This window comes from Xenopus tropicalis, chromosome 1 (assembly GCF_000004195.4).
Source record: "Xenopus tropicalis strain Nigerian chromosome 1, UCB_Xtro_10.0, whole genome shotgun sequence".
Lineage (NCBI taxonomy): Eukaryota > Metazoa > Chordata > Amphibia > Anura > Pipidae > Xenopus > Xenopus tropicalis.
The window spans coordinates 16,092,913-16,198,221 of record NC_030677.2 but is presented as its reverse complement, the minus strand read 5'-3'; the positions used below and the strand labels follow the sequence as shown (position 1 = coordinate 16,198,221).

The window sequence follows — 105,309 nt, the reverse complement described above, 5'->3', positions numbered from 1 at the left end:
CTATTTATTGGGCTGGGGGGGCTGTTTGTGCCTCTGGGTACTGGGAATGCCAGGGGGGGCTGTAAGGTTGCCCACTTACCTGCCCAATGGCTGCCCACTCACCTTCCCAATTGCTGCCAACTTACCTGCCCACTCACCTGCCCAGCGGCTGCCCACTCACTTTCCCAACGGCTGCCAACTTACCTGCCCACTCACCTGCCCAGCGGCTGCCCACTCACTTTCCCAACGGCTGCCCACTTACCTGCCCACTCACCTGCCCAACGGCTGCCCACTTACTTGCCCAATGCCTGCCCAATCACCTGCCCAATGGCTGCCCACACACCTGCCAAACAGCTGCCCACTCACCTGCCCAATGGCTGCCCATTAACCTGCCCTGGGGCTACTTTGACTTTTTTAAAAACAATACATAACAAATAAGTAACATTCAGGCATTTTACTGTTGGGCAGATCATTTATTAGTTGGATTTAAACCCCAAAAATGAACTTACTCAGGGTGCTTCTCGTTTTATATTCATTTCCTTTTTGGAGCAGGTTTCTTGAGATATCTGCATTTTTATACTTCGAACTGCAGCTTTTTGGCTCAAATGAGAGTCAGCGGCTTTGGGTAACAGGAAGTGCCGGAACAGAGAGCTGATGAGTGGGGAGCCTGTTGTGAGCAGTGTTAACCCGCTTATACCCAAGGCCACAAAGGCCCGGGACTAGGGCAGCACAAAGTTAGGGGCAATATGCTGCCCAAGCCACACTAAAACTTTGCTCACATACAGAGCAATGGGGACGTAAGCGCGACCTCTCCCTACTGCTCCGTATGCGAGCTACATGGATGTGCATGCTTGGGGGGTTTGGGGAATGCGGGCACTGTGTTAGCAAATCCGGCCCGAAGGGTGCTGCCCTTGCTAATACCTCAAAAACTACCCCCACTCCACCCCCTTCACTTACCTGCTATAAGGAATTAATAAGTAATTATTGGGTTTAGGACATGACATTTTTAGACAACAACCGTAGGGGGCACTGGAGGGCACATTTTGGGGGTTTTGGTCCATGTTCTTGGACTACTAAGAACAAAGAGGGAAAGGTGCTCCTGTGTTCCATTGCCACACAGGCCCAGATTGGCTATCTGTGGGTCAGGCAAATGCCAGAGGGGCTGCTGTAAGGTGCCACAGACAGTCACTATTTATTGGGCTGGGGGGCTGTTTGTGCCTCTGGGTACTGGGAATGCCAGGGGGGGGCTGTAAGGTGCCACAGACAGTCACTATTTATTGGGCTGGGGGGGCTGTTTGTGCCTCTGGGTACTGGGAATGCCAGGGGGGCTGTAAGGTGCCACAGACAGTCACTATTTATTGGGCTGGGGGGGGCTGTTTTGTGCCTCTGGGTACTGGGAATGCCAGGGGGGGCTGTAAGGTGCCACAGACAGTCACTATTTATTGGGCTGGGGGGGGCTGTTTGTGCCTCTGGGTACTGGGAATGCCAGGGGGGCTGTAAGGTGCCACAGACAGTCACTATTTATTGGGCTGGGGGGGCTGTTTGTGCCTCTGGGTACTGGGAATGCCAGAGGGGCTGCTGTAAGGTGCCACAGACAGTCACTATTTATTGGGCTGGGGGGCTGTTTGTGCCTCTGGGTACTGGGAATGCCAGGGGGGGCTGTAAGGTGCCACAGACAGTCACTATTTATTGGGCTGGGGGGGCTGTTTGTGCCTCTGGGTACTGGGAATGCCAGGGGGGCTGTAAGATGCCACAGACAGTCACTATTTATTGGGCTGGGGGGGCTGTTTGTGCCTCTGGGTACTGGGAATGCCAGGGCCTATTTTATATCCCAGTCCAGACTTGGCCATTGCCTTTCCTATAAATAAATTGCTACATGGGGGCTGCCATTCACTGGGTCTGTAGGGCCAAGTTGCCCTTTGTGGTGTTACTGGCCAAGTGGCCCCGGTGGCTGCTCCCTTTGCGTTGCTGTAGCTGCACAGACCTGTGTGTGAATGTGTCATTTACAGCATCACATCTCTCTTGGCATCAGGCCAGTTCTAACAACAATGGAAAAAAACCTAAGGGGCGTCGTCCTACTCTTGTATAGATAACGTCAGCGATCATGAGATCTATGCCCTGCCCACTACCGGTATTAATTACCCACTACATACAGTACATACATACAGTACATATAGTATATATACAGCCGCAAAGTTCGCTGAACCCACAGGTACTCGCTATGTCGCCGTCTCTGAGCCTGCTGCTCGCTGGGGCTGCGCTTTGTACAGGTGAGGGGCAACGCTATTGGTCCTTTTATTGCTGCCATTTACTTACTGATGTATGTATGTATGTATAACTTTATTTATAAAGTGCCACAAGGGTACCCAGTCTTACAGAATTACACACAGGGAGGACGTGTTATAATAAATAAATAAAATAAATATATATATATAAATGCACAGGGAATAAGTTCCATGTGGTATGAGACACAGTAGGAAAGAGGTCCCTGCCCCGTAGAGCTTACAATCAAAGTGATTGCAAGCTCTTGGGTACCATTAAACAAGTCCTGGCAGTTTCATAGCTAAGGGGCAAATACTCTTGTAAATCACCCAAGTCCAGAGACAAATGAGGGGAGCCAAACCAGCAGGATTTATAAAAGGGGCATAGTTCCAGGCAGCACCCCACATTTGGTCTCAGTGCTGTTTCGGGGTGGGGGGGGGGGGCAGATCAGGAGAAGCCCCCAAATAAGTTGCTCCTTAGAGAGGACGCTTTCGTCATGGATTTAAATGGCCAGTTATGTGATTGGTTTAAATGCCCCTAGAGAGTGCGCCATGGCAGTACATGCGCAGAGAGTAATTGCGCTACGCTAGATTTTGTGAATGGCAAGAGTCACGAGTTAACTGATTTCATCAGTCTTTGTAAATTCCCCTCAGTCGCTCCTCCTCCTCACGTTACACTGTTATGGTTCGATGGAGTAAGTCTGGTGATGCAAGCTCCTCCCCCGCCGAGTTACTAAAGTTTACTTACATAGTAAATAAGGCAGAGACAGACACTGTTGCGCATCAGATCGCACGATGTGGGGGATATCTGCGCTGGTGGTTGTGGCTGCATTCTCTGCAGGTGAGCACCTTATTACTGACATTGACTCACTGATTGCTAGCTCTTGGGCAGCTGGAGAGAACATACACAGGATTAGGAACACGCTAACTATGAGCAAATGCTGCTGCAGTGCCAGTGAGAGTTGCAGTTCTGCAGTCGTTTTAGCGCTACGGGGCAGCCCTTCTATACAGTGATACATGAGGGGAAACTCTGCATGGAGTCTGGGTTCTATAATGAAGTTATTTCTCATTATCATCCCTGAGTATATAAGTAATGCAGAGTTGCTATAGAAGAAGGAATAGAACGCCACAAAGGAAAGGGCTCTGTGCCCCAAGAGCTTGCAATCTATTCTTAATCATCAACTAATGTGCCAGTGTTGCAATTTTGTCTGAATGACGTTTATAGACGCGCTGTCTGATACAGGCAGCATTGTATGGGTTTTACTCCTCCCATAGGGACTCAAATGTCACATGATTTCAGAGCTTTCAGTTTCACTTGGGACATCACAGCGCAGGTACTGGATTATTACAGAGAAAAGGGAATCATTTAACCATTAAATAAACCCAATAGGGCTATTCTGCCCCCAATAAGGGGTAATTATATCTTAGTTGGGATCAAGTACAGGTACTGTTTTATTATTACAGAGAAAAGGGAATCATTTAACCATGAAATAAACCCAATAGGGCTGTTCTGCCCCAATAAGGGGTAATTATATCTTAGTTGGGATCAAGTACAGGTACTGTTTTATTATTACAGAGAAAAGGGAATCATTTAACCATTAAATAAACCCAATAGGGCTGTTCTGCCCCCAATAAGGGGTAATTATATCTTAGTTGGGATCAAGTACAGGTACTGTTTTATTATTACAGAGAAAAGGGAATCATTTAACCATGAAATAAACCCAACAGGACTGTTCTGCCCCCAATAAGGGGTAATTATATCTTAGTTGGGATCAAGTACAGGTACTGTTTTATTATTACAGAGAAAAGGGAATCATTTAACCATTAAATAAACCCAATAGGGCTGTTCTGCCCCAATAAGGGGTAATTATATCTTAGTTGGCATCAAGTACAGGTACTGTTTTATTATTACAGAGAAAAAGGAAATCATTTTTAAAAATTAGAATTATTTGCTTATAATGAAGTCTATGGGAGATGACCTTTTTTGTAATTTGAAACTTTCTGGATAACAGGTTTTCCGGATAAGGGATCCCATACCTGTATTGGAATACATAGTAAGCTTCTGTGCCGGAGCGCTCGACAGCACTAAAGACTGAGGGTTAAATGGATCAGTCAGCAGAGCACTTGGTTCTGTCCCTCTGCATTGGGAAGATAAGGAAATGCTATGTCATTCTCTAGTGCAGCTGGAGAATTTAAAGGAGAACTAAACCGTTTAGTGAATTTGGCTAGAAGTGCTGTGTTTTGTATACTGAACTTACAGTACCAATCCAGGGCTTCAGCAGCCCTATAACAGTAATGATCCAGGCCTGCAGTGTTCTCCATAGCGGTTCACCATCTTGGGTTGTTAGGTCATCTTTTGAGTCAGTGGCACTGCACACGCTCAGTGGGCTCTGGGCAGCTGGTGAGAAGCTATTTATCATCAAGCAGAAAATGAGTTTTTTTTGTCTTAGAAGCTGATGCTCCAGGACTGATATTTACATTTTGATGCAGACTGCACTGATTTCTGAGCTGTCATGTAATGTTAATTTGAATTAATTGCTAATCAGCCTTTTGAATTTTATATTCTATATATACAGTATATTGTGAGTGGGTCCCTAAGCTCAGGTTATACTATGCTATTTGTATTCTGTATATACAGTATATTGTGAGTGGGTCCCTAAGCTCAGGTTATACTGTGACATTTGTATTCTGTATATACAGTATATTGTGAGTGGGTCCCTAAGCTCAGGTTATACTGTGACATTTGTATTCTGTATATACAGTATATTGTGAGTGGGTCCCTAAGCTCAGGTTATATTGTGCCATTTGTATTCTGTATGTACAGTATATTGTGAGTGGGTCCCTAAGCTCAGGTTATATTGTGCCATTTGTATTCTGTATATACAGTATATTGTGAGTGGGTCCCTAAGCTCAGGTAAGAAAATGGGGGACTACTGGGGTATCTTTGGGGGCACAGATCTTCCCTGCTAAGGGGCTGTGGGGCCCTGGGCTGGTACAGGAGCCCTAAACATAATGTGTAACATATCTAATTCTTTGTTAAGCTTTTGTTCTCCTTTAATCACAAGGCACAGGGAACATTAGACATTTTAGGGCAGTGTAAATCTGCTGGAATATTCCCAAGTATTCTGTATGATTCCCTGACACCTGATTGGATGTTACAGGAGGCACGGCCTGGCTTATATCTGTCTGTGTCACTTACAGGAATGAGCTGTATGGCCCGGCCCTTTCACATGCAGAACATTTACATTTTTTTGAAGGGTGGAAATTTTAGAAATGAAGAAACCACAGAAATCCCCGTGTAGTGATTTCTCACAGGCTTTAATGTGCGAGGCTGCTCCTAGGGGAGATTCCATACACGGAGGCACGGGAGAGGGTGTAATGTTACTGCTATTTGCACCCAGAGCAATGTCTGTAAGGGGGCTGCCCTAAAAGAAGGTAATTAGATCTCTAATGTGCAATGTTCACTGAGATTAATGCTGAAAAAACTGATATATATATTAATAATAAATAATAATAATAAAACAAATCCTATTTCCCAGGAGTCTAACTGAATAAGTTTCATTTGTATGTGTCCTTCATACTATTCTGCTTCTATGTCTGTCATATTCCAGTCATTTTATTTGTGTGCCTATCACTTCCTTCCATTCTGCTTGTGTGCCTATCAACTTCCTTCCATTCTGCTTGTGTGCCTATCAGCTTCCTTCCATTCTGCTTGTGTGCCTATCAACTTCCTTCCATTCTGCTTGTGTGCCCAATCAACTTCTTCCATTCTGCTTGTGTGCCTATCAACTTCCTTCATTCTGCTTGTGTGCCTATCAACTTCCTTCCATTCTGCTTGTGTGCCTATCAGCTTCTTCATTCTTGTGTGCCAATCAATTCCATTCTGCTTGTGTGCCTATCAACTTCCTTCCATTCTGCTTGTGTGCCTATCAACTTCCTTCCATTCTGCTTGTGTGCCCATCAACTTCCTTCCATTCTGCTTGTGTGCCAATCAACTTCCTTCCATTCTGCTTGTGTGCCAATCAACTTCCTTCCATTCTGCTTGTGTGTGCTTCCTTCATTCTGCTTGTGTGCCAATCAACTTCCTTCCATTCTGCTTGTGTGCCAATCAACTTCCTTCCATTCTGCTTGTGTGCCAATCAACTTCCTTCCATTCTGCTTGTGTGCCAATCAGCTTCCTTCCATTCTGCTTGTGTGCCAATCAACTTCCTTCCATTCTGCTTGTGTGCCTATCAACTTCCTTCCATTCTGCTTGTGTGCCTATCAGCTTCCTTCCATTCTGCTTGTGTGCCTATCAGCTTCCTTCCATTCTGCTTGTGTGCCTATCAGCTTCCTTCCATTCTGCTTGTGTGCCTATAACTTCCTTCCATCTGTTGTGTGTCCTTCCATTCTGCTTGTGTGCCTATCAGCTTCCTTCCATTCTGCTTGTGTGCCTATCAACTTCCTTCCATTCTGCTTGTGTGCCTATCAACTTCCTTCCATTCTGCTTGTGTGCCTATCAACTTCCTTCCATTCTGCTTGTGTGCCAATCAACTTCCTTCCATTCTGCTTGTGTGCCAATCAATTCCTTCCATTCTGCTTGTGTGCCAATCAACTTCCTTCCATTCTGCTTGTGTGCCTATCAACTTCCTTCCATTCTGCTTGTGTGCCTATCAGCTTCCTTCCATTCTGCTTGTGTGCCTATCAACTTCCTTCCATTCTGCTTGTGTGCCAATCAACTTCCTTCCATTCTGCTTGTGTGCCTATCAGCTTCCTTCCATTCTGCTTGTGTGCCTATCAACTTCCTTCCATTCTGCTTGTGTGCCAATCAACTTCCTTCCATTCTGCTTGTGTGCCTATCAACTTCCTTCCATTCTGCTTGTGTGCCTATCAACTTCCTTCCATTCTGCTTGTGTGCCAATCAACTTCCTTCCATTCTGCTTGTGTGCCAATCAACTTCCTTCCATTCTGCTTGTGTGCCAATCAACTTCCTTCCATTCTGCTTGTGTGCCTATCAGCTTCCTTCCATTCTGCTTGTGTGCCTATCAACTTCCTTCCATTCTGCTTGTGTGCCTATCAACTTCCTTCCATTCTGCTTGTGTGCCTATCAACTTCCTTCCATTCTGCTTGTGTGCCAATCAACTTCCTTCCATTCTGCTTGTGTGCCTATCAACTTCCTTCCATTCTGCTTGTGTGCCTATCAACTTCCTTCCATTCTGCTTGTGTGCCTATCAACTTCCTTCCATTCTGCTTGTGTGCCAATCAACTTCCTTCCATTCTGCTTGTGTGCCTATCAACTTCCTTCCATTCTGCTTGTGTGCCTATCAACTTCCTTCCATTTTGCTTGTGTGCCTATCAACTTCCTTCCATTTTGCTTGTGTGCCTATCAATTCCTTCCATCCTGCTTGTGTGCCTATCAGCTTTCAGCTTTCTGTATAGCAGACAATGGAGTATGCTCGGAACCCTTATCTCAATCCCTAGCTATTAAGCTGCAGCCTTCTGAGATTAGATAAGATGTGGCTGTGGCTCCCCAATACTTCATTGCACGAGAGATTCTTTTTTTTCAGAAACTAAAGATTTAATGGCTGGAGATGTAAAACCCAGAAGCACCAAAGGAAGTGTCCTGCTTGTATAATAGGGTCATGGCGGAATGATGACCAGTGGCCGGTGGACACTGGTTACAGAGAAATGAGCAAATTTAATATTGTTCATTCTAAGGGGTCCGACTTTGCCCTCCAAGCGCTGCAGGACCCCATCCTAACTGGCCCCGCCCTCCCTGTACATTGCATGAAATAAAGAAGCATCTGAAGGGGTGAGTTTTATGTAACGGTGCTGATAGCTGGGGCTCCAGTCTGCACTTGGTTCTCTATCTCTCGTATCATACAGAACGGCCAACCCTACTGTTGCACAAAGGGGGACACAGCTGGACAGCACCCCTTGTCCCACTGCCTTGCTGGGCCCATCCTGCTATATCTGTGGAGGGTCCACATGGTTTGAGGGCTTGGGGTGGAGACTGACCACACTTTCTGTAGGGGTAATTTGATCAACCTTTCAAGGTATCCAACTGACTCTGGGCAAATAAACTGTCCGTACTCAAGGATGGCCACATTGTATTGTTATTTGGACCTAAATCTGGAACAGAAATAGAAAAGGAACCTTGGCTCCTCGCTCTTCCTTATCTGTTGGGGGACCATGCACCAGCCAACATAGTGCACCATGGGAAAACAAGCCCCCAGCTGACATACATGTCTAGACAGTTGGGCAGTGTGGTCAAATTCAGCCAAGCTGCCCGACCAAATCTAGCCATGTATGTTGTTCAAATGTGGAAGGCCCTCTTTTAGGGCATTGGTGCATGGGGCCCAAACGGCAGCTCTAAAACATCCCATATCCCCCCCATTGGAACAAATGCCTGAAATCCCATGTTCAAACACTTGGTAAGGAGATTAAATATCTAAATGTTTTTGTAATGACTGTTGGTTTGGCTTTATAACAGCATTTGTGTAGCCAAGGAAACCAGATGACACTTTATTTACATTCCAGACTGGGGAAAGGGAAAGCAGAGGAGTAAATGATTGGGATGCAAAGGGCACAACACTAACCAGGGGCATGTTTCTGACAATATACTATTGTTTCCCCATCATAGGTGCCCTATAAATGGGAATTATTATAATAACTAAATTATTGTCATGAATATAGTATATAAGCTTCATCTCATAGAAGTAAGGAATTAATAAATGTAATTATAGAGTTACTCTTCACTATCCCCCCTCTCAGAAGTCTGTCTCTCTACATGCAGCTTTGTGTCAGAGTCGGTTATTTTAAAAGACACTTTAAGACATTGTTCAGGCCATGGGAGCACAAAGCAATGAATAGGGCCTAACTGTCACTCTGAGTCTGACTCCTGTATGTTGATAGATTGCTGGGGGGGGGGGGGGTGTATTAAAGAGTAACTTGGAGCTGGCAATGATTTTATTAAAGTGAAATTAAATTAAGTGATTATAGTGAAATTAAGGTGGTTACCTGTGTGTGTGCCTTGCCCAAGAGCTGACCATTCTCTACCTGTAGCTGCAGGTTCTGATGTGATCCGACACAACCTGTATGGGGAAGTTGGAGAATCTGTGGAGATTCCCGTAGTAGACTTTGAGAAAGATGGTTGGTGGGAACTGAAAAAACCCAATGCAGATCCAGACTGGGTGGTGAGTTACCACGGAGGGTATGCATTCCAGTTTCTATATGAATCCCGTGGTCAGATCAACAAGAGCAACAGAACTTTGCTGCTGAAGAACCTGACCAAGAGTGACAACTGGGAGTACGAGGAATGGGCCAATGGAAAACTGCGGTCGAAGATCAACCTACAGGTCTTAGGTAAGTAACAGAAATGTCCAAACTCTGGGCCACTGATGGGATGATACACAGGTCAACAATCTAATCTACCCCAAGTACAGAGCTCTGATTCTCTGTGATTCCTACTCCTGGGCTGTTCTCTTTCCCATGGTCAGGCAGAAACCTTCTACCAGACAAGTGGATCCATTCCACCCCTCCTGACAGTTAGTTCTTGTTTGATCATACTCATCGTATGTTCCCTAGAAGAGCTTACAATCTAATTTCCAACTCAGTCTCACACAAAGCAGCATTAGGAGCCAGTTACCTGGCAGTATATTTTTAAATCATGGGAGGAAATCCATGCAACCCCAGTGCTGTGAGACAGCCATGCTAGCTGTTGTGGCACCGGTGGAACTGTCAGTTCCAGATACACATGATAGATAATTTAATTTAATCCCTGATTAATTAGTGCTGAGAGCAGGCACTGCATTATACATCCCTCCCTATGCACCACTCAGTAGCCCTTCCTGGGGGCTAAGTTATATTGAATATTGTTGAGTTCAGGGCAGAATAAAGCTGATCCTGTTGCCTTTGCAGACCCCCTATACCCTCCGCTTCTACGGATCCAAGGTCCAAACTCTAGAGGCTGCCTGGTTCTGCTGGAGTGTGAAGGGAGTGGAGGAAGCGCTGAGACTTTGTCCCTAATGAAAGATGGAGTGAAAGTTACAGGAAACATCACAGTTCTGGGCAATATCTCTCTCCTTACTGTCAGTAGCCGGGACCCTCAGTCCTGGGGCCAATACACATGTGAGCAGCGCAACCCATTGAGCAGCAAATCGTCCAACTCCGTCATGGTGGAGCACCCAGGTATGGCACGGGCTTGTATATGGCATTAATCAGATTCTTCTTTTTAATTGGTCTTTATTGTTTATGTTTCTATAGTTATTGGATCATTTGCCTTCCTCTTACGCCTCCTTCTAGCTTTCAAATGGGGGTCACTGACCCAACCAGGTTAGGGTTACTTTTTATTGCTGGGAGTTGTAGTCCCTCATATATGTATTCCTTTCTGCTGGTGTTTGAGGAATCCTATTATCCAATCCAGTTTGTTGCACTAATGCCCCCCCCCTGTTAAGTGCAGAAACCATGATGTAACCAAGGGGGTATCACTTTTTTTTGCAGTAAGTGTCATGGAAACGGTTTCCTTTTGCATCGTCATCGGTGGGCTGGCCTTCTCAATCTGTGTCATAGCGTTCCAGATATTCTGTAGGACCTTGGTTCCTCTGCTGAATATAAAGACACAGACAAGGATTTCAGGTAATTTCATATAAATACACTATTGGCTGCCTATGGCCCTACTTTGTCACTCTCTGAGAGGGATCAAGCCCTTTTTATAGATCTGAGACAATCTGGGATAATTCTGAGCCCTGCCCTACAGGATCTATACTCTCTGGTGGGGGCAAGAATCATACAGTATATCCCAATAAAAAGAAAAAGGGGCCCAAGTTGTATTGGAGCCTCAGCCCCTGCACTGTGTGACGTCACAATGATGTTTCTCATTTCCTTTCTCAGCATTAATAAATGGCCTTTCAGAAGTGGAATTGATTATGAGGTTCATGTCTTCATTGGGGGCCATTGTGGTTTCAGCCCTTGGTAAGAACTGCTCCGTTGTTCCTTTTACCAAATAGAAATATTTATTTCTGATCTTGAGTTGCTCTCTTTCCCATGGTCGGGCAGGAGTGTGGCACGTGCAAGTGACACTAATAATTTGGTTGTAGGTTCCAACTGTAGTAGCTGCTAATGGTTGTACAATACAATCTCATACTGTATGTGATTTTGCTCTTGGAGATGTGTATATTTGCTTTAAGCCCCACCCCCCTGCATGACCATGGGAAAGAAAACAGCACAGTAGCAGGAAGTAAAGAACTGTAAAGCTATGTACCTGGGAAAATACTGCAGGTGAAGGGAGGGATAGTGGATTTATTTAATGAGGGGAACATTGCAAATGGAGATGATAATGCAAAGGTGGACAGATATAACCCCAAGTGATTTTGCCCTTTACCAGTTCCATTTTAGCTGCAGATCAGTTGAGAGTGAACACTAATGGTCACAGGGGACTGGGATACAAAATAGGCCCTGGAATTCCAAGTACCCAGAGGCCCAAACAGCCCCCCCAGCCCAATAAATAGTGACTGTCTGTGGCACCTTACAGCAGCCCCTCTGGGCCACCATTTTGTGCTGGTCTGTGTGCTCCCTCAGGCATCACATGACAGGAAGTAGTGTGGGAGCCAGACTGGGATACAAAATAGGCCCTGGCATTCCCAGTACCCAGAGGCACAAACAGCCCCCCCAGGCCCAATAAATAGTGACTATGGCATCTTACAGCAGCCCCTCTGGCATTTGTCTGAACCCACAGATTGCGAGGGGATGAGGGGACCCAGTAAATGACCCTTTGACTAATGAGCCCATAACGCTGTGTTCACAGACCATAGTAACAGCTTTTGCATGTTTCCTGCTTGGTTTCAGGTCACTATTTGATTGACCCAGTCCGAGTGGCCATTGTAGTTATCTCTGCCACCGTCTTTGCCATGAGGATTTACCTCTTCCTGGTCTCATGTAGGCCCAAACGCCGGTACAAAGACAGGCTGAGCTGTAAGTATCACTGTGCCATAAAGGCTCCCGTGGGTACTGCATTGCGCTGTGGGCAGAGTCGGGGTACAGTCTCGCAGCTGCAATGTATCAATCATTTCTTCACAGTTTCACAGGCTTTAAATATCAAGCCAAATCCACCCCACAAAGTGATTGTTAGGCCTCCATAGGGAACTTTGGGGGGTCAGTTAAGAGTGAGATTTGGGGTGATCTTCCTTCTCATTGGATCTGAGAACCGAATGCTTGATATACCATGTTTCCCTATATTTGATTAAAGATGGTGGGCTTAGTACTAGGCCGAGCATCTCTGATTGGGTGGGATTTATATCCATTTCAGTATGTGTATTTACCTTTCTCTCATTTCTAACATTTATCACATTAGGTCTCTCTGGAATCATCAGAAGGATAATGTTCTTCGCTGACTATATTCTTCTCCCTGCCTTTTTCCTTACTGAGACCATTCAGTTCAGCAATAACTGTGAGTACTGTTCATGGGTAGCAGTTATGCTTTTCTTCATAGGTGACAAAGGACAATGGTTCTTTCCCCATTCTTTGTTATTAGGAAAAGTGTAAGGTAGTGACTTTCCCATAATGCAGTTTGTGCGTGTCACGTGGTATAACTAAATCAGTGAAGGCAAACCACACCTAGATATGGGCAGCTGGCTATATATATATTGTTAGAATCACTGTCATGCTTGTTACCAACAGACCCTCAGCCCTGCGGGGACACGTGGCTGCCGTGGCTTCTCTACACGCTGCCCTGGTTCATTCCTTGTGCCTTACTGGCTTTGGGCGTCTCTCTCTGTGAGTATTTCCTTCATCTAAAGGAGGGTACAGTAGTGCCAGCCTGGCAATCTATTGGGTAATACAGTGTATCATTTGCACATTTGTGCAACCTATAGCTTTATGCACTTCCATAGACTCATATTCTATGAACGATTTGAGTTTGGGCAGGGTAGAATATTGAGGGCTGGACATCTTTGTAGCAGTTAAGAAAATACAGGGCTACAGGTATCAGTAGACATAGTAGTTGGGGCTGTTCTTGGTTTTGTTACTATGTTATACTGTATTATTGATACAGGTATGGGACCTGTTATTCAGAATGCTCGGGACCTGGGGTTTTCTGGATAAGGGATCTTCCTGTAATTCGGATCTCCTACCTTAAGTCTACAAAAAAATATTTAAACAGTAATTAAACCCAATAGTATTGTTTTGACTCCAATAAGGATTAATTATATCTTAGTTGGGATCAAGTACAGGTACTGTTTTATTATTACAGAGAAAAGGGAATCATTTAACCATGAAATAAACCCAATAGGGCTGTTCTGCCCCCAATAAGGGGTAATTATATCTTAGTTGGGATCAAGTACAGGTACTGTTTTATTATTACAGAGAAAAGGGAATCATTTAACCATTAAATAAACCCAATAGGGCTGTTCTGCCCCCAATAAGGGGTAATTATATCTTAGTTGGGATCAAGTACAGGTACTGTTTTATTATTACAGAGAAAAGGGAATCATTTAACCATGAAATAAACCCAATAGGGCTGTTCTGCCCCCAATAAGGGGTAATTATATCTTAGTTGGGATCAAGTACAGGTACTGTTAAAAATGTGAATTATATGATAAAATGGAGTCTATGGGAAATGGCCTTTCTGTAATTCAGAACTTTCTGGATAATGGGTTTCTGGATAAGGGGTCCGATACCTGTACTGTGATATCTAATGTGTTGCATCTTTATCGTCATCTTGTAGATCGTAAAATCAAACCCTGGAAAGAAGTTCCTGAGAGTGGGAATAATCCAGCTGAGCAGGACCTGAAGCTGCCTTTAGCCAGTGATTGTGAGGGAGGCGAGTGCAGGAAGATGACAGAGATGGAGACAGAGATGGAGACAGAGATGGAGACAGAGATGGAGACAGGGATGGAGACAGGGATGGATACCGGGATGGATATGGAGATGAATATGGGGGATACAGGGATGGATATGGAGATGAATATGGGGGCGGATACAGGGATGGAAGGAAGGGGTAGTTTTAATCTAGACAGTTGCCCTTTAAGACTGACAGGTGAGGGGGATCTGGCTGCAGGGTGACAGTTACTAAGCAGACAAACTGAAGAGGGGATTTCTCAATTCTAAAGCATATTCTGTATCTCACATGATATCACTATGGGCAAAGCGACCTTCCTGAGCAGGAAGTGAGAGCCAGGGAGTAGAACCAGGAGCCTGAGGAAGGACACTGGGGCAGGGAGGGAGAGTCACGTGGGAGATCCCAGAGGAGCAGCCTATTGAGGTGCAGTCGGCCTCTGCACGGGGCACTTACCGACATCTACTTTTTCATTGGTACCAACCTTAGGAGTCCCCTCTTAGTTGTCTGCACTTTGTATTTATTGTGGTTATGGGAGAAAGTATGTTATTATTCACAGCATATTCTTTACAAGCACTGCGTAATTACTGGCAATATACCACAAGCACCAGCCTCTAACAGCCTCATTGTACCAGTTCAATACCTGTTACACCCCATGTATACAATAGGGGGCAATATAGAATTATGGGGTATTATAGTGACCTGCAGTAATGTTATATTCTATATACTCATTGTACTTGCTTTTATCGCTGAAATGATTATTATTTTGATATGAATTCTGTGCTTTATTCTATTTTCTTTGCATAGGATTTTCACATGATACAGTACTGGGAGCGGGGTATGTACTTAAGATTTGTTCTAAAGTAAATGGCTATAAGTAGTATTGTGTAATGTGTAGGGATGTTCCTAGAACATCAGTTATATGTAATAATAAATAAATATATATCGGAAGCAGAACTGAGTAATGCAGCAGTTATTGGTTTATAAGCAGTCTGTATTATGTGTCTCCCTGGGAAAGGAAGCTGCCATGTGTGAGTCTTAAATGTTCAGTAACAAGATGTGAATGTATGAGTGCCCCGCCCCCTATAGGAGGGTGGAGCTTGGTCCAGACAGAACCAGGAAACAGTGCAGAGAGAGTCCTGGGCCCAATGTAAGTTCTGCAGCTGTTTTATTGTTCCTACGGGTGTTATGTCAACACTTTAATTTGGTAAATATCCGTTTCTGTAAACCTGAGACAACACTTACAGTAAAGGAGGGGATGGTAAGCGTTTAATTGAACAGTGAGAATTATTCCCCCAGTACATATTGTAGCTCACACCCTTCTTGCACTTTGTCACCCAAAATACTTGGGTTGCCATTCCTGTCGCCAAAGTGCCTGTGCCATATCCCTGAGCCTGTAGACAGGGTCAGACTGGGCCGCCGGGACACTGGGAAAAAACCTGGTGGGCCCCGGCGGCCCAGACCCGACCCTTGCTGGTGCTTCCCTGGCCGACCGTTCCTCCCCTGATGCGTTAAACTTACGTGCTCAGGGGAAGACGCTGGGTGGGGGCCCTGCAGAAGGTTAGGGAGGCTCAGTAGGGGGCCTGCCAGGGGTTAGGGGATGCGGGGGACGCTGCCAGTGGGGGTGCCTGCCAGGCATGGAATTGTGGCGAAATTCCACATTTTCACGTTTCAGAGGCCTGGGCCTAGGGCAGCAAAGATCTGGGGGCTCCGGCTGCATCTCTGCTGGGCACTGGATGGGGGATTTGACAACTGTTTGAATCTCCCACTCAGTCCCCAGTGCAGCTGATTTGGGAGGGGGTGCGAGCGAGGGGGCCAGGTTGGGGGTGCGAGTGGGGGGGGGGGCGAATTGGGGGTGCGAGCAAGAGATTTCTACTGATTCTCTGGTTACTTCAGACAAACGGATATCCTTGGAAACCTGAAGAGAACATCTAAGTGCAGCAAATATCTTAATTCATGCCCTAAATGCAACTTTCCTTCTCCAAAGTCTTTTCATTTATTATAGCTTTGCCATTATAATATTATGGCGAGACAATAAACATTTTTTGAATGTAATGCTTCAAGGTTTTTGTCAAATACTGTACATCCCACCTACCTTCTATCTGATCCATACACACATACAATCCAATTTAGAAACAGCAATAAGGCCAGTTCTGCCCCCCCCCCATGAATAAATGTATAAATAGCGCATTCAAGCCCTTTAGATGCATTTATAGATGCCCGGGGTCCATACAAATATGGGTTAGACCATTTATTGTTATGTTTGCTATGAATTTGTTACAGTATATTTATAATAGAGGCTTGAGAAGGTTGTACATTTGCCAAAAAGGCCCTGATGCACCTCAAGGTGGTATTTCTCAAAGCCAATGCGCTGGTAGAGCTTCTGTGCAGAGTATTGTATTATATCCGTTTCCAGGCACACAGCTTTGTACCCACACTCTTTAGCAAAGCCAATCACCTTCAGGCACAGCGCCTTGGCTATTCCCTTCCTCCTGTGGTCCCTTCCAACACAAAGGCGCTTGAGCACCATCTCATCTTCTGACTCCTCTGATGGTTGGGCGGCCACCATGCCAACAACCTTCCCGTCCGACTCTGCCACCCAGAAACAGGAGTTGCTCCTCACCATGTAGGTCTTCTCTATGTCCTGCAGGTCCTCTCTCTGGATCTGAATAACATAATGATGATATTTGGAATTTATCACCCACCAACCTCCAGCCAATATGGCAGCCAGGCAGGTAAATGAGAGTATGTAGGACTTGGTACCCAGTAACATGGAGGCAAATAACAACAAGAGTGTCACATAGACCCGAGGTGCCTTCAGAACATACAGACAGGCAGCAGGAAAGTGCTCCATGGTGCCTTCAGCAAACAAATGGCACACAGCGGCGTAGTCCTTCTTTCTGTACTTCCGAATGGAGAAGCTGCCCATGGCTGCCCACTCAAGCGGCACGTATATCTGTATCAGAAAGAGATAACATAGTATGTAACTGGGCCGGGCCAAGGTATTGGCACCCTAGGCAAGGGCTTCAGTTACTGTCATTTCCCACCTTTTCATTATACAGTTTCATTTTTTTGTAAACTCTCTTTATTTATGCATTTTATTACCATATTATGTGTCAGTGGCCACCATATTGCCCCAATATACCTGTGTCAGTGGCCACCATATTGCCCCAATATACCTGTGTCAGTGGCCACCTTATTGCCCCAATATACATGTGTCAGTGGCCACCATATTGCCCCAATGTACCTGTGTCAGTGGCCACCATATTGCCCCATTGTACCTGTGTCAGTGGCCACCATATTGCCCCAATGTACCTGTGTCAGTGGCCACCATATTGCCCCAATGTACCTGTGTCAGTGGCCACCATATTGCCCCAATGTACCTGTGTCAGTGGCCACCATATTGCCCCAATGAACCTGTGTCAGTGGCCACCATATTGCCCCAATATACATGTGTCAGTGGCCACCATATTGCCCCAATATACATGTGTCAGTGGCCACCATATTGCCCCAATGTACCTGTGTCAGTGGCCACCATATTGCCCCAATGTACCTGTGTCAGTGGCCACCATATTGCCCCAATGAACCTGTGTCAGTGGCCACCATATTGCCCCAATATACCTGTGTCAGTGGCCACCATATTGCCCCAATATACATGTGTCAGTGGCCACCATATTGCCCCAATGTACTGTGTCAAGTGGCCACCATATTGCCCCATTGTACCTGTGTCAGTGGCCACCATATTGCCCCAATGTACCTGTGTCAGTGGCCACCATATTGCCCCAATGTACCTGTGTCAGTGGCCACCATATTGCCCCAATGTACCTGTGTCAGTGGCCACCATATTGCCCCAATGTACCTGTGTCAGTGGCCACCATATTGCCCCAATGTACCTGTGTCAGTGGCCACCATATTGCCCCAATGTACCTGTGTCAGTGGCCACCATATTGCCCCAATGTACCTGTGTCAGTGGCCACCATATTGCCCCAATATACCTGTGCCAGCAGCCATCATATTGCCCCAATGTACCTGTATAGGAAATTCAGGCAGGCACTCCGGTATTCCCAAAATCAAGTTATCAAAGTAGCTCAAAAAGTAACTCAAAGTTGAAGTAAACACAGATCAGTTTATTAAATTCATACACAAAATGCCATTAAAGCCTTTAGGCTTTAGACTGCAAAAAGTACCCTGGGATGGGGCAGTTATTAAAGTAGTGGAGGGCTGGTACGGGGTCCCACACTAATTAAAGGAACGGTACCTTTGCCGCAATTATCTGTAGAACAACGACACGGATCCCAGGCTGTTTGGAGGATCCAGAATCAAAAATAACAAAATAAAAGGTTTTCTGTATCAGCATAAAACAAAAACTGTAGTAACGTGTTAGCCAGTGTCAAAAATAATAATAAAAAAACAACGAAACACAAATACAAGAGTATTGTAGAAATGATACCTATATTTTAATTTGGGGTCATGTTTCATGTCACACTATCTGATCTGACTGAATCCAGACCCCTGGACTATTTACAACCCACCCTAATAAACCTTAATTACTTTCACTATCTTCACAAGTTATCTCTATCTATCTGTAACTTCCTAACTTATTGCTTGTAAACACTTCTCTCTGATCTATCAGTATAAATGTTGTGCCATTTCAGTTCTCATTTGTATTTTGCCTGAAGAAGGGGCCTTAGAGCTCCGAAAGCTTGGGATGTATTTTTATTGTTAGCCAATATAGGTATCAGTTCTACAATACTCTTGTATTTGTGTTCTGTTGTTCTTTTATTATTATCTGTGTCAGCATTAAAGTCTGAAATGTTCCAGTGCTGCCATCTTCTGGCCGATAGTATCACTGCAGGAGTGAAATATTAACCTCTGTGCTACAGTATAACCCTGTGCCCTCAGGTCACCCCCGACTGGGTCTCACTAAGGAGAAGGATGTACTTAAAGTGCGTGAGTTAGTGTGTATTTATGTGTGTGTGTGTATATTAGTGTATATATGTGTGAGTTAGTGTGTATATTAGTGTGTATGTGTGTGAGTTAGTGTGTATATTAGTGTATATATGTGTCTGTGTGTGTTAGTGTGTATATTAGTGTATATATATGTGTCTGTGTGTGAATTAGTGTGTATATTAGTGTATATATGTGTCTGTGTGTGTTAGTGTGTATATTAGTGTATATATATGTGTCTGTGTGTGTTAGTGTGTATATTAGTGTATATATGTGTCTGTGTGTGTTAGTGTGTATATTAGTGTATATATGTGTCTGTGTGTGTTAGTGTGTATATTAGTGTATATATGTGTCTGTGTGTGTTAGTGTGTATATTAGTGTGTATATGTATATTAGTGTGTATATGTGTGTGTATATTAGTGTATATATGTGTGTTAGTGTGTATATTAGTGTGTATATTAGTGTGTATGTGTGTGAGTTAGTGTGTATATTAGTGTATGTATGTGTCTGTGTGTGTTAGTTTGTATATTAGTGTGTATATGTGTGTGTATATTAGTGTATATATGTGTGTTAGTGTGTATATTAGTGTGTATATTAGTGTGTATATTAGTGTGTATGTGTGTGAGTTAGTGTGTATATATGTGTCTGTGTGAGTTAGTGTGTATATTAGTGTATATATGTGTCTGTGTGTGTTAGTGTGTATATTAGTGTATATATGTGTCTGTGTGTGTTAGTGTGTATATTAGTGTATATATGTGTCTGTGTGAGTTAGTGTGTATATTAGTGTATGTATGTGTCTGTGTGTGTTAGAATGTATATTAGTGTGTATATGTGTGTGTATATTAGTGTGTATATGTGTGTGTATATTAGTGTATATATGTGTGTTAGTGTGTATATTAGTGTGTATATTAGTGTGTATGTGTGTGAGTTAGTGTGTATATTAGTGTATGTATGTGTCTGTGTGTGTTAGTTTGTATATTAGTGTGTATATGTGTGTGTATATTAGTGTATATATGTGTGTTAGTGTGTATATTAGTGTGTATATTAGTGTGTATATTAGTGTGTATGTGTGTGAGTTAGTGTGTATATATGTGTCTGTGTGAGTTAGTGTGTATATTAGTGTATATATGTGTCTGTGTGTGTTAGTGTGTATATTAGTGTATATATGTGTCTGTGTGTGTTAGTGTGTATATTAGTGTATATATGTGTCTGTGTGTGTTAGTGTGTATATTAGTGTATATATGTGTCTGTGTGTGTTAGTGTGTATATTAGTGTGTATATGTGTGTGTGTGTGTGTATATTAGTGTGTATATATGTGTGTATATTAGTGTGTATATTTGTGTATATATGTGTGTGTTAGTGTGTATATTAGTGTGTATATGTGTGTGTATATTAGTGTATATATGTGTGTTAGTGTGTATATTAGTGTGTATATGTGTGTGTGTGTGTGTGTGTGTGTATATTAGTGTGTATATATGTGTGTATATTAGTGTGTATATGTGTGTGCATATTTGTGTATATATGTGTGTTAGTGTGTATATTAGTGTGTATATGTGTGTGTATATTAGTGTATATATGTGTGTTAGTGTGTATATTAGTGTGTAAGTGTGTGTGTGAGCCTGGGGCTGACAGTTGCTCCGGGTACCAAGATCCATCTGCCTCTGAGAAACAAACAGGGGTGAATAGGAATTAAAGGAACGGTACCTTTGCCGCAATTATCCGTAGAACAACGACACGGATCCCAGGCTGTTTGGATGGAAATAATGAAATAAAAAGTTTTCTGTGTCAGCATTAAAGTGTGAAATGTTCCAGTGCTGCCATCTTCTGGCCAGTAGTGTCACTGCAGGAGTGAAATAGTAACTGTGCTACAGTATAACCCTGTGCCCCCAGCTCACCCCCGACTGGGTCTCACTAAGGAGAAGGATGTACTTAAAGGGATACTATGCAAATCTGCATACAATGTTTTCCTATTTGTGCTTTTCTATTGGATACTCGTGTCTTTCCCACTGGGTACCGCCAAGTGTCTGCAGATATGGCATTAGTAGAATAAAGGCTTTTAACTATGAAAGGTCCCAGCAGTCTGTCAAGGGATTCTGGGAGTTGTAGTAGAGCAAGAAGGGGGTGAATATATTCTTGTTGTGGTGCCAGCAATGCCCCATCCAGAGACAGAGAGTTAGGAGGGAAGGCCCATTAGTCCAGTGAAAAAGAAAAGAAAACCACTTTCTTAAATGGAAACACAAGGGTCAGAATATACCAACCCCCTCCTTCCTAGCATCCATCTGCGCTATTAACACCAATGGAGTCTTGTCCCAATTCCTACTGGAGGCCTATTCCCTGTTCTTCCTTATGTAAAGGCATGGGAAAGGGACCTTGGTCATTCCCTGGAGAAGCAACACCACCCAAACCTTTAGGGATCCATAGCCCATAATCATCAATACATCCCTCCCTGCTGGTATCAAGTTATAAGACTCTTGTACAATGGTACCTGCTCCCAACCAGGATCCAATAGCCCATTCCTATAGCCCAATATGTTTCATGGGATGAGCATGGCCTTCAGTACATGGTGGCAATGCTCTAGAGTCAATAAGGAACAAATCGAGTGTAATGCAAGCGGCTTAGCCCCTTCATGTTTATTGAAAGTGTAGCAGCAACGTTTCGGGGACGTACCCCTTCGTCAGGCAATGCTCTACAGTCCAGCAATATTAGACTAGAGTGTATGGAGCAATCACTAGTTTAAACATTTATAAGATTCCAGAACAAGTTCTGTTGGGACATAAAGTCCCCAGTACAGCAGATTTCTTATTAACCAGACAGCTAAACTGACTACTGTGAAACCATGAAAATCCTAAATCCACACAGCTACTCAAACCCAACACAAACTGGATCATGGGTAATAAAAAAACTCACTATTTGTTGACAGACAAACCCAGTTCCAAAGGGTATGGGATCCCTGGATCCAGTATGTTGCCCTGTCTGGTATGGACCTTGCTTTCCTCTGTAATTAATCGACCAATCAATCATGTTTAAACTTTGTTGGGGTAAGAGGGATGGCCATATAAGAATGGTTCAGGACCTAAAGTGAATATCTCTAGCCTGGAAGCAACTTTCTGTTTGGGTGCTACCCCTCATCTTTTACCCCAATTTGCCTCTTTTTTTTACTTCAAAAACAACAATGTGAGGGCTACAGGTTGCCTATTTATGGCTTCATTGCCACAATAAGAATAAGAGGAATGACAGCTGTAGCTTCTCCTTGGCTGTAGCAATACAAGCCATTAGTAGCCTTGGACTAGTGATTGCATTCAACTGGATGCACTGACAGCCATTAGCAGTCACCAAAAGGCCTGTGCCAAAGCCCCAAGCCCATAGGAATACTGTTTTGGATTTAAGGTTGAGGAAAGACAAAGATTCATCAAGGTCAAGGTTTTCATCAAATACATCCCACCTGCCTTCTAGCTGATCCATACACAGATACAATCCAATTTAGAAACAGCAATAAGGCCAGTTCTGCCCCCCCATTCAAGCCCTTTAGATGCATTTATAGATGCCCGGGGTCCATACAAATATGGGTTAGACCATTTATTGTTATGTTTGCTATGAATTTGTTACAGTATATTTATAATAGAGGCTTAAGAAGGTTGGACATTTTCCAAAAAGGCCCTGATGCACCTCAAGGCGGTATTTCTGGAAGCCAATGCGCTGGTAGAGCTTCTGTGCAGAGTATTGTATTATATCCGTTTCCAGGCACACAGCTTTGTACCCACACTCTTTAGCAAAGCCAATCACCTTCAGGCACAGCGCCTTGGCTATTCCCTTCCTCCTGTGGTCCCTTCCAACACAAAGGCGCTTGAGCACCATCTCATCTTCTGACTCCTCTGATGGTTGGGCGGCCACCATGCCAACAACCTTCCCGTCCGACTCTGCCACCCAGAAACAGGAGTTGCTCCTCACCATGTAGGTCGTCTCTGTGTCCTGCAGGTCCTCTCTCTGGATCTCAATAACATAATTATGAAATTTGGAGTTTATCACCCACCAACCTCCAGCCAATATGGCAGCCAGGCAGGTAAATGAGAGTATGTATGACTTGGTACCCAGTAACATGGAGGCAAATAATAACAAGAGTGTCACATAGACCCGAGGTGCCTTCAGAACATACAGACAGGCAGCAGGAAAGTGCTCCATGGTGCCTTCAGCAAACAAATGGCACACAGCGGCGTAGTCCTTCTTTCTGTACTTCCGAATGGAGAAGCTGCCCATGGCTGCCCACTCAAGCGGCACGTATATCTGTATCAGAATGAGATAACATAGTATGTAACTGGGACGGGCCAAGGTATCTTGGCTTCTTAGGCAAGGGCAGCTGCCATATTGCCCCAATGGTGTAGTGTGTGTGAGCCTGGGGCTGACAGTTGCTCCGGGTACCAAGATCCATCTGCCTCTGAGAAACAAACAGGGGTGAATAGGAATTAAAGGAACGGTACCTTTGCCGCAATTATCCGTAGAACAACGACACGGATCCCAGGCTGTTTGGATGGAAATAACGAAATAAAAGGTTTTCTGTGTCAGCATTAAAGTGTGAAATGTTCCAGTGCTGCCATCACGAGTGACATATTAACCTCTGTGCTACAGTATAACCCTGTGCCCCCAGCTCACCCCCGACTGGGTCTCACTAAGGAGAAGGATGTACTTAAAGGGATACTATGCAAATCTGCATACAATGTTTTCCTATTTGTGCTTTTCTATTGGATACTCGTGTCTTTCCCACTGGGTACCGCCAAGTGTCTGCAGATATGGCATTAGTAGAATAAAGGCTTTTAACTATGAAAGGTCCCAGCAGTCTGTCAAGGGATTTAAAGGGTACTTAAAGGGATACTATGCAGATCTGCCTTTATAAATATATTGTAACGCATGGGGCGTAGGTCTCCCTTATTCAATACACGTATGCCATAACCAGCACCAATAGCATAGACGTTACTGGGCCCTACAAGCAAGAATGAATATCCTTTCTGTATTGATGGTAAATTCTCCTTTCCTTTCCCCTCGGTGTGTGCCATTTGTTCCCAGAGGACAGGGAAGAAGACAAATCTCCATATTGGCCATGGGTGCAGCTCTAATCCCAGAAACTCACATCATGGTGGCACCTTTATGGTCTAAACATACACACATAACCATGTGGGCAGCAGACCCCTCAGCTGCAGTGGGGAGGTTGGGATCAGGGAGATAACACACCATAGGAACCAAATGCAAAGAGCAAAACTGGGCACAAAGCACCATGCAAACAGCAGTGCCCGTCTGTGCCCAGGGTCAGCGCATGGAGGGGCACATGGAGGGGCACATGGAGGGGCACATGGAGTGGCTGTGGGTGTTCCCTGGCACCTCTAACTTGGCTCCCCTTAGTGCTTTAGCCCTAGCGTCACTTTCCTTAGCCCATCCATTCCTGAGGGTGACATCATAGCCTTGCTATATCAGTGCCCTGATGTCACAGGTCCTCCCCTAGTGTCGTTGACTGGTCCACCAACCTCATCCCCCCATTCCCTTTGTCTGGCCAAAGGTGACAACCCAAATGTAGAGTAGGTATCAGATGGGCATTTATGTTATTATGATACTTTCTGCTAAATCTGGCTGGGGGAATTTTTCTTGGAACAGTGATCACCCAAGACTGGATCTCCTAAAGCTGCTGCCCTAGGCACGGACCCTCAGGTGCCCTCAGGAGGATATGGCCCAACAAATGTCCAGTCCAACAAACGGACCCCCCCTCCCCCCACTGTGCATCTCATTGAGTTCAGCTGCTTTGATCCAATCTTGTTTGTACTGAGCTGTCACAAAAATATGGGACCCTCTGACAAAATGTGGGTGCTGACCAGTATTGCAGGTCTCGGCTACAGCAATTTGGCTCCCCGGGCTGCTGTTTCTCAGCATAAACCCTCAATCATTATGCTATTTGTTCATTTCATTAGATTTCTAGATTTCATCTGGAATGGGAATGAGTATGAGTATTTTTTTACCCACAGTGCAAACTTATTTCCCAGAATTCCTGCATCATTGCCAATTCTATATGCTGAGGGAATGGCTTCCTGTAATAATTATTTGCCCACTATTTCCCTGGGCCACCTCTTCTAACAAGAGGAATGAGGCTCCATTAAACATTGTCCATGATGCACCCAGTCCCCACAGACTTTGCCCCACTGTCACTTCTTGGTGCCCCCCTCTTCCTCAGGCAGTGGAATAACCTGACAGAACCCTACAAATATATCTTCAGGAGACACAGTTTGCACCTTCAGCCGCCCATGTTCTTTCTGCTCCAGTCTCCATTCACACTTCTCTCCCATCTACCCACCTGCTATTATGTGGCTGAAAGGGACTGGTATAGTAAACATGCAACAGGCCATGGCCGGGATCACCCTGAAACCCTTATAGTTGCTAAGTCTGGTGTATGGTATTTATGCTGGTTGCCAAGGGCCCCTGACTGGTGTACCCCTTGTTCTCCATTATGGCAGCCCTGCCTACAACTGCCAGGAAAGAAAATGGAATTGGGAATGTACTGCAGACCCCCAAGACCCTCCCCAGGACTGATAGGCCAGTTATGATACTGTTAGTGCTGGGAGGCAGGTCTCTGATGCTCAGTGACGTAGTTTGGGAAGGGACTCACCATGTCTTTGCCTGGAGGGTCGGTGGAGCATTGTATTAACTCATGATGTGCCAGTTTGCTAGCCACATTGTGCCCCACTGTTTGCCAACACAAGGCAGCGGCCATGTTGACTTTCTATATAGTGCATTACTGTATTCTGCCCTAGTACAGGTATAGGACCCGTTATCCAGAATGCTCGGGACCAAGGGTAACTCCGGGCAGGGGGGCAGGGCATGACATCACTGGGAGGGACAGTGACGTCATGCTGGTGGGACTATGAAATCCTGGAGGCGGGCTACGATGTGGCAATCGACAATTGCCCAATTGGCACGTCAATCTCAAAGAGTCCTGCTCAGTTTTCCAAATTGGGGAAATCAGGTTGCTCACCAGTGCTCTGCACTCCCTTCTAGGCTGACTCCTGCCAGTGGGCTTATTCCTTTCCCTGTTCAATGAATCCCAGGCCATAGGCCTCCGACTCTTCCCTGGACTGAGACTGCTTTTGTCCATATGTCAGGATCTTCATCAGGACATTTGGCCAGTGGACTGGGGGGTGAATTTTTAGTTGTAACTTGAAATTATTGGCCGGCATGTCGGTCTGAGTTCTGTTAATTCTCTTTTGTGAAGTTTTTAATAAAACCACATAAAAACCCCATACTACAAATCTCCCATTAACTGTGGCACAATCAAGGTGTTGCTGCCCTCTAGAGGAGAATTTATTACACTTCATTACTAAAAAATGAATTGACCTCTGTTGCATTACAAGCTGGAGGCTACAGATAAGATATTTATATGAATAAAATAAAGTATACTGTTTGGACTTTTTTGCATGTTTTTGGCCTAGTGGGGGCCAATAGCAAATGCAATTGTTGCCAGAACCTAAAAGCATCCCTATGGACCTCGCCAGCAGATGGACAGTAAGAGTAAAGAAGCTACTTGGCTGGTTAGCAGTCACTTGAGACTAATGTGCGGCACGGCGTGTGTTGCTTTCAGCAGAACCAAGCTTGTTACTAGTTTATCATCATCATCATCATTTATCCATAAAGCACCAGCAAGTTACACAGCACTTTACATTCAAACAGAAGTCTTAAATCATTCAACAGACCAGGGTTATAGAATAACAATAGGATTGAAGGGCCCTGATCACTACAGCTTACAATTTAAACTGTTTGCTAGAATTGTACCCCTAGCAGTGACCCAAACAGTCACATATACATATACAGTACAATAATGGTGGGCTAAACCATATACAATAATGGTGGGCTAAACCATATACAATAATGGTGCCATTGAGGTGACAGGCCATGATTATTCTATCCAGTACGTGTAATAGAAAACAGAGAAGTTTGTGAATCTAGTAGTAATGCCGGGAGCGATTTTGACATTGGTTTTCTCAAAGCCCATTCCTTCATACAGCCTGTGAGCGGCGCGCTGGATCATAGATGTGTCCAGATTCACACGCCGGTACCCACGCTGCCTGGCAAAGTCAATGGCTTTCATGCAAAGGGCCTTGCCAATGCCCCGCACCCGCTGCTCAGAAGCAACAGAGAGTCTCCGGAGGACCATGGCATCCTTGGAATCCTGGGTTGGTTGGATTCCCACCATTCCAATTACTCTCCCCTCAGACTCTGCCACCCAGAAGCAGGAATTGTTGGCCATCATATAGGATTTCTCAATGTCCAACAGGTCTGCTCTGTGGCACTTATTCACATACTGGGAGAAGATTGACTTCATGCCATACCAACCAGTGGCCATCAGGAGGGCCAGGCTTCCAAAGGAGAATGTGTAGGACTTGGAAAGCAGATATAAAGTGATGAATGGAATGAATAGAAGGACCTGGATCTGGGGAAGTTTCAGCAGATAGAAAGAGGTGGCTGGGAGTTGCTCCATCATCCCCTGTGCAAATATGAGGCGAACAGTATCATAGTCACTGCTCTTGTATCTTCTTATAGAAAATTCCGCCATGTCATGCTCTCTCCAGCTGGAATCTGTACCTGTATAGTAATCAGAGAATAATAAACAGAGGTCAGAATTATACAACATGGAGCATATGGCTCAGTATCATTTAGTTTAGGGGTAAATCCTTTAGACATGTGACAGGTCCCTTAGCATAAGACTATAAGGAACCTATACTTGTTTGAGTGAAACCAATCTCACCTTCAGTACTTACCCTAGGTCAGAGCTTGGGTTCCCTGTACTTCTTGCCCCATGGCTATTATTTCCCATGTACAGACAGGTGGATTGGGTTTGGCCCAACTGAGGAGTCTGATGGTTCTCCTATTGCATTACTCTATATGGGCAGGATGTTTAGAGAATGCTAGTCCAGGGTCTGACTGGCCCAGTGGGCCACCAGGAATATAACAAGTGTGCTTTGGCTCTTGTGGCTCTGCTAACCCACTCTCTCCATTAACTCCAGGCTTCGGCACATCTCACACCATCATGGCCGCAAGGAGGAAGCCTGGTAGATAGTGGGGAGGAGGGGTTTGATGTCACGACTGGGGTGGGGGGCCCCAGGGAGCAGTCCTAGTGGTCTCCGGCACCCCAATCCAACCCTTTGTTGGACCTTAGACTTGGAAAACCCAAGTCAGCTTCAGGTCATGGTTTGCCATGCCACGGGAAGGAAAGTTACCAAGAAGCAATATATATAGAGAATTACATCTCTATATAGATTGTAAGCTCTACGGGGCAGGGACTTCCATCCTCTTGTGTCTTTGACTCTTAACTTATTGCAACTGTATCTTGTATTTATTTGTATTTATTGTTATACTTTGTATTTATCTATTATTATCTTAATAACCCCCTGTTTGTATTCAGGGCCGGATTTCTGTTCTGGGCGCCCCGAGGCCGCCCCTGTACGTCGCCTCCCCTCCACCCGTGCACATGTGCAAACGCGCGCCTCCCCCAGTGCGCATGCGCAAACGCGCCCCCCAGTGCGCATGCGCAAACGCGCGCCCCCCCCCAGTGCGCATGCGCAAACGCGCGCCCCCCCAGTGCGCATGCGCAAACGCGCCCCCCAGTGCGCATGCGCAAATGCGCGATAACCCCCCCGTGAGTGCGCATGCGCTACTTTAAACTCCCATATGGAACAGTGGGGAGAGGTCCCGACTGCTCCGTATGGGAGCCAAATTTAAAAATTTTCTTGCGGTGGGGCGGCATGCCGCCCCTAAACTTCTGCCGCCCTAGGCCTGGGCTTTTGTGGCCTCTCCACAAATCCGGGCCTGTTTGTATTAATGTATTCTACTGTACAGCGCTGGGTACATAAGTAGCACTTTATAAATAAAGATATACATACATACATACATACATACATACATACATACATACATCTCTATGTCTGGGAATATAAGAGGTGGAAACTGCATTAATTAGTCATGGAATGATCCCCAGTAGGTCAAACAGACAGTGACATATCACTACAGACTTCAGCCCTTTCCTGCAATAGTGACAAGATTATCTTATTAAAGATTAACAGCCATAAAATACCCACACTGCATGGCTCATTAGCCGCCAGAAACAGATACATGCTCCTGGGTATATTCACACAGGCCCTTGGCAATATAGAAAGGCTGGGAACCCAATCTGTGGGAAACTGTGTCTGTGGGTGCTGAGAGATACAGTTCAACAGCATGCGTATAGGGAACAACTGCTTCACAGTGCAATTCTCCTTTTCTACATTTTCCTCCTAAGGGATCCCTCTGATCCTACCTTCGCCTACATTTGTAGGAGACCAGCCAGCTGGCTGCCAGAGGGTTAAGTTACTGATGTAGGAAGCATCTCTGGTCACTCTTCTCTCCCATCTCAGCTCCACAGCTCTGAGATTTAAAGTCTAAATGAGCTGCTGAGGAGGGAGAGAGTTAACTTATAGGGGTAGTTCACCTTTATGTTAACTTTTAGTATAACATAGAAAGGCCAATTCTAAGTAACTTTTCAATTGGTTTTCATTATCTATTGTTTATAGTTTTTGAATTATTTGCCTTTTCCTTCTAACTCTTTGCAGCTTTTAAACAGGGGTCCCTGACCCCCTGAGCCTATTGCTCTGTGAAGCTACAGTTTAATTGTTATTGTTACTTTTTAGTACTTATTTTGCTATTCAGCCCCTCTCCTATTCTTTCAAACCACATGCTGGTTGCTAAGGTAGCTTGGATCCTAGTAACCAAACAGCTGCTGGAACTTCAAGCTGCCAAACAAGAACTGAATTCATTAAAAAAAAACTACAGATAATAAAAAATGAAGACCAAGTGCAAATTGTCTCAGAATATCACTCTCTACATCGTACTAAAAGTTAACTCAAAGGGGAAAACCCCTTTTATATATAAATAGACCATTTCATATGGAGACAGAAAACACCAGTGATTTCTGTGTAGTGGAAGTGATTACTACTCAGCCTTTAGGTATCAGAAATCAGCAGTTTCTATTGAGGAGAAATCAGCGGCTGTAGGGTAACTGGCACCTACCTTGGAGTGGGTGTAACAGACCTGCTGCCTTGGTGGGCAAATAAATTCCCTCCTTGTTTGGCACGTGGCTCCGGCTCTGTATGATCCTCGTTGGACCTGTGGACTCTGCTCTCCCCTGAATAGAGAAACGCCCCGGATTTCCCAACATTCCATGACACTTGTAACTAATTCCCATATGGGATATGTGCTGCCTGTAGGACACACGGTGGGACAGGTAGACCCCAACTCAGAAATATTTGCTTGAGCTTCTTGTGCTTTATCATATTTTACAATTGAAGTAGTGACCTGTAGATTAGGGCGTTTGACTGCCATTATCTTCTGTTTGTTTACTTTTTATTATTTATCTTCCTATTCAGTCCCCCTCCTGTTTACATTCCAGTCTCCTGTTAAAAGCACTGCTTGGTTGCTAGGGTAAAAAAGACCCTAGCTACCAGATAGCTGCCGAAATACAAAACTGGAGGTTTGCTCTGCTGAACAAAAAGATAAATAACTGAAAAAAATTATGACCAATTGCAAACTGTCTCAGAACATCAGCGTCTACTTCAGGGGTCTCCAACCTTTCTTACTCGTGAGCCACAGTCAAATGTAAAAAGACTTGGGGACAGGGTCGGACTGGGCCGATGGGACACTGTGAAAAATCCTGGTGGGCCCCAGGGGCCCAGACCTGACCCTTGCCGGTACTCCTGTTAAATTTATGTGCGCTAGGGGAGGATGTCACGTGGGGGACCCTGGGAGGGGTTAGGGGGGCCCCTGGGGGGGTTAGGGGATGCGTCTGGTGGGGGCACCTACAGGGCCCCTGGGGCAAGAGCCCTGGTGGCCCCTGCACCCCCCAGTCCAACCCTGCTTGGAGAGCAACACAAGCACCATAAAAAATCATGGAGGTGCCAAATAAGGGCTGTGATTGGCTATTAGGGGCCTCTATGCACACTATCAGCTTACAGGGGGGTATATTTGGCAGTAAGTCTTGTTTTTATTCAACCAAAACTTGCCCCCAAGTCAGGAATTCAAAAATAACTCCCTGGTTTGGGGGCACTGAGAGCAACATCCAAGGGGTTGGGGAGCAACATGTTGCCCCCAAGATTGTTGGGTGCTGATTGAGTAAAAGGATGAACCTTAGGTGCAAAGCCATTTTACAAGGGGGAGGAGACATACAGTACATACAGGCTATGAGTGACACCAGTGTGTCGGATTACTAATGGCCCAAATGAAAACAGAACTCATAGCAACAAATACACAGTTTAGTAACAAGGCACAAAATGACATGACGTCCTGAGAAACATCCAGACTAAAATACAAAGAAACAAATGATCTCCAGCTTTATTTGAACGTTGGTTAAGTTTGTGTCTTTTTTGCCCTTTGTATACATTCCAACCAACATCACGTGGGCAGAGGAGACACCACACCGGCCAATACTAGATTGTTTCTTGCTTATTTTTCTTTTGACTTTTATATTCAAAGTCAAACATCTCAGGAGGCTTCTGGTTCTACCTCTTTCATGAAGACTTTCTAAGATTTATTTAGTACATGTATGGAACCTGTTATCCAGAAGGCTCAGGACCTGGGGTTGTCTGGATAAGTGATTGTGAGGTTTGACATAATACCCTATATTCTCATATTCATACACTTTGATACTTTGATACACTTTGATGCTTAGCATATCATACTCCATTTTAGAAATGTATCTCCATTTTGTAACAGCAACCAGCAAGACTTGAACATCCCATAATAGTTGTTTTTTCCAAAAAGTATCCTGGCACAGCTTGCATCTTACAGGATATAAACCTTCAAAAAACAACTTTATCTTATCTATGTACTAACATCGTGTTCTATGTAAAATTTATGTCCTGCATTGGCCGTCCTTGAAGAACATCCTTGAAGATAATGAGGTTCTACTCTATTTTTTTTATAATGATTCCTTTGTATCTGTATGTACTCAAAAGGGTATAAAAGCTCCGATCACGTAAGAATAAACTGAACAAGTGAGAACTTCCATTGTGGTTGTGTCGTCCTTGTTCCCGTATATACGTCTTTGTCCCGGCAGGAGGGCTCCCACAGGTCACTACATTTACAGTCTGCGGTCAGGAACCTTACAGTGATCTTTCCATAATTTGGATCTCCATACCTTAAGTCTACCTAGGCTTTATTTTGCCACCAATATGGGTAAATTATATCTTAGTTGGGATCAAGTACAGGTACTGTTTTATTATTACAGAGAAAAGGGAATCATTTAACCATTAAATAAACCCAATAGGACTGTTCTGCCCCAATAAGGGGTAATTATATCTTAGTTGGGATCAAGTACAGGTACTGTTTTATTATTACAGAGAAAAGGGAATCATTTAACCATTAAATAAACCCAATAGGACTGTTCTGCCCCAATAAGGGGTAATTATATCTTAGTTGGGATCAAGTACAGGTACTGTTTTATTATTACAGAGAAAGGGAATCATTTAACCATTAAATAAACCCAACAGGGCTGTTCTGCCCCAATAAGGGGTAATTATATCTTAGTTGGGATCAAGTACAGGTACTGTTTTTATTATTACAGAGAAAAGGGAATCATTTAACCATGAAATAAACCCAATAGGGGCTGTTCTGCCCCAATAAGGGGTAATTATATCTTAGTTGGGATCAAGTACAGGTACTGTTTAATTATTACAGAGAAAAGGGAATCATTTAACCATTAAATAAACCCAATAGGGCTGTTCTGCCCCCCAATAAGGGGTAATTATATCTTAGTTGGGATCAAGTACAGGTACTGTTTTATTATTACAGAGAAAAGGGAATCATTTAACCATTAAATAAACTCAATAGGGCTGTTCTGCCCCAATAAGGGGTAATTATATCTTAGTTGGGATCAAGTACAGGTACTGTTTTATTATTACAGAGAAAAGGGAATCAGGTTTCCGGATAACTGGTCCCATACCTGTAATAACCATCTGAACTGATTCGTCTTTTTTAGGGTTCTTTTTTTTGGATCCTTCTTTCTGAATCTGCTCATGAAACCAGTTTATTTAAGAGTAAGCTGTAGGCCGGTGCTGAGGAGAGGCGGCAGCTGATTGTGTACCATACATTATAAACCACTGGATTTGCTATGATTTGATGTTGTATCTGTAATCAATAACTGTAAAAGATGTATATTGATGAACAAGTGATGGGCGGATTGCAACACGGGATTTCTTGAAGCCAACACTTTCATACAAGTTTATCGCCGCATGTTGTATATTGGCTGTTTCCAGACACACAGCGTTGAAGCCCCGCTGCCGGGCAAAATCAATGACCGTCTGGCACAGTTTTGTGCCAATTCGCTGCTGCCGATAGTCCCGGGCAACAGATATATGTAGCAGCAACAGCTCATCGTCTGCATCTGTAGATGGTTGGGCTCCCACTGTGCCCACAACCTTCCTGTCTATCTCTGCCACCCAGAAACAGGCATTTTCACTCATCATGTAGGACTTCTCAATATCAAGCATGTCATTACGCAGAGCGTGGCTTGCAACTCCATGGAATTCAGAGTACAAGCCGTAAAAACCAGCAGCCAACAGGGCGACAAGGCTGGTAAGGGCCAGAACGTAGGAACCGGTGCCCATGAATACACTGGTACATGTCACAAAGGTAATAAAATAAAATCGAGGCGTCGTCAGTGTGTACATACAGGCTGCTGGGAGATGCTCTTTAGTTCCTTCGGCAAACAAGAAGCGGGCAGTCTCATAGTCACTGGTTTTGTATTTCCTTATGGAAACATTGGCCATGATGCTCCGGCTAAGCAATGGCCTCCTCCTATAATAATGAGAAATAACATGTTAATAACTGACTGGGAAGCCCTGATGGTTATTCACTTCTCACTTTCTCTCCAAAATCAGAGCAGGAACCAAACCAGAAATTAATGCCCATTATCCCTGGTACCTGGTTATGGGATGTGCAGCTATCGATTGTAATTACTGAGCATGCTCAGTGGGGACTGTCAGGGTAGAAGGTTGGCAACCAGACATATAGAGCATGTAAAGTTGGAGGAAAATGAAAGTAATTGAGATGGCAAGCCATTGTAAACATGGACTCCATTCCACGTGGCCGTCCTGTTATACGGACTGTGACAGGCAGGCTACATGCAGTGAAGAAATGGGAGCCAGGAATTCTTTAACATTTAATAAATGATCATTTAATAGAAGGAACTCACTGATACATCATATTCATATAAGTACAGTTTATCAAAAATATATATATTTCCCAAATATGAATGTTACCAATCTCACCACTATGGAATGCAAAGCAGGAGTAAAAATATTGGTAGAGATTCTTCATGGAAACCCCTCACTGTAATGCCGGGTCCCCTCTGTAGATTGTACAGGTGTCGGCCTGACCAGCCAGGGCCCTAACCCACTAACCACTGTTGCAGCAAAGGATTAACTATAACCGGACCCTGTAGAATCGGGACATGAAAGAGTTAACCAGATTTCCTCATCCATGCCCGCCTCTCTTGCTCACTCACAGGCCATTGGTCAGTTGTTCTCGTATGATAAGTCTCTTATAAGGTTTGTTGCTGTTTATGGATCTGTCAGGGTGGGTGCAATAGCCCCCTGAGGGGCGTGTTAACTAAGATTGGAGATAAATATCTCCGGTGATGTTGCCCATAGCAACTAATCAGCAATAAGATTTGAACAGTCACCTATAAGTTAGATATCAAAGCAAAGACTTAATTGGTTGCTACAGGCAACATCACCGGTGATATTTATCTCCATTCTTCTTCAGAATATAGATAAGCCACTCCCTCTGACACACCCCAGGCATCATACTTATTATTATTATTATACATATTTATAAAAGGCAAACATTTTCTGCAGATAAATGGGTGTATACACTGAATATACAAAAAACAACCCATGCAAGTGGTAGAGTGGACCCTGCCCAAAGGAGCTTGTAATATTAATATATATATATATATATACAGTATACACAGTATATATATATATATATATAAAAGCAAACACACGCTCTGCACTCTAACCGTACATGTTATCGGCAGTAGATATCGGTGATGCCTGTAACTGGTCATATACTACATAATCAGTAACTGTAATTTCCACAATAAAGATACTCAGAGATGACAGCTTGGTTACCATTGGTCACTAGGAAAGGTTACACGAATGTTAGGGAAACACAGACATAAACTACATAACGTTACAAGGGTAACCTTCAATATATATATTATGGGTGGCCTCTTGGGGTGGAAATAGGGTGTTACTACGGGTGTCAGCTTATGGCTAAAGTACAAAGCTCTTTCTCTGTTCCTCTGAACAGCTGCTACTTCACTGCCTAAAGGTTTTTATGAGATCCAGACAGCTCTCCCTTTCTCTGAAGAGCTGGGTCAGACTGGCCTATCAGGGCCCCACTGGCCCGGGCACATTGGCAAGCTGTACAGTACAGGGGAGCAGTATGGGGCTTAGGACAAGGGCACACTTAGGGGCTGATTTACTTACCCACGAACGGGTCGAATGGAGTCCGATTGCGTTTTTTTCGTAATGATCGGTACTTTGCGATTTACTTTTACGCGAAAAATGCGCAACTTTTCGCGTAAGTTTTAACGCTACGAAAAATGCGCAACTTTTTACGCAACTTTCGTAATGGATACGAAAAACTCGCGTTTTTACGCAAAAATCGTATTGGATCCGAAAAATTCGTAAAGAATCCGAAAAAATCGCAAAACATACGAAAAAGTCGCAAAATGTTCGTTTTCAAGTCGGAACTTTTCCAATTCGGGTCGGATTCGTGGGTTAGTAAATCAGCCCCTAAGAGTTGGGTCCTCTTTGCAAGCAGAGAGAAGCCGATCTACTTACACTTCTGTGACGGCCACAGCATTGGCCTGAGAGCAGCAACACGGAGTAAAGATTGGGGTCAAAAATGTATACTTTCTTGCTCTTCGGGCTGATTTCGGTTCTGTGTAGCTGCAATAGACACAGGAGCACATAGGAGCGGTTCCCCTGCTTACAAAATGCAGTTGGAGAGACGTGGACCCTACACTTTGTGTTCCCTGCGCTTTGGGTCCCATCTCCCCCTGTCTGACACAGTTTCCTTATCATCTATAACAAACATTTGTCCAAAAGGAGAAGGACAGAGACTGTAGCCAGTTACACTGAGTGTGTGGTCAGGCCAGGTCATTTATATTTACCAGTGTGGAGGTGTGCAGGGTCCTCTCTGCGTTCCTCTCCCCTGAGCGGCTGCTGTCGCACTGACACCCTACCTTGGTTTTTATGCCAGATCCAGACCAGCCCCCCTTCCCTTGTATTAATCAGCTACAAGCTAGTTGGCTGAATTTGGGAGATCCAAAGGGTACTTTGAGTTTTGTATCACAAACCAGTTATCATCCCAACTCTGCTTCTGTATCTGCTGCCATGTTGTCCCATAGAGCCTGAGGGGGAGCTCTGTTGGCAGAATAAACAGTATGAACTCATCCCTGGAAATGCTGGGAAATACTGTTATAAAGAGATGGGGCTAAGAATTTACCATAGTGGTTTTGTTGTATGTGTATGTCCTGGTTATCATGAAATCGTCTTTGCTTCATATATTTGGAACTAAACAACAGTGAGTGTCGGTCAGGGAAGGACTACACTCTCCTTGCACTTTAGGGCCCTTTAGGTGCCAATAGGCCCTCACTAGTGTAGATCTAGGGCCCAGTTAGGGACTCAGGGAATTGTTTCATAAGAACCAGAAAGTTTGTTAGTCAGGTCCCCTCTCTGAGCAGAATAGGTGAGAGCCCCAGGTTCCGGTGCTCGTTAGGGTCAGTCCCCCCTGCTCAGCTAGTGTCCCTCTTCTACCCAAAAGGAGCACCAGGACTAAATACTGGGCACTGCAATCCCTGGGAACAGCAGAGGAACAGGGATCCCCAACCTTTCTTACTCGTGAGTCACAGTCATATATAAAAAGACTTGGGGAGCAACACAAGCACCATAAAAGTTCATGGAGGTGCCAAATAAGGGCTGTGATTAAGGGCTATTAGGCACCTCTATGCACCCTATCAGCTTACAGGGGGCTTTATTTGGTAGTAAATCTTGTTTTTATTCAACCAAAACTTGCCCCCAAGTCAGGAATTCAAAATAACTCCCTGGTTTGGGGGCACTGAGAGCAACACCCAAGGGGTTGGGGAGCAACATGTTGCCCCTGAGTCACTGGTTGGGGATCACTTTATTAAAGGATTACAAATGTAATATACTGGCTCTCATGGAAGTTACACCATGTATTACACGTTTGTACACAACCAGCAGGCCTGGACTACTTGTACTTGACATACTTTGTACTTGTTCATTTATGGTTGTGATTTACCTGTTCCAGTAAAATAGAGAGAGCTGCATTCACTCTCAGTATAAATATGCTGTGTAGGTATATACTGTGGGGTGCTGAAGAGGGCAGTGGCAGTAAATGGGGAGCAGATTATTACCTGGTGATTTTCCTCCCCCATTTTTTTGCATGTTGCAGGGCACACATGTTTTACATTGACTGTCACCTCCGACTGCCGCTGGGCCCCTTGGGCACGCCACTGGCCTTTACTCAATGTGATACCTCTATTCAGCAATATGTTCTCACAGGTTTGATTCTAATACATTTAACAGTTTCTCCATGTTTCTGTAGGAGGATATTCATTCTTACACATGTTGTTGTATATAAAACTAGCCAATAACTAGACTTTATTGGATCCCACAGCAGAATTGTTCCCCCAAAAGCTTAAACAGGGTGACCTGAGCCTGCTGGGCCCTCGACACTTGTGAGCCACCTGTTGCCACTGGATCTCTCGCCATAGTTACGCCTGTGTCAGTTTGGGCAGCTGCATATTCATGTGAGATTAATACGAGCGGTTCCATTATGACTTTATTCTGTATCTATAAGTAAAGATAGAGAATTTTGAAAATCGTCCAAAAAGTGATGGAACAATTTCTACGGCTGTTCTTTCAAAGCCGAGGCGTTGGTACAGTTTATGGGCTGCATATTGTACCATAGATGTGTGTAGCATAACAGATTTATAGCCACATTGTCCAGCAAAGTCTATGACCTTCACGCATAGCACCTTGGCGATTCCCTTCATCCGGTGGTTCCTTCCAACTGAAAGGCGCCGGAGCACCATCTCATCCTCAGACTCCTCTGATGGTTGGGCGGCCACCATGCCTACAACCTTCCCTTCCGACTCTGCCACCCAGAAACAGGAGTTGCTCCTCATCATGTAGGTCGTCTGTATGTCCAGCAGATCACCTTTCTGGCTCTGGCTCACATACTGGCAAAATTCAAATTTCATTTCATACCAACCTCCAGCCAGCAATAGAGCCAACGTGGCCAGGGTCAGCAGGTAGGAACCGGTTGCCAGGAAGATGACAAGAAGTAACAGAGAAACAGTGAGGTGGAGCTGAGGGAGTTTCAGCAGGTAGGAATAAGACGCAGGCAGATGTTCCATCATCCCTTCTACAAACATGGAGTGAACCACATCATAGTCGCTGTTCCTGTATTTCCGTATGGAGACGTCGGCCATGCCAGCCTTCCTACACCAACAGCTTCACCTGTTAATAAACAATGAAACATGTATTAAATCAACACAGGGTACAAAAGTTTTGCTAGAATGCCTAAGGCTTAGCCACCAGGTTGGACTGGCAATCTGTGGGTTCTGGCAAATGCCAGAGGGGCTGTAAGATGCCACAGACACTCACTATTTATTGGGCTGGGGGGGCTGTTTGTGCCTCTGGGTACTGGGAATGCCAGGGGGGCTGTAAGATGCCACAGACACTCACTATTTATTGGGCTGCTGGGGGGCTGTTTGTGCCTCTGGGTACTGGGAATGCCAGGGGGGCTATAAGGTGCCATAGTCACTCACTATTTATTGGGCTTGTTGGGGGCTGTTTGGGCCTCTGCGTACTGGAAATGCCAGGGGAGGGGGGCTGTAAGATACCATAGACAGTCACTATTTATTGGGCTGGGGGGTGGTGTTTGTGCCTCTGGGTACTGGGAATGCCAGGGGGGCTGTAAGGTGCCACAGACAGTCACTATTTATTGGGCTGGGGGGGCTGTTTGTGCCTCTGGGTACTGGGAATGCCAGGGGGGCTGTAAGGTGCCACAGACAGTCACTATTTATTGGGCTGGGGGTGCTGTTTGTGCCTCTGGGTACTGGGAATGCCAGGGGGGCTGTAAGGTGCCACAGACAGTCACTATTTATTGGGCTGGGGGGGCTGTTTGTGCCTCTGGGTACTGGGAATGCCAGGGGGGCTGTAAGGTGCCACAGACACTCACTATTTATTGGGCTGCTGGGGGCTGTTTGTGCCTCTGGGTACTTGTAATGCCAGGGCCTATTTTGTATCCCAGTCCGGCTCCCACACTACTTCCTGTCATGTGATGCCTGAGGGAGCACACAGACCAGCACAAAATGGTGGCCCAGAGGGGCTGTAAGATACCATAGACAGTCACTATTTATTGGGCTGGGGGGCTGTTTGTGCCTCTGTCTACTTGAATACCAGGGAATATTTTGTTTCCCATTCTGAGCCTGTTTATCAATACAAGTTTCTCTAAAGATAAACTGAGATCCAGATTCAAAATAATTCTCAGCAAATCTCCCTGCCTCACTCACTTAAAAAGCTAGAACCTAACCTAGAGGCCTATAACTAACCTGCATCACATGACTGTGTTGTTTTCTCTGCCCTCCTAGTTCTTCCGTACTGAATTCCTACATTTTCCTTATATACGGACAGAATCCGGGCAATTGTTCCCAGCAGAGAATGCCCAGGTTTCTGTCCATAACAAGGTGCACCCAGCAGGTATCTGACTCTGACCATACCGGAACTGAGAGTCATCATGCCAAGGGTGAGGCAGTTGCTTTCCAGTAAAAAAAATAACAGAAAGGAATACTGTCATGGGAAAACGTGTTTTTTTTTCCAAAAATAGAGCTTCTTTAGAAAAATCCGTTTTTTAAACGTGCAAACAGATTTTTTTTATATTTCATTTTGAAATTTCACATGGGGCTCACATGAGGTTCTTCCTTTTTTCAGCGTGCCACAGCCATGTGACCTGTGCTCTGATCAACTTCAGTCACGCTTTGGAGTGATATCCCCCCCCCCCCCCCCCCCGTCCCAGCAGCCGATCAGCAGAACAATGGGAAGGGAGCAAGATAGCAGCTCCCAGTAGGTATCAGAATAGCACTCAATAGTAAGAAATCCAAGTCCGGCTTGGGACTCCTCCAGTTACATGGGAGTAGGAGAAACAATAGGTTAGCTGAAAGCAGTTCTAATGTGTAGCGCTGGCTCCTTCTGAAAGCTCAGACTCAGGCACACTTTACTGCTGTGCTGCAAGTTGGAGTGATACCCCCCCAGCAGCCGATCAGCAGAACAATGGGAAGGGAGCAAGATAGCAGCTCCCAGTAGGTATCAGAATAGCACTCAATAGTAAGCAATCCAAGTCCGGCTTGGGACTCCTCCATAAAAATCATGACAGAATCCCTTTAACGTTACCACCACTCCACTTATGCTGAAAGTACCCCTAAATACAGCTAACTGTACCTAATGACATGTTCCAAGGGTACTGTATAGACAGACAGAATGCACCTTACAGACAAAATCCAAGCAAGTGTGACAGTAGCAGCTTACTGTACATAGAGACAGAAGGCAGCCATTTATACCCAGAGGCATGAGCCCAGCTTACTGTACCTGTGGGGAATATTCCAGCTCACTGTGCTGTCTCCGCTCTGACACAATGTATTCAGCATTCAGCAAGATGTTCTCTAAAGCACTTCCTGCCCAGCCTACCCATACATTCCCCATAGGTTATAGGCAAGGAGCACAGCTATCCCACCCCCAGCCCTGCTGCCCCTCCCCCTAGTCCTGCTGCCCCTCCCCCTAGTCTATTCTAACTGTCAGCTCATTTGTTGGCTATCCATGTCCTCGCTCAGACAGAGAAAGTGACAGTGTGAGAATAGTGGCACCCAGCTGGCACCCAGCACAGACTGAGATACTGAACATGCTCTCTGGCTTTCTGACAGAATCCAGCCGGCCGTACCCAGAGGCACAGTACCAACTCACTGCCCATACAGACAGAATCCAGCCGGCCGTACCCAGAGGCACAGTACCAACTCACTGCCCATACAGACAGAATCCAGCCGGCCGTACCCAGAGGCACAGTGCCAACTCGCTGCCCATACAGACAGAATCCAGCCGGCCGTACCCAGAGGCACAGTACCAACTCACTGCCCATACAGACAGAATCCAACCGGCCGTACCCAGAGGCACAGTACCAACTCACTGCCCATACAGACAGAATCCAGCCGGCCGTACCCAGAGGCACAGTACCAACTCGCTGCCCATACAGACAGAATCCAGCCGGCCGTACCCAGAGGCACAGTACCAACTCACTGCCCATACAGACAGAATCCAGCCGGCCGTACCCAGAGGCACAGTACCAACTCACTGCCCATACAGACAGAATCCAGCCAGCCGTACCCAGATGCCAAGTGCCAACTTACAGAATCCAGCTGCCCACCCTCTCTCCTTTGTTTTATACTGTTTCAGCATAGATCATATTCCCCTTAAACCCACCCATTTGTCAGTAATAGGTATAATATTGTTAGGGATTGCCTACTATGGACATTGCCGTATATAAGCGCAACCCTGTATGTAGAAGGTGTTACTGTCACATAGATTTGAAGAACTTGTTGCACTGCATATAACCCCCATGGATGCTGATACCCCCTCGTCTATTACTGTTACAGAAAGCAAATTCCTAACACAGGCAAATGAAGTAAACTCAAAAGACCCAATCCTATGTTTTATATAAAATAACATAAATAACTATATCTAACGCAGGATTGCACATATGAAACATAATACTAATTTGGACATACATATAAATATTCATATATAAATGTATGAAAAAGAAACCAAACTCATCAGTCTTCCCCTAATGCTGCCTGTCACTCCACATTCATCCAAGTTTATATTTATACATTTACCCTTAGCTGTTAGTAGTTAGAGGTTATATTTATACATTTACCCTTAGCTGTTAGTAGTTAGAGGTTATATTTATACATTTACTCTTAGCTGTTAGTAGTTAGAGGTTATATTTATACATTTACCCTTAGCTGTTAGTAGTTAGAGGTTATATTTATACATTTACCCTTAGCTGTTAGTAGTTAGAGGTTATATTTATACATTTACCCTTAGCTGTTAGTAGTTAGAGGTTATATTTCTACATTTACCCTTAGCTGTTAGTAGTTAGAGGTTATATTTATACATTTACCCTTAGCTGTTAGTAGTTAGAGGTTATATATATACATTTACCCTTAGCTGTTAGTAGCTAGAGGTTATAGTGTTAAGCCTGGTTAATTGTTATAAGCACTGTATGAATTCTAACAATCTTCCTATTTAGTTCCTCTCCTTCCTATATTCCAGTCTCTTATTCAAACCACTGCTTGGTTGCTAGGGTAAAAAAGACCCTAGCTACCAGATAGCTGCTGAAATGCAAGACTGGAGGTCTGTTGAACAAACAATAAATAACTGAAAATTTTCTTTTTACCCCCCCTGTACCTGTGCAAATGCAAGGTACAGGGGGGGTAAAAAATATTGGATTTTGTGCATCCCTATTACTCCCAAAATATTGGATTTTGTGCATCCCTATTACTAATGGTCCCCAAATGAAAAAATAACTCATAGCAACAATGAGTTTAATAATAGACTGTTTAATAGCAAGACACAGGAAGCAATGTCACATGGAATATCACAAGTAGACGTATTGTGAAACGTTAAGACCAAAATCCAAAGAACAAATGATTTCCAGCTTTGCCTGAAGGTCTTTTTTGCACTTTGTATACATTCCAGCCGACATCACGTGGGCAGAGACAACACCGGCCGATACTAAATTGGTTCCTGCTTATTTTTCTTTTAACTTTTATATTAAAAGTAAAACATCTCAGGGGGCTTATGGTGGAACCCCTTCCATGAAGACTTTCCAAAATGCATTTAGTTATAACCTGATAATAATCTGTAATTATCTGAACTGATTCATCTTTTCCAGTCTTTAGGGTAGAGTCCAGCATTGGGTTGGATACCAGAAAGACCCCGATTCCCTAAACATACAGGTGGTCTGCAGGTTCCCTGCATGGGTATGTGGGCCAATTGTAATTGCATTCCCCCCATCTTCAAAGTCATTTTTCCCCCTGACCTGGTTGGTTCCCCTCAGGAGCGATGCAACTTCCACCCACCAATGATGTCTCTTCCGGTTTGTCCCCAGTTTGGGTTAAATGCTTAGGTAGTCCGGCTAAGGTTGTGTATCGGGGACAGGGCACTTATTAGTGGGTCAGGTTGTGCGTTAGTGGGTCCTGGTTGGGCACAGGTCTGCCCAACTGGACCCTTGCAGGACTCTACTTTATGATTTCTCCCCATTTTGGATCAGCTGATTGTGTACCATACATTATAAACCACTGGATTTGCTATGATTTGATGTTGTATCTGTAATAAGCAACCGTAAAAGATGTATATTGATGAACAAGTGATGGGAGGATCTCAACACGGGATTTCTTGAAGCCAACTCTTTCATACAAGTTTGTTGCAGCACGTTGTATATTGGCTGTTTCCAGACACACAGCGTTGAAGCCCCGCTGCCGGGCAAAATCAATGACCGTCTGGCACAATTTTGTGCCAATTCGCAGCTGGCGATAGTCCCGGGCAACAGATATACGTTGCAGCAACAGCTCATCATCTGCATCTGTAGATGGTTGGGCTCCCACTGTGCCCACAACCTTCCCGTCTATCTCTGCCACCCAGAAACAGGCATTTTCACTCATCATGTAGGACTTCTCAATATCAAGCATATCCTTGCGCAGAAACCGGCTTGCAAGCCCATGGAATTCAGAGTACAAGCCATACCAACCAGCAGCCAACAGGGCGACAAGGCTGGTAAGGGCCAGAACGTAGGAACCGGTGCCCATGAATACACTGGTAAATGCCACAAAGGTAATAAAATAAAATCGAGGCGTCGTCAGTGTGTACATACAGGCTGCTGGGAGATGCTCTTTGGTTCCTTCGGCAAACAAGAAGCGGGCAGTCTCATAGTCACTGGTTTTGTATTTCCTTATGGAAACATTGGCCATGATGCTCCGGCTAAGTAATGGCCTCCTCCTATAATAATGAGAAATAACATGTTAATAACTGACTGGGAAGCCCTGATGGTTATTCACTTCTCACTTTCTCTCCAAAATCAGAGCAGAAACCAGGCTGGAAATAAATGCTTGTTATCCCTGGTACCTGGTTATGGGAGGTGCAGCTATCAATTGTAATTACAGAGCATGTAGCCAACAAGTCAGTGGGCTGTGGCCCCCTCCGACCCAAGTCCACTCCCTCTATTTATTGCAGGACTGGCACATCTCCCCCCATCATGGCCACAAAAAGGAAGTGTGGTACACGGTGGGGGGGAGGGAGTTTGGCATCGTGACTGGGGGGGCCCTAGGAGGCAGTCCCGGTGGGTCCAACACACCACAGTCTGACCCCGGGGGCTACTGATATATTTCTACTTTAAAGCGGGGGAATTGTTTCTAAGACAAAACATTTAAGTAGATAAGAGCTGTGACCTTTCTCTAACAAGTGTCTATAGATCTATAGACGACTTCTTTTGGGATATATGTGATTTAATCATCTGTGTGGCCTCACCTATATAGATGGCACATCCCTGCTCTTGACAACAGGTAATATCCCCAATACACAATTGTATCACACACACTCTCTCTCAGTAGTTAGGGTTAGCTTCTTCTAATTCAACAAGCAGCCAAAGGGTTAAATTAAAGTCAAACACTCGCAGTCAACTAGTTAATTAGCCTATACACAGACACCAAGCTTTCACACTGGCTATGTGAGTTATTTTAGTGCAAAACAACAAAGCTTATTCAATTTCATATTTAATAGGACAGTGCATATAAAAAAGTTGTTACAAAGGGAAGACAAACACATACAAAACAGTAAATAAAATAAAAGGGAATAAAACACAGAGAAACCCTATGTACGTTACCAGTAATTGCTTTGTGTCCCCCTGAGGCAGGAGTGGGAGACCCGGGCACATATCCCAACAGAACTGGGAGCTCAGGTATGAACTGTACTTACTGGGTCTGTTGCCCTTTTATCCCCTACTGGGGGGAGTGGCCAGGAACTTGTCCCTTATGGCCCCCTGTAGAGGGCTGCAAGTTTGAGGCCAGTTTCTGTCAGGGAATATTGGGCAATTGAAACTAATTGTCCCAGTTCCTTGCCCAAATAGTCCGGCTCCGAATTGTCCTACAGGTATATGCCAGTAAGTCACACCACAGCCTCCTGCTGGAATATGTAATAAATGTTGCCAGGGTTAACCCTTGTAATGCCAGAGATATAGCCAGAGATATACTACTTTGGTATGACAGACCTATTCCTAGCAACTTTGCACTTTGTTTTCATTTATCTTTTATAGTTTTTTTTAATTATTTGCCTTCTGCCCCTTTCCAGCTTTCAAATGGGGGTCACTGACCCTGGCAGCCAAAAACTATCGCTCTCTAAGGCTACAGATATTTTATTATTGTTACTTTTTATTACTTATCTTTCTATGCAGGCCCTCTACTATTCATATTCCCATCACTCGCTTTAACCACTGCCTGGTTGCTAGGGTAAATAAGACCCTAGCAACCAGATAGCTGCTGAAATAAAAAATGAATAGCTGCTGGACAAAAAGCTAAACTGGAAAACCATAAAAAAATAAAAAAAATGAAGACCAATTGCAAATTGTCTCAGAATATCAATGTCTACATCATAATAAAAGCTAATTTAATGGTGAACTACCAGTATAAGTACATTAGGACATTGGTTACAGCTGGGTCTCTCCATGGGTTGATGGGACTGGATTTAGGTTCCATGCTTCTTTTAGGGCTGTACTTAGTTACTGTGTGGGAAGTGTAGTTACGCTGCACTGCTTTGGTGGGTGGGCCAGGGAGAGACACTATGGGCAGGTTTCTTTGGGTTTTATTTGCGGTTTTATCATAAATCAATAAACCAGAGCTTTCATAGGAATGTATTTGAGATTTTTTCCTGTTCCCGTTACCCAAAGCGTTAATGATCTGGTTCCATGCACAGACCTTTCCCCAGATACAAACATATATATATTGTGGGGATTTGCTGAAGAGGGCAGTGGCAGGGTTAATTATTACCTGGTGATTTTACCCCCTGGATTTTTTTGCATGTTGTGGATGACACATGATATTTTTTGCATTGCTGGTCACCCACAACTGCCGCTGGGCCCCTTGGGCCACTGGCCTTTACTCGGTGTGTTACCTTTATTCAGCAGTATGTTCTCACAGGTTTGATTCTTATACATTTAACAGTTTCTCCCGTTTCTGTAGGAGGACATTCATTCTTACACATGTATGTTGCACTGTTGTTGCCACCCGTTGCCACTGGATCTCTCACCATAGTTACGCCCGGGTCAGTTTGGGCAGCTGCATAGTCATGTGGTCAAAGGGATTAATACGAGCGGTTCCATCATGACTTTATTCTGTTAAATTGCAATTGTGTCTTGTAGATTGTAAGCTCTTTTGGGCAGGGCTCTCTTCACCACTTGTATCAGTTATTAATTGAGAGGTGGCCCACACAGAGTTACTAAGTAGAGGTGGCCAACCCGTACTAACTAGAGTTGGCCAACACAGACTTACTAACTAGAGGTGGCCAACACAGAGTTACTAAATAGAGGTGGCCAACACAGACTTACTAACTACAGGTGGCCCACACAGAGTTATTAAGTAGAGGTGGCCAACCCGTACTAACTAGAGTTGGCCAACACAGACTTACTACCTAGAGGTGGCCAACTCAGACTTACTAACTAGAGGTGGCCAACACAGAGTTACTAAGTAGAGATGGCCAACACAGACTTACTAACTACAGGTGGCCAGCACAGAGTTACTACCTACAGGTGGCCAACCCGTACTAACTAGAGGTGGCCAACACAGACTTACTATCTAGAGGTGGCCAACACAGACTTACTAACTAGAGGTGGCCAACCCGTACTAACTAGAGGTGGCCAACACAGACTTACTACCTAGAGGTGGCCAACACAGACTTACTAACTACAGGTGGCCAACACAGAGTTACTAACTACAGGTGGCCAACACAGAGTTACTAAGTAGAGGTGACACGGTTGCAGCTATTTGTTGCCCCTGGGATATTAATGCCTTAGGAACGGTTCTCACCTCCGCTCTTGGCAGAAGTGGTTCTTTGTTCTTCTGACTTTGCTTCCCCTACCACAAGAAGCCCCTTTCATGAGAAGTAGCCCAGTACAAACCATCCTTTATACCCGACTCTAATGCCCCCCCTGGGGAGAGGGTGAAGGATTAAGCACCCAGTCATTTCCAGCCAGGCCCCCTGCCTTGTGTATAAGCTACAACTACTGGCCCAGTCCTGTGGCACCGTGTGATAACTCAGATATTCTCTTACAATGGGGAGTTAATAAGGGCCTGTTAGAGTCTGAAGTTTTATAAGAGCCACTACTCGTGGATTAATAATGAGATATTTAAAAGTAACATGTCAGTACATGAGCGGTGGGACAGCCTTAGGGGAATTGTCATTGCAAAGCAGCCACTGTCAGTCACATATTTACCTTATGGGAAATCTGAAGAACAAGGCTGGAAAATGTTTGACCCATCAAAATATAATTATGAAGGTGAAACAATTTACAATTATGGCTCTGAGTATTTTTCTGATCCATAACATAGAGGGTTACTGTATAACTAGTCTGTATAAGCAAAGTCCAGCAGTTGAACCAGAAGATCCTGCTGCCCTCATTGGACAGTCACTGACCCCCCCTTTTGATGTTGTACTGGTAGTGTAATAGCTTGATTCCAGAAAGTCTTGTCGACCAATTAGGGGGAGAACTTGAGTGCGTCCGGATGAACCCAGTCTTCTCGTACAGGTTCCAGCCCCCAACCTGACCTGTGGAGGTGGTAAGTACGACACCATCACACCCCCTCTTACAGGCAAAGTCAATACTAGTCCTACATAGATCTTTAGCGATCCCCATACCCCGGTGGCTTTTGGCCACTGACATTCTCTTCAGTTCCACGTATTTCTCTCCTCCAGGATGAAGGAAGGGGAGAGCGGCCACCATGCCAACAACTTCCCCTGCTGACTCTGCCACCCAGAAGCAGTGCCCGTCCATTTCTATGTAATGTTTCCGGATATCTCTCATATCAGTAACAAGGGCGTTGGTAACATAAAAACAAAAGAAATCTCGACAACACCACCAGAGGAAGGCCAGGGCACAGAGCACAATGCAGGTTGGAAGCAAGATGGAGCCGGTGGCAGCAAGAGAGAGCAGAAACCCAACTGCCAGCAAAAGTTGGGTGCTTGGGAACCCCAGTAGTTGCTTGAAGGCCACTGGAGCGTTTTCCATGACCCCAGAGACATAAAGGTCTATGACGGACTCATAATCTGAGTCCTTGTAAATCCGGATTATGTGACCCATTGTTATCCCATATACGGCTTTGGGGTGTCTCAGGAATATTGGGGTCACAAGCTGAAGATAAAAACACAACTTTTTTGTTCTTTAGACGTTACGTTGGCATTCCAGCTGGCACCTTTCTAGGTTTAGTTCATCAGGTCTGTGTTACAGGGCTGCAGATTCATGCAGCAGATCCCAGGGGGGTTATTATATAACCAGGTCTTAATAATTAAGCCAGTAGGTTCAATTACCTAAACAATGACACCAGGTTCGACTCAGGTCACCGAGTAGCACAAGCTCCAGGTTTTTTTGTAGGACGAGGTTATTATATAACTTGTCTGGATCCTGCTCAAACCCCGAGTCACATCTTTCCAAGCAAAATTTGCAAAATGCTTAAATCAGGACTTTTTCTCTGGCTTCCGATGCTGCCAATTCCCTGCTCCTGTATCGGAATATAAATATATGTAACCCCTGTTTGGCTGTATTAGTCAATATGTCCAGCTAGGATAGAGCACGGGGTACATGTGACGGGGTACATGTGGAAGGTGCTATATGGAGGGTGTTGTATAACTATAACTCCCACTGCCGTGTGTTTGTGTAAAGTGCAGGAATTAAACAGGTGGTGCCAGGAGCTCTTGCTGATGAACTAAATAACAGGTTTATTGAAGCACAAAACATAAAGATACAGGGTTCAGCAGATATAATCACAGACCATGAGGATGTATAGCAAGGCAGATGGTACAGATAATATAGCAGACCAGTTAGGCACCACTGTGGAAGGACTAGGGAAAGTAGTTCTTTACCCTTAGGATATTACCCTTATTGGACCGGATCCCAAATGACCGATGATGGTTCAGGGATTTACAGTGACCTGCAACGTGTATCTAAACCATTGTCCCTACAATAAGGCAACAGTGCCTGTAAAGGAGAACTAATCCTCTATCCTCCTGGATGGAGCCAGAAACTGCTCTTCCTAAACAAGCTGTCTATCTCACTATGACAAAAGCTATTCTGCCTAGCTATTCCCTCATTCACGGGGTCCCTGACTTCTCCGAGGGTGCTGGTCTCCCTTGGGGCCTAAACTTCTGGGCCGGTGTGGATCCCAGGCTTCAAGGAGCATCCACACAGAACAAATGCTGCAGGCCAAGAAGGCAGAACCAACCCTTTCCTAACACTAAATTAAAGTGTGGTAGGGTGTGGTCTAGCCTTGGGCCGATAACAAGGTAAATACCAAATATGATACATGGGTCTTTGCCCAGTAACAGGAAAAGGACAAGTGTAGGGCTTAAAGCCATAGGGCACATTAACCCTATGGGTCCCTACATATATGAGATGATGGCTTGGGAGCACAAATATAACAAAGTCAGTTCCTGCCCTCTGAGGTTTGATCCCATATTAACGAAGATGGATTTGGGGGTTGGAGGAAGAAAAATGGTTTGCACCGGTTCTAAGCAGAACTCTGGGCATGCAGATCATTACGGCATAAAGTTGTATCTGATTGGCTTGCCCAAGCAGTGAAGGGGATAGGCGAGCAGGTGAGGAATGGGGGGCAAGGAGAAGGGAAGCAAAATGAAATGCATACAAAGTTAGAAATAATAAGAAAAGCTAAATAGAATGAAAAATATGAGGCAGATAATGAATAGAGAAAAGCAAAGGACAGCAGGGAAGAGAGAAAATAATATAAAGGCTGAAAAGGGACAGAAGAAGGGGTGAAAGGAAGAGCATAAAATTGCTTTGTTTATGTTGTGCTATTACACTATATACTATATATAAGATGCTTGAGGTGCAATTACCCACTGTCTCTCACTGTATATAATGGGCTTGGGGTGCCAGTACCCATGGCCTCTCACTATATATATAATGGGCTTGGGGTGCCAGTACCCATGGCCTCTCACTATATATATATAATGGGCTTGGGGTGCCAGTACCAATGGCCTCTCACTATATATATATAATGGGCTTGGGGTACCAGTACCCATGGCCTCTCACTATATATATAATGGGCTTGGGGTGCCAGTACCCATGGCCTCTCACTATATAGAATATGCTTGGGGTGCCAGTACCCGTTGCTTCTCACTGTATATAATGGGCTTGGGGTGCCAGTACCCCTGGCCTCTCACTGTATTTAATGTGCTTGGGGTACATGTTCCCCCTGGCTTGCACTGTATATAATGTGCTTGGGGTGCCAGTACCCACTGTCTTTCACTGTATATAATGTACTTGGGATGCCAATACCCACTGCCTCTCATTGTATATAATGTACTTGGGGGTGCCAGAACGCACTGTCTCTTACTGTATATAGTGTGCTTGGGTGCCTGTACTCAGAGCCTCCCACTGTGTAGAATGTGCTTGCTGTTACTGCACCCCATGCCATTGACTAAATAATGTGCTGAAGATGAAATTACTAATTGTTCCCACTTTGTCTGTTTGTAGTGGAGATGCCATCCTGTTAGCAGTAGCCCATTAGGAACTATTATGAAGCTCACTCCTAGTAGTAAATCCAGCCTCCACACTGGTACTTACCACAATAAAGAGATCTCATTCTTTCTTCTTTGTTCTTCTGGGCAGCTCTCTCCCCCAGGTTACGAATGCTAAGGAGAATGAGTTTTGCCACTCTGATCTCTAATGGGTTTATGCATTGACCTAAAGAAAGCTATTGCTTCATATAAGGCCAGGTCCAAAAGCTGTCCCTTTACTTGGCCATGGGAAAGAGAGCAGCCCAGAAACAGGAAGTAGAAAGAATCAGAGTTGTAAGTAAACATGCTGCAGAGCGGATTGTAGGGTTGTCTGACAGATAAGTGAATAACAAAACACAGAGCTTTATTGTAGGGGAGGGTAGAACATCATCTGGCTGTGGGGATGTTGTATTGGTAGAACAAGATCCAGAAGTCGAGGAACTTTGCTGGGGGCATTGGAGCATAAAAGGACTTTCTCACGCGGAAGCCAATTCTCTCGTACAGGCGCTGTGCATCTGTCTGGGCCCTCGAGGTTTCCAGGACAACCGCTTTGCAACCTCGCGCCTGGGCAAAGTCTATCACAGTCCTGCACAAGGCTTTGGCCACCCCTTTGCCCCTGTGGCTCTTGGCCACCGACATCCGCTTGAGTTCCATGTGACTCTCTCCGCCGGGGCGGTGCGATGGGGTAGCTGCCACTATGCCAACAACTGCCCCATAGGATTCTGCCACCCAAAAGCAGTAACCGTCCCGCTTCAGGTAATATTTCTTGATGTCCAACAGGTCATCCTGCAGACAGTGTTGGACATAGGTAGTGAACATGTACCTGTTGAGTAACCAGAGGATAAGTAATGCCAAGGTAATGGCCAAGGAGGAGACAAAGAGGGACCCGATAACAATGAATGGAGCCAGGAATGTGAGAAACAAAAAGAGCCAAATATGGGGGATGCCGAGGGTGTGCCTGAACGCCTTATTGGTGTGCTCCGTAATCCCCCGGGCAAACATCTCCCTGGTCACCCCATAGTCTGAGTCCTTGTACAGTCGGATGGAGACACCGGACATGGTACCCTGCGGGAGAGAAGGCATTTTATTTGCACAGACACCTTCACTGGGCGGCATAGCGATTCCACTAATTACAATCACTAAAGTAACATGAAAAATTGTCATTTTTAAAAATTTCACTATCATTTGTTGTTTAGAGAAATGAAAGCACCAGATTGTTGCCAGTCCTGGTCAGGTGTTGCCACTCACATGTCTGTGGCTACAGGTTGCTGTGTCTGTCTTGGAACCAGGGGACTTGTTGAACTTTGCCTGACAGTTTCAAATGAGATGGCATTTAGCCATTAACTCCGTGCCCCCGGCGAGAGCACTAAATAGAGCGTGACCACAGGAATGTGTGAAAAAGCCTGTTTTGCCTGCATTACTGCCCAAGGGTGAATTTACCTAGTTTTGATAAATGAGCCCCCAAACTGTTCTCTTTGTTCAAGGAGTTGTGGTCAAGTTCTAGAACCTGGAGTGCTCTGGGAGGAACAGGCAGGCTGCCCTGTGCCAAGGTATTAGGTGGTAGGGAAAATGTTAGGAAAAGCTCTTTCAGCACATAGGGCAGGGGGGCTACATGTCTGTGTAAGGAACTCCCAGAGGGGATGGGGGGGGGGGGGGGTAATGGCTACCAGAGAAACCAGGAGGCTGAGCAACCCCCCGAAGATGTGTCATGAGTAAATGGGTGAACCCAACATTTGTGAAGGTAGCACCCAGGGGGCAGGATTTAATTTTATGATTTCTGTACTGAAATGGGCACCCCCCCCCCACCCCCGTGCATTAATAAACTGCTTTAATGCGAAGAAAGTGTCTGTTGTGGGTCCCACAAGCTTTCAATATTTATATATCCATTATACATTTCTCCTTATTTTACACAGCCTGGCCTTGAGGGGTGAGGGGAGCACATTACAAGCTGCACAATGAAGCACTCACCTGTTTGTGTTCCCTTGCAGATCCACCTGTTCTCTGTTGCACCGTGGAACCGACAGCTCAGTGACTAGTTACTTGCCCTTTGGAACAGGTTGACCTCCCATTTATGTAGGTTAGGCTGCTATATAATAAATTATTTACACTAAATTGGGGTCAATAGGCAGAAATCCTCCTACTTGCTCTTTATGGCACCAAAGGGAGGCAAATATAATCATTTAGGTAACAAAAGTCCTTTACGCAAACACTTAAGCTCCTCCCACAGTAACTGGTTCTTCCTATAAGAAAAGGCTTCTGCTGATTCACACTTGACAGCAGGAATTCCATATGGGATTAAGGTTTATCCATACATATTCCTGCAGTAGGGCAAGGGTTTGGGAGTAATTGTTCAGATATCCACCTGGTGGCAGTGTGTAACCATGAAAACATACTGTGGCTACTGGATAGCAACCAAGGTATTTATCAATCCAACAGCATGGCTTGGACGCTGTATCCTAAAGGGCAACAAACCCCTCCATTTGTAACTGTTAGCCCCCTGCACAGTGGCACCTGTACCCTTCCCAGCGCTGCTACCGCCTTTGGCCAAGGCTGGTAACACATGGGGTTAATTCTCAGCCTGCGGAAAACACAGACGAAGAATCAGTCCCCACCCTGGCAGAAAAAGCAGTCATATCTGAGCCAGTGTGAACAGATTCATGGCACCTATAAACCATATAAATACATGCAATGGGATTCAGTGCTGTGAATGAGTCTGGGAGATTGAGGCTGCTACATATCATAAAGGAATACAGGGCAGGCTTTTGCCAGAGAGGAGGGGGGGGGTCAAAACTCTCAAAGTTGCCCTCCATTCACTTCAGTGGCAGATGCGCCTGCTATTTAGGTAACTGTATTTTGGAACGCTGATTGGAGAGACATAGAAATCAAAATTCAAGCCATTATATAATGCCAATATCTATCTATATTTTCTGGGCTTTGCCCCACTGTCCCTGATGCTGCTCAGGATGAGAATAGGATTCCCACTAGTGAGTAACAGCATAGGAGTTCCCTTCATTTTTCTCTGTATCATTAATGAGCCACCAATGGAACCGAACTGCTTTGTCACAGTTTCTTGACTTGCATTCCTCCCCAGTCATCAACTGCCAATTGCTTTTCAGTCCAATAGTTAAATGTAATATTCCTTGAGGGAACATTAAAGGAATACTGTCATGGGAAAACATGTTTTTTTTTTTTCAATAGAAATAGAGCTTCTCCAGCAGAATCCTGCACTGTAATCTGTTTTTCCAATGGGGCTAGCCATATTCTTCATTTCCCAGGGTGCCACAGTCATGTGAACTGTGATCTGATAAACTTCAGTCACACTTTACTGTTGGAGTGATATCCCCCCCCCCCCCCCCCCAGCAGCCGATCAGCAGAACAATGGGAAGGGAGCAAGATAGCAGCTCCCAGTAGGTATCAGAATAGCACTCAATAGTAAGAAACCCAAGTCCGGCTTGGGACTCCTCCAGTTACATGGGAGTAGGAGAAATAATAGGTTAGCTGAAAGCAGTTCTAATGTGTAGCGCTGGCTCCTTCTGAAAGCTCAGACTCAGGCACACTTTACTGCTGTGCTGCAAGTTAGAGTGAAATCCCCCCCCTCCCTCCCAGCAGCCGATCAGCAGAACAATGGGAAGGGAGCAAGATAGCAGCTCCCAGTAGGTATCAGAATAGCATTCAATAGTAAGAAATCCAAGTCCGGCTTGGGACTCCTCCAGTTACATGAGAGTAGGAGAAACAATAGGTTAGCTGAAAGCAGTTCTAATGTGTAGCGCTGGCTGAAAGCTCAGACTCAGGCACACTTTACTGCTGCGCTGCAAGTTGGAGTGATATCCCCCTCCCCCCCAGCAGCCGATCAGCAGAACAATGGGAAGGGAGCAAGATAGCAGCTCCCAGTAGGTATCAGAATAGCACTCAATAGTAAGAGATCCAAGTCCGGCTTGGGACTCCTCCAGTTACATGGGAGTAGGAGAAACAATAGGTTAGCTGAAAGCAGTTCTAATGTGTAGCGCTGGCTGAAAGCTCAGACTCAGGCACAATGCACTGAGATGGCGCCTACACACCAATATTACAGCTAAAAAAACATTTATTTGCTGTGTAAACAGTGTAATTTAGAAATAAAAAGTACACCATGAAAATCATGAGAGAATCCCTTTAATAACCCCAATAATAAACCTTATAAGGATAGGAAATTACTTGTAAAATACCATTACATCATTTGTGGACAGGTTTTGAGCTTGCAACTGGCTCCTGGAAGTACTATATTGGCCCCAGCATTTGGGCAAACCTGCAGTCTCGCTTGCTGGCTCGCATATTATTAATACAGGTTACAATATGGGAAACTCCAGTGACAGGGCTGGTTGCTAGGTATGAATTTTCTAGACAAACCACATAGCAAAGACCATAGCAGTTCACTGGTGTTTCATTAATTTTTAGTTTCTTACAAAAGAAAAGTACAGCATATTCCATTCTGAGGGAATGTTACACTTCCATGACCTGACCGGGGTGCATACAGAGTGTCTGTCGCTTGTACAAGTCTGAGGTACGGAGAAGACAAAAGTCCTGCACTAAAGCAAAGGCCATGGTGCTACTTTAGCTCCCAGGCAGAATATCATGGCGGTACTTAGAGACTGTGAAGTTTATCAGCTTCCCATACACTGTGGGGAGGACAAACTCAATGTACTTCTTGAATCCCACACTCTCATACATTTTCTGTGCCTCGTGCTGAACCATCAGGGTGTTGAGAATGACGGACCTGTACTGGTTCTGCCGGGCAAAGCTAAGAACCTCTCGGGATAAAGCCTTGCCAATCCCAAGTCCCCTGAAATCCTTCCTGACCGACATGCGCTTCAGAACAAGCTCCTCCTGCTTCTCCTCCGACGGTTTTGCTGCCACCGTTCCTATAACGATTTCATCTGCTTCCGCCACCCAGAAACAGGAGCCCTTGCTCTGCATGTAAGTCTTGCTGATATCCCGTAGGTCCTCCTTCAAGCAGTGATCGATGTACATTGACCAGCAGTAGCCCAAGAGCTGGCGCCCTAGGGCGAGTGCAAGTGTGACGGCCAGAACAGGCAAGATAAGTGACTTTGAGCTCACAAGCAAACAGATGAACATGCACGTTAGCACGAACAGAACCCAGGGCTGTTTCAGAACATGGACACAAACAGGCGGAACGTATTCGTTCATCCCAGCTGAGAACAACTCCCTCACGGCCTCATAATCCGAATCCTTGTAGCCTCTTATTTTATAGTCCGACATGATTGTCTGCAAGGAAACAAACATACATGAACACAAAGGAAAATGAACATTTTTACTTTTCCTTAGAATTTTCTCTGTTATACAGATAGCTAGAATCTCAGCCATAAAGCAGGGTAGGACTGCTGCTTACAATGGGGGGATCAGATAGGATCTGTGCCACTGTGACAGAATGCTCTGTTATACAGATAGCTAGAATCTCAGCCATAAAGCAGGGCAGGACTGCTGCTTACAATGGGGGGATCAGATAGGATCTGTGCCACTGTGACAGAATGCTCTGTTATACAGATAGCTAGAATCTCAGCCATAAAGCAGGGTAGGACTGCTGCTTACAATGGGGGGATCAGATAGGATCTGTGCCACTGTGACAGAATGCTCTGTTATACAGATAGCTAGAATCTCAGCCATAAAGCAGGGCAGGACTGCTGCTTACAATGGGGGGATCAGATAGGATCTGTGCCACTGTGACAGAATGCTCTGTTATACAGATAGCTAGAATCTCAGCCATAAAGCAGGGCAGGACTGCTGCTTACAATGGGGGGATCAGATAGGATCTGTGCCACTGTGACAGAATGCTCTGTTATACAGATAGCTAGAATCTCAGCCATAAAGCAGGGCAGGACTGCTGCTTACAATGGGGGGGATCAGATAGGATCTGTGCCACTGTGACAGAATGCTCTGTTATACAGATAGCTAGAATCTCAGCCATAAAGCAGGGCAGGACTGCTGCTTACAATGGGGGGGATCAGATAGGATCTGTGCCACTGTGACAGAATGCTCTGTTATACAGATAGCTAGAATCTCAGCCATAAAGCAGGGCAGGATGCTGCTTACAATGGGGGGATCAGATAGGATCTGTGCCACTGTGACAGAATGCTCTGTTATACAGATAGCTAGAATCTCAGCCATAAAGCAGGGCAGGACTGCTGCTTACAATGGGGGGGGATCAGATAGGATCTGTGCCACTGTGACAGAATGCTCTGTTATACAGATAGCTAGAATCTCAGCCATAAAGCAGGGCAGGACTGCTGCTTACAATGGGGGGATCAGATAGGATCTGTGCCACTGTGACAGAATGCTCTGTTATACAGATAGCTAGAATCTCAGCCATAAAGCAGGGCAGGACTGCTGCTTACAATGGGGGGGGGGGGGGGGGGGGGGGGGGGGCATATACATTAAGGACACACAGTCCCACAGACAGGCAGCGGGTCATTACCCAGGCATGGCTGCTATATAGCCTGTATGAGCAGGTTTGGGGGTTAGTGTAAGTCAGTGCAGCAGCTCTACCCCCACTGAGTCCCCATACACACCGCTATATAAGCGCACACACGCTGTCCCTCATTAGCACCCATTACACTTATTGTTATTAGCGCACAGTCAGATAATGCTGCCCATAACCGATATGAATCGTTCCCTTATGAGCAATCTCCAAAGAGATATAGGCAGGGACACTCACCTCTGCTGTGCCCCGCACAACCCACTCCTGTCGCGCAGCATACACGTCATCGCCCGGCGCTTCTCTCCCTCAGTAATGGGAACAGAGGGGAGCCGCGGTTGCTATGGAGACACGACAGGCGTTCCTGAGAGAGACCACGTGTTGTTTGTGGGCGTGTCTACAGATAGAATGTACCAGCAGGCGGTGCCCCATAAAATAAATGGTTTGCCTTTTTCTACTTATGTGTGTGAGGGAAAGGGCTTTGTACCTTATCAGTCTATAGAGTAGTGTCATGTCTGCCTCTCAATGTACTGCTCTTATTCAAGGAGTGAGGGGCTGTTTGTGGGGCCGCAGCTTGCAGACCTTTAGTATGGCTCAGCTAGTGCCATAATTATGGCCTGGGGCCAGGGGGAAAAACACTCATAATTTTGACTTTTTTTGTATTTAAAGTACAGGTAGGGGATCTGTTATCCAGAATGCTCGGGACCTGGGGTTTTCCAGATAAGGGATCTTTCTGTAATTTGGATCTCTATAACTTACGTCTGCTAGAAATCATTTAACCATGAAATAAACCCAATAGGGCTGTTCTGCCCCCAATAAGGGGTAATTATATCTTAGCTGGGATCAAGTACAGGTACTGTTTTATTATTACAGAGAAAAGGGAATCATTTAACCATTAAATAAACCCAATAGGGCTGTTCTGCCCCAATAAGGGGTAATTATATCTTAGTTGGGATCAAGTACATGTACTGTTTTATTATTACAGAGAAAAGGGAATCATTTAACCATGAAATAAACCCAATAGGGCTGTTCTGCCCCCAATAAGGGGTAATTATATCTTAGTTGGGATCAAGTACAGGTACTGTTTTATTATTACAGGGAAAAGGGAATCATTTAACCATTAAATAAACCCAATAGGGCTGTTCTGCCCCCAATAAGGGGTATAATATAATCTTAGTTGGGATCACAGTACAGGTACTGTTTTATTAATTACAGAGAAAAGGGAATCTTTAACCATAAATAAAAACCCAATAGGGCATGCTTCGCCCCAATAAAGGGGTAATCTATATCTTAGTTGGGATCACAGTACAGTACTGTTTATTATGACAGAGAAAAGGGAATCATTTAACCATGAATAAACCCAATAGGGCCTGCTTCTGCCCCCAATAAGGGGTAATTATAATCTTAGTTTGGGATTCAAGTACAGGGTACTGTTTCTATTCATTTACAGAGAAAAGGGAATCATCTTAACCATTAAATAAACCCAATAGGGCTGTTCTTGCCCACCAATAAGGGGTAATTATATCTCTATGTTGGGATAAGTACAGGTTACTGTTTTATTATTACAGAGAAAAGGGAATCATTTAACCATGAAAATAAAACCCAAATAGCGGCTGTTTCTGCCCGCAAAAAGCGGGTAATTATATCTTAGTTGGGATCAAGTACAGGTACTGTTTTATTTATTACAGGGAAAAGGGAATCATTTAACCATTAAATAAACCCAATAGGGCTGTTCTGCCCCCAATAAGGGGTAATTATATCTTAGTTGGGATCAAGTACAGGTACTGTTTTATTATTACAGAGAAAAGGGAATCATTTAACCATTAAATAAACCCAATAGGGCGGTTCTGCCCCAATAAGGGGGTAATTATATCTTAGTTGGGATCAAGTACAGGTACTGTTTATTATTACAGAGAAAAGGGAATCATTTAACCATTAAATAAACCCAATAGGGCTGTTCTGCCCCAATAAGGGGTAATTATATCTTAGTTGGGATCAAGTACAGGTACTGTTTTATTATTACAGAGAAAAGGGAATCATTTAACCATGAAATAAACCCAATAGGGCTGTTCTGCCCCCAATAAGGGGTAATTATATCTTAGTTGGGATCAAGTACAGGTACTGTTTTATTATTACAGAGAAAAGGGAATCATTTAACCATTAAATAAACCCAATAGGGCTGTTCTGCCCCCAATAAGGGGTAATTATATTGTAGGTGGGATCAAGTACAGGTACTGTTTTATTATTACAGAGAAAAGGGAATCATTTAACCATTAAATAAACCCAATAGGGCTGTTCTGGCACTTATATTGTAGTGTCACCCACTGTGACCTACAGCACTTACATTTGCCCATTTGTGTCTGTTAGTTACCCCTCCCATATAGATTGTAAGCTCTACGGGGCAGGGACCTCGTTCATCTTGTTTCTGACTCTTATTGCAACTGTACCTTGTATTTATTTGTATTTATTGTTGTACTTTGTATTTATCCATTATCTTTAACCCCCTGTTTGTATTAATGTATTCTACTGTACAGCGCTGCGTACATAAGTAGCGCTTTATAAATAAAGATATACATACATACATACATACATACAATAAGGGGTAATTATATCTTAGTTGGGATCAAGTACAGGTACTGTTTTATTATTACAGAGAAAAGGGAATCATTTAACCATTAAATAAACCCAATAGGGCTGTTCTGCCCCCAATAAGGGGTAATTATATCTTAGTTGGGATCAAGTACAGGTACTGTTTTATTATTACAGAGAAAAGGGAATCATTTAACCATTAAATAAACCCAATAGGATTGTTCTGCCCCCTATAAGGGGTAATTATATCTTAGTTGGGATCAAGTACAGGTACTGTTTTATTATTACAGAGAAAAGGGAATAATTTAACCATTAAATAAAACCAATAGGGCTGTTCTGCCCCAATAAGGGGTAATTATATCTTAGTTGGGATCAAGTACAGGTACTGTTTTATTATTACAGAGAAAAGGGAATCATTTAACCATGAAATAAACCCAATAGGGCTGTTCTGCCCCCAATAAGGGGTAATTATATGTTAGTTCGGATCAAGTACAGGTACTGTTTTATTATTACAGAGAAAAGGGAATCATTTAACCATTAAATAAACCCAATAGGGCTGTTCTGCCCCAATAAGGGGTAATTATATCTTAGTTGGGATCAAGTACAGGTACTGTTTTATTATTACAGAGAAAAGGGAATCATTTAACCATTAAATAAACCCAATAGGGCTGTTCTGCCCCAATAAGGGGTAATTATATGTTAGTTGGGATCAAGTGCAGGTACTGTTTTATTATTACAGAGGAAAAGGAAATCATTTTTAAAAATTAGAATTATTTGCTTATAATGGAGTCTATGGCAGATGGCCTTTCCGTAATTTGGAACTTTCTGGATAACGGGTTTCCAGATAAGGGATCCCATACCTGTACTGTATTAAATGATTGTTAGCGTCCTGCTGACCCTGGCAATCAGTGAGTGGTTTTAATGATGATTCAGTACAATAAATCGGGGTGGGTCAACATGAAAAGATACATGTACAAATGAATAATATAACATAGTATAAAAATAACATCAACATTTGGAATCTAAGTAGTCACTCACCCCAGCAAAAGAAAAAAAAACACACAAATCATATTTATGATTTATTAAATACAAAATAGTTTTCATCTGGTTTTAGGAAATGAAGAAACACAAATGGGTTTTATCATTAATAACTTTATTGGCACAGAAATATATCAATATCACTTGACTTGCAAGGATACACGAATGCCAGCATTTTATGGTACCTACTCTCCCTGTATAGTACATGTTACATTCTCCCTATAATAAGAATAGCTGTTATGCACAGGATCAGTTCTAAGCAGTTCCAGCCTGTAAGAACACAAGAGCACCCACAGAATCTCACATCATAGTCGGGAATCTTTGCGTAGGGTAGTGTTTATTAGGCAGGAGGGAGCTGGGGCCACTAACGTTGGCCATACACGGGCCGATTCTAGATGCTGATATCGGTCCCTTAGACTGATTTGGCAGCTTATCTGCCTGTGTATGGGCACTAAAAACAGATCTCGATCGGGCAAATTTGATTTTTGGCAGCCGCATTGGCTCGTTGATGTTGTCCCCGAACCGATGGGCGCCCATACCCGCCCCAGGGCAAAATGACTGAATTAGCTCGATATCGCCCACCCATAGGTGGGGATATCGGGAGAAGATCCGCTCACTTGGCGACGTTGGCGGATCTTACCGTGTATGGCCACCTTAAGGCAGTGATCAAGAATGTAGAGCTCTCCCTATTAAACTTTCTGATTTCTGTTATTTCCTCCACATACCTGGAATATGGGCACATTCACTTCTATTAATGGCATGCTATCATTAGTTATTTGCTGTTACTCCAAATTCCAGCGCTGGTCACGATCTAACAAACTTGGCAGAAAGGTTATTTTTGAATAGTTTCTTTAAAAAAAAGTTTTAAATGAACACATATTACAGTGTATAGTGCTTGATGCCATTCTAAGTGCTTTCACTGGTGTGAGAGAGCTAAATGTCAGCACTAGAATGATCACGTCATTGGACCAACATGTAGCAAATAAGAACATTCACTTGAGCCAACCGGAGCACTGGTATGTTCACGCCATCAGATGCCAGCTGCCAGCTCCAGTAGGTAGGGCAACCTGGGTAAACGTGCCACAAAAAACCCTTAACCCATGTTACCAATCATATGTTTTCTTTCACTACACTAAATGGCAAGTATCATGTTTCTGAATAACCCAAATACATTACCATTGTAGTACATGTTGTCCCTATGGAATGTATATACTTCATAACAGAAATATATGTGAACTATCTTATGATATGCACTGCACATTGGAAAAGATTCTTCCTTTTAACATCTGAAGGCTTGCAGAGATTTGTATAAGATTTGCCCCCCATTTTATCATATAGTTACACCCCAGTCCTGGGAAATATTATATCACCATGGGACTTGAAAAGAGGAAAACTGGTGGCTTATAAAGCCAAAGAAAAAAAGTGAAAATGGGGATTTTTTAGAGAATGTGACACCTGTTTTAGTGCAGAAGTCTTTGATTGATTTAAGGGGCTGTTCTGGGGTGTGTATGAAACATATAAAGGTCCCTATATTGTTTATAACAAACTACAGTAAAAATCACGGAGCTGAGCCTGAATTACTGTATCTTACCCAAACTTGTAATTGAGCAAAAGGCATGATAGGAAGCAGATGTTGTAAGCAAAATTATGATTGGATCCAACTGGTTTGTACTGTGAAATAATGCGCCATCTGCCACTCTGTACTAATGTGCTCAGTCTGAGCGAGTGTTCTGCCTTTCTGTGGGGGTTAATGATGTATCTGTTGTCCACGCTGTGCTCTGTCCTTTGCGTTTTCCCCATTCACTTGGGGCTCATGGATTTAAATTTGCGGGTTCTCAGTTGGCGCAGTCGCAGCATGAGCTCTTTAGGGAGCTTTTTCCCGTTGGCAAGCATCTCCCTCAAGCGTTGTTTTGCAGTCTTAACTAAGTAAAAATCACAAATGGTAGCATGGTTTTCATAGGTCACCCGGCAAGATTTGGTGGATGGATGGTATCCCTCGGCTTTGGCAGTCACTTCATACTCCCCAGGGTTGAGAAGGCGCCAGTAATCTCCATCCACAGCTATGAAAGGGGAAGATTTGGGGTCAGACATCATAATCCCACTGGCCATTCAGAAAATCAGAACCAAGGGCTAGAGCAGGGATCCCCAACCTTTTATACCCGGGAGCCACATTCAAATGGAAAAAGCAAGCATAAAAAAGTTCCTGGAGGTGCCAATGAGAGCTATAATTGGCTTAGTTTGGCTTGTATGCAATCAAAGCTTTCCTCCTAACCAGAAATTAAAAAATAAGCACCAGCTTTGAGGCCACTGAGAGCAACATCCAAGGGGTTGGGGAGCAACATGTTGCTCACAAGCCACTGGTTGGGGATCATTGTGCTAGAGGTTACATTCCCAGTGGCCATTGGGGAAATCAGAACCATAGGTATATAGGGTTGAAAAAAGACCATCAAAGAGTCCATCAAGTTCAACCCTTCCAAGTAAACCCAGCACACAACTAACTGTAGATTTTAGTTTCACAATAGCCTTGGATAGAGATTACATTTCCAGTGGCCATTACGACATCAGAACCATGGGCTAGAGGTTACATTCCCACTGGCCACTGGGTAAATCAGAACCATGGGCTAGAGGTTATATTCCCAGTGGCCACTGGGTAAATCAGAACCATGGGCTAGAGGTTATATTCCCAGTGGCCACTGGGTAAATCAGAACCATGGGCTAGAGGTTATATTCCCACTGGCCACTGGGTAAATCAGAACCATGGGCTAGAGGTTACATTCCCACTGGCCACTGGGTAAATCAGAACCATGGGCTAGAGGTTACATTCCCACTGGCCACTGGGTAAATCAGAACCATGGGCTAGAGGTTATATTCCCAGTGGCCACTGGGAACATCAAAACCATGGGCTAGAGGTTATATTCCCAGTGGCCACTGGGTAAATCAGAACCATGGGCTAGAGGTTATATTCCCACTGGCCACTGGGTAAATCAGAACCATGGGCTAGAGGTTACATTCCTAGTGGCCACTGGGTAAATCAGAACCATGGGCTAGAGTTTATATTCCCAGTGGCCACTGGGAACATCAGAACCATGGGCTACAGGTTACATTGCCACTGGCCATTGGGGGAATCAGAACTATGGGCTAGAGGTTACTTTTCCAGTGACCACTGGGGACATCAGAACCATAGGCTAGAGGTTACATTCCCACTGGCCACTGGGTAAATCAGAACCATGGGCTAGAGCAGTGATCCCCAACCAGTGGCTCGCGAGCAACATGTTACTCACCAACCTCTTGGATGTTGCTCCCAGTGGCCTCAAAGCAGGTGCTTATTTTTGAATTCTTGGTTAGAAGGCAAGCTTTGGTTGAATAAAAGCCATGTGAACTAACAGACAAAGCCTCCTGTAGGTTTCCAGTCAACATAGGGGTTACAAAATAACCAGTCACAGCCCTTATTTGGTACCCCAAGTACATTTATCCTGCTTGTGTTGCTCCCCAACTCTCTTTACATTTGAACGTGGTTCATGGGTAAAAAAGTTGGGGGACCCCTGGGCTAGAGGTTACATTCGAAGTGGCCACTGGGAACATCAGAACCATGGGCTAGAGGTTACATTGACACTTTATCATCACATTATCACATTATCCATGCCTGTCCATGTTTGAAGTGTGTTCCTTGTTTTATTTAAGTCTTATTCAAGTCTTAAGCAATCAATAACACAGCTTAATGTCAGTTCTAGCCAGGTTTCTGTATGTCCTATTCATGCTTTATCTGTGTCCTATACTAGATTTATACCAGCCCTATCCAGAAGAGTCCAATCCTGGCTTTATATGAGTGCTGCCCTAGCTTTTATATAGTGAATAAAGTACCCTATTGTAAAATACTGGCATATTATAAGTCATTGTGGAGTTCCATGACCCTATAAAATCACCAAACCGAAGGGTGAGAGCTTTTTATAAAAATCACGAAACTCCAAGGTGAATATTCTCATATTTTACAACAGGGGACACTTTATTTATTATAATACACAAGTTTCAGTGGGTCATGTGACAGAAATTAAATTACTAAGCATAAAATATACAGGATATTCACGATACAGTATTATATAGACCAGTGCTGTCCAACTTCTGCGGTGCCGAGGGCCGGAATTTCTTGCGCATACATGGTGGAGGGCCGCTAATGGAAGCCAGTTTTGACCACTCCCCCCTTTTAAACCACACCCATTTTATCACAATGGTGGTAGTGCAGCAAAAACCCAAATGCTTGGTCCTCACTGCAGGGATATCAACCATCATTCATATGTGAAAGAATTATATTATGTCATATTAAGACACACCCTAAAATCCATATGACTCCTCCTCCTCTGTGGATAGCACAGCAACCCCCAGCATATAATTACACACCTTAGGGACCATTTAATGGCTATTTCCAACTACTAACAAACTCCCAGAACAAACCCCTGCCAGGTTCACCTCCCACAGGCACCTATTGTGTGTGCCATATTCTGCCTGCCCTATGATGCCTGTGTGTGCCATACTCTGCCTGCCCTATGATGCCTGTTTGTGCCATACTCTTCCTGTCCTATGATGCATGTTTCTGCCATATGCTGCCTGTGTGTGCCATACTCTGCCCTACCCTGCCTGTGTGTGCCATACTCTCCCTGCCCTATGCTGCCTGTGTGTTCAATACCCTCCCTGTCCTATGCTACCTGTTTGTGCCATATCCTCCCTGCCCTATGCTGCCTATGTGCCATACTCTGCCTACCCTATGCTGCCTACACACAGACAGGATAGGCCAGGCAGTACATACAATGTCTGAGGTGTGAACAGACAAACAATGTGGGTGATTACAGCCTGAGTCTGAGGTGTGAACACTGCAGGGGGTGAACAATGCATAGATTAAAAGGTGTGAACAGTACAGGGGATTACATATTTAAATAATACAGGAGGATTACAGCCTGAATCTGAGGTGAGAACCATGCAGGGGGGCAGTTAATCTCAGTACTGAAACCATTTAAAGCTTACACAAGGGTAAACCATCAAAGCAGCCAGACAGGTGGGGGGCCACACAGAGGGCCGCCAGTTGGACAGCACTGATATAGACTATTATGGCAGGTGTCTATATATTAATCCACATAAGTGAGAGTATTTGAAAACCAAGCAGTTTGTACCTGTGCGGATATCATGGTTTAGTTCATTCACTACAATGATGGCTTCAGGAATACCCTTTTCGGTGTCTTTGTCCCGCACAACACCTTTTATGCCTCGATGAACCTGAATAGGAGCATAGAAAGCCTCTTACACAGGGAATAGAAAAGGGGTTCTGGAAGAAGACAGGGGTCTGTAGAGTGTTTCTGTACAGTTGCTCCTGCTGCATTACTGTATGGGGGGACTGGGATGGTAGTGAAGTGGTAGAAGGTCATCTTATTACAGGCAAATGTCCATGTTGTCTGTTGTAATAATAGTACAATGGAGAATAAAATCTCTGGGGAATATTTCCCTTATATACTGTTTCCCACCTGCTCCATGAACACCAGCAGAGACTCCTTGTTATTCTCCCACTCCACTGGCAACTCCACCTCATGAGGGAACTTATCACAGGAGAGCTCCACAGTCACCTCAAAGCAATTGGTGTGCAGGTAACTGAAGTCATTCATGCCTAATAGATGAGAAGGTAAGGGAGTTAGTTACCATGGTATGGCTGAATGATCACTGTAATCCTTGCCATGCACTAATGCCACCCAATCTAGTATAGATATGGGATCTCTGAATTCTATCTATTTTATAGTTGTCTTTACTTACTGCCTGCGACGGTGTGCCAATCTGCTCCATTGATGATATTGCCCTGTCTCATGAAGTTTTCTGTGTGGCAGATCCTGCGGTTGTCATCCGCCATGACGCGGTTGCTGGTGGCATAGACCGTGGCGAGCCAGCGGAACATGGCATCATCAGGAGTAGGAGTGAGTTCTTTGGCCATCCAGTAGGAACGTGTCATATCGAAGGGGTAAGTGACCACCAGCTCACCCCCATGCATGTTAGCACTGAGTACAAAAGGGATTTTCTGCATCCAATCAATGACGGCACGGGTCTCAGGTGTCACCTGGAGAAGATACATTCATTATATGCTTTAAATGTAAGGCAGAATTGACAACAGCACTGCTGGCTGAAGACACTTGGCTATAAAGAGAATAAGAAGATTTCCTGATACAGAAGAACCACGAGGGGTCATTTTATGATCTCTCCCATAGCAAACAATGCTTTCTTTTTAAATGGCAGACCCACAACTATGCATTTCATACTGCTGTTACTCACTGTCGCATTTGCAAAAGTGTAGTACTCAGGAATTGGGATGTAATGGTTAGGGAACTTGTGAGGAACCTCTTCATTATCTTCAGCTTCCCAAAGAGGGGTATTTAAGTCTGCGAAATTGTGATTCAAGTCAAATCCTTGGTAGGTCCAGCGACCATAGGCCCATCCAGACAGTTCAGATCCCTGGGGAAAATAAAGGCAAGGCCAACATTTGTAATCTAGTATTTGTAAGGTTGTGTATCCATATGACTGTGTGCTGTGTGTTCCACTGCATGACACTGTATGTGTTGATTGGACTCATCCTATGGATCTGTAGCCTTAAGGATGGGGGCCAATGTTGAATGCAGTAAAACTAGATCAAAACCTATTTGTTCAGTGTTCATAACATGGAATTTTTTATTTTTTGTCTATAGTTTAAAATAGAGATGCACCAAATCAAGGATTTGGTATGGGATTCGGGCAAGATTCAGCCTTTTTCAGCATGCTCCTGGCAGAAGTTGAAAATTGTTCACCGCACTGCATGTGTGGTTCTTTTTGACCCTTCCTTTTCCTAATTTACATAGGCAAATTAGGATTCGATTAGGTATTCGGCCAAATCCTTCACAAAGGATTCGGGGTTCGGACGAATGCCAAAATAATGGATTTTGTGCATTCCTAGTTTAAAATGTCATTTTTAGTTGTATTAGGAGCAGCAGTACTATAGTATTTCTAGCTTACATGAAATATCCCAAATCACAGGGAGAGATTTAGATTGTATGGGGGGCATTGGGGAGCAGTACAGTACTGCATTATAGGCCTGTTTATATCTGGGACACAGGTAGTAAGGAAAGTATAAGTTTATAGATCAGCTTATGACTGGGACATGAACAGTACAGTGCCAGGCCTGCACAGGTAGCAACCAAGCCGGAATTACAGTACATTACAGTTTCTTGACCTGCTCATATATGGGCTGTAAAGATCTGTGCTGTACCAGTTTCAAATCTGGGACATGAAGTAGAAGCATGGTACTGGTTTATAGGTCTGCTTATATCTAGGGCATGAAAGAGAAGAGCAATACCAGTTTAAAGACCTGCTTGGTCACAGGCACAGTAGCAGTTTATAGGCCTGCTCATATGTGGGACATGGGAGAGATAGACAATACCAGTTTATAGGCCTGCTCATATGTGGGACACTGGAGAGATAGACAGTACCAGTTTATAGGCCTGCTCATATGTTGGAAATGGGAGAGATAGACAGTACCAGTTTATTGGCCTGCTCATATGTGGGACACTGGAGAGATAGACAGTACCAGTTTATAGGCCTGCTCATATGTGGGAAATGGGAGAGATAGACAGTACCAGTTTATAGGCCTGCTCATATGTGGGACACTGGAGAGATAGACAGTACCAGTTTATAGGCCTGCTCATATGTTGGAAATGGGAGAGATAGACAGTACCAGTTTATTGGCCTGCTCATATGTGGGACACTGGAGAGATAGATAGTACCAGTTTATTGGCCTGCTAATATCTCGGACATAGGAGAGATAGACAGTGCCTTCTAATATCTCGGGCACAGGAGAGAAGCTCAGTACCAGTTTATAGGCCTGCTAATATCTCGGGCACAGGAGAGACATACTGTACCAGTTTATAGGCCTGCTCATATCCATCAGGATTCATGGAGGGCAGCAAGTGAATACGCGTCTCAGTCACCAGGCGCATAACGCGGGGGTTGCCCTTCTTGTACTCCATGCAGAGATACTGCATAAGGTTCAGCATCAGTTCTCGACCAACTACTTCATTACCGTGCATCCCGGCTACGTACCGAAACTCCGGCTCACCTGGGGGTTAAACAGACTCTGCTCAGAAGGACATCCAAGGCAAAAACAGACTCATAACATGGTTCAAATCAAGCGAATTGCGGCTTGCTGAATTAACGTTTACACATTTAGAGAGAAGGTTGATATATGCACCAGGAACCAGATAATTTGTTGTTAATGCCCCCTTGGATATTTTTCAGCCATGACCCAGGGCCCCTCACCAAGTTCATGCTGTCCAGGATTGTCAGAAATCTCCATGACGTACATTTTCAGACCTAGGTAACTCTTTCCAATGCTGTAAACTCGAGTGATCTCAGGACATTCATCATTAACAGCTTTCATCAGCTATAAGGAAATTAGAACACAAATGTTATAGATACTGAGAAATGTGTAGGGATATGTCACCTGGTATATTAATGAGTGATTATGCCAATTATGGACTGTGAGCAGAAAGACTAGTGTTAGTCCCTTAGATTTCTATTAAAGGAACACTGTCATGATGTTTATGGGGTACTTTTTATTTCTAAATGACACTGTTCCACAGCAAATAATTCCCTCTGCCATGTAATATTTTATTCTTGATCCCTTTGGGAACTTTGGTGCAACTTGTCAGATCAGATCAGGCACCAAATGGAAGTCACAGTGATCATTGGATCAGAGCGCCAGTGTACGGATCCACATATTTGCACCTCATTTACAGATGATGGCACCTTGGCTTTATTAATTACATTATTGCATACTGTGCTATGAAGAAAACATGGAAAACTAGGCCTCCCTGTATCTTTCCCCGTCTAATTCTTACCTTCCGCATCTCCTTGTAGTTGTGATGTTTGAAGTCCAGCTTGTCTGTGGGCTCCGGCACGTGTTCCCACATAAACACTGTGTTTGGATCTGTGGAATAATAAAATGATAGGAGAGTTTGGTGCCAGTGTGCTTGCTTTGATGACTGAGCCCTTTTGGAACTCGTTCGGTGATGTGAAAGTTCACATTGTGACAAAAATTTGTATATTGGTGTACCAGGACAGGAACTTAAATGTTGTTAAGGATAATGTAGAGGGAAAGGTAAACATACAAATGGATCCTTGACCAAAACAATCTTGATCTTCCACTTGCAGAACAATGATATAGACTGGTGGCCATACACGGGCCGATTCTAGCTGCCGATATCGGTCCCTTAGACTGATTGTTGGGGCACGATGGGCCTGCCTGACTGATATCTGGCCTGAAATCGGCCAGGTTAAAAAATTTAGTCAGATCGGTAACCGCATCGGCTCGTTGATGCAGTCCCTGGACCGACTTTGCCTATACCAGTCATTATAATTCAATCATTGGCCCCAGGGCCAAACGACCGAATTAGCATGGATTCTCCTCATATCGGGAGAAGATCCGCTCGCTTAGTGACATTGCCAAGCGAGCGGATCTGAAGGTGTATGGGCACCTTAATTCACTAAAAAAGACTTGTTGATTCAGTCAATCCCAGCAGTCACAGATATGCCATTAAAAAGCCCAAAGACCCAAATAGAAGGCTGGGCATTGTGGAGAAATACTACCCTTATGGCATATACAGGTCTACTGGTGGAATCATAAAAGGAAACATCTGATTGGTTGTTATAGGCTACTGGAATCAAGTTAAGTTTGTCCATGTAACAACATAGTATCTGTTATAGTATGTTTTACTGTCATTGGGACAATAAAAATAAATGTTCAGCAAGAGCGGGATGATTGCATCCAGGGGCAAAAGTTAAAAGAAAATAGTTAATGCCAATTACACAAATAATTAAGATACAATATGTGATTTTAACAAGGAAATATTTTGTCAATGGGCAGCAAGAAGGCCAAGAGCAAATGAACCCTGCCCCCACATTGTTTTCCTATACAGCATCTCTGCTTTAAAATGCTTTGAACTAAACAGCTCAGCTACCTTCATCTGCTCTCTCCACCAATTACGGGTACAGTTATGGGATCCGTTATCCGGAAACCCGTTATCCAGAAAGCTACAAAAATTACAGAAATTATGGAATGCCCGTCTCCCATAGACTCCATTTTAATCAAATAGTTCAGAATTTTAAAAATTATTTCCTTTTTCCCTGTAGTAATAAAACCTTGTACTTGACTCCAGTTAAGATATAATTAATCCTTATTGGATGCAAAACAAGCCTATTGGGTTTAATTACTGTTTTATTGATTTTTTAGTAGTATTAAGGTATGGAGATCCAAATTACGGAAAGACCTTTTATCCGGAATACCCTTGGTCCTGAGCATTCTGGATAACTGGTCTTCTACCTGTACATTAAGTGACTGAGCAGGGTAGCATGCTGCATTCATACATACATATTATATATGACATAAATATGAATGTTCTGCTTATATCCTCATAGCAGTCAGCCATATTGATTTGGCATCATGGGTTCACACCTGGAAGTGGGCATCCTAAGATCTCTGCTCTCAAGCAGATAGTACCATTTTCAAACCACGTCTGTGGGTTAATTCTGATGTAGCGGCCCACCATTGGGGTGGGAAGATGGTTCAGCACTGGAGTTTCAGGGTCTTTGTTGGCTTTAAAAATCTGAAACAAAAGAGATATATTTTTTAGGTGAAGGAAGAAGAATTATATATATATTTTTTTGAATATATATAAATATATAACATGAAATGTGCTTGTAAACCCAAAATTAATATAGTGAATGCAAAAACTATGGTTTAGTTCAGTTTTGAAGAAACTCTGAAATTGAAAGTAAAGTCACATTCTACTTCCTGTTCTTATGAGCACAATCAAAACAAATCAGCAGTCCACTAAGAAGTCCTCTGTATAAACAAACCCTTTCCATTTCCCAGTTCCAACCTTCTCAGGGGACTGCTGATTTGTTTGGTCCTTGCTTGTAAGAACAGGTAGAATGTCACTTTATTTTCATTTTCAGATTTTATTAGTTAAGTTTAAGAAATAACAAAAGCCATACCTATTTCATAATTAAAACAGCAGCAAAAAGTACGTCTAGTACAAACCCTATCATTAAACTGAAGCTGACAAAGGGTCTATACTGCCCCTCTACTGCACCACATGTTCCATATAAACATATCCAACATCTCAAACTATATAAAATCCGTATTGGATTTGTATTTTCTTCACAGCTATAATATGGCCGCTGTTCTCATAGCAGCAAAGGGTTCACTGTTTCTAAACTATTTCCAGCCAAAAACAGCAGGGGGCCCCCTTGCATTTTGGCCGGTGTTCAGTTCTCAGTCCAGGAATGAAAGGGAAGCCAAGAAAAGTACCACAGGGAGACAGAGCTGAACCAGAGCAAACTCAGTCCTTTGCCAGTGCCGCAGAGGATCTGGATTATTAACATTTTCCCAACAAATCTGCCACTCAGTGGGATACACATACAGACTTTATAAGTGGGAATAATTATTCTGGGGGTTGCCTCTGGGATTTCCAGCAGCTGACCTTAAAGGGGAAATGTACCCAAGTGTCTGCAGGCAGAAATACATTGTAGAACTATGTGTACAGGTTGGTGATAAAGATGTCAGTATGAAAAGAAATTGGAGATTAGCGAAAGCTGAATTTTTATCTGAATTGAGGTGAGAGCAGAAGGACGTAATGTAGAATGTTGTGTTGTTGGGATGCCAGAATGGGCATCTCAGGAGCAAAACAGCTGCCATTACAAATTATTAACATTTATTATTATTAACATTTATTTATAAATTGCCAACATATCCCGCAGCGCTGTACAATAAGTGGGTTACATACATTGGACATACAGAGTAACATATAAAGCAACCAATAACCGATACAAGAGGTGAAGAGGGCCCTGCCCAAAAGAGCTTACACTCTACAAGGAGAAGGGTTGAGATGTGTGGGAATGGGCATGACAGAGTTGTGAGAGTGGGGCACAGGGTATTTAGCAGCACACTGAGGGTATGTTAAACTAGATTAGGGTAAGCTTCTCTAAATAAATGCGTTTTTAGAGTTCGATTGAAGGCAGAGAGATTGGGAGAAAGTCTGACAGTTTGTGGGAGCGAATTCCAGAGAAGGGGGGCAGCCCTTGCAAAGTCTTGAATGCGAGCGTGTGAGGAGGGAATGAGAGAGGAGTTGGGGAGCAGGTCAGTAGGGGGGTACCAAGCGGGTTGGATGGTACCTAGAGATGAGTTCAGAGATTGTGGGTGGGGCAGAGTTATGAACTGCTTTGTATGTGAGAGTCATTAGTTTGAATTTTATCCTGGATGGTAGGGGAAGCCAGTGCAGGGATTGGCAGAGTGGCATGGCAGAGGGATTGGCAGAGTGGCACGGCAGAGGGATTGGCAGAGTGGCACGGCAGGGACTGGCAGAGTGGCACGGCAGAGGGATTGGCAGAGTGGCACGGCAGGGACTGGCAGAGTTGCACGGCAGAGGGACTGGCAGAGTGGCATGGCAGGGAGACTGGCAGAGTGGCACGGCAGGGAGACTGGCAGAGTGGCATGGCAGGGACTGGCAGAGTGGCATGGCAGAGGGACTGGCAGAGTGGGATGGCAGGGGGACTGGCAGAGTGGCACGGCAGAGGGACTGGCAGAGTGGCACGGCAGGGGGACTGGCAGAGTGGCACGGCAGGGGGACTGGCAGAGGGGCACGGAAGGGGGACTGGCAGAGTGGCACGGCAGAGGGACTGGCAGAGTGGCACGGCAGAGGGACTGGCAGAGTGGCACGACAGAGGGATTGGCAGAGCGGCATGGCAGAGGAGGAGCGGTTGGAGAGGTGTATGAGCCTGGCAGCAGTATTCATTAGGGACTGGAGAGGGGACAGTCTTTGGAGGGGAAGGCCAATTAATGGGGAGTTACAGTAGTCCAGGCGAGATATTATAAGAGAGTGAATAAGAATTTTGGCAGCATCTTGGGTGATAAATGATCGTATTTTGGAGATATTTCTTAGGTGAAAGTGACATGATTTGATAAGTGATTGGATATGAGGAGTGAAGGACAGGGCAGAATGGGGGGTAACCCCAAGGCACCGGGCCTGGGGAGATGGGGTGATGGTAGAATTGTTAACCTGTATAGATACCTCGGGAACAATGTGGACGTTGGATGGGGGAAAGAGAACCAATTCAGTCCTAGAGAGGTAACGTTGGGACATCCAAGTGGAGATAGCGGACAGGCAGGAAGAGACGCGAGTTAGAAGCTCTGGGTTGAGATCAGGAGAGGAAAGATAGATCTGAGTATCGTCAGCATAGAGGTGGTACTGACAGCCAAAAGAATTGATTCATTTGCCAAGGGAGGAGGTATAGAGAGAAAATAGTAAGGGGCCCAGGACAGAGCCTTGAGGAACCCCGACAGAAAGAGGCAGGGGGAGAAGATGATTCCCCATTGTAAGAGACACTGAAGGATCGATCTGAGAGATAAGATGAAACCCAGGATAAGGCAGTGTCACAAAGGCCAAGAGAGCAGAGAGACTGGAGGAGAAGAGGGTGATCCACAGTGTCAAAAGCAGTTGAGAAATTGTGAAGTATTAGTAGCAGTGTTTTTTGGCTTTAGCCGATAGAAGGGTCAATTTCCTTGTCTGATTCAGGGTCGGCTTGTAGTTATTTTGCCCACAGTGTATGTATTCTCTGTACAACGTGACCTATATTGTGGGGTAAGTAGAACGTTCTGTGGGCCTGATTCACTAAAGTGCAATTTAACGCGCGCTATTTATAACGTGCGGTAAAAATTTTACCGCGTCTTAATTTTGGCGATTTTTCGCACGATTCACTATAAGCATACTCGCGCTTTTTTACGCGCGATATTGCATGCGTTATTTAACTCGCGAAGACTATTTCAATGCGCTATTTGCTGGTACATGTGCTAAATTACGCCCGCGACTAGTCACCGCATATGAATGGTAGCTTAGAAATAGTGTATAAAAATTGTCGCCGCATATAAATGGTGTATATAAATATTAGCCACATATAAATGGTAGCATATAAATAGTAGCATATAAATGGTAGCATATAAATGGTATCATATAAATAGTAGCATATAAATGGTATCATATAAATAGTAGCATATAAATGGTAGCATATAAATGGTAGCATATAAATAGTAGCCACATATAAATGGTAGCCACATATAAATGGTAGCATATAAATGGTAGTCATATAAATAGTAGCCACATATAAATGGTAGCCACATATAAATAGTAGCATATAAATGGTAGCATATAAATAGTAGCCACATATAAATGGTAGCATATAAATGGTATCATATAAATAGTAGCATATAAATGGTAGCATATAAATAGTAGCCACATATAAATGGTAGCATATAAATGGTATCATATAAATAGTAGATGCTTATAAATAGTAGCCACTAGTGATGAGCAAATGTGTTCTGGTTATCTTTAGTGAAAATTAGCAAATCTTTCGAAAGATCCACGAAACGGCAAAAATGTTGTGCGGGCAAAAAAATTGTTGCTGTGACTATTATTTTTTGACGCTTGTATAAATTTTTGTATGTGCGGTGAATTTTTGCGTGGCAAATTTTTTCAGGCGTTTTGCCATTGGCGGATTGTTTTGCGAAATGCATGAAAAAATCCGCCGCAAAAAAATTCAACGCACGTCCAAAAATTCGCTGCGAATCCATGCCTGGCGAAACATTTCATCACTTGTAGCCAAATATAAATAGTCGCGCAAATGAACGCACGCCATGTTAGCCATACACGCCAATACTTGCAGAAAATTACTGTATTAAAAATGACCATTTCCCTGCAAACTGGCGGCTGCGTCACTCTGGGGGAAACACAGACTGAATAAATAACACTGTAAGTCCATATTTTATTGCAAAAAATCATTTACTGTACTTTGTACAATTTTTTGTATAATTTTTCGCCTGCCTGTAGTAGGTGTTAATTTTTGCATAGCTGAATGCAATATTTAGCGCGCCAAAGTTATAGTGAATCATGCGATCGTATTCTTTTCAGCACGGAAATGAACGTATGCGGTAAAACTAGCGCGAGAAATACTGCATGCGAAAATGCGACTTATCGCATGCGGTAATGCTGTAGTGAATCGCGCGCTAATTGTCGCGTCTTTTTTACCGCAAAAAAGCGTGCGATAAACTTTAGTGAATCAGGCCCTGTGTCTCTAATGCCCATAACGTATTAAGCAGGATCTAACTCCCAGCCTCAAAAGGGAGGGCAGTGCTTTGCCCTGTGCTGCCAGTGACATGTTTGTGGCTTGGAGCTGCCCCAGAAAAACCAGAGCTGGGCCAAGAATTATAAGCAATAATTGTTGCGGACTGAAAAGACCCCATTGAATCCTAGAAGTGAGATGGCAGATAAAACCATCTGTCAGTTATATAAGATGACGAGGGCAGAATCGGTAGGGTTTTGGTTCCCAAATACACACAACAGCACAGAGGAATATATGGGGTTTTAGCAGGCTGAATTTCAGCACAGTTTGTCCTTGACTTAATAAACAGTAGCAAATAGCAAAGAAAGAGGTGGCTCAGTGTGAAGCACTCATCCTGCAATATAAAGATGCATTTCTGTGCCCAAAGGTGGCACCTTGCTGGATAAGGGGACCATGTCTGCCCTAGACCCATATGCACTGATTTGTTGTAACTTACACGGTAGTTAGGGTTTGGATCCTATATTGCAAAATCCTGCAAAAAAAGGCTGGGATTCAGGCAAAATAAACTAAATACAGAATTTGATACATGACTGCTTTCTTGTCTACTCGGCTGCTCACTGTTCTGTGGATCAACCCTGCGGCTGAACCCTGGTCCCAAATAAGAGGGAGTTTTCTCATTGTATTGATATCCTTGAACCCATGCAATGTCTATGTTCTAACCTCTATAGACCTACTCAATGGGACAATCACACATTCAGATTCTCACTAGTCTGGACCAAGGCCTGTCCCTTGATTGATCACTGGGCCTGGAGGAGGAATTACAGAGAATACAGAGCTATGTGACCCAAGTACTTGGGGGAGACTGGAGTCACTAACCCAGGAGCCTTGGTTTTAAATGGAGTTTAAAGGAAAGGACAACTTATACAGTAATACAGGTATAGAATCCTTTATCCGGAAACCTGTTATCCAGAAAGTTCAGAATTACGGAAAGGTCATCTCCCATAGACTCCATTATAAGCAAATAATTTTAATTTTATAAAATAATTTCCTTTTTCTCTGTAATAATAAAACAGTACCTGTACTTGATCCCAACTAAGATATAATTACCCCTTATTTGGGGCAGAACAGCCCTATTGGGTTTATTTAATGGTTAAATGATTCCCTTTTCTCTGTAATAATAAAACAGTACCTGTACTTGATCCCAACTAAGATATAATTACCCCTTATTGGGGGCAGAACAGTCGTATTGGGTTTATTTAATGGTTAAATGATTCCCTTTTCTCTGTAATAATAAAACAGTACCTGTACTTGATCCCAACTAAGATATAATTACCCCTTATTGGGGGCAGAACAGCCCTATTGGGTTTATTTAATGGTTAAATGATTCCTTTTTCTCTGTAATAATAAAACAGTACCTGTACTTGATCCCAACTAAGATATAATTACCCCTTATTGGGGGCAGAACAGCCCTATTGGGTTTATTTAATGGTTAAATGATTCCCTTTTCTCTGTAATAATAAAACAGTACCTGTACTTGATCCCAACTAAGATATAATTACCCCTTATTGGGGGCAGAACAGCCCTATTGGGTTTATTTCATGGTTAAATGATTCCCTTTTCTCTGTAATAATAAAACAGTACCTGTACTTGATCCCAACTAAGATATAATTACCCCTTATTGGGGCAGAACAGCCCTATTGGGTTTATTTAATGGTTAAATGATTCCTTTTTCTCTGTAATAATAAAACAGTACCTGTACTTGATCCCAACTAAGATATAATTACCCCTTATTGGGACAGAACAGCCCTATTGGGTTTATTTCATGGTTAAATGATTCCCTCTTCTCTGTAATAATAAAACAGTACCTGTACTTGATCCCAACAGTATCTAAAAGATCCCTTATCCGGAAAACACCAGGTCCCAAGCATTCTGGATAACTGGTCCTATACCTATATCTTATAATAATAAATAAATCACCAGTATATAGAACCCCAAGTGTGTATGACTTGCCATCTGGAGACTCAGAATGAAATGATTCCCTGGGTGCCAGTTCAGCTGCAGGTAAACCTCACACTTACTGTGCCGGGGGGGTTACATGGCTCTGATTAGCAGCCTCTTCTCCGTGGATTATTAAAGCCACTCTGTGTTCTGTGAAGCTAAGCAAAACCTCTAATAACCTGAGAAATATTTCCAAGCTGGCAGCCAGGGAACCAGCCCAAGTGTCACGAGAGCCAGTTCCGCCCTCTACAAAACAAAAATAAACCCTAATGGCACAGCAGGATGGAGACAGGACTCATAAACCTGGAAGCACAGGGTCTGCCTTGTCTCTGCTCACATTAAGCGTATTTATTGGGATATATTATAGCTGAAATTTGTAGTAATTTACACTGAAAATGTTTTTTTTTTATACCTGCACCTATTAAAAAAATTATTTTAATTCTGCTTAAGTATCAAGCAGCCTTTCATTCTTCCTCTGTTACTGGATTACAGCACCCTTTGTGCTTCAGTGCAAGTTTATATACTTGAGAATGGTAAGGGCTGTAGCTCGGTGTTAGAGTCCAGGGCAATGAGAGAGAAACAACCTATCCGTGTTTGCTGCTCAAGAAACAATGCAAGATGCTTCTGGCACCACCATATCCCCAAGATACAAGTTGCTGCCTCTTAAAGGGGCAGGCTGTCTACATATACTATTGTTTGGTAGCTTTTTGTTCTGGGTTCCTTCTCTTGTTGTTTTCTAGGAAATCACTGCCATTCTGATGCTAAAGTCTACCTTAGAATTCCACCTTGTAGTCTGTTGCCATATCCAGAACTCTTTTTTTCGCAATAGATTCATGGATTTTAGTTCCAGCATTCCTACACTTGTTTAGTTTAATGGACCATTTTGGTATTTGGGCCCTATTCTCTTGGTGGAATTTGTCTTGTTGACCCTTGCTGTCCACTTCAGTGTTCATCACTTACTTTGTATCCAACACCTTTTGCCTTATTGCAGCCAGTTTCTCTCTTAACTTGGCTTGTTTTTATATGCCCACTCCATTGTGGACACAGACTGTATAACTATGAATTCATTTTTCCAGTCTGCTGCCTGCATTAGTCTCCTTTGAACTGCTCAGAGCTTCTGGCTTCACGCTACGGCCTGTTACTGGAACTTAGTATTGTTTAATGTCTGTTCTTTCACACTAAAGGTGCCCATACACGTGAAGATCCACTCGCTTGGCGAGGCCGCCAAGAGAGCGGATCATCTCCTGATATCCCCACCTACGGGTGGGCGATATCGGGGAAAATGTAGGCTACAGGGCCAAACGATGGAATTATAATGGCGGCAATGGGGCAATCGGTTCAGAGACCGCATCAATGAGCTGATGCGGTCCCCGATCCGACTTAATCTTTTAACCTGCCCGATCGATATCTGGCCAATTTCAGGCCTGATATCGGTCGGGCAAGCCCCTCGTTCCTGCCCCTACATGGCCACCTTAAGCCGACATGTGTTGGAGGTGTAAAACGCAAAGCTGTCTGTTGCTGGTAGAAAAGAACATAAATTGCGTATGACATTGACCCTAATGGTTTATCTCCCATGTGGCTTCCTGACATAGATGAAGACACATTCCGACAAACTATAATTTCTCCATGACCTTCCTGCTTTCATAACAGTATTTTAGACCAGTCCACTTCTTGAGTCTATGACTTGTTGGGTACCAGTATTAACCATCACATGTCATAGAAGGACCTGCTTAACATTATGTCACAGTGAGGCACTGTGCAGACACATCTTTACCCATTCCATATTGTCCCAGTGACAACGATAGACTAGACTAGAACAAGTATAATCTACACTGTACTCTGTTTACTGTAGATTCTACAGTCAACAGAGTATCTCTAACCTTTTAAAGTGCCTGCTTCTTCTTCTTCTTCTTCTTCTTGCTCATAATAGGCCACCATCTGGTCTGCTTGTAGGAGGTCCCAAGCCCTTGAATGACTATACGGTAAACCAGGAGCTTGCTGGGCTTTGTAAGTGTCCTGAGCGTCTATTCAGTTCATGGCAAAAGACCCTTATTATTTGGACCTCTTCCTTACCCACTATAAATTCTTTTAAACTGGTTATACTTGCCCTATGTTTATTTATATAGTATTTATATAGTAGTACATTTGTACAGTAATAGTACAGACATGGGGAACACACAGTACATTAATGAATATAAATATATAAGGGCTCATTTACGTCTGCAGATACAGTGAACTAAGTGCAATTTCGAGCCGTTGGCATGTTTTCCCCCACAGTGTTTTTTTCCCAGAACCCAAGTGTCACTGGGGCCACAAACCAGTGTTGCACCTGACTCAGTTGCACTGTGCCTGATGCAATTGCATGCCGTCATTTCCAGAGTTCAGCATGTAAACGGCATCTGCCTTTTAATGCAGGGCAGGAAGGGAACCCTGGAGCTTACGTCTGGTCAGGAGGTGGTAGTAGCTCCAGGGTTCCCCTGCATCAATAGGCACCCAATTCGGAATGGAAGGCAGAAAGGACTGAGTGGCACTAAGTACAACTATACTGAAGTGGCACTAAGTACAACTATACACAAGTACCTTAATTGAAAATGGTATTAGGTGCAATTGCCTGTGGGGAAAAGCACAAGTTGCCCCGTGTGTCTGCGGACATGAATAAGCCCTATAGAATTATGTAGGAATGAAACCCCTTCCCCATAGAGTCATTCCTAAGAGATACCCATTATTTGAGGGCATACTCACCACTTCCTCTGTGCCATTCTTGCACGTCTGCCAGGTATGGGTGTCATTGCTGACTTGCACTTTGTATGATGTCACCCAGTCATCTCTGTGAAAGAAAAGGGTATAACTCGGTTATTGACTTTTTTCCATTTCAACATGATAAATGATTTAGAAATATATATTTATGTGCAAATAATAATGGAATAGGCAGCCTTAAGGAAATGAAAAGTTCTCATTTTTGGTAAAACGTAGAGGCCTACGTTGCTTTGCGCCTTCCTACTAAACATGCCTCAGACTTGAACACTGGTTTAAGTTTAACTGGTTCTCACGTCCATATGGAGTTCTTGCCCTGAGTGATGACTCCAGTAAAGCGAGTGAGCCTTCTGGCATCCACCTCGAACCACTGCTGGGTGTTTTTCTCGTCAGCGCACCATCCGCCATCAAAAAAATCATCATCGTAGATTCCAGACTAAAAGAGGGGAAAATATTTTGATGACGATTTATGTCTTACCCTGGATGAAAGACCAATGTACACTTGTGTTCGACTTGAGCCCAGTAGACCAGGGTTGTGCTGAAAATTGGTCTTGCCTGTTGTTTAACTATACCATCTACAGCCAATTAGTCACTGAACTGGTATACCGTTAGCCAACCGATGTCGCCAAGCGAGCGGATCTTCTCCCGATATCCCCCGCCTACGGGTGGGTGATATCGGGAGAATCCAGGCTAATTCGATTTATAATCGAATTATAAAGAACGGGTATAGGCAAAGTCAATTCAGGGACTGCATCAACGAGCCGATGCGGTCCATGATTCGACTAGATTTTTTAACCTGCCCAATCGATATCTGGCCAATTTCAGGCCAAATATCGGTTGGGCAGGCCCATCGGTAGTGCCCATACACGGGCCGATAAGCTGCCGAATTGGTCTAAGGGACTGATATCGGCAGCTAGAATCGGCCCGTGTATGGGGACCTTAACTTTAAGGTGGGAAAGGATTTAATCAACCTATAGCCAATCAGAGTTTAAGTGGCATGACCTCTTAGGGCCATCTTGGTTTTTAGCTTGGTCTCTCCACCAAGACAGACCTTTATACTCTTTAGGTAAAAAGAGAATTGGAATGTACGGACACACCAGAATGAGTGGGCAGAAGACTGGGAGTCTTTGGTTGGCTTTCTTTGTGTTAAGCATTGTACAGGCATATCATACTGCCTCCCTTCTCTACACCAGTCACCAGTTTATCACCCTATATATAGAACTTTCCCTCATTCATTATTGGCAAAACCTAAAGGAAAAGGGGTAGAGTAATTTATCCTTAGTTAATATTAGTTTCTGTCCCACCTGTATGTTGAGACGCCCTCTGTGGGCCCCCAGGCCGTAGCGCTTGGTACTGGATGCTCTCAGCTGGGAATCGGACACTCGAAGCGACTTCAGGCCCAGTGGGGGGCATGCTATAAAGAGGACATAGGAATAGTGAGGAACTTTAAACCCTGGCTATACAGATAATGGCGCTGTGAAGGATATACGAGAAAACTGCCTGGTCACATGATCCTACACTCTGCATCTACAATGATAAACACCTCAAAGAGTTTTTTATTCCTTTCCTGCTGTCAGCAATACTGCTCTTGGCACACCAGAAAAAGGAGCAATAGATTTCCTAACCCAAGAATACATAGGAAAGGACTGGTAGCCTAGCTGTGTCTGCCCAATGAATGTATCAAAGCTCTGTGACACTGAATGATGCTGTAGGCATCTCTATTCACAGCTAATCACAAAGGATTATACAAACTGAACAGATACAAATAATAGCCCCCTACCTACTAAGATGGTACCAGACTTGGGTGACCACTCTCACACATCATCTATTACATATCCCTGATACAATGCTCTTCTTTTGCCACTGTCTGTAGGGCATATCATTCTTACCTTTGGTCAGCAGATGATTTGCCTTTGGATCATGGGTGCGGCAAGGGCCAATCGTGGATCAGGTAGGATGATCAAGGTTGAAGCTGGGGTACAGCTTTGCTAAAGGAATAATTTATCCACCCCTGCCTTTGGTGTTTATATGTCAAGCCAATTTAACAGTTTACCAACCCTTCCCCCAGGACTTTTCTGATGTCGGGGTCCCAGTGCAATGTCCTGTCTAACCTTCCCTAAAACTAGCCTTGTTCCCCAGTGATATTCACTGAGTTATATCCTAAAATAAGTAGAACGAGTGGAAGCTCAGGGCATTTACCCACTTGTGCCCCTCCCTCCCATTAGGGTGGAACCCATGTCTATGCTGCATATTGGTTGATCTTTCCAGCTTTCAAATGGGGGTCACTGACCACAACAGATAAAAAAAAAACTTTTGCTCTTTGAGGCTGCACTTTTATTGTTATCGTGAATTTCTATTAATTATATTTTCAATTGATTTCAATTGCTCATAGTCTCGCCATTGCCTGGTTGCTAAGGTTAGCAAGACCCTAGCAACCAAATTACTGCCGAAATTCCAAACTGGAGAGCTGCTGAACAAAAAACGAAATAACTGAAAAACCAAAGATAATAAAAAATGAAAACCAATGGCAAACGGTCTCAGAATATCAATGTCTACATCATAAAAGTGAATTCAAAGGAATTTCATAGTTATAGCATACCAACATAGAGCTGTTACCTAAGTAACCGTAACTCCATTTGCCTTTATAATTATAAATATATTTATCTTTGTAGTTTATATTTTGCTGTATCAAGTAATAGAATTCTGTTGCAGACGATGGGTCAGTATAACAGATGGAGTCCATTACTGAAGCCATTTCCTTAGAGATATTCTAGACACTGACCTATTTCCCTATCTTGTATTTACCTAGATCTCAGTTGGACAGCCGGATCCTTCTGACATCTGGTTTTGGTTGGTGTATATGCTGATGCCCCCCCCCCCCCCCATCCTCCCCAGCCTGTAACAATAACAAGGTAAAGTACAAAGGAATGCTGCTAAATACCCAGGGGTGACTCTGCCCCTCTCTCTAACACACTGGGAGCTCATTTAGACAGAAACACTGTATGTGAGCATTTTACTTTCAAACGGGATCAGACTCATGAGTATAATCTAAACAAACCAGAAAAAGAAAAGTTGCCTTGAGTAGGACACTGCTGGTTTCTATTAGTTTAAAAAATATTTACCCAGGATTCCATACTGGGTTTTGGGCTGATTTATTGAGAATTTCTTCAAAAACCCAACTAGTCCTGCCCATCTGTTCCTGTCTCCTTTCCCAGGTTGTGCAGTGGAGCCAGTGGCACTTAGCACACTGTACTGTAGGATAGGAACCAATCAGCAGCTAGGTGGACCTGATAGGGAACTGAAGCCTGCCTTTGACTGGAGGACTGTGATTGGCTGTTCCATTGTAATGTGCTTCTGGCAGGGACCTTTGGAACAGGCCCACCCCTAATTTCAAACACAAAGACAGTACCAGATCAATGGGGAGCGACAATAATAGGGCCATTTTAAAGAAAATTATCAATATCTAGTATTCATTTTGATTATAAGCTATATGGGGCAGTGACCTGCTTCCTCTTGTCTCAGATTAAGTTGTCCCCTTAAGAAGCCTGTTCCTGCTGAACTTTGCTTAGTATAGGGGAATACCTATTCTGCTATAGGTGTACGTTATCTCTCTGTACAGGCTATGAGCAAACTTAGGGGGCTGTTCCTGCTGAATTGTGCTTAGTACAGGGGAATCCCTATGTGCCATAGTTTTATGGTATCTCTCTATTTATACTATGAGCAAACTTAGGGGGCTGTTCCTGCTGAATTGTGCTTAGTACAGGGGAATCCCTATGTGCCATAGTTTTATGGTATCTCTCTGTACAGGCTATGAGCAAACTTAGGGGGCTGTTCCTGCTGTATTGTCCTTAGTACAGGGGAATCCCTATGCTGCCATAGTTTTATGGTATCTCTCTGTACAGGCTATGAGCAAACTTAGGGGGCTGTTCCTGCTGAATTGTGCTTAGTACAGGGGAATTCCTGTGCTGCCATAGTTTTATGGTATCTCTTTGTACAGGCTATGAGCAAACTTAGGGGGCTGTTCCTGCTGAATTGTGCTTAGTACAGGGGAATCCCTATGCTGCCATAGTTTTATGGTATATCTCTGTACAGGCTATGAGCAAACTTAGGGGGCTGTTCCTGCTGAATTGTGCTTAGTACAGGGGAATCCCTATGTGCCATAGTTTTATGGTATCTCTCTGTACAGGCTATGAGCTGCTGATGTGTGCTTTCATGAATGCTTTCATATACAAACCCTCTCTAACCATTGCCCTGCCAATAGTTTCTTTCCCTGTGTCAGGGCTGAGCCCCCCTGTCTGTAGAAGAGCTGGAGATGGAACTAACGTTGCCCAAGGCTGTTCCTTTCCTGCACAGCATATGGTAAATCTGATTCACAAGCACATTTTTGAGGTGAGTGAGTCTTACTCTCTGGTGTGTTTGGATGCCTCAGCCTCACTGCTTTGTCTTTATACAGCTTCTTACTGAGCACAAATCAGACATACGGTAAATGTGTGTGAGGTTGCCCATGTTAAAGGGATACTACTTACCGTTACCCTTCTTTTAACCCTAGCCTATAAACAGCCTATAAAGTGACTGCCGACATCCTTCATGTAATTAACGAGAAAGATCAGTCTGAGTAGTTAAGCACATTCTGTTTATATGCCCAAGACAGTAGCTAATACTACATAGGTATCTGCTGTAGGAAATAAGAAAGGACTAATAGGCTAGTCTGAGGCCCCCTAGGGCTTGGGCCCCCTGTATATCCTCTGTTACTGACAGGTCAGTCCGACCCTGACCCTTATAACCCATGTAGGAGGTCAGTTGGGGTGAAAGCATATTTGCTATGTATTCCTGAGACTATGTCTGAATGGCTGATAGACCAGTGTATTCCTGTATATGTAGCCTTGTTATATTCTTAGGGGGCCCTGACAAAAATCTGGCTCTCCAGTGGGGGGTGGAATGTCTGACAGCCACTGCTCTAGAAGGACCTCTCTGGGTAAGTGAACAAAAGCTGCCAAGAGTGTAAAGGTGGCCACAGGGCCGCCATCAGAAATCACGGGGCCCCTCACAACAAATTTTTCTGGGCCCCCCCTCCTCCCACGCCCTGCCCCCCAATAGCCCCCCCCCAGTAACCTCTGTCATCAGTTTGAAGGACACACAGACATTAGTAGCCAGGGCCCCCTAAAACATTGGTAGCCAGGGGTTACATTTTGCAGTGGTGTCAGCCCAGGGCCCCCTAAAACATTGCTGGTCCTCCCCCAGTGTCCTCATACTAGGCCCACTCCCTGCTGCTTCCTGCTCCCCCACTGCTTCCTCCAGCTTCCCCCCCAGCATCCTCCCTAACATCCTCCAGCTCCTCCCCAGCATCCTCCAGCTCCCCCTAACATGCTCCAGCTCCTCCCCAGCAACCTCCAGCTCCACCCCAGCATCCTCCAACTCCCCCCCAGCATCCTCCCTAACATCCACAGCTCCCCCCAGCATCCTCCAGCTCCACTCCCCAGCATCCTCCAGCTCCCCCTTAACATTCTCTCTAACATCCTCCAGCTCCCCCCCAGCATCCTCCAGCTCCACTCCCCAGCATCCTCCATCTCCCCACCTCAGCATCCTCCAGCTCCCCCCAGCATCCTTCAGCTCCCCCCTCTGCATTCTCCAGCTCCACTCCCCAGCATCCTCCATCTCCTCCCCTCAGCATCCTCCAGCTCCACTCCCCAGCATCCTGCAGGTCCCCCCTCAGCATCCTCCAGCTCCCCCCCTCACCATCCTCTAGCACTTCTAGCTGGGGCCAAACAATCTAATTAGAACGAAGGCTCTAGGCACAGTCGGTTCTGATATCGGCAGCTAGAATCGGCCCGTGTATGGCCACCTTAAGTCTCTCTGTCCCTACTGCTGCTCCTGGCCCATCTTGTGCTGATGTTGGGGCAGGGGAGACAGAGTATCATTCTTACAGATCTATTATATCTATAAATGTTATAGCCGCTAGCTAGGGTGTTTAAAGGGTAAGTACACTCTTATAGTAGGGCTTGTATTCACATATCTTCAGTATGACTGGGTTATTTGTGCTATAGTAGGAAGGCTTGACTGCAGCACAACATTCCCATTAGTGGAGCATCAATAGGAGCAGTTTAACCATTATGGGTTATTTTGCATTTCCTAGCTAATTAGAAGATGTTGGTTAATGGGAATCTATGATCAGAATGTTCCCTTTGTGGTGCTTGTAGCTTGGAGGAAAGCCTCTCAGTGGATCAACATGCTGACTAAACATTACTAGCCCCCCCCATTGCATTCCTAGGAGTTCTCAGCTAACGCTCCCTTTGACCTTACTGTAAGGGGGATTTTGTTTTTCATTTACTCAGCACAAAATAGAGCCCAGGGACCTGCCACTGAGTCAGCTGCAGGCTGTTGTGGGATGCTGATAGTTGTAGTCCAACAACAGCCGAGGGCCATCCCAGATTCTGTGTTTTGACTGGTTATTTTATCTTCTGGGTACAACATTCAACTCAATAGAGAGCTTGCTTTAAAGAACCAAGAACCACAGACTCATATCAGTCAGGAATGAGAATTTCTTTACTACCCAGCCATGGGAAGGAGAGCAGCCCAGGGGCAGGAAGTGCAGATAATGTGTGTTTCCACCTTAATATATAAGTAAAAGAATAATTTCCACAGTATGGAAACAAGTATCAGTTTATTTGACCCAGAGAGACCTGTTCTCTCAATAAGGGTCACTGTGCAGCTTTAGGGCTGTTTGTGGTGGGGACAAAGGAGCTTTAGGGCTCCTAATGTGGAAGACAAAGGGGCTTTAGGGCTGTTGATACGGGAGGCAATAAAGCTGTAGGGCCTCCAGTATGGAAGAGAAAGGGGCTTTAGGGCTGTTGATACGGGAGGCAATAAAGCTGTAGGGCCTCCAGTGTGGAAGACAAAGGGGCTTTAGGGCTGTTGATATGGGAGGCAATAAAGCTTTAGGCCTCCAGTGTGGAAGACAAAGGGGCTTTAGGGCTGTTGATACAGGGGGCAATAAAGCTTTAGGCCTCCAGTGTGGAAGACAAAGGGGCTTTAGGGCTGTTGATATGGGAGGCAATAAAGCTGTAGGGCCTCCAGTATGGAAGACAAAGGGCCTTTAGGGCTGTTGATATGGGAGGCAATAAAGCTGTAGGGCCTCCAGTATGGAAGACAAAGGGCCTTTAGGGCTGTTGATATGGGAGGCAATAAAGCTGTAGGGCCTCCAGTGTGGAAGACAAAGGGGCTTTAGGGCTGTTGATATGGGAGGCAATAAAGCTGTAGGGCCTCCAGTGTGGAAGACAAAGGGCCTTTAGGGCTGTTGATATGGGAGGCAATAAAGCTGTAGGGCATCCAGTATGGAAGATAAAGGGGCTTTAGGGCTGTTGATACGGGAGGCAATAAAGCTGTAGGGCCTCCAGTGTGGAAGACAAAGGGGCTTTAGGGCTGTTGATACGGGAGGCAATAAAGCTGTAGGGCCTCCAGTGTGGAAGACAAAGGGGCTTTAGGGCTGTTGATATGGGAGGCAATAAAGCTGTAGGGCCTCCAGTATGGAAGATAAAGGGGCTTTAGGGCTTTTGATACAGGGGGCAATAAAGCTGTAGGGCTTCCAGTGTGGAAGACAAAGGGGCTTTAGGGCTGTTGTGGAGTTTTAGGGCTCTCAGAGTGGAAGGAAAAAGGACTTTAGGCTCTTTCTGTGGGAGACAATGGGGCATTTTGTCCCCCGTTGTGGAAGACTATAAGGTATTAGGGTTCTCAGTGTGGAAGACAAAGGCGCGTTAGGGTTCCCTGTGCAGAAGACCAAGGGGCACTTTGGGAGACACCCAAGACACAAGCATTGTTAGTACATACGTTCTCCTTGGCTCTCAGAAGATGGCTTTTCTGCTTTCGGCTTCTTCATTACTTTCACGGTCTTTACTATCTTAACTTTTTTTTTCGTCAGGACCTGGGCTAGAAAATGCAAAGCCAAACAGAGTGTGACTCCTCCTGCCTGTGGGCTCCGCTCACTCACTGCCAAACATACTCACTAGCGAGAAGTGCACACTCATTCACACCCAAACCATCCATGCAGCTCTATTCCAGATGCACGCTTATGTAACACATTGCACAACTGCACAATAGAGAAGGGGTTTAACCCTCACGCTCTGACTGCCAGTACAGGTGGCACTAGAGCATCTCCTCTTAAGCATGGCTGCCTGCCAGTTGCATTGGGCAGTTTGGTTCTTACAGGTGCTGGCACGGAGACTTCATTTGCTGAATTACCGCTTACATGCCAAGTTTTCTTTACTTTCAACTATCCTTTTCCAAACTGAAAAAAATGAAACTTAATGCTGAGTGTTCCCTCTGACTCAACACAAACAGCTGGATGGCATCAGGCCTGCATAGAGTTTTACACATGGAGCTGATGTACAGTAGTTCTATCACACGGTTCTGCCCGAGCCTTGCACTCCCATGCACTCTCACTGTTATACCTGAGCCTCACACACACCAAGCAAGCCTCAGTATGCACACTGTGCCGTGTATACACACTCTACACTACACTACAAACACACTTTCAGGCATGGGTTCATACATTATGAGCAATCAAACAGTTGCACAGTATAAGAGACACACCAGCAGGCTTCATGCAATGGGACAGAGTGGTGGGAAATGGAATATGGAGCCGTGGATGGGTAAAGTCTGGTGAAAGCCAAAATGGGTCAAGCATGACTGTGTGTGATGGTGCAAACATGCCAACTACCCTCCAACTTACCTGAAATCAACCCGTCTACCAGCATGCAGCCCATCTACTCATAGCACCCTTAGCAGTATTTCCTCTGGCCAAACCGTGATGGATCCCCACAATATTATACCAGGCAATCAAAGTAATGGAGCACTGATGAAACGATGAGAGGGTTAAAAACACCTTGCCCAACACAATCCAAACAGAGCTTATTTTTTCAGATCCAGAGGTCAAGGAATAGGAAAATAACCTATACCCGTGTGACAAAAATATGTTTACTTCCATCTGCAACATACCAAGTAAGCTGTAATTGCGCACACTGGCTGCATTTGTGCTCCTAAACCCACCTCCGGGGCTGTGTGTTAGTCCTGCATTATACACTATGGGGGATTAACATCTTGTCTCTATAAGTGCTTTATAAAAACAGAGGGGAGCGTGCACATATCAATGCACCTCTGTTCCCCCAGCAGCTTTAGTGCCAAGGGATTCGGGTTCCTGTTTAGCTTTATGCCAATGGGATACATACACACCGCATCAAACACTTTGGGCTCACATGATCAATTTAAAGTGCTCACTTTGCGGGATTGCATTCAGTGAAATATATTCAGTCTTCAAAGGGCTGCAATATCCCAGTTTCAAACTGGGCACCTACTGTATGAAATCCTCATGCTGAATGGCCATATTGCAACTCTGTTCTTTATCATACATGGTTTTATTTTAATATGTTCTCAGTAGGGCATCATCTTTGCTTCCAAGTAATTGGACAAGTTGGGATAGTTCTTCCAAATCAGTCTGAAGTCTAACAGAAATACAATTTACTGGATGTCTAAGGGTTGTGGGAGACACCACCACAGATAACTGTGCTAAGTAATCTGAGGACTATCACTCATCAACATAAACTGCATACATTTACTCTTTGTTTATGTGACTGAGGGATACTGGCAATGTTGAGTGTTGGATGTAGTTCTTGATGGGCAATGAACTTTAACCAAGTATTGGATGAGGTTCTCAAAGGGGTATGAACTCTAACCAAGTATTGGATGAGGTTCTTAAAGGGGTATGAACTCTAACCAAGTATTGGATGAGGTTCTTAAAGGGGTATTAACTCTTACCAAGTATTGGATGAAGTTCTTGAATAGGTATGAACTCTAACCAAATATTGGATGAGGTTCTTAAAGGGGTATGAACTCGAACCAAGTATTGGATGAGGTTCTTAAAGGGGTATGAACTCTAACCAAGTATTGGATGAGATTCTCAAAGGGGTATGAACTCTAACCGAGTATTGGATGAGGTTCTCGAAGGGGTATTAACTCTAACCAAGTATTGGATGAGGGTCTTAAAGGGGTATTAACTCTTACCAAGTATTGGATGAAGTTCTTGAATAGGTATGAACTCTAACCAAATATTGGATGAGGTTCTTAAAGGGGTATGAACTCGAACCAAGTATTGGATGAGGTTCTTAAAGGGGTATGAACTCGAACCAAGTATTGGATGAGGTTCTCAAAGGGGTATGAACTCTAACCAAATATTGGATGAGGTTCTCAAAGGGGTATGAACTCGAACCAAGTATTGGATGAGGTTCTCAAAGGGGTATGAACTCTAACCAAATATTGGATGAGGTTCTTAAAGGGGTATGAACTCGAACCAAGTATTGGATGAGGTTCTCAAAGGGGTATGAACTCGAACCAAATATTGGATGCGGTTCTCAAAGGGATATGAACTCTAACCAAGTACTGGATGAAGTTCTTGATGGGAAATGAAATCTAACCAAGTATTGGATGAAGTTCTTGATGGAAAATGAGCTCTAACAAAGTATTGGATGAGGTTCTTGATGGGAAATGAACTCTAACCAAGTACTGGATGAAGTTCTTGATGGCAAATGAACTCTAACCAAGTATTGGTTGAAGTTATTGATGGGAAATTAACTCTAACCAAGTATTGGATGAAGTTCTTGATAAGAAATTAACTCTAACCAAGTATTGGATGAAGTTCTTGATAAGAAATTAACTCTAACCAAGTATTGGATGAAGTTCTTGATAAGAAATTAACTCTAACCAAGTATTGGATGAAGTTCTTGATAAGAAATTAACTCTAACCAAGTATTGGACGAAGTTCATGAAGGGGTATGAACTCTAACCAAGTATTGGATAAGATTCATGGTTTAAGGCAGGTTCTCTGGTTTTATTTGTGCAAAGTCAGTGGTGTGAACTTTAACCTTGTGTTGAAGATGTTTATGGTTTGTTTAGAGAAATCTCTGTTTTCACATATGTGATGAAATGAGAGAAAGTCATGTGACTTCTGGGCATGTCTTTGTGAAATTTATTTTTGTTGAAGTGAGACTTTCAACCAATTCTAAAGGTAAAACCATGGGTTGATGTGGGTCCTACACCTTTTGTTGGGTTCAACTACTGTCAACATCGATATATTAGGTAAACGTATGCATTTTCACAGTTCCGAAGTTAGATATTCTATGATTTTGGAGAACATTAAATGAATTATATTATATACTATATACATTATATTGTTATATATATATGTGTACTAAACCTTGGATTTATAATGTTGTTTGTGTGCGTCAAATCTCTTACTTAGGGTTAGGAACTTGATATGTTTAGAAGGAAATTCTTGCTTTGGAGCACTGAGGCCTCTTGCAGGTATTAGGGCAAAGGGCAAGTCATGATCAGACTTGAGAAACTGGTTGCATTCCATAAGGTGGTGTACACACAGAATGCAATAAACATGTACGTGCCAAGGATTAGCTTTAGAGCTAAAGGAATATATAATGGGCAATGAAATAAAGTCAGTGTGACCTATTATTCATTGATCTTCATTCCTGAGATACTGTAAACATAATGCTCCTGCTCATGGTTTGTAACAACCAGATGGACATTAGCTGCATTCCAGCTCAGTAGAAAGCATTCTAAGATGGTGACACCTGTAGGACATGGAAAGTGACAGCCAAAGCCAAGCATTTGTGCCCCGTCAGCATGCTAACCCAACAAGCCACCAGCAGAGTCACATCCAGACTTGGTGCCCCCTCTCACCTTTCTTGTCTGGGATTTTCTCATCTGATAGTCTCATTCTTCTGTCCTTGGGAAGAGGCTCCTCCAGATTTTCATCCCCATATGGTGTTGGCTGCACGGTCCCATTGGCTCCTGGAGCTCCGGTGGTGATGTTCCTTTGTGTTTGGCTTTTTGCAGTGGTGACCATTCTAACTGTGGTACCAGAAGGGGCCCCATAGCCAATGGTGATGCAGACTGCAGCCAACGCTCCTGCCAGTATCATAGGTACCCAATGCATTCTGAGTGTCCAGGAAGAACAAACCTCAGTACAGCTCTGGGCAGCCTTTTTTGTATGTTGGATAGAATTTTAGCAGCAGCGCAGCCTGACTCCCCTCCCCTCTGTCTCCCAATCTCTCACCCCCCCTCCTTCTTACCAAACTTTCCCAGCCCCCATGCCGAATTCCATACTACTCCAGAAGGGAGCAATAGCACAGACTCAGGGATAATGGACATTCTCAGGTTGCAAACTCCAACTCACAGCGCCTCTATTTCAAATTGGACTGTATAATTATAATCAAATAAATGTAAGTGCTCATCAAGTTTTAATACAAAATAATTGTATCAAATATTATAAAATCCGACACCTATTGTACAATTTATAATGGTTCTGTCTTAGAGGCATTGGATTTCATTTTTATAAACATTTTTGAAGCTTCTGCCTGTTGCTATATTTTACTTTTTTTTTTTTTTTAATTCACTGGGGGGGCTTAACCTATAGACATTCCCACGATGGAATTTACACTGATATTCCTTTTATTTTCCCCCTTGGAACAGTGGTTGCACAATTGCACAGGTAGGTGTAATACCTGAGCCCGCACCAATGTTACAAATTTTACCAGCAATGTACTTGACAGTAAATTTGTAATGGCCTATAAATCCCTCCTTTCCCTGACCTTCTCCACTGCCTATCACTCTTTATTCCTATGGACCCACTTCTGCTCCGCCCATTAACTGGCCCAATCCACCTTTTCCTGACCCTCTCCACTGCCTATCACTCTTTATTCCTATGGACCCACCTCTGCTCCGCCCATTAACTGGCCCAATCCACCTTTTCCTGACCCTCTCCACTGCCTATCACTCTTTATTCCTATGGACCCACCTCTGCTCTGCCCATTAACTGGCCCAATCCACCTTTCCCCTGCCCTACCTGCCCATTCCCCGTACTTTGGATGTAACTTGGCATTTGAGCTTTCTGAGAAACTGTCTCTGCAATGTCTTACTCTATGCGCTGGGACCAGTGTCGGACTGGGACCCCAGGGGCCCACCAGAAAACCTGAGACCATGGGCCCACTCTCCAAACTATTTTTCCTCCTTTCCTCACCCAACCTCTTTATTCTCCTAGTCTCTTTTATTTACATGCTAGCATCTATTCTTACATCTATTTCTCCTCTTTCTTCCCATTCAGAAATAGGGAATAACCATGAAACAGGCTAAATGGTCACGAGCAGGAGGGGCCACTGACACCTGGGAGTTTTCCTGCTATCCTGGTGGGCCAGTCCAACACTGGCTGGGACCTAAAGCTGAGTCTCCATGGCCCCTTTAAAAAGTGAAATTTGCCTACAACAGATAATAGTTATCAAAATAAAGTGAATTAAGCTGGGTGACTTAATTTGGGGCCACTGATGTAAAAGTTAAGAAACTCTGATCTATGGTATTCTTCCACATAAATATGACTATGAAGATTTTCATTCATCCAGGTCATGGTATGTCTAGTATAAATAAATCTAAAGCAACTGGACTTAATGAGTAATCACTAAAGATGTTTCACTACTCATCCGAGCAGCTTCTTCAGTTCAACTGACTGGTATGGGAAGTCCTCAGCATATATACTCTTCCACTGATTCATTGTGATTGGATTAGTGGAAGAGTACATATGCTGAGGACGTCCCATACCAGTCAGTTGAACTGAAGAAGCTGCTCGGATGAGTAGTGAAACGTCTTCAATGATTATTATTATTAACATTTATTTATAAAGCGCCAACATATTCCGCAGTGCTGTACAATAAGTGGGTTCCATACATTGGACATACAGAGTAACATATAAAGCAACCAATAACCGATACAAGAGGTGAAGAGAGCCCTGCCCAAATTACTTAACATAAATAGATTTATTTATACTAGATACTTCCACATAAAGTTAGTAATGAATCTTTTTTCTTTTTCTGTGTGGTCATCTGCCATGCCTTCAAGATGGCGGCTTGTGCTTCTTCTGGTGGCCATCTTTAATGTGGTTAGCTCTCCCCAAAAAACATAGTAAATTGGTAGATGAAGTTGACACATGTTCAGCTAGTTTAGCCAGAGGAAGGCATACATCTGGCTGCTGACCTTTGGCCGGACCTTGACCACCACTCCTGATATCTGCTCAGCTTGCTGCCTACCCTGCCCTCTGACCTGCTTCTGGATCCTCATTGTTTGTCCTCCAAGGAGACTGCTCGACTAGTTGCGACCAAACGTGTGTTGGCCTTCTACAAGCCTTTTATAAAGGCTAATTGGACTAATTAGGCTGACACAAAGAGCCTCTTTTAGGTTTCACATGTACCTAGAGAACTGAGCAGAGTGATGTTAACAGACACTTCCTAAACCAGTAACTGAATTTTGTTTTTGTGCAATTCAGACAACTTGCTATAGTGTGGATTAGTCCGTGCATTGTGTAGTGTGTATACCAGATGTTAATATACCGGTACTCCAATCCTGACTGGTAAAAGAGCACCCAATCTCTTCAGAGACAAATCATTGTCTGCATTTTTATCTACTGTCACTATCTGCCCTACAGTCCCAGTCTTTCTATACCGTCTATATCCTGCCCTACTGTCAACATTTTGCCCTACATTCTCCATCGTGCCCTTTTTTCACCATGTGTGCCCTACTGTCCCAATCTTGTCCCATTGCCATCTCACCCTACTGTCTCCATCTTGTCCTGCTTCTCTGTCTTTTGCTTCTGTCTCCATCTTCTCCTACTGTCTCTGTCCTGCCCTACTGTCTCCATCTTGCCCTTCTGTCGCTATTTTTGCAATACTGTCATCATCTTGCCCTACTCTCCCAATCCCATTTTGTCCTACTGCCACCATCCTACCCTGTTTTCATGTTGTCCTTCTGTCTCAATCTTGCCATACTGTCACCATTTTACCATTCTGTCACCATCCCTACAGTCCAAATCTTGTCCTTACTTGGGCCTACAGGCTGCATTTTGTATTACTGTTACCATCATGCCCTACTCGATCTCGATCTTATCCTACTTTCTCTATCTTGCCCTACTGTCTCCATCTTGTTCTAGTATCATCATCTTGCCTTACTGTCACTATCTTGTCCTACTGTCTCTATCTTGCCCTACTGTCTCCATCTTGCCCTACTGTGTCCATCTTGCCCTACTGTGTCCATCTTGCCCTACTATCTCCATCTTGCCCTACTGTCTCCAACTTACCTCCATCTACTGTACTGTGTCCATCTTGCCCTACTGTCTCCATCTTGCCCTACTATCTCCATCTTGCCCTACTGTCTCCAACTTACCTCACTGTCTCCATCTTGCCCTACTGTCTCCATCTTGCCCTACTGTCTTCATCTTGCCCTACTATACCTTTTTTTTATTCCACTCTTCCAAACTACAGATGCTGCTGTGTCCATATGTGTAGAGCATACTGCAGTCACCTCTGTGTATCCAAACTCAAGAAGAGTTTTTAAGCTATGGGTTGGGACCCATGCAATGGGTGACCATTCTGTTTGGGGCAGGTCTCCATGTATATCAGTATATCAGTGGGTCGGTATATCAGTGGGTGGGTATATCAGTGGGTGGGTATATCAGTGGGTGGGTATATCAGTGGGTCGGTATATCAGTGGGTGGGTATATCAGTGGGTGGGTATATCAGTGGGTGGGTATATCAGTGGGTGGGTATATCAGTGGGTGGGTATATCAGTGGGTGGGTATATCAGTGGGTGGGTATATCAGTGGGTGGGTATATCAGTGGGTCGGTATATCAGTGGGTGGGTATATCAGTGGGTGGGTATATCAGTGGGTGGGTATATCAGTGGGTGGGTATATCAGTGGGTGGGTATATCAGTGGGTGGGTATATCAGTGGGTGGGTATATCAGTGGGTGGGTATATCAGTGGGTGGGTATATCAGTGGGTGGGTATATCAGTGGGTCGGTATATCAGTGGGTGGGTATATCAGTGGGTGGGTATATCAGTGGGTGGGTATATCAGTGGGTGGGTATATCAGTGGGTGGGTATATCAGTGGGTGGGTATATCAGTGGGTATATCAGTGGTGGTATATCAGTGGGTGGGTATATCAGTGGGTGGGTATATCAGTGGGTGGGTATATCAGTGGTGGGTATATCAGTGGGTCTGTATATCAGTGGTGGGTATATATATCAGTGGGTGGGTATATCAGTGGGTGGGTATATCAGTGGATCAGTATATCAGTGGGTGGTATATATCAGTGGGTGGGTATATCAGTGGGTGGGTATATCAGTGGGTGGGTATATCAGTGGGTGGGTATATATCAGTGGGTGGGTATATCAGTGGGTGGGTATATCAGTTATATCAGTGGGTGGGTATATCAGTGGGTGGGTATAATCAGTGGGTCGTATATCAGTGGGTGGGTATATCAGTGGGTGGGTATGTCAGTGGGTGGGTATATCAGTGGGTGGGTATATCAGTGGGTGGGTATATATCAGTGGGTGGGTATATCAGTGGGGTGGTATATCAGTGGGTGGGTATATCAGTGGTGGGTATATCAGTGGGTGGGGGGTATATCAGTGGGTGGGTGTGGTGGGTATATCAGTGAAGTATATCAGTGGGTGGTATATATCAGTGGGTGGGTATATCAGTGGGTGGGTATGTGGGTGGGTATATCAGTGGGTGGGTATGGTCAGTGGGTGGTATATCAGTGGGTGGGTATATCAGTGGGTGGGTATATCAGTGGTGGGGTATATCAGTGGGTGGGTATATCAGTGGGTGGGTATATCAGTGGGTGGGTATGTCAGTGGGTGGGTATATCAGTGGGTGGGTATATCAGTGGGTGGGTATATCAGTGGGTGGTATATCAGTGGTGGGTATATCAGTGGGTGGGTATATCAGTGTCAGGGTGGGTAATCAGTGGGTGGGTATATCAGTGGGTGGTATATCAGTGGGTGGTATATCAGTGGGTGGGTATATCAGTGGGTGGGATATCAGTGGGTGGGTATATCAGTGGGTGGGGTATATCAGGGGTGGGTATATCAGTGGGTGGGTATATCTGTGGGTGGGTATATCAGTGGGTGGGTATATCAGTGGGTGGGTATATGAGTGGGTGGGTATATCAGTGGGTGAGTATATCAGTGGGTGGGTATGTCAGTGGGTGGGTATGTCAGTGGGTGGGTATATCAGTGGGTGGGTATGGTCCAGTGGGTGGGTATATCAGTGCGGTGGGTGTGTCAGTGGGTGGGTATGTCAGTGGGTGGGTATATCAGTGGGTGGGTATATCAGTGGGTGGGTATGTCAGTGGGTGGCTATATCAGTGGGTGGGTATATATCAGTGGGTGGGTATATCAGCGGGTGGGTATATAAATGAGTCTATTCACTAGTTGTGCAGCTGAATATAATTTCCCTTTTCCCTAGGAAATGAAAGCCACATGCGGCCGCACAAACAATAGGAACAATCTGGGGCGGATGGAGGGACAAGCTGTAATGTTACACTGGGGCTTATTGTTCTGGGTCACACAGACCGGCACCAGAATCTGCACATAAGGCAAACGACTTATAAGGTTTCCAGCTTGTACTAATTAGCAATAGAAACTTGTGGTCAGTATTCTGCTGAGCAGCCAATCAGCTAGTGGGGAAACTACAAGAAACTGCCCCCCCACCCAAAAGAAACTTTAGGGGCCCCTGGACCCCGATGCCCCCGCGGCTGTAGGGTTCCCTGTACTGTAGTTTTGCCCTGCAATCAGCCAGGATATGGTGGGAACCTTATATCTTAGGGCTCATTTAGCACTGGCGCTGGAGAGCTAAAGGGCACGTATATCAGTACCGGTACCAGTACCAGCGGCAGGTACAAACTGGGCTTTGCAGCTCCCCATTACTGGAATGCAGCACTGGGTTTATTGTAGGACAATATGTATGGTTGTACCAATGTACCAACTCTTTCAATTGGTCAGCATGTTGTGCCTTTAATAGCACCAAGGCAAGCTGCCCAGGGAACATCGAGGGATGAGCCTCCAGCTGCCAAAGATAACAAGTAAATAAATGCTCGTCCAAAAACAGATAATCCGTCCAATAGGAATCAGCCTTCCACCCAGTTCTGTGTAATTTGGGGGGGGGGGGGGGGGGGTCGCTGTGTCGTTTCCCCCTTATTTATCTGCCCATAGCCAAGAAACCAAACATCTGGGTTTTATGAAACACTGACAGCTCCTCCTCATCCCATTCTCTCGGCCCCAACAGAAACCCACAGACTGTGCAGCTCAGTCACATTCACTCAGCGCTCTTATCAGTGGCCCATTAGGTGGGCCTGTAGCCCTGAGTAGGGTTGCCACCTGGACAGGTAAATGTAATACAGGTAAAGTTACCTCTCTCCGACATCAAGCGCCCTTCCAGGTATAGCGATTGGTAAAGGAACTCAGGGACATTATATACAGGGAAAAGCAGTGGGTAATGGCACCCTGAGAACATTATATACAGTGAGAGGCAGCAGGTACTGGCACCCCAACAACATTATATAGAGTAAGAGGCAGTGGGTACTGGTACCCCAACAACATTATATAGAGTAAGAGGCAGTGGGTACTGGTACCCCAACAACACTATATAGAGTAAGAGGCAGTGGGTACTGGTACCCCAACAACATTATATAGAGTGAAATGCAGTGGGTACTGGTACCCCAACAACATGATATGCAGAGAGAGGCAGTGAGTACTGGCACCCCAAGAACAATATATACAGAAAGAGGCAGTGGGTACTGGTAACCCAAGAACATGATATACAGTGAGAGACAGTGGGTACTGGCACCCCAAGAACATGATATACAGTGAGAGAAAGTGGGTACTGGCACTCCATTACAGGTCATTGGGTGTGGGAGTGCTGGTACCAGCTAACAGTTCTTTCCAGATGCCAGGTTGGGTTCATTTCCTTTGCTAGATATTGCAATGGGAGTTAACACATACAGACTTCCCCTGGGCTGGCCCTAAAGCTGAAGGGTACAGGGCTCCAAGCAGCACTTGTCCTGCACAACACAGAGCCATCTGTCACAGTAACATAGATACTGGCCGTTAGCATCAGTGCATCGATACAGTAATCACCAGGGCAAGATTTTCAACCTGTTTTATCCATATCTGCCTGATTGTTGGCCAGATATTGGTCAGATAGACCCGTCGGAGTGCCCCATACATGGGCAGATAATCTGCCAACTCAGACTGAAACTGCCAAATCAGCAGCTAATATCTAGAGTTGAGCAAAGTTATGAGTAGGCATGGGACAGTGGCGTAATGGGGCACCAGCACACTCTACTGGTCACTGGAGCTAACTGCAGCTAGAAATACTGTGCTATTACATGGGGGGGGCCTTCTCCCCATAGCTTGTTAGTGGGAGTACTTGGGCAGATGGCTGCCAGGACCCAGTATGACCCAATAAATCATGACAAAGTCATAGAAGCAGGGCCGCCATTGAAACACAGGCACGTACTGTAGTGCCAGAATCTTTAGCCACACTACTGTGTGCTACACAACACTAACAGCCCAACAGTGCCCTCTTGTGGCCAAGCTAAAATTGCACTTATTTTGCAATATACATTCTGTACCTAACACCCTGCCCCACCCAGTGAATTTCCTTGTAAATAGGTACATTTCTTGCACATTTCTCCACACAACAACAACTTATATATATTATATCATTATTTATACTGCTTATATATAACGATAGTATGTCTGTTCATCTGACTGGCATACAGTTGGGAAAACTTCCAACTTCCAAGTAGAACATTTTTGATATTCGGGTTAAAAAAAGGCATGAGAAACCTCCGATGATACTTCCCTGCTCACTAACATCATATTCTGTGCCGAGCAACAGACTTACCTCTTCTCAGGGAATTCATTCACAGAAATTGTTGTTTCCAAGTCATCATAGCAGTGTTACAAACTACTGTTTTTTAAAACAAAAACAAAAATACCAAATCATAATAATGTGAATAGCTGTAGCATTTAGACAAAAGCTATGAGCATGCCATGGGACCTGTGCTCTGATAAACTTCAGTCTCACTTTACTGCTGCACTGCAAGTTGGAGTGATATCCCCCCCCCCCCCCCCCAGCAGCCGATCAGCAGAACAATGGGAAGGGAGCAAGATAGCAGCTCCCAGTAGGTATCAGAATAGCACTCAATAGTAAGAAATCCAAGTCCGGCTTGGGACTCCTCCAGTTACATGGGAGTAGGAGAAACAATAGGTTAGCTGAAAGCAGTTCTAATGTGTAGCGCTGGCTCCTTCTGAAAGCTCAGACTCAGGCACACTTTACTGCTGCGCTGCAAGTTGGAGTGATATCCCCCCCCCCTCACCCCCAGCAGCCGATCAGCAGAACAATGGGAAGGGAGCAAGATAGCAGCTCCCAGTAGGTATCAGAATAGCACTCAATAGTAAGAAATCCAAGTCCGGCTTGGGACTCCTCCAGTTACATGGGAGTAGGAGAAACAATAGGTTAGCTGAAAGCAGTTCTAATGTGTAGCGCTGGCTGAAAGCTCAGACTCAGGCACAAGGCACTGAGATGGCGCCTACACACCAATATTACAGCTACAAATACATTTGTTGGTACAAGAATAAAATGTTAAATGGCAGAGGGAATTATTTGCTGTGTAACAGTGTCATTTAGAAAGAAAAAGTACCCCATAAATATCATGGTAGTGTCCATTTAGGGATTTAGATTCAGTTCAGTCAGGCACTCAGACTCTGACCATTATCTTTTAAAACCAACTAAGGAGTCAGGTTCTGGCTGAGGTTTGTATCTAGGACCCATGTAACAGAGAAGCACAGAACAAATAAATACCCATGGGACCCCCCATCATACACGGTACATACACGGTACATACATGGGTACATACACGGTACATACACAGTACATACACAGTACATACACAGGTACAGGTAACAATCCCCTCAGTCTGAGCTCCTTGCATTTCCCCGTCATTCCACTAGATGGAAGCAGAGTATCACTGTGCAGTAACCTGAAAACATGAATACATGAAATGATCATGTACTTTTGGGTAAAAGTATACAAAATATTAATAACTGTACATTATTTGTTTTTTTTAGCTTGATGTATCAAGTGATAATAAAATGGACTGTCCCTTTAAGTAGTGGCCAAGTTCAAATAACTAGAAAACATCTCGGGCAGGTATATATAGTGAGCAGCCTGTGGAAATGAGTATTCTGCTGCTCCTGCCGAGCACACTGCTTCTGTGCACACTGCAAGGGCCTATGGGAAGTCATGGCAAGGTTGTGGCCATCTTGTTAAACAATGGAGGCCTAGGAAAGACTGAAACTGCTAGCACAGAATATAACTCCTTCATAAAAGGGGGGGATACATGAAAGGAAACCAGTGACTTGGGGTTTACCAGTCGGCAGTGCTGTTCTTAATGGGGCTGGGGGTCCATTTATTTGGGATCCAGTTTTGTTGAACTGCTATTTCCCGCCACTCCTGTCATGCTGCTGTTAGAGCCTAGCTGTTAGTGCCTACATGGGGAGAGTATTTCCTGCTACTCATCTGTCGCTACTTACTTGCTTGTAGAAACACAGCAGTCCTTAGCTGAGCTTGCTTTTTAGCCTACATTTGCCCTAGCTAAGCTTGCTCCTTAGCCTACATATGGCCTAGCTAAGCTTGATCCTCAGCCTGCATATGGCCTAGCTAAGCTTGATCCTCAGCCTGCATATGGCCTAGCTAAGCTTGATCCTCAGCCTGCATATGCCCTAGCTAAGCTTGATCCTCAGCCTGCATATGCCCTAGCTAAGCTTGATCCTCAGCCTGCATATGCCCTAGCTAAGCTTGCTCCTTAGCCTACATATGGCCTAGCTAAGCTTGATCCTCAGCCTGCATATGGCCTAGCTAAGCTTGATCCTCAGCCTGCATATGCCCTAGCTAAGCTTGATCCTCAGCCTGCATATGCCCTAGCTAAGCTTGATCCTCAGCCTGCATATGCCCTAGCTAAGCTTGCTCCTTAGCCTACATATGGCCTAGCTAAGCTTGATCCTCAGCCTGCATATGGCCTAGCTAAGCTTGATCCTCAGCCTGCATATGGCCTAGCTAAGCTTGATCCTCAGCCTGCATATGGCCTAGATGAGCTTGCTATTAAGCCTACATATGTCTTAGCTGAGCTTTCTCCTTAGCTTACATCAATTCTAGCTGAGTTTGCTCCTTAGTCTAAATATGTCCTAGCGCCTTAACCTACATATGGCCTAGTTGAACTTGCTCCTTAACCCATATATGGCCTACCTGGACTTACTCCTTAGCCTATATATGGCCTAGCTGAAATGGCTCCTTAGCCTACATATTCCGGAGCTGAACTTGAAACTTATCCTACATATGCCCTAGCTGAGCTTGCTCCTTAGCCTCCATATCTTCTAGCTGAGCTTGCTCCTTAGCCTGCGTATCTTCTAGGTGAGCTTTCTTTTTAGCCTGCTTATCTTCTAGGTGAGCTTTCTCCTTATCCTCCATATCTTCTAGGTGAGCTTTCTTTTTAGCCTGCTTATCTTCTAGGTGAGCTTTCTCTTTAGCCTGCTTATCTTCTAGCTGAGCTTGCTTCTTAGCCTCCATATCTTCTAGCTGAGCTTTCTCCTTAGCCTCCATATCTTCTAGCTGAGCTTGCTTCTTAGCCTCCATATCTTCTAGGTGAGCTTTCTCTTTAGCCTGCTTATCTTCTAGCTGAGCTTGCTCCTTATCCTCCATATCTTCTAGGTGAGCTTTCTCTTTAGCCTGCTTATCTTCTAGCTGAGCTTGCTTCTTAGCCTCCATATCTTCTAGCTGAGCTTTCTCCTTAGCCTCCATATCTTCTAGTTGAGCTTGCTTCTTAGCCTCCATATCTTCTAGTTGAGCTTGCTTCTTAGCCTCCATATCTTCTAGCTGAGCTTTCTCCTTAGCTTCCTTTTCTTCTACCTGAGCTTGACCCTTAGCCTACATATGCCCTAGCTGAGCTTGCTCCTTACTGTAACTAAGCCCACTGAGCTTGCACTTTAGTGTAGCTATGCCAGCTCAGTTGGGGCAGCAGTAGTTGATGGAGTGGATACAGTCGGCCCCCCAGCTGCTGGGCACCCTGTCTCTCCTCTCTTTCCCTTCTCCCCTGTGCCGTTTGCCTGCACCCCCTGCACCTGTTCCCTCTCCCAGTCATCGTGTATTTATTTATGGAGATGCTTTGACAGCGGCGGCGCCGCTCCCGGCAACTTTGGCTCTAATGTTTTCCCTCTCTCTGTGCAAATGAGACGTTGGGGCGCTCGCCTCTATTAATATGATAGGAAGCCTGTGAGGCGAGGGTGCTGCGGGGATCCGAGGAGCCCACCCTTTCCCTTGCACTGGGGGGGGGGGAGATAAATAACAGGTCTTTAACCCTCGCATGTCTGGAACGGGGAACTGCGGCCATGATACCTACTGCTGCTCATAGGAACGCTGTATCTAAAGCAAATCAATATTTGTTAGTGCACTGAATCCAGGATTTGGCTCGGGATTCGGCCATAATTCAACCTTTTTCAGCAGGATTTGGCTGAACCCATGGCCCTGGCCAAACCAAATCCTTAAGTCATGTGACTTTTTGTCACATAAACACGGAAGTTAACCTTCGTTAGCTTCATTTGCATGTGCAAATTAGGATTCAGATTAGGTTCAGCATTCGGCCGAATCTTTCACAAAGGATACAGGGTTCGGGCGAATCCCAAAATAGTGGATTTGGTGCATCCCTACTTCTATCTGGCCCCATTAGCTATTGTTTAACTTTGTTTAACTACAACTCCCAGCTCCCCAGGCTCGCATGGAAGCACAGACAGGGCAAATGTTGCTTTTATTACATTCAGTGTAGAATAAGGAATGGCTTCTGCCTGGCAGGCCTTAGGGTCCCTCTCCAGTGTGTCCTACAGAGCACGGGCCCTTGCTCAGGCCTCTCCTTTCAGAGAATATTGACAGGCAGACAATGAGAACACAATGAGTATACTCATTTGCCCATGCTGCTGCCCATACACCATCTAGGTGCTGGGCCAATTAGAGCAGTTTGGCCTCTTGCCCCCTGGGACAATGATCAGATTGCACTAAGGGCCAGTACAGACCATCCATGGTGGGTGAATGAGTAACACTAGGGGGCAGTGTGGGGCAGTAAGACATCTTTATGTTGGATTATTATTCCTTGACACTGAACCTGTGTATAAAGTCACTGCCTGTGGGTGCACTACATAGAGGGGCCAGTAGGTGGCGCTCTGCCTTACTTGGGACTATTCCAGTAATGACAGATTCTGCCTTTATTAGTATCTGCCTGTGGAACAGAACCCCAGTCCCAGGCTGTTATATATATATATTATGTCTGCTGTCCAACCTCACTCGGTCTATTGGTATTTCTCATAATTG

The 105,309-nt window shown here is 44.4% G+C and overlaps 11 protein-coding genes across 19 annotated transcripts; 1 reads left to right on the top strand and 10 right to left on the bottom strand.

The window, feature by feature from the left end:
• Window positions 1-2,939: 2,939 nt before the first annotated feature.
• LOC100490023 lies at window positions 2,940-15,009 on the top strand. 2 transcript variants are annotated; one of them, XM_031895278.1, is made up of 9 exons: window positions 2,940-3,081; window positions 9,291-9,584; window positions 10,140-10,409; window positions 10,722-10,856; window positions 11,112-11,192; window positions 12,066-12,191; window positions 12,571-12,666; window positions 12,897-12,992; window positions 13,942-15,009. In XM_031895278.1, the coding sequence occupies exons 1-9, from the start codon at window positions 3,036-3,038 to the stop codon at window positions 14,277-14,279; spliced, it is 1,482 nt and encodes a 493-aa protein (XP_031751138.1). In that variant the 5' UTR covers window positions 2,940-3,035; the 3' UTR covers window positions 14,280-15,009. The 2 variants fall into 2 exon arrangements, with proteins under 2 accessions (XP_031751138.1, XP_002936329.3); XM_002936283.5 differs by having other exon boundaries at window positions 2,943-3,081; window positions 9,285-9,584.
• Window positions 15,010-15,912: 903 nt separating this feature from the next.
• Window positions 15,913-22,535, bottom strand: nat8.9 (N-acetyltransferase 8 gene 9). The gene is made up of 2 exons (XM_002936282.3): window positions 20,704-22,535; window positions 15,913-17,008 (listed from the first exon to the last, which is right to left on the bottom strand). Exon 2 carries the CDS (start codon window positions 16,979-16,981, stop codon window positions 16,319-16,321), a length of 663 nt encoding a protein of 220 aa, XP_002936328.3. The 5' UTR covers window positions 16,982-17,008; window positions 20,704-22,535; the 3' UTR covers window positions 15,913-16,318.
• Window positions 22,536-22,562: 27 nt separating this feature from the next.
• Window positions 22,563-23,585, bottom strand: LOC100489681 (probable N-acetyltransferase camello). The gene is made up of 2 exons (XM_004920969.2): window positions 23,475-23,585; window positions 22,563-23,280 (listed from the first exon to the last, which is right to left on the bottom strand). The coding sequence occupies exon 2, from the start codon at window positions 23,251-23,253 to the stop codon at window positions 22,591-22,593; it is 663 nt and encodes a 220-aa protein (XP_004921026.2). The 5' UTR covers window positions 23,254-23,280; window positions 23,475-23,585; the 3' UTR covers window positions 22,563-22,590.
• A 3,044-nt stretch (window positions 23,586-26,629) lies between these two features.
• nat8.7 (uncharacterized loc100145252) lies at window positions 26,630-30,397 on the bottom strand. Of its 2 annotated transcripts, XM_012955828.3 has the most exons (2): window positions 30,073-30,397; window positions 26,630-27,612 (listed from the first exon to the last, which is right to left on the bottom strand). In XM_012955828.3, exons 1-2 carry the CDS (start codon window positions 30,245-30,247, stop codon window positions 26,927-26,929), a joined length of 861 nt encoding a protein of 286 aa, XP_012811282.2. In that variant the 5' UTR covers window positions 30,248-30,397; the 3' UTR covers window positions 26,630-26,926.
• A 2,534-nt stretch (window positions 30,398-32,931) lies between these two features.
• nat8.6 lies at window positions 32,932-36,966 on the bottom strand. 2 transcript variants are annotated; one of them, XM_004911313.4, is made up of 2 exons: window positions 36,239-36,966; window positions 32,932-33,852 (listed from the first exon to the last, which is right to left on the bottom strand). In XM_004911313.4, exon 2 carries the CDS (start codon window positions 33,822-33,824, stop codon window positions 33,165-33,167), a length of 660 nt encoding a protein of 219 aa, XP_004911370.1. In that variant the 5' UTR covers window positions 33,825-33,852; window positions 36,239-36,966; the 3' UTR covers window positions 32,932-33,164. The 2 variants fall into 2 exon arrangements, with proteins under 2 accessions (XP_004911370.1, XP_004911369.1); XM_004911312.4 differs by lacking the exon at window positions 36,239-36,966 and adding an exon at window positions 35,907-36,228.
• A 720-nt stretch (window positions 36,967-37,686) lies between these two features.
• On the bottom strand, window positions 37,687-40,848 carry nat8.5 (N-acetyltransferase 8 (GCN5-related, putative) gene 5). The gene is made up of 2 exons (XM_004911311.4): window positions 40,743-40,848; window positions 37,687-38,612 (listed from the first exon to the last, which is right to left on the bottom strand). The coding sequence occupies exon 2, from the start codon at window positions 38,582-38,584 to the stop codon at window positions 37,925-37,927; it is 660 nt and encodes a 219-aa protein (XP_004911368.1). The 5' UTR covers window positions 38,585-38,612; window positions 40,743-40,848; the 3' UTR covers window positions 37,687-37,924.
• A 1,898-nt stretch (window positions 40,849-42,746) lies between these two features.
• Window positions 42,747-47,865, bottom strand: nat8.4 (N-acetyltransferase 8 gene 4). Of its 2 annotated transcripts, none has more exons than XM_031898519.1 (2): window positions 47,689-47,865; window positions 42,747-44,204 (listed from the first exon to the last, which is right to left on the bottom strand). In XM_031898519.1, exon 2 carries the CDS (start codon window positions 44,174-44,176, stop codon window positions 43,517-43,519), a length of 660 nt encoding a protein of 219 aa, XP_031754379.1. In that variant the 5' UTR covers window positions 44,177-44,204; window positions 47,689-47,865; the 3' UTR covers window positions 42,747-43,516. The 2 variants fall into 2 exon arrangements, with proteins under 2 accessions (XP_031754379.1, NP_001008441.1); NM_001008441.1 differs by lacking the exon at window positions 47,689-47,865 and adding an exon at window positions 45,088-45,133 and having other exon boundaries at window positions 42,751-44,204.
• On the bottom strand, window positions 47,720-48,689 carry nat8.3 (probable N-acetyltransferase CML6 gene 3). Its single transcript, XM_031895276.1, has one exon. It carries the CDS (start codon window positions 48,550-48,552, stop codon window positions 47,881-47,883), a length of 672 nt encoding a protein of 223 aa, XP_031751136.1. The 5' UTR covers window positions 48,553-48,689; the 3' UTR covers window positions 47,720-47,880.
• A 1,756-nt stretch (window positions 48,690-50,445) lies between these two features.
• Window positions 50,446-54,145, bottom strand: nat8.2 (N-acetyltransferase 8 gene 2). Its single transcript, XM_004911315.4, has 2 exons — window positions 52,953-54,145; window positions 50,446-52,049 (listed from the first exon to the last, which is right to left on the bottom strand). Exon 2 carries the CDS (start codon window positions 52,041-52,043, stop codon window positions 51,372-51,374), a length of 672 nt encoding a protein of 223 aa, XP_004911372.2. The 5' UTR covers window positions 52,044-52,049; window positions 52,953-54,145; the 3' UTR covers window positions 50,446-51,371.
• A 971-nt stretch (window positions 54,146-55,116) lies between these two features.
• On the bottom strand, window positions 55,117-57,752 carry nat8.1 (N-acetyltransferase 8 gene 1). 4 transcript variants are annotated; one of them, NM_001247998.1, is made up of 2 exons: window positions 57,691-57,752; window positions 55,117-56,243 (listed from the first exon to the last, which is right to left on the bottom strand). In NM_001247998.1, exon 2 carries the CDS (start codon window positions 56,235-56,237, stop codon window positions 55,572-55,574), a length of 666 nt encoding a protein of 221 aa, NP_001234927.1. In that variant the 5' UTR covers window positions 56,238-56,243; window positions 57,691-57,752; the 3' UTR covers window positions 55,117-55,571.
• A 3,419-nt stretch (window positions 57,753-61,171) lies between these two features.
• On the bottom strand, window positions 61,172-93,089 carry cpxm1 (carboxypeptidase X (M14 family), member 1). Of its 2 annotated transcripts, XM_002936268.4 has the most exons (14): window positions 92,740-93,089; window positions 88,825-88,923; window positions 82,305-82,414; window positions 81,297-81,436; window positions 80,989-81,073; window positions 71,588-71,738; window positions 69,975-70,063; window positions 69,394-69,517; window positions 68,997-69,193; window positions 67,381-67,560; window positions 66,871-67,168; window positions 66,588-66,727; window positions 66,240-66,342; window positions 61,172-63,137 (listed from the first exon to the last, which is right to left on the bottom strand). In XM_002936268.4, exons 1-14 carry the CDS (start codon window positions 92,993-92,995, stop codon window positions 62,878-62,880), a joined length of 2,232 nt encoding a protein of 743 aa, XP_002936314.2. In that variant the 5' UTR covers window positions 92,996-93,089; the 3' UTR covers window positions 61,172-62,877. The 2 variants fall into 2 exon arrangements, with proteins under 2 accessions (XP_002936314.2, XP_004911373.2); XM_004911316.3 differs by lacking the exon at window positions 88,825-88,923 and having other exon boundaries at window positions 92,740-93,088.
• Between the last annotated feature and the right edge of the window lie 12,220 nt (window positions 93,090-105,309).

What these genes read in the sequence shown, in the direction of transcription:
- LOC100490023 (XM_002936283.5), top strand. Translation starts at nt 3,036, where the DNA reads ATGTGGGGGATATCTGCGCTGGTGGTTGTGGCTGCATTCTCTGCAG. An exon ending in GACACAGACAAGGATTTCAG is followed by an intron (nt 10,857 to 11,111) that starts GTAATTTCATAT and finishes TTCCTTTCTCAG; the next exon opens with CATTAATAAATGGCCTTTCA. An exon ending in GGCTTTGGGCGTCTCTCTCT is followed by an intron (nt 12,993 to 13,941) that starts GTGAGTATTTCC and finishes GTCATCTTGTAG; the next exon opens with ATCGTAAAATCAAACCCTGG.
- nat8.9 (XM_002936282.3), bottom strand. Translation starts at nt 16,981, where the DNA reads ATGGGCAGCTTCTCCATTCGGAAGTACAGAAAGAAGGACTACGCCGCT.
- LOC100489681 (XM_004920969.2), bottom strand. Translation starts at nt 23,253, where the DNA reads ATGGGCAGCTTCTCCATTCGGAAGTACAGAAAGAAGGACTACGCCGCT.
- nat8.7 (XM_012955828.3), bottom strand. Translation starts at nt 30,247, where the DNA reads ATGGGAATTAGTTACAAGTGTCATGGAATGTTGGGAAATCCGGGGCGT. An exon ending in TCTGTTACACCCACTCCAAG is followed by an intron (nt 27,613 to 30,072) that starts GTAGGTGCCAGT and finishes ATTACTATACAG; the next exon opens with GTACAGATTCCAGCTGGAGA.
- nat8.6 (XM_004911312.4), bottom strand. Translation starts at nt 36,118, where the DNA reads ATGGGACCCAAAGCGCAGGGAACACAAAGTGTAGGGTCCACGTCTCTC. An exon ending in GCTGTGGCCGTCACAGAAGT is followed by an intron (nt 33,853 to 35,906) that starts GTAAGTAGATCG and finishes TCATTATTATAG; the next exon opens with GAGGAGGCCATTGCTTAGCC.
- nat8.5 (XM_004911311.4), bottom strand. Translation starts at nt 38,584, where the DNA reads ATGGCCGACGTCTCCATACGGAAATACAGGAACAGCGACTATGATGTG.
- nat8.4 (XM_031898519.1), bottom strand. Translation starts at nt 44,176, where the DNA reads ATGGCCAATGTTTCCATAAGGAAATACAAAACCAGTGACTATGAGACT.
- nat8.3 (XM_031895276.1), bottom strand. Translation starts at nt 48,552, where the DNA reads ATGGGTCACATAATCCGGATTTACAAGGACTCAGATTATGAGTCCGTC.
- nat8.2 (XM_004911315.4), bottom strand. Translation starts at nt 52,043, where the DNA reads ATGTCCGGTGTCTCCATCCGACTGTACAAGGACTCAGACTATGGGGTG.
- nat8.1 (XM_018093740.1), bottom strand. Translation starts at nt 57,586, where the DNA reads ATGGGTGCTAATGAGGGACAGCGTGTGTGCGCTTATATAGCG. An exon ending in GTGTGTGCGCTTATATAGCG is followed by an intron (nt 56,244 to 57,544) that starts GTGTGTATGGGG and finishes GTTTCCTTGCAG; the next exon opens with ACAATCATGTCGGACTATAA.
- cpxm1 (XM_002936268.4), bottom strand. Translation starts at nt 92,995, where the DNA reads ATGCATTGGGTACCTATGATACTGGCAGGAGCGTTGGCTGCAGTCTGC. An exon ending in TTCTGAGAGCCAAGGAGAAC is followed by an intron (nt 82,415 to 88,824) that starts GTATGTACTAAC and finishes TCCTCTTTATAG; the next exon opens with CATGCCCCCCACTGGGCCTG. An exon ending in ATGAGCAGGCCTATAAACTG is followed by an intron (nt 67,561 to 68,996) that starts GTACAGTATGTC and finishes TATTTTCCCCAG; the next exon opens with GGATCTGAACTGTCTGGATG.